This window comes from Bos taurus, chromosome 11 (genome assembly GCF_002263795.3).
Source record: "Bos taurus isolate L1 Dominette 01449 registration number 42190680 breed Hereford chromosome 11, ARS-UCD2.0, whole genome shotgun sequence".
NCBI classification, from domain to species: domain Eukaryota; kingdom Metazoa; phylum Chordata; class Mammalia; order Artiodactyla; family Bovidae; genus Bos; species Bos taurus.
The window spans coordinates 9215616-9357923 of NC_037338.1; the positions used below are offsets into that span (position 1 = coordinate 9215616).

The 142308-nt window shown below is 48.6% G+C and overlaps 3 protein-coding genes and 1 long non-coding RNA gene across 10 annotated transcripts; 1 reads left to right on the forward strand and 3 right to left on the reverse strand.

Annotated features, from left to right (window-relative positions):
• Positions 1–217: 217 nt before the first annotated feature.
• On the reverse strand, positions 218–34037 carry TGFBRAP1 (transforming growth factor beta receptor associated protein 1). Of its 2 annotated transcripts, XM_024998576.2 has the most exons (14): positions 33952–34037; positions 26688–27388; positions 23680–23874; positions 21105–21259; positions 19866–19935; positions 18753–18973; positions 13328–13410; positions 12019–12360; positions 10050–10107; positions 8272–8415; positions 7195–7338; positions 6245–6404; positions 4590–5023; positions 218–2764 (listed from the first exon to the last, which is right to left on the reverse strand). In XM_024998576.2, the coding sequence occupies exons 2-14, from the start codon at positions 27373–27375 to the stop codon at positions 2588–2590; spliced, it is 2871 nt and encodes a 956-aa protein (XP_024854344.1). In that variant the 5' UTR covers positions 27376–27388; positions 33952–34037; the 3' UTR covers positions 218–2587.
• Positions 34038–38936: 4899 nt separating this feature from the next.
• Positions 38937–40460, reverse strand: LOC100848208 (uncharacterized). Its single transcript, XR_809613.4, has 3 exons — positions 40416–40460; positions 39698–39748; positions 38937–39327 (listed from the first exon to the last, which is right to left on the reverse strand). It is a non-coding gene; the product is annotated as an uncharacterized lncRNA (long non-coding RNA).
• Positions 40461–40739: 279 nt separating this feature from the next.
• Positions 40740–51216, forward strand: C11H2orf49 (chromosome 11 C2orf49 homolog). 2 transcript variants are annotated; one of them, XM_024999027.2, is made up of 5 exons: positions 40740–40905; positions 42552–42718; positions 46220–46595; positions 48413–48487; positions 48891–51216. In XM_024999027.2, exons 1-4 carry the CDS (start codon positions 40807–40809, stop codon positions 48467–48469), a joined length of 699 nt encoding a protein of 232 aa, XP_024854795.1. In that variant the 5' UTR covers positions 40740–40806; the 3' UTR covers positions 48470–48487; positions 48891–51216.
• Positions 51217–53048: 1832 nt separating this feature from the next.
• Positions 53049–107141, reverse strand: FHL2 (four and a half LIM domains 2). 5 transcript variants are annotated; one of them, XM_059891157.1, is made up of 6 exons: positions 107119–107141; positions 66106–66283; positions 59619–59793; positions 54932–55101; positions 54074–54260; positions 53049–53513 (listed from the first exon to the last, which is right to left on the reverse strand). In XM_059891157.1, the coding sequence occupies exons 2-6, from the start codon at positions 66259–66261 to the stop codon at positions 53362–53364; spliced, it is 840 nt and encodes a 279-aa protein (XP_059747140.1). In that variant the 5' UTR covers positions 66262–66283; positions 107119–107141; the 3' UTR covers positions 53049–53361. The 5 variants fall into 5 exon arrangements, with proteins under 5 accessions (XP_059747140.1, NP_001039511.1, XP_005212490.1 ...); NM_001046046.2 differs by lacking the exon at positions 107119–107141 and adding an exon at positions 100393–100473; XM_005212433.5 differs by lacking the exon at positions 107119–107141 and adding an exon at positions 78053–78141.
• Between the last annotated feature and the right edge of the window lie 35167 nt (positions 107142–142308).

A 142308-nucleotide genomic window follows, 5' to 3' on the forward strand; every position in this document is an offset into this window, starting at 1 on the left:
ACCTAAAGACTTCACAGGAGACAGAAGTGCATCACTTACAATTCAGTGAAGTAACACCTAAGGATTTGCAAGGAGGCCAACACAAGTCCTTGATGGAGCTGGGAGGGGCCACCAGGGCTGAGGACTAAGTTCTAGGATGCCCTTAGGCTGGATGCCCTGGGGGTGGAAGCCATCCTCTCACCAAGACAACTTTTATTTAAAAAAACAACTACAGGAGGAACAAAGAATTAAAAGGATTTTTAATAAAATCAACAAGTTTACATTTGTACATCTTGTGTATTTCGGACCCATCCAGGGGTTAAAGGGTAAAGGGCCAGGTCTCCATAGGAGGGCGAGCAGGAAGCCCAGGCCACCCTGGCTGTGTGATGGGCAGGGACTTGAGGGCGGGATCTAAGGCCCCCGGATCCCCTTCAAGCACACCCCGGGTCCGTCCAGCTCGGAGCGCAGGCCCAAGGCTCCATAGCCCACGCGACCCTCCCACAGGGATGCTTGATAAGCTACAGCAGATTAACAGCTCATGAAATTAAAGTCTTGCCCAGAGAATATTAATGTCAGCTGTGTCCACTTCGTGCTGTTTTAACTAGGTAGGTGACACCAAACTGACCCAGGGAGGAAAGGAACGAGTGACGGTTCTAATTCCTCTAATCAACGGTACGATCACAAAAGAGCAGGCCTCTGGAAAGAACCATGAACTTTTAAAAATATAATTTGAGAAAGGGGCCTGGTCAGTGGGGGTGCTGATTATAGAGAGGCAAGGTTTTTACAATTCAGCACAGGGTCACAGAATCCTGCTGCATTTGAGGGCTCAGTAGAGATAGAAAACTGTTCAACTTTAGTTCCATTATTCTAAAGGATAACAAACGTCAAAATATCGATCAAAGTGTGGAGCAAAGAAAGACCTGTGCCCCCGAGTTAGGAACCAGGAGGCTTTTCCAGGATTGTCCCCATCTCGTGGAGAGAAACAGTGCCTTCAGAATTGCAGAATTCCAAGTCCTAGCTGCTCGTTCTCTGAGGAATAAACCCAAACTCACAAGCTGTAAGGATAACGTCCCCAGGACCATGACCATGCCTTCACAGCCACCTGCAGGGCAAGACGCGTGACTCGGCTTTGATTGCCAGTATTGCACACAGCACACAGCCGAGCTGCAAGAATTTCTTCACCATTGACTCTTTATAGAGATTGAGACACAGCTGGGAGGGTGAGTGGGTGCCTGTGCTTCCCGGCCCCTTCGAATCACAAGAGGGACGAGCACACGGACGGTTATTAGTACAGATCCTTTCTACAGGTGGGTGAGCTCTACACCTGGTCCGTAAGGCCTGGGCTGAGGACACAGGCCAGGTCTGGGGGGTCCTCCCGTCACACACACAGGCTGATGCGTATCTGCCAAGCTTCATGGTAGGGGTCACGGCATCTTTCTTCTTAGTCCCTGATGGTCAGTCAGTCATCAGCAGGACGAAATTCAGAGGAGGGCAGTGAAGTAACCACAGAGTCAGCTTCCCCGAGATGCTGGACAGAGAGGCAAGAGTGGATGCGGGCCTGCGATGCCGAGGTTGCGGGAGACTTCTGTCCTGTGTGTCTGGGAAGCCGCAGCACAGGCATGTAAAGTGCTGGGAGGTAAGGCAGCCTGCCTGGGCTTCCTTGTGGGGCAGCACTCCCCCGGGAAGGGTGATGACCCCAGTGCAGGAGAAGCTGTCACCCACAGCCCAGCCCACCCAGCGTGGAGGCGACCATCAGCAGCCCCAGCAAACACACCCGGCTTGTGCTCACACCTTTCCCTTTTAATTTCCCAAGTGATCAAGGGCGGATATGTTTTCATAAGGAAAACCGTCCCTAGTGAACATGATGGGTGAATTTCCAAACTAGAGAAAAACCACGAAGAGGACAGAACTTCAAATAAAAGGTTCTGCTCGACCATGTGAATCGTGGAGTTTCAAACCAGCAGGCCACACGCCGTGGGTTCCCACCCCCGCCGACGACTCCAGACCCGAGAGCAGCTCTTCCAGGCGCGTCCAAGGCTTCTCGGAGCCTCATTCTCCAGACAGCCAGAAGGGAACGAATTTACCCCAAAAGGAAGGGTGGGGCACCCAGGCAGATCTTTTGGGGGCTGGGAGCCAGATGGGAAGTGGAAAGAACAAAAATTCCTCCCCAAGGTCAGCAGTCCTGCAGGGCAGAGGCAGAGCCCGGGTGTGGCCGGTGGGCGGACAATCAGGATGAAGAGCTGGGTTCTCCAGCCACTCACCGACCAGGACGAGATCACCGCTGTTACCCTGGAGCAGACGATTCCAGTGTGGACACGCGTCTACAGATCAGGGCGAGGGGTGGGGGTCTGACTTGCTTGGGCTGTACAGGAAGGCTCACTTCCTCAGGGAACAGACATCTGTTATGGGCGGCGAGGTCCCTGGACGCGGAAACCTGGCATGTTTCTATTGGAGGGACTGTCCATTTCCATCCGAGGCAGGGGGCTGGCCCCAGCCTGTTTTCCATAGACCGAATTCCCCCAGCACTCAGGGACGGCCAACAGAGCACAGTCACAGCCTCCCATCTGCGCACCCAGCAGGCTAGCTGAGGACCCAAGGCCCTGCCTCTTCAAGTCCGAGCCCCGGCGCTGGGGGAGCTGGGCTCTGTGTGTCTGCTGGCCGCGCAGTGGGTGTGGACGAGACCACCGTTGGGGTACCTAACGAACACAGGCTCGAGGAAGGGGTTTTGGCACATCTGGCAAAGCTTTTTGTCTGAGAGTCGAACGGAGCTTCCTTTCAGCTTCATCTGCAGAAAGAAAAGATGGAGATGTCTGTGACCAGTTTTCAGAGCTGACAAGCATCGCCCCCTGGGTAGTTATTAAAGTCATCCCTGGTGGGGACAGCTTGAACATCAAATTCTGGAAACAGAATCTCAGCAGTGAAAATAAACAAAACTATCCTCAGGAACTAGAAAAATCAAAAAAGCTACAAAACTGCCTTCTTATTTTTCAAAAGTAATTGCTTCCTCTCTGGTTGAGGCATTGTTCACCAAGATCCTCTCTCAAACGTTCTCTGAGCCCTGATGCTTTCAAAAAGGTCATTATGCAGTCATGGGGCGTTAGCGCTGACGAGGCCAAGAAAGTCATCTAATTCCTGCTACCCCTGTCTGCACACCAGAAAAGTGAGGCCAGATAAGAGACACGGTCCAAGCCACGCGGTCTATCCGTAGCACATTCATGACCTGTCCCAGGACACTTAATTTCCTTTCTTTAAAGGTAATTAACGAAACTAACACAACTTTATCATTTCCTGTCTGAAACACAGGACTTGAGTTCTGTAAGTTAAAAGCCTTTCTGCACAATTCACGTGAGTAAACCCAGCAAGTCAGCCTGTTGGTGGCTTGGGGAATCACCATATTTGTTAGTTTCTTTAGTCGTTCAACAAACATTTGATGCCGTCAAGATGACACCAGCCTTGGCTCAGGAATACGGAGATCAGTAAAGGAAGCTCCTGCCCTCAGAGCACCCAAAGCCTCACAGGGGAAGGGGCACCACAGGCGCGGCACTGGGTGAGCACACGGGGTGCTAGTCTGCTTAGAGGGATGGGAAGGCTTCACAGGGGACAGAGGTTAGCCTGGGTTTCAAGGAGGCATTCACCAGGCACAAAAGGAAGAGACGGGACACAGGCAGAGGAACCGGTGGACATCAAGGCTGTCTGAATGGAACGGCAGGCCCACTGCTCCTTCCACGTGTCCTGGAAACAGTGAGATGGGCAAGGATGGGTCAGAGGAGGGAGGCCAGATCTTCCAGACCTCAGCTTCTCCACTGGGGGAGGTCAAGGATGTCTCCCCAGTGGGAGAAACCTGCAGATTCCTGCTCTGGAGGGACATCCTGCCAGCCGCAGGGCACACGCAGGGCCTCACCAGAGAGGAGCTTCTGATGAGCTGGGGCTGCTATGGACTGAATGCTTGTATCTCTCCCTACGTGGATGCCCTGACCCCCAGCGGGACGGTGTTTGGAGGCGGGGCCCCCATGATGGCTGCAGGGCCCTTAGAGGAGACTGGTGCCCACGCCTGGCCATGTGCACATAGCAAGGATGGGGCCTCCCAAACACTGAATCAGTCGGCACCTTGACTCCAGGCTTCCAGCCTCCAGACAGGGAGAACTGTTTGTGAGTCATCTGAGCCCCTGGCCTGTGGGGTTCGCTCTTATCTGTTACAGCAGCCCTGGAGGATGGAGACAGGATGAAGAATGGGGCTCTGAACCGGCCTGTGGTCCACATCTGGCTCCTGTGTGCTCTGTGACACCCCACGTCCCTGCTCCCCTTTCTGTGAAAGGGGACAGTAACAGCTAATTCTGCATGGATGTGCTGGGTGGACGGAGTGATACCATGACCTGCGGTGTGGACTGGGGCCTGGCCACAACCTCCCTCTGCTCTCCTGATCGCTGGCGTCTGCAGGGCAGGAGACTGCCGCAACCTCACCACTGCCAGCCTGGCTCCCACAGCCGTGTCTGCGTGAGTAACCCACACATGCCCTGTGTCGAAGTCATAGAGAAGAAAACAGACCAAGACTGTTTTTCCAGGGTTAACATCAACGTTAAACGTCTCACCCAGGAGGGCCGAGCTCTCACCTTGTCATATTTGTAGATGAGGTTTTCAGATCTGGCCAGGCCCACAGCCACCTGCGTGGTCCTCCGGGCATGGATGCTGTCCCGCATGGCACCCATCAGGAACGGGCGGAGCAGCTGCACTGACCACGTGCCCGGCAGTAGCTGCAGCACCTGGGCTGCGTCGAACTCCACGGCGTGGCGGTTCAGCAGGTCCACGGCAGCCACGGTCCGCGCGGGCGCGGCAGGGCCAGGGCCCAGGTAGACAGCCAGGAGCAAGTGGAAGAGCCGCTGGCGGTAGGGTGGGTCGCGGCCCTCAGAGCGCCACAGGCAGTAGTCCTCTGCTGCCGGGAAGTCCGCCAGCTCGTGGACCAGGATGTGCAATGCCTCCTCGTGCTGCTCCAGCTTCCCGTGCAGGATGGCGCTCTCCAGGGGCAGCCCGGCGCCTCGGGTCCTGTCTGCGGGGTGGGACCTGCCAGTGAGGGACTGAAGTGCCCGTGCCAGGCGGGGGACGTCCAGCCGTGCACCTGCCTGCCAGCACTGTGAGCTTAAGAGAGCCCAAAGCAACTCTGGCTACATGGAAACCCCGAGACGCCACCACCCAGGCTGCCTGTGCTCAGCTGCTCAGTCGTCCAACTCTTTTGCGACCCCATAGACTGTAGCCCACCAGGCTTCTCTGTTCATGGGATTTCCTGGGCATGAATTCTAGAATGGGTTGCCATTTCCTCCTCCAGGGGATCTTCCCGACCCAGGGGTCAAACCTGTGTCTCCTGCAGTGGCAGGCAGATTCTTTACTGCTGAGCCACTGAGAAGTCCCCCAGGATGCCCAGACACCCCTAAACACCACCACTCTGGCTACCTGGACACTGCCTTGGGTAACAGAGTTTGGGGGTGTCTAGGTACAGGAGGACTGCCAGGTGCCTTGGGACAAAGTTCTTCATGGGAACATCATTCAGGCCTGAGTCATGTGCTTCTTTCTGGCCATGAGGTCAGTGTCAGTGAATCAACAATATACACTAAATAAAGTATTTTCAACAGAATGCACATAAACAAGGTTATGTATGGATGGAAACGTGGCCAGTGGTTTGCCAGGCGTGATGGTGTAGTACCTGTGAGTTCAATTGTGGGGTCTATACAGGACATACCTCCCATGAACCATGAGAAAGGATTGGGAGTTAAATGCTGCTAAAGAGAAGTATTTTAACCCAGTAAGGACAACTTGGAAATCCCATGGTGCCCATAGAGCAGGAGACAGTTCACTCTGCCAGACAACACGGACACTGCGGTCCCTGCCCTGGAGGAAGTGAAAACTGGACCCCCTCCAGGAAGGATGCCTTCCTCCCAGCCTGGAGTGGCTGAGCGGGCTGCTGGGGGTAGTGCCAGCCAGCAAAGTCATGGTCACAGCCAGAGCCTCAGAAGGAACTGATCAGAGTGCTTCAAAGCCGAGTGAGCAAGTTCAAAGCAGCTCTGCTCAGTGAATGCACAGACCTCCCAGCACCCTGGGCAGCCTCTGGGTCATTGGCTAAAGGGCCTATCTGTGGCCAGAGGGCAGAGGACAGATGGGAGGCATCCCTGGCCTCCGGGAGGCTGACTCGGTGCCACAGAGGCTCACAGACCGCCACCTTGTCCCCCCCGCACCCTGTGACGTTTATCCACAGAGGCTACATGGGTCCACTCACCCATCAGAAAGTGGACTCGGTAGAGATCAGATTCCTGGAGCAGGCGTCGCAGCTTCGCCTGCGTCTCAGTCACTTCTGCATCCTTGTCAGGGGTGCAGGGCCTCTGCTGCAGCACCTCGTCCAGGTAGAGGACAGCCAGGTGCGTATGGTACTCCTCCTTCTGCAGGACAGGGGTGAGCAGACGGGCAGCATGTGCAGGGGGCCAGGAGACCACCCCACCCCCGCCCCTGACGACGTGTGCAGGAGCCCAGAGACCACCCCACCCCCCGCCCAGGATGGCATGTGTGGGAGCCCAGATGTGTGATGTGAGCAGGGGCTCCAGGTCAACAGAATGCAAGTACTGGAGAGAAAGCTTTCAGAAAGCATGATGGAGGACCTGAATATAAACTTTTTGGGAGACTGCCCTGGGGTCCGGTGGTCAAGCCTTCACCTTCCAATGCAGGGGACGCAGGTTTGATCCCTAGTCGGGGAGCTAGGATCCCACATGCTGGGGGGCAACTAAGCCCACAGGAAAGAGCCCACATGCCACAAGGAAGATGCCACGTGCCACAACTGAGACCCAATGCAGCCGAATAAATAATAAGCAGAATGAAACAGAATCTAGGGGAAAGTATCTCATTCTGAGAAGTAAGGGCCACAGGATTTAGGTAAGGGCCACAAGATTTAGCTGCCTCCAAAGAAAGGAAGCTTCACTCACTTCCTTTAAGAATAATAACAAGGAAGAAAAACAAAGAAGAAAAATGAAAGTGGACGGGACAAGAGGTGGAGGGTGAAAACAAGCCACCTGGGCCTCCGGTCTCTTTCACAAATGTCTGATTCCCTCTCTGACCTCCCGCAAGTACAGATTGAGCGCCAGGAACATAAGACGTTCAGTTAGACCCACTGGCCAAGTTCAGGTTCCCATAGGGCCCCAGCAAACCCATGATATTGGCCTGAGAGCCAGGCCTCACCTGCAGTCTCCTTTCTGTGACAAGATGCTCCAGGTACTTAACCAGGGCTTGAGGGTATTTCTTAAGGCAACTGATGATATCATCTGGGTTAAAACCACTCTGCTGTTCATCTAGTGGTCTCTTGGTGAAAACCTGAACTCCGACCTGAAAGAAAAGTAGCCATTTGGTTAGCGCGCTTTTCAAAGACCCCATCTTATCTTTATTGTGAGCGCTGCATGCTTTGGGTAAAAGCACTGTCAAAATCGTGATGATTCAGAAAACCAGAGCAGTGTGGAGTGCTGACAGAGACAGGAAATGACCCAGAGCTCCAGCTGGGCCTTCTAAAAAAGCTGGGGGTGGACTTCCCTGGCGGTCTAGTGGTTAAGGCTTCGCCTTTCAAGGCAGGGCGTACAGGTTCAATTCCTGGCCAGGGAGTGAAGATCCCACACACCTCAGGGGCAAAAGACCCCAAACATAAGACAGAAGCAATACTGTAACAAATTCAATGAAGACTGTGAAAGAGGTTCACATAAAAAAAAAAAAAAAATCTTAAAAATAAATAAAAGGCTTGGAAACTAAGGAATCACACATTTATAGATAGCAGGTTTCCACAATCTGTGAAACGACAGCTTTGTTACACTCAGATTAAGCAAAAGAAGGACGGTCACTTATGGTAAGTGAAAGAAGATATAAGCGGCTGAAGATTCAGTCAACTTGGTTCTCCAGACGCCCAGACAAACTGTGTGCATGACCCGAGAGGGACCCCAGCATCTCCAGGCCGCCTCCCGACAGTCAATTGGAGCTCGTAGTGCAACACTATCTTCCAAGAAATGCTACAGAGGTGGTGGGGGTCAGGGGGAGCGTGTCCCTGGACTTACACATGCACGCTCCGTCACAAACACACACACACACACACACACACACACACACACACACACTCCACAACCCCAAAACACAGCATAGCTCTGATGAGCATGGACTCCGAGTTCTATGAGCCAGGACCCAAGTCTCAGTTCCACCATGTGACCAGCCTGGAGATGCTTCCCCAGCCCATCTAAACACACCGCCCGCCTGCAAAGGCACTGCTGAAGCACAAACCTCCTGACTTCTCTGCAGGACCCAGTCGGCATGCCGCCACACGAGGTCGGGGTCAGTGCTGTAGGTGAGGAAGTCCACGATGTACTCGTACAGGTCTGAGCGCGTGGAGTCCTGAATGTCCCCGTTCACGATGCTCACCCAGAGCTGGAGAGGGGGAGCCGGGACAGGTGGGATGGAAGGACACAGACAGCTTAGAACTAGCTTAGAGAGGATGTGCATGTGCTTACTTGGCCTTGATATATTTCAGAGTGGTAACACAAACTTTAAAGGCTTAAGTCCATCTTAATTTTTTTCTAATAGATGAAAAAAATACAGAGAACATGGCCTAAGAAATCAAGAACATAAAGCATCAAGTTCTCTTTCTTTTCTTTCTCGTGAGATCTCAGTAATACAAATAGTAAATATAAAATATGGGGAGATGTGGATGCATTATAAAATGTTTTTCCTGAAATAAAATAATCATTGACAGTGTTTGGACAGAGAAGAAATTCACCTGCACCCATCAGCTAGGCGTTTCCACCTTCTCCATCACAGGAATTCCTGATTTTGAAGCCCCTTTTGGGCTGTCATACTCAGATGTGCTTTCTAACACTTCAGTGACCCTGTGCCCTGGTGTTCCCACCCCTGTGGGCACGAGGCTCAGGGTAGATTCTCACAATAAAGGCCTTTGCTATTTCACTCAGGCACTTCCCTGACGTGTAGATGGAATCTTACTTTGAGACTCAGAAAGAATTGGCATCACGAGGGTGTGGAAGAGATGGGCGCTGCCTGGGAGCCTGTCTTGCATCATCCCTGTGCCGCAGACCTTACCCACCTGTCCACACTGACCTTTGAACCACACTCCCAGAAAGAAGCCCAAGAAACAGGTGGGCAGTGTAAATGCTGCAATTTTGATACCAGTGTACAAATGTTTTCTATATTACTAATTTCTTCAGTGCTGAATTCCCTAAACCCAACTACTCACACAATCATTGAAATGTGTCATTAAAAAAATTCTGCCATAGATGGAGATTTATTCCTAATTACTTCAGTTTTATAAATTCCTCTCTATGCAGCTCTGCTGTTATTAATACATTTAAAGCAAACCATAATTCTTACAACTTGGTGTTTAAAAAAATGAAAATGCTATCTTAGACTCCCAAATCTGCTCTTAAATTTTTTTTTTACCTATTCCACAATCACATTATCGTGATAGTTTCTCAAAGCAAGCAGGTATGTTTGATGAGTTTGTGAGCACTGCTGGTGTTCCCAGCCGCTCACAAAAGACATAAGAGACAGGCCGAGACATCTGAGCACAGAACCCCTGCCAAGGCCTGGAGCACTGGCTCAGACTTCAGCTCCCCCCTGACCAGTGGTGTCCCACGGGCAAGCGACTGGCCTTAATCAGCTTTGGTTTTGTCGCAGATGATGGATAACTCAGTTGCCTACAAAACTTGCTGTCATTAATGGTAGAAATTACAAACTACTACTCACAGTCTCAATTTCTGATAAGGCAATGATGTCGCAGGCCTCGTGGCTCAGTATGAAATCCTATTTTTCTCACATTTAAAAAAACTCAGTCTTAACAATGTTCTTTAGAGAGACAGAAAGGCAAAGAAAAGAAAATCCCAGGCTGCTGTTTCTCAGGGAATTCATTTTCTAAAAAGGTGTCACTCTTGTTCTGGAAAAAGGGCTATGATCAGGCAAGAGCGGTCTCTACCAAGCTGTGATTTTTTTTTTTCAAGTGACTCAGAGTTAAATGTGGTTTTACAGCAACACCTAGAAGCCTCTGAACTCACCTGAACCGCAGCGGCATCTTGGTGGTTGTAATGGTAGAGCAGGCCCAGAGCAAAGTACCTGCAGGAAAGCACAGGGTCAGGGCACCCTCTGCTGACCACAAACTGCAGGCGGCACCCCCACAGCAATGCCCAGCCCTCCCCCAGCCCTGCGTGTTCTATTCAACTCAGATCAGCAGCACATTTCAAGCAGCAGAAAGACCCCCACCTCTGTTTATTTACGTATCATATGAAAATGCATTCCCTATCAACTTCCGTAAAGGACCATATTCAAATCTAAGATAAGCTGAAAAGTAAAACTACAATTATACGATGGAAACTCGCATTGGGAATTGCTTTACAATTTACTTCCAATACTAGTATGATTTCCCATCTCTTGAGGGCACCATTAAAATCATCACGGGGAATTAAGACTGTTTGGAAGGGAGGCTGTGTGAGCTATTCTGGAAGGGGGGATTCTGAACTGCAAGAAAGGCCATTAGCATGCAGGCATGGCAGAGAACAGGTCAGGGAGAGTCAGGGTGGCAGGGGCAGGGGGGCACCCACAGTCCTGGGCCCTGAGTTTCAATCCAGGCTTCATCACTCATGGACTGTATGACCCTGAGCAAGCAGCTCGCCCTCTGTGGCCCTTGTGTTCTCATTTCTAAGTGGACAGGATCAGTGACAACACGGAACTGCCTGGATCGAGAGCTGTTCCCACCTCCCCAGCTCTTAGGGGTGTCCCCTCCTGGTCCCCCTCCTCTCCCGGCAAGCTGCCTCAGGGACTGTCAGACTTCTCCCCTCAAAGAGCAAAGACACTACACTATCCCTGGAACCCTTCTCTTCTCTAGGGAGATTTTAGAGAGTTACACTGACTCCCCGGACCCTCCCGTCCCAAGTCGCAGCGTCGCTGCCACCAGAGGGCAGGGCATTGTCTGGTTCCTTCATGAATCACTCTGCTCCACAGTGCATTCTGGAAACTCAGGGAAACGGCCAAAGAAGACACCGCCTGCGTGGAGACCAGTCACCAGCCCGTGATGTCCTGCATCTGAACGGGGTTTGGGTTGTGAGCCCCTGTCCCCTCAGGATTTGACGAGCACCTCGGCCACGTCACATGCTTAACAAAGGTCACGGACAGAGGATCTTACAGGGAGCACCCAACACCCCTCATTTTTAAAGAAACCCCCAGCCCAGGCCCGGAAGGCTTAGACCCCCGCCCCCAGGATGAAGCTGGTCTAGTCGGGTCATCACTGCAGACAGGCCCGCATGGTACCCGGCGGTCAGTCAGCAAGGGGATGGGTGCTGACCAGCTCATGCCTGTAATGAAGGCAGAGTTTGATCCCTTTCGCCCACAGGATCAGGAAGCCTGCCCTTCTATCTACTTATCCAGGTATCTGCCTCTCTATTCAATCTGGTCATCAGTGGCTGAAGTGAGCTATCATTTTACCAACACACATGTGGCAGCTAGCACAGGCCGATCCCATCGAGAAGGAACGTGGAAAAGACAGGACGATGCGCTGACTCACAAGGCCCATGACGGCATGTTCCGTCATTAACGAGTTAGTGTGGAGGGGCTTTCCTGGTGGCTCGGATGGTGAAGAATCTGCCTGCAGTGCAGGAGATGCGGGTTCAGTCCCTGGGTCAGGAAGATCCCCTGGAGAAGGGAATGGCAACCCACTCCAGTATTCTTGTCTGGGAAATCCCATGGACAGAGCAGCCTGGCGGGCTACAGTCCATGAGGTCGCCTAGAGATGGACCCATCTGAGTGATTGACATGGAAGCTGAGTGGTCTCTGAGACCCCTTCGTCTGGTCTGCAGACCGTGATGGGGCTGACGAACCCAAGGGTGACAGGTGGTCCCTGGAGGAAGGTGTGGGACTCAGAAGTCGCTCTGGTTCATTAGTAGCACAACAGCATCTGAAGGTAGGGGGCAGGGAAGGGCCAGGCGGGGAGCCCCTGGGGAGCACCTGGAGTGGGGATGGAAAGACACTCACTTTTTGTGCTTCTCCAGCCAGGCAGCGCTGTCAGGCAGCAGACAAAAGTTCTCAGTGACCAGCAGGTCCAGCAGGCTGTCGTGGTCGGCCTCGGCATACAGCTTGAGCAGGGCTGTGTCGATGTCCTCCTTGTAGCCGTTGGCCACCTCTGTGCTGCGGACCTCGTTCAGGTAACTCATGAGGAAGCGCTTGCATTTGGCCACCTTGTCCTGGTCACCCTGTGTCAGCTGGTTGAGGTCTGCAAACTCGTGCAGGGGCGGGTGGGAGCGGGTGAACGAGGAGGACGTGGGCAGCAGGAGCGGGTACAGGGAGATGAGCTCCCGCACGTCGAGTTGGCCGCTCCTGCAATCACAGGGGCGGAGTTTGTGAGGCATAGAGAGAGAAGGGTGCAAGGCAACCGGGAGTGGACCCCACCACTGCCCGCAGAGCCCAGCACCACGCTCCGCCAACCTCAGGCCCCACAATGGAACAGGGGGCTCGGCTGCCGAGGACATCACACCCCTAGGGCTGAGGGGGGCCATGGTCCCTGCAAGCCCGGGCAGGAAGGAACGGCAGTGGCACTGCACCTCTGACCAAAGGCGGATTCCGAGGCTCTGTGCACACCTCCTCCTCCACGGCTTGGAAGCGCACAAAGTCTGTTCTACTTGGACATTTAGAAAACTTACTCTACAGACCACACCTTCGTGGGACATTTAAGGGCTATCATAGCAGGTGCAATTTGATCTTCCGCATGAGTGCTGAGCGAACATAAACAGCTGCTGACCCCAGAGCACACACCTGACCACCCCCTCTTGCTCCCCCCCACCAGAAGAAGGGCTGCTGGGGATGGGGTGCTGGGCCATGTAGGGAGTGGGGGTGGTGGGAGGGCCCCCATGTGCAGGATTCATGAAATACAGAAGGGACCATGGCTTCCTAAGACACTGAGTCAGAAGCACATGGTTCACAGTGTCTCTAGAACAAGAACAGTTCTCATAAATCCACCTGCTCTCTCTCTAGACTCACAGCCTTTAGTTAAAATCTCTGGAGCAAAGGGAAACCAAGCCCTCAGGGAATCCACAGGTCATCACATGCACTCTTTAGAACTGCCGTCTCCTCTCTCCGAGGACCACTCTGTATGCCTCTCATCAGCCCCACCCTGAAGACACACGACAGTGACCCCTGGGCTAAGGGGGGCGGGGGCCTCCCCACTCCTCCCAGAGCACTGCAGCTACGCGACTCTCCTGTCACAGCATTCCAGTGACGACGGAGGTCCAACCGCAGACCCGACCGCAGGGACACAGGAGGGCTCGCTGCCAACTCCTCGAGTTACCTGAAGAGTTCTTTAGCCTCCAGGAACTGGAGCTGTGCAAACTGTATGAAGCCCGCCTGCAGCAGGATCCGCCGGTACATGACCTGCAGGGGACACAGGCGTCGCTCAGACCAGCTGGAGTCACTCACCAAGGGAGGGAAACTGAGGTCCTGGTCACAACCCAGACTACACGTTAATTATTACAGGGAATCCTGAAGTTATATGGTAAGGAAGAAACAAGGTTTATTCGAAACTATTCTCAACATGTTAGTACACACACATATATGTCAATCCACCCCTTGTTTCCGAGATCAAGTTGTTCTCTGAATAATCATTGCTCCTTCTTCTTCATGATTTCCCATCCATCCTGGTCTGTATCACAAAGAGACCCTAACATACTTTGGGCTTCCCTGGTGGCTCTGTGGTAAAGCATCCACCTGCAGAGTAGGAGACACAGGTTTGATCCCTGAGTCGGGAGGATCCCCTGGAGAAGGGAATGGCAACCCACTCAGTATTCTTGCTGGAGAATCCCATGGTCAGGGTAGCCTGATGGGCTACAGTCCATGGGGTCACAAAGAGTCGGACACGACTGAGTGACAAACACTTTCACTTTTTCCCACTGGTCCGTATTCCTCCTCCCACCCTCCCTGGCTTTCTTGATCGCTGCTAAATCGAGTGCTCAGATGGATGTCAACAAGGCCAGTGTTCTCGGCAGCCTAGAAGCTGCCCATCCCTCTTCACTCTTGCGGAACTCTCTTCACAGCGGCATTTCCGAGCATCCCTCAGAGCACGGGGTCCATCTCATTTAAGGATAGACCAATAAGCAGGCTTTCCTGCTGAAGCTGGGGAGATGCTGCGCCTTCCGTCCCCTCCCCCACTGGTGATGCACAGCCACGCCCACAAGTCAGTCTGAGGATTCCTGCAGTACAAGCGCCGCTTATCTTTGTCTCATCTGGTCCTACCCAGATTTCTTGGACTGTGGAGCCCCTGGTTCTGGAAACTCCCAGGAATAGCAGCACACTCAAGGAAGATGCCCTGAGTCCCTTCCTCGTTCACCTGAAACTATCACCCTGTTGTTCGTCAGCGATTCTCCAATACAAAATCAAAAATTCAAAAGAAAAAATAAGATGCCCTGTGGTGTCTTCAATTCCACCGCGACCCTGTCACTGCCCGGCTGATCAGCTGTGAGGTGTGTCCACCTTTGTCTGAAAGGCTCTGTGGAGCCGTCTCTGCTGTGTCCTCCCTGGCTCCAGCACCTCAGCTCACGCCTGCACCTCCTCACAACTGAAGACTCCAGTCACGTTTAGATCCCTCCCCCTTCCAGAACACCCTGCTGCTCAAGCAGCTATCAGTTCCTTGAAGCCACTCCACGATTCACCTTAGCATCCTCACATCCTGGCATGGTACCTGCTGTTTTGTAATCACCTACTGACCTGATCAGTTTTTATGAAACTCCACTTTGAGGACCCCCCTGGTGGTCCAGTGGTTAAGAAGCCACCTTGCCATGCAGGGCACGTGGGTTGGATCCCTGGTCAGCGAGCTAAGACCCCACATGTGGCAAAGCAACTAAGTCCGTGTGCCACAGCTACTGAGCTCGAGCTCAGAAGCCAGGGAACCACAACTACTGAAGCCCGCACGCCTGGAGCCAGTGCTCCACAGGAGAAACCACGGCAATGAGAAGCCTGCACACCCCAGCTAGAGAGCATCCCCTGCTTGGCAGACTAGAGAAAGCCCATGCACAGCAACAAAGACCCAGCACGGCCAAAAATAAATAAATAGAGCAATCTTTATAAAACAAAAGTCCAGGAGCTGACTGTGGCTCAGATCATGAACTCCTTATTGCCAAATTCAGACTTAAATTGAAGAAAGTAGGGAAAACCACTAGACCATTCAGGTATGACCTAAATCAAATCCCTTACGATTATACAGTAGAAGTGAGAAATAGATTTAAGGGACTAGATCTGATAGACAGAGTGCCTGATGAACTATGGATGGAGGTTCGTGACACTGTACAGGAGACAGGGATCAAGATGATCCCCATGGAAAAGAAATGCAAAAAGCAAAATGGCTGTCTGAGGAGGCCTTACAAATAGCTGGGAAAAGAAGAGAAGCGAAAAGCAAAGGAGAAAAGGAAAGATATAAGCATCTGAATGTAGAGTTCCAAAGAATAGCAAGAAGAGATAAGAAAGCCTTCCCCAGTGATCAATGCAAAGAAATAGAAGAAAACAACAGAATGGGAAAGACTAGAGATCTCTTCAAGAAAATTAGAGATATCAAGGGAACATTTCATGCAAAGATGGGCTCAGTAAAGGACAGAAATGGTATGGACCTAACAGAAGCAGAAGATATTAAGAAGAGGTGGTAAGAATACACAGAAGAACTGTACAAAAAAGATCTTCACAACCAAAATAATCACGATGGTGTGATCACTCACTTAGAGCCAGACATTCTGGAATGTGAAGTCAAGTGGGCCTTAGAAAGCATCACTACGAACAAAGCTAGTGGAGGTGATAGAATTCCAGTTGAGCTATTTCAAATCTTGAAAGATGATGCTGTGAAAGTGCTCAATATGCCAGCAAATTTGGAAAACTCAGCAGTGGCCACAGGACTGGAAAAGATCTCTGAAAAAACTCTGAAAAAGTTTTCATTCCAATCCCAAAGAAAGGCAGTGCCAAAGAATGCTCAAACTACCACACAATTGCACTCATCTCATACGCTAGTAAAGTAATGCTCAAAATTCTCCAAGTCAGGCTTTAACGCTATGTGAACCGTGAACTTCCAGATGTTCAAGCTGGTTTTAGAAAAGGCAGAGGAACAAGAGATCAAATTGCCAACATCCACTGGATCATCGAAAAAGCAAGAGAAACATCTATTTCTGCTTTATTGACTATGCCAAAGCCTTTGACTGTGTGAATCACAATAAACTGTGGGAAATTCTGAAAGAGATGGGAATACCTGACCACCAGACCTGCCTCTTGAGAAACCTGTAAGCAGGTCAGGAAGCAACAGGTAGAACTGGACATGGAACAACAGACTGGTTCCAAATAGGAAAAGGAGTACATCAAGGCTGTATATTGTCACCCTGCTTATTTAACTTATATGCAGAGTACATCATGAGAAACGCTGGGCTGGAAGAAGCACAAGCTGGAATCAAGATTGCTGGGAGAAATATCAATAACCTCCGATATGCAGATGACACCACCCTTATGGCAGAAAGTGAAGAGGAACTAAAAAGCCTCTTGATGAAAGTGAAAGAGGAGAGTGGAAAAGTTGGCTTAAAGCTCAACATTCAGAAAACAAAGATCATGGCATCTGGTCCCATCACTTCATGGGAAATAGATGGGGAAACAGTGGAAACTGTCAGACTTTATTTTTTTGGGCTCCAAAATCACCGCAGATGGTGACTGCCGCCATGAAATTAAAAGATGCTTACTCCTTGGAAGGAAAGTTATGACCAACCTAGACAGCATATTCAAAAGCAGAGACATTACTTTGCCAACAAAGGTCCGTCTAGTCAAGGCTATGGTTTTTCCAGTGGTCATGTATGGATGTGAGAGTTGGACTGGGAAGAAGGCTGAGCGCCAAAGAATCGATGCTTTTGAACTGTGGTGTTGGAGAAGACTCTTGAGAGTCCCTTGGACTGCAAGGAGATCCAACCAGTCCATTCTGAAGGAGATCAGCCCTGGGATTTCTTTGGAAGGAATGATGCTAAAGTTGAAACTCCAGTACTTTGGCCACCTCATGTGAAGAGTTGACTCATTGGAAAAGACTCTGATGCTGGGAGGGATTGGGGGCAGGAGGAGAAGGGGACGACAGAGGATGAGATGGCTGGATGGCATCACTGACTCGATGGACATGAGTCTGAGTGAACTCCGGGAATTGGTGATGGACAGAGAGGCCTGGCGTGCTGCGATTCATGGGGCCGCAAAGAGTCAGACACAACTGAGCGACTGAACTGAACTGAAGTATCTACAGGAAAGAGTAGGTGGCAGACCAGCTCAGAGAACTGTGCCCCATGACTCTGAAACAGAGAAATCTTTTGGTGCAGCCCTAGCAGGATTTCCCTCCAGGATTAAAAGGATGCAAGATGCAAACATTTACAGGACAACTGGGGACACTCAGGCAGATGGGACACCCCAGCCTAGGAAGGAATCAGTGTTTATTTCGGAGGTGTATGTGACACGTATGTTTCAAAGGGGGGCTTTCTTGTCTTTTGAAGACACACAGTGAAATAATTTTAGATGAAATGGGAAAAAAAAAAAAAAAGAACAGGTATCAAAGCCCAAGCTTAAATATGACACTATCCATACTACGTGATACACATCAAGCAAGCTTTCCGTAAGACACACACCTACGTCTGTAAATATCCGCTCACTGCCTCTGTCTTTATAGCATCCCAAACCTTAATATAATTTAAGCTTGGCTTCTTAAAGATCTAAGCCTTCTCACCTTTTGGATCTCTGGAAGGAATATTCCTTTAATCCGAGTCCCACAGTTAAACTTCTCCTTAAATCCCTCCCTAGTTCAGAACTCAGTGAAGCAAAACCAACACTCGCTTTAATGGAGAGAAAGGCGAACTGTGAAAAGCCAGTCCCCTCAACTTCTGGTCTCTCTCCCTCGCCACTTTCTGGTTTTCCTGAGCCCAGGGTCTAGCATTTGGTTGCAAGCCTCCTAAAGTTAAAATAACTAACATCCCTAATCCTTGTAAGAGTCACAGTCAACCCTTAAAAACACATTAATATGAATGAGACATTATCTCTGAACCTTTTTGTCAGGACTGTCTTCTTTTCCTCTCATACTTCTATTTTAAACCAAAACTCTTCTGCTCCCCGATCCACAGAGCCTAGCTGTTTGAAGACCAGTTCAAAGCTCTGAATCAACCATCACTCATTCCTTGTTGTTCAGCCCCAGGCGTGAGCAGGGGCCAAGGGAAATGGAGGCGAGTGTCTGCCCAGGACTGGGGGAGGAGCGAGCTGGAGCTGGGGAGTAAATGGCCGTGTGTTATAGGTTAACAGGGATAACCGTGGGAGCTCAGAGGAGTCAGTGCTGCCTGGAGGATGGGGCAGATTCAGAGAAGAGACATATGTAAGCACAGTGTAGAAACTGTATTTTAGGAGACTTCCCTGGTGGTCCAGTGGTTAAGACTGCCTTCCAAGCCAAGGGGTGTGGGTTCGATCCTTGGTTGGGGAACTAAGATCCCACAAGCTTTGCAGGCAAAAAACCAAATCAAAAATCAGAAACAATACTCTAACAAATTCAATAAAGATTTTTAAAATGGCCCACATTAAAAAAAAAAAATCTAAAAAACCAAAAACCCTGTATTTGGTGGATGATGGATGTTTTCTCCACTGACAAAAAACAGCACAAACAACAAGGGAAGAAAGCAATGGCGCAGGGGCGGAGGCCAGCCCAGACTCCCCAGGACGCCCAGAGGCAGCCGTCTTACCCAGCACCCCCGTCTTTGGTCGGTGACGCTGCTTATTTCTGACCTGTTCTCAGCGTGCTTCTGGAGTGCCTGCCCAGCACACAGGTGGCAGGTGGCTGGTGGCTCAGGCCTGGTCACACGGGGGCAGAGGCAGTAGCAGAGGCTGGGGATGGGGCAGGGCCCAGCCACCAAGGCCGCCTGGTGTGGACCTGACTCTGGCCAGGAGGTGCCTGCTGTAGGACCTACAGCAGGGGTGTGGACACGTCAGAAAGCTCCTTCGGCGGTGGCGTGGAGGATGGGTTGCAGACATGGAGGAGGGGGCTGTGAACACAATTCCAGCAAAAAGGGAGGAGGGCTCCCCGTGGTCATGCAGGCACGAGAACCAGGGCCAAGTTCAAGGTCATTGAGGCTGCATATCTGGGCCCAAATAGGAGTCTAAAACAACAGGGGGTGGGGGGAGACAGGGGTGTGCCAGATGGACAGACCCCAACAGGGACATCACACAGGAGGGCAGGATAAGGGCCAACACTAGCCAGTGCCCACTGTTCGGGTGCTCGTGGGAAAACAAGGGGGAGGCAAAAATTCAACACAGGAAGCCTCTTTAAGAAAAAGCCTCTTTAAGACACATTTGAGGTATGTCCCTGGGTGTGTCCAAGAGGGGATCCCGATATGTGCCCGTCCCCCTGAGGCCACTCCCAGGGGGAGAGGAGCTGAGAGCAGAGGCTGCCAGACCCCACTGGCCTTCCCACCAGGATGCGATGCACTAGGCAGAAACAGGTGCTCTCAGCTCGGAAACACGCCCTGAACTGACAGCTTCCTTCTCTGTGCTTTGCTGCCCCCTGCTGAAAGTTCACAGATCATCTCACTTGAAAAACACAGGGAATAGGGCTGGGGTGAGGGGAGGCCTGGGATTAGCAGACGCCAGCATACAGGATAGATAAACAAGGTCCTACTGCACAGCACAGGGTGCATGTGTGCTAAATCACTCAGTCATGTCCAGGTCTTTGCGACCCCATGGACTGTAGCCCACCAGGCTCCTCTCTCTGTCCGTGGGATTCTCTAGGCAAGAATACTGGAGTGGGTTGCCATTTCCTTCTCCAGGGGATCTTCCAGACCCAGGGATCGAACCCACACCTCTTCGGTCTTCTGCATTGACAGGCAGGTTCTTTACCATTAGCGCAACCTGGGAACTACAGTCAAAATCCTGCAATAACAATAATGGAAAAGAATATGAATAAGAATGTATATATATTTATAACTGAGTCACTCTGCTGTACAACAGTAATTAACACAACACTGTAAATCAATTATACTTCAATAAAACTTTTTAAAATAAGGAATAAAGATGAAAAGTTTATCAATATTTATCCTGTGACCATAAATGACAGGTCCTGACTTTTTCCACCTTTAGTCTACCTTCTGCTGCAAAAAGCCACGGAGGCCAGAAAGCACAGCTTCATCCCACAAACCATATCGTCCTGAAAATCTGGCCAGCAGGTAACAAGAGGGGGATCACTCTGACTTCATGAGAATCTTTCATGAGTGACTTAGATGTTTGTAAGAAGCGTGCATGCACCAATATTACACTTTGCTGCTGAGTCACTTCAGTCGTGTCCGACTCTGTGCGACCCCATAGACGGCAGCCCACCAGGCTCCCCCGTCCCTGGGATTCTCCAGGCAAGAACACTGGAGTGGGTTGCCATTTCCTTCTCCAATGCATGAAAGTAAAAAGTGAAAGTGAAGTCGCTCAGTCGTCATCATTCTCAAATACATAGTGTGACCTGAACTCACCTTGCAACCAATCAAGAAGCAAATTTTAGAAAACCTGATTTCATCAGATGTGAGAATAATTCATGATTGTTTCATCAACTATATTGATCATACCAACGATATTAAAGCTAGCATTTCTTAAGTGCATTACAAGCTTTCTCCTAAGGAAATTAATTAGATGGATTCCGGCAATATTAGATGATTTATGAGTATGGTTCACAAAGCTTTTCCTACAGATAGTAGAAACTTAAAAAATTAAACCCCATCCCAACAAATACAAATTCTACATTGGGAAACCAATTACGCTGGGGATCTCTTGACTTCTAATCACAGTGCCCGTAGTCTACTCTGGAGGAACGCGATTGGAAATGCAATGTGGTGTATTAAGCATGGGGATCATGTCAGAGGCTCAGATCCTGGCTTGGCCTCTGCCGGCATCGCGACCCGCTCCCGCAGCCTGCATCCTTATCTGTACAACGTGGACGCACAGAGAATTTGAGTGACAGACACAAAGTGGTCTGCAGGGCCCGGCGCCCTTAGATCCGAACATTTTCTAATCAGCAGCTTGGAGGCACGCTTCCACATGGCTAGCTGACTACAAACCTGAAATTTTTCCTTTGGGATGTTCCTCCGAGCGCCTTTCGCTAGAACTAGAGCCTCCTCCACTCGGTGGCTGGCTAACAGGTCCTGTATTTGTTTTTCCAGAGGTAGCGGAACCAAGATGTAAACACCTTTACTCGTGGCAACGATCACTCTTCCTGGGAAGAAATGGAACAGGTTGGAGAGGAAACGGACACTGTGCTGGCAAGAAAACACCCCGCTTTCACCCCACACAGGAGCGATAGCTGACTCTGAACAATGTCATCACAGTTCTCCCAACACAGAATCGCCACGGCAATCAGAAATTAATGCTTCTCTTATCTTCTTTCCATCATAAGAAAAAGGCAAACTCTTAACACTACATTTTTGAAGTATAAGACATAAAGATGCTTTGCCTTTTTTTATTCTATGATGCTGATAAATTTAAAGCCAGTTGAATAGATCCAAATGAGTCTGTAGAGCTCCGTCACAGAAAATGAGCAATAAGAATTATGCTACTCCTCATATAAGGCTGGGGCTTCCCTGGTGGCTCAGATGGAAAAGAATCTGTGTGCAAAGCGGGAGACCTGGGTTTGATCCCTCGGTCTGGAAGATCCCCTGGAGGAAGTCATGGCACCCATGCCAGTGCTCCTGCCTGGGAAATGCCATGGAGAGAGGAGCCTGGGGGGCTACAGTCCATGGATCACAAAAGTGCTGGACATGACTGAGCAACTAACACTTTCACTTTTTCAAATAAAGCCGTTCAAAATTCTTTTCTCTCCAGGTTAGTCAGTTTACAAGAAACTAAGATTACAAGGTGACATTCTGAACCATAAGCTAACATCTCACACTTGCCCTGTATGGTCAAGATCACCGAGTCCCAGGGTTATGGTCTCCATCCCATGAGAGACCCTGACCCTCGGCACCATGAGGTCCTGCACAATCCAAAGGAGAGTCAGACCTGCGCCCAAGAGAACTCCTCCTGCCAAGCACTGAGAGCGAGTTCTGCTCTCTCTGGAGGTGCGTTTCCACTAAATTAATGCCTGTTCCCAGGAAGCAGTGGAATGGCCTTGTCTTTCTGTCTGAAGGTTGTTCAGGGTCAGCCACACCTTCCTGCTCCCTCTGCTCCCCACTCCTTGGGATCTATCACCTTCAGCCCAGGCCCACCACCTGGTCTCTCCCGCCGGATGCCCCCGCACCTCCCTTCCTCGGCTCCCTGCCTGGCGGTCTTGTCTGCGTCCTCTGTCTCCATGCCACCCAGCATCATCCCCCCACACTTGGGAGATTCAGCCCCTGCTCCGCGTTGGGTCCTCCTTCCAGGAGGCTTCCCACGTTCCCGCCTGGGGTAGTATGTCACCAGCCTCCCTGTGCCGGTGACCCCCGGGGCGGCCTCCACCCTCAGCCCACGGAGGATATAACATTGTTGTGAATAACCTCTCCCGTGCGTGTGCGTGTTGGAGCCCAAGCTGAACGCTGACACGCTCACGTGGGATGACAAGTCTCAGCAGGCTGTGTTCCTAGCACCTAACACAGGAAGGGCAGTGTCTGGGGAGCCCTGGGGGCAAAGGCAATGACTGCACAGATAGACATAAGCTCCTGGCTTCAAGGCAACCTCACAAGCAGTGTTCTTAGGAAGCCAGGAAATCTGACCAGGGGCAGGGCTGAGAGCGCATTTCTGAGGTGTGGAAAGGGCTCTGGGGTTATGTGGGAAAATGCCTGCTGCACGGCTCTGGATTCAGTATCACGATCTCTTCTACACACTTCCAGACAGCTCAGCTGAAAGTGAACCAGTACCAAATCCAGGTGAACAGGGGATGGGCAATCACTTTGCTTCTCTTTCAACTTTTCAGTACATGTGAAGATGCTCACAATGAAATTGTTGTTCTTGTGGTTTAGTTGCTAAGTCATGTCTGACTCTTCTGAGACCCTGTGGACTAGAGCCCACTGGGCTCCTCTGTCTATGGGCTTTCCCAGGCAAGAACACTGGAGTGGGTTGCCATTTCCTTCTCCAGGGGATCTTCCAGACCCAGGGATGGAAGCCACATCTCCTGCTTGGCAGGCGGTTTCTTTACCACTGAGCCACAATAGATCCCTCATGTGGTTCGCTCCCTGGTTGCCCTGATCTGCTGAGGCCTCATCCCCTGCTTGCCCTTCTCATATACTGGGCACCACAGTCATGCTGAATGACCTACACAGTCCGGGACCTGGGCTTCCCTCCTGTGCAGACTCACATGTGCCTTTCTCTCTGCCTAAAGGTACCTTCATACCATACGTGCTTGGCGGACTCCAGCTCATCCTCAAAAGTTTGGCTCAAATGCCACCTCCTGCAGGAAGCCCTCCCTGGTATGGTTAGGAAATACTTCCTACTCTGTTCTCCTAGCTGGCCTTATTTGTTGCTGTCAAGCTCTCAAATGCTGTAGCTGTTTTTTAAATGCCTCTTTCCCTTTAATCTCCATGCCCCTGAAGCTCAAAGACTGGATCACCATCGCCCATGGAATTTCTGTGTTCAGCAAGAGGCCATGTTCCCAGTGGTTCCTTAATAGCATTTAGTGAAGAAATAGCACCACAAAAGACCTAAAGATTTGGTGGAAACTCGTACCTTCAAAATCCTGGAGGATGTGGCCTTCCTTGAAGGGCAGGGTCTGCTTTTGCTGCTGATCCAGCATGCTGTGCACGGTGATGAACTCGTCGTCCAGGGCAACGACATACGGGAAGCAGACGGCCGCTCCAATCACATTCTCTGACCAGCGAACAGGTGCACGCTGAGAGATCCCAGCCACCGTGGCGAACATGCCTGGGAAAACAGGAAGCGTCGGGGGGCTTCAGAGAGCTGTGGTTTGCTTGCCTGTTTTCTGCAGAGGTGTCTGGACGTGGAATACCTGTCCCCTTCATCACATTTCAGGATGGGAGAGATGATATACCAGCCTGCGTGGACAGAAGACCCTTGTATCTGTTCTAATGAAGGGAATCTCTCTCCCCAGAATGTCCACCTTATACCTCCTTCTAATTAAACATAGAATTAAAAGATGCTTGTTCCTTGGAAGAGAAGCTATGAGCAACCTAGACAGCATATTAAAAAGCAGAGACATTACTTTGTCAACAAGTTCCGTCTACTCAAAGCTAAGGTTTTTCCAGTAGTCATGTATGGATGTGAGAATTGGACCATAAAGGAAGCTGAGCGCTGAAGAATTGATGCTTTTGAACTGTGGTATTGAAGAAGACTCTTGAGAGTCCCTTGGAATGCAAGGAGATCCAACCAGTCAATTCTAAAGGAAATCAGTCATGAATATTCATTGGAAGGACTGATGCTGAAGCTGGAGCTCCAATATTTCGGCCATCTAATGTGAAGAACTGACTCATTTGAAAAGACCCTGATGCTGGGAAAGATTGAAGGCAGGAGGAGAAGGGGAAGACAGGGGATGAGATATTTGGATGGCATCACCGACTCTATGGACATGAGTCTGAGCGAGCTCCAGGAGTTGGTGATGGACAGGGAAGCCTGGTGTGCTGCAGTCCATGGAGATACCTAGAAGTCGCAAAGAGTCAGACACAATTGAGTGACTGAGCTGAACTAAATTAAACATAAGGTTAAAAAATGTGCCCATGGGTCTTCCCTGGTGACTCAAGTGGTAAAAAATCCACCTGCCAATGCAAGAGACAGGGTTTCATCCCCAATCCAGGAAGATCCTACATGCCTTGGAGCAACTAAGCTCAAGTGCTCTAACTACGGAAACCCACACGCCCTAGAGCACGTGTTCTGCAACAAGAGAAGCCACCGCAGTGAGAAGCCCTCGAACCACAATTAAAGAGTCGCCCCTGCTCACTGCAACTAGAGAGAGGCCCTTGCAGCAATGAAAACCCAGCACAGCCATATAAATAAACAAAAACAAAATAAAAAAACAAACCAAAAATAGTGTACACACACCCACATGAAGGTGTACGCTGCTCGTGTCCTCACACGTGGGGAAGAGAGAATTCCGCACAATTTAAGAAGCTTCACAAGCTTTCTGCCACATCCAGTCCTCCCATGGGTTTGTGTCTCTGCTACTGCTAAGTCACTTCAGTCGTGTCCGACTCTGTGTGACCCCACAGACAGCAGCCCACCAGGCTCCCCCATCCCTGGGATTCTCCAGACAAGAACACTGGAGTGGGTTGCCATTTCCTTCTCCAATGCATGAAAGTGAAAAGTGAAAGTAAAGTTGCTCAGTCATGTCTGACTCTCAGCGACCCCATGGACTGCAGCCCACCAGGCTCTTCCATCCATGGGATTTTCCAGGCAAGAGTACTGGAGTGGGGTGCCATTGCCTTCTCCGAACCAGCTTTTCCCTAGACATTCTCTCCACACTGAACGCATTCGTTCAGATACTTATTGAGCACCTACTGTATGTGGGCCACTCGACAAGATGTCCCATACGGAACTCTCGCCCTGCTCCTCCTGCCACCACTTAGAGTTCAGGTGTAATTCTGGTTCCATGTTTTCTCTGATACAGGGGTACAACTAACTCTGCAATTCAAGACAGTCTGCTGTTGAGTGTTTGTCAATGATAACATCCATATTCACTGACGGTTTATCTACTTTGTACTTAAAGCGCTAACTGCTGCTGCTGTTCAGTCCTTAAGTCGTGTCTGACTTTTTTGACTCCTGAATCAGGTGTGGGGATATATACAGACAAGCAAACAAAACACAGTTGATTTGGAAAACCTATCGTCCTAATTCCCACCTTGCAGGAAACAAAGCTCTGCCTGACACTGTGTGTCATCCATGCCTACGACCGAAAACGACGCGGCCAGCTATGATTCTCAGGAGGTGATGCTGAGAATAGAAAGACCACAGGACACAAGGAAAGCCCTTCCAAGAAGCTAGCAACTAAACTAGATGCTTTTTGGTAGCATGAAGCTGCAGTCAATAAGAGAAAATCAGGGCCATGACCTTGGAGCCTCCACACTTCAAAATATCTAGAAGTGAACTCCCCCAACTCCTTTTTAGAATGGAGAATAAACACAGACCAGGTGGAAACCCATACACAGAAGAAAATCCTATAAGGAAGTCTTACAGATTCTTATTTTTGCACTTATCCCCTTACAGGAATTCTCTCTGGAGCCATCTTCAGGCTCTACTTTGTACTGTGCTCAGTCGTGTCCGATTCTTTGCGACCCCAAGGACTGCAGCCCGCCAGGCTCCTCTGTCCCTGGGATCTCCCAGGCAAGGATACTGGAGTAGGTTGCCATTTCCTTCTCCAGAATCTTCCCGACCCAGGGATCAAACCTGCATCTCCTGGGGCTCCTGTATTGACAGGCAGGTTCTTCACCACTGAGCCACTTGGGAAGTTCCTCAGGCTCTACTTTAGCAGAAAATAGGTGATGCTATGACTGGCCTATTTTTGTGCCATGAAACCCACACTCACAAAACAGTCTAATGAAAACTGAGCAGACACTGGGCGTGCGGTTGTTTGCCTGTTGCCTCAATGTCACCAAACATAGTCCACAAGTGTCTGCTTTTCGCAACCACAACCTCCCTCTCCAACCTCAGCATGAAAGCAAGGACAGAAGGTGGAGAGACTGGGCAGAGTGGCAAGGTTAGTGGAGGCGCCCGGGCGCCCTGCTCACCCAGTCCCCCAGGGCCCGCCAGAAGGAACTCCTGTCTCCCGATCCTCTTGACGATGGGCCGCCTCTCTTCGCTGCAGAACGGGAACAGGTCCTGGGCGGCGCCCGTGCTGTAGTTGAGGATGATGTACTGGGTGGTGAGGGCCAGGCACAGGAAGTGGCCGTCCACGGCCACGGCCAGCGGCTGCTCCGGTGTGGACACCTCCCTGACAATCTGCACGCGGTCCTCGTACACCAGGAAGACCTGGATGGTCCTGCGCTTGACTGAGATGATGCACACCTCCACGCAGAAGGGGTCCCCGCTCACCGGGTTCTCATTCAAGGCGAAGGCAGTAGCCCCCTTGATGCGGGCGCCTGAGGGCACCGGCTCCAGGCTTAGCATGTGGACCAGGCTGATGCAGCCGTCGCACAGCACCAGCAGCCGGCTGAGGGCCGACGCGGCCCGCAGCTCGCTCACTGCCTTCTTGAAACCCAGGTGTCTGTGCAGCTGCCTGGTGGCCGTGAACGTGGCTGACCCGCCGGGCAAGGTCTTCTCCTCCAGCAGGAAGTGGTACACGAAGCAGTCGCTGGTGCCCACGTAGAGGTTCCGGCCGCAGCACTCCACACACTCCAGCAACCCCCGGTCCCGGTCACTCAGCAGCTGCTCCCGCTCAATGGCAGGGACCAGGGTGAAGGCCTTGGTGCTCATCATGTTGGCGGCGGCTCTGAGGGACAGGAAAGGAAAGGGAGGTTAGAGGAACGAGGGACGGATAGAACCATTTCCGGGCATGACAAATAAAATGTCAATTCCCAGTTGTAACTTCAGAGAAAGGAAATCATTTGACACTTGTGAAAAATACTGAAAGAAAGACTTCTGACTTGGCCTTCTCCCACAGGCAAACAGAGACCCTGGCAGGAGAGCACACATGTGCTTGTAAGTAACTGCCAACTCTCTTCAACAGTCACTCAGCCGCTAAGTCAAGTCTGACTCTCTTTGAACCCAAGGACTGCAGCATGCCAGGCTCCCCTGTCCTCCACTCTCTCTCTGAGTTTGCTCAATCTCATGTTCATTGAGTCGGTGATGCTTTCTAACTATCTCATCCTCTGCTGCCCTCTTCTGTTGCCTTTAATCTTTCCCAGCATCAGGGTCTTTCCCAATGAGTCGGTTCTTCACATCAGGTGGCCAAAGGATTGGAGCTTCAGCAGGAGTCCTTCCAACGGATATTCAACTCTCAACAGAACTGAGATTTATTATATACGGAGTCTCCCTACATTGTTCTTCAGAAACAAACCTCTGGGTAGAAGAAGAGCATGTCTACTCACCCACAGACAACACAAGACAAACATTTTGGAAAAAGACAAAAATGATCACCACAGATGTGCCCCCAAACCCCACCAGCCACCTGACTGGATGTCTAAGTGAATGGTGGGGCACAGCTCCATGGTGGGGTTCACTCCTGCCCCTTGGATCTCACAGGAGTCAGAAGCAGGGACCAAACCTCCAGTTCCCTCGCATTGTTCTCACTGAGGCGTACGCATTGTCCCAGTACCATGTTTGGCTCCCAGAATCAATCTGTTGGTGTGGAGCGGTAAAGATGTGTCTCGAATCTCCAGGGCTTGTAGGTGGAGAGTTGAGGTACTTAGCAAATTTGTGAGAAGGTCAGTTAATAGATTACTCCCATTGGAAGACACAATGTCCCAAACAGTGTGGGAAGCCTGGGCTTCTTACTTCTTCCTCTGGAAAGGACTCTGGTTTCACAAATTAGAAGCAGCAGAAACAAAGGCACCAGTGCAATTCAGTGGGGAAAAATAAAATCATTTCAATCAATGGCTGCTGGAACATGTGGTTAACATTGAAAGTGAAAAGTCAAAGCGTTAGCAGCTCAGTCGGGTTTGACTCTGCGACCCAATATACTGTAGCCCGATAGGCTCCCCTGTTCATGGAATTCTCCAGGTAAGAATACTGGGGTGGGTAGTCATTCCCTTCTCCAGGGGATCTTCCAATTAACCTCGGTTATCCCTACCTCATATCATCTCCTAATATAAAAATTAATTTGAGATGCATCAAGTTATTTTAAAAACAAAAGCTAAAACTACAAATCTTCTAGAAGAAAAGATAGGAGAACATCTTTGGGATCTTGGGGTACATAAAGATTTTTTAGGTTATGAAAAGCACTAACCATAAAAGAGAAAAAGCTGGTAAACAGGATTTTATAGAAATTTAAAAAGTGTGTCCACTGAAAGACATCACTAGGGAAATGAATAGGCAAGACCCAGACTGGGAGAAAAATCTGTGATAGCCATCTCAGACAAAGGGCTCACATTCAGAAGAGAAAACATGATGGTCAACAGCCATGGGGGAGAGATCAACCTGCAGAACCACCTGTAATTGCAAACTGTAGCTACAAGCAGACTTCATCTCATACCCATCAAATGGACAACACCTCCCAAGTCTGATGATGCTGGGGGTTTGCCAGAATCCAGATCCATGGGCATGCCCCTGTTGCTGGTGGAGGCTTCTGGGCTGGCCAGACCATGTGGGCGACGGAGGAAGCCCTTGGCAACTGGGGAGCCAGGGATTCTCCTTTTGGCTTCACTGATGTTCAGCAGGACATGAGCAAGGAAGCTAGCAGCAGTCCTGTTTGCAACTGGGGGGCAATGGAAATGCCACAATAGACGGATGGAGCACCACACAGCAGTGAGGGGATGCACTGCAGCCCACCCATGACTCGGTAAACCTCCCTGGAAAGGGGAGCTGTGGATGCTATATTCGGCCTGATACTTCAGGCCTTGTAAGATGCAGAAACATGGAAGTCCCAACCAATGTACTATTTAGAGTTGCAGCCCTACATAGTGAGATCATAAAGAAAAGTAAGGGAATAAAGAACAGAAACCCAAGGGGGATAGGATGTGAGTGGGCAGAAGCTGATCTCAAAGGTATTAGTCATGTCTGTTTCCCTGTGCCGAGTTGCTTTTATTGCTACTCTCTACATCTCATGTGAATTGTAAATGTTCTTTTCAATATATAAAATATTAATTTAAAAATATTTATAAAAAATATGCTCATTTCCCCAAACCAGCGTACCCTGGAAACATAATAGATACAGAGCCTCGGTTAAATAAGCTTGGTGTGCACGCATGCTCAGTCGTGTCTTTGCAACCCCATGAACTGTAGCCTACCAGGCTCCTCTGTTCATGGGATTTCCCAGGCAAGACTAGTGCGGTGAGTTGCTATTCCCTTCTCCAGGGGATCTTCCCCACCCAGGGATCAAACCTTCGTCAACTGCATTGCAGGAGGGTTCTTTACTGCTGAACCACTGGGGAAGCCCTTAATAAGCCTGGCAGGAATCATAAAATGCATGTTCCTTGTTTACGATCTCACTTCACGGAAACATTTACAACCCATGTCAATGATTAACTTGTCATTTCTTAGTTCATCTAAATCCAGAGCTTAGTTTATCTGAATCTGTATTTACAAAGTCTGAATATTTCCATACATCCCGGGTTACTGGAAGATGGGGAACGGTCCAGCAGAGTCAGAAGCCCTGCAAGGGGCAGTGTAGGCACCTTTCAGGGCCCCAGCCTCTTACTTCCCAACCTCTGCTCAGCCTCTGCTACCCAAGCCACACAAATGCCTCCATTTCTATCCACAGCCAGCTGGAGCTGCATGCTGTGTTACTCCGGGCCTGGCTTCCCTCTGCATTCTCTCTGAACTAAATCTCAGCAAGGCCAGGTTGCATTAAAGGTCACCACTCAAAGAATAAAAACAGAATAAAGGCAATGTCTGAAGTAGACAGATTATCTAGATGCAGAAACTGGCTAATAGACTCAAGGTCACCCTGGTGGTTCAGTGGCAAAGAATCTGCCTGCCAATGCTGGAGATACGAGTTCAATTCCTGGTCTGGGAGGATCCCACATGCCGTGGAGCAACTAAGCCCGTGCACCACAACTACTGAAGCCTGTGTGCCCTAGAGCCTGAGCTCCACAACAAGAGAAGCCTCCACCATGAGAACCCCACTTGCCACACTAGAGAAAAGCCCATGCAGCAACAAAGACCCAGCAGAGCCAAAAATAAAATTATACAGAAAGGAAAAAAAAAAAAAATATATATATATATAGAAAGAGAGAGACTCCTGATCTGAGACAGAAATAAATATATCCTAAAATAATGCTATGACAAAGTGCCGTTGATTGAAATGGGATCCTCGCCAATGTTTATTTTTTGGAGGACTTCCCTGGTGGTCCAGTGGTTAAGATCCTGAGCTGTCAACGCAGGGGACACGGGTTTGATCCCTGGCCAGAGAACTAAGATGCCCTGAGAGGTGCAGCCAAAAATAATAGCAATAATTATTTTTCTTGAACCAAAGGACAGTCACCTCCTGTCATACAATGTGCACGATATGAGAACGGCCTTGAGATGGGCGTGGCGTCCCATGTATCTGCAAAGAATCACACACTCAAGAATTACACCAACCCTTTAAAATGAAACAAACCCTTTAGAGCCCCACACAGCTGTGTGTGCACCGGAGAGGCATCACTTTAGAGGTAAAGACCCATTGATGGGTATCACAGCCCTGTAACAGGAGGCTCTTCCTATGAATCCACTAAAGATGAATTTTTATGTGCATTTTAAAAAGGACCTTCTACCTAAAGTTGGGCTTCCCAGGTGACTCAGTGGTAAAGAACCCACCTGCCAATACAGGAGATGCGAGTTGGATCCCTGGGTTGGGAAGATCCCCTGGAGGAGGAAATGGCAACCCGCTCCAGTATTCTTCCCTGGGAAATCCCATGGACAGAGGAGCCTGGCGGGGTACAGTCCATGGGTCACACAAGAGTCGGACAGGACTGAGCAACTGAGCACACACGCAAGTGTATGTATACATACACAGATACACCATTTATACACACCACCTGTATACACATACATGCACATAGTGTGTGTCTATATACCTATCCTATGGATCCTATAAGAGCAACAGCAACAGTTACAAGCAAAGTAGGGATCTGGAGAGGGCAGGGTAGGTGGGCCAGGAGCAGGGGTGGGGGGTAGGAGGGTGGTCTGGGTCTCCAGGGCATTGCCTTTGTAACATCCTCCTCAATCCTGGACTTTCTAACAGCTGTTAAGAATTATTGAGGGCCTTCTGGATGCTAGGCAATTGTCCCCTTTTACATGTTCTTTTTCCTGAATGTTTATTTCCTCAACAAAGCTACCTGACCATCAAGACAAGATCCTGACCTCAAATCACCTGCAAGATTTCACAGCACGCTCAGTGACTCCTCCTGCCCTTCTGCATGAGGCATTTCAGCTCACTCAGGGTAGCCCCAGATTAACTTGCTTCTTCTGCCTTCATTTAGTAGTACAGTGTTTTTTAATAAAGAAAAACGAGTCAGGTTTGCCACAGAAGAGATGAGTTGTAAAGTACGGGCCAAATTATTGGGTAGTCTCCAAACACCTGGCCACCACAAATGATTACTTTAATGTATTTCTAATGAGAACTGGGCTCAGGCCAAGATGAAGATGCTTAACCCATTAAGGAAAATTTCCTCGAGTTTTCTTAAAGGATCACATGATCCTTTAGCATGAAGGAATAGCCATAATGTTTTGTGTAAGAACAGAAAGGTTAGCTGCAAATCAGGCCTGGAAAGTTTAGCGTTTTTTAAACACTGATCTCTGTGCTTTTAAAACTTGTCTACTGGATCTGCCTGAAGGAGAGAGGGACCCCAGGCAAACCCCTGTCGCTGGAGGGTTAGGCAGAGGCTGGAGTGTCCTGGGAGCCTGCAGTGGAGGGCAAGCTGCCTCCAGGACCAGAGGGCTGAGGCTCACTGTCGAGTGGAAGAGAAGGGGCAGAGGACGGACTTGCAGGTGAGGGCCACCACACCTGTCCCCCCAGGTCTTTGTAAAATGTGCACAGAAAATGTGCACTCTGGAGTTCAGAGTCCAGGAGGGGTCTAACTGCAGAGGGAGCCCTCACCTGGTTAACAATTACTCAGAGCCGAGCCCACCCACTTCAGAGCCCAGACAGCTCTGGCCCCGTGACTTCTTTCTGTTTACGAACCGTAATTTATCTAGCAGCTACTAAGTGCCAGGCTCTGTGCCACATGCACATTCTCTTTATGCGTTGCATGTATCTTTTCTCATATTTCCCCGGTTTTGATTGAGAAAATTGAGACTCAGAACGTCCAGTGAATGCCCAGGGCTCCCAGTTAGAAGGGGCAGGGTCAGGGTTTGAACCCACAACTCCATCCCTCCACTCCCACCACAGAGCGGCTCTGCCCCTGTTAAGCGAAGAACCCGGCCTGGGAAGGTCATACACCAGACAGGCCGCTTCAGTGACCGCGGAGGCAGCAGGGCTGGCAGAAGTGGAAGGAAAAAGAAAAGGAAGCAGCTGTCCAGCTCTTCCTTCCTATCTGACCATAAGGCTGGAGTTTCCTGCTGACCAACAGAGAAGGGAGGCCAGAGGAGGGCAGTGGGCTCGGTGCCCCCTCCAGCCGTGAGCTCCGGGCCGGGCTGCCGGCTCCCACCGCGGTGGACCCTCCACACACGTTCTCCCTGGGTCTCCACCTGCCACCACTGTCCCCACGGCTGCTTGCCCTCCCCGGGCACTTGCTCAAGGATGGAACCCTGATCCGACAGGTTGGGACCCCTGAACTCAATACAGCCTATGTGCATGAAGAAGAGCTGTGTGAAACCCCATTTCCTGCAGCCAGCTAGGGCCTAGGAGGGGGGTTTGATGGTCACCAAAAGCCTTTGGCGGGAGTGATGGCAGGTGCGAGCAACCAGAGGTGGCAGCTTCTGTCTTGAAAGCCACCTCTTAAAACACAGAAGGCGGGCAGAGGAGAAGCCAAGTTCCATAGCACCTGCGTCCCAGGACAGAACGGCGGCGAGGAATCCCCGCCTCCCATCACACACCCCTGCCCGGTCTCCCAGTTCAGGCCAGACAGTCGGCCCCGACTGTGGCCCGGAATTCGCGCTCTCAAATCCCAGGAGCTCCAGGAAATGTCAACCACAGCGACGAAACGATCGCATGCTCGGGTGGAGGGGCAGGGGGCGCGGGGCGTCGTCCTGCTGGGCTCCTCCCCCCAGAACAGCTCACTCAAACCCGGACGAGGTCTCGGGTCTTCCCAGCCCCGAACACGCGCACGCCGCACACCCGCCGGGTCCCCGCGCCGCGCGCCCACCCCCAGCTCGGCCGCAGTCCCCTCCTCGCCACCTGCCCGCGCGCACCTGCTAGTACTCGCCGCCCCCTAACCCCCTTCCCGCCCCAGCCCCGCCCCTGGGCCCGCTCACCGGCCGCGCTCCGGCCGCTCCGGGCCTCGCGCCCCGGGCCGCGCGCTCCTGAGCCCCGGCTCCGGCCCCGGCTTCGGCTCCGGCCCGGCCCCGCCGCTTCCCGTCACGTGGGTGGCCGGGGCGGGAGCGCCGGTCCCCGTCCGGCCTGCGCCCCGCGTCGGCTGCAGACCCCGCCCTGGGCCGGGCCGCGGGAGGGGGCGCCCCTCCGGCCTCGGATGCCCGGGGTTTGGGGGGCCCGGAGCGCCTGCCTCGGGGCTCGCGGGGGCGGTGGGCGGGGAGACGCGCAGATCTCCGCGGCGCACGAGCTGAGCCTGCCGGGCCCTGGGCGGGGTCGGTAACGCAGCAAGGCTGCAGCTGCCGGGGCCGCGGTTTCTCCTCCCCCGGGCCTGCTGGACACGCTCGCCGCCCTATTTCTAGCACCGCGACGGCGCTGGGCAGTGTACTTGCTGAACGAACAAGTGAATCCACCCATCCCTCCATCCCGGGAAAGGCTGGACCGCACGGCCACCTGACGTAGTTGGACTGGAGGAGTGAGTGGATGGCGGCTGGTGGCCCCGGTAGGACTGAAATGGACTGGCCGGGTACGAGCCGCCCGCCGCCCGCCCCAGGCCCACAGCTAGCCCCGAGCCCCCGGGGCGGTGAATTCGCAGGGTGTCGTTACTGAAGCAGGGAGTCCTGGACTATTTGCCCACTCTTTCAGGAGCGCCAATCGATAGCTATCCCTTTGGGTCAAACTACAGCGTAGAGTCGTAGGTTAGGATGAATCCATGGGCCTCTCTTCATATAGTCAAACTCCAGTTCCACAGAGAAAAAGAAAATTCCCTCTACAGCCGTCAGTGCGCAACTATCAGCATGTAAAAAGCCCAATTTTCTCAATGATTTTCCTGACTTTAAGAGGCCCCCAAGACCTCAGGTCTCCTCCACCCCCTGGAGAATATAAAACAAAGACGTAGTCCCCTATCTAGAGGCAGATACCAGCTACTACTCTGCAGCCTTCTGTTTCAAAGGGAGAAAAACAAATGACCCCCCAAAAAGTCAAGTGAAGCAAATAATCACCAGGAATTAATTTTCTGTGACTTCCTACGCCCATCCCTTCTGGCTACACACGTCCCACCAGCCCCAGACAAGAGTTTCAGTCCTGACCCTGTGGATCCAGCATCACTGGCCCAACTTCCAGGTGGTGAAGGGGTTTCCAGAGTGTACAGCTACCTGAGCTTCAAAGGCAAGTGCAGGTCTGGTGGAGCCAGCTCTCTGGCTCCACCTGAGTTTTCATCCATCTCATTTTGCCCAGGCCCATGGAGAATGTGTGACTCAGCTCATCACTGGCCCACTTGGCCTAGAATCCACTCTGCTTTGTCGTTTCAGGGCTCTGCCATGCCCTGGCATGAGATTAGGTAGAGGTGACACCTACTGACTGCCAGTCAGACACAGGGCTAAGGGGCTTACCGTGGTGGCCTCATTTAAGCAATATCCTTATGAAGTAAGCACTACTGACTTCTACATTGTACACAGGAATTAACAGACACAAAGTGAAAGACTTCCCCTACATCCCACAGAGTAAGAACAGAGCAAGGATAAGAACTCAACACCATGGTGAAATTTTTTATACATAAAATTAGGCTCTGTTGGTTGAAATACTTTATGGAACATTTGTGTTCTGCTTTACACAATCTAGGAGTGAAGATGTGTTAACAAAGAGGAGCAAAAGAAGATAATTCAGAAATAGTTATTTCCTTTTTGAAAAAATTTGTCAGAAGATTCTTAAAATGGCAAACTCTACACGTGCATGTTATTCCATCTACAAACCTTCTTCCTGAAGTTTTTGAGAAGTCTATTAGCTGTATGTAACTAATCCATACACATGCAAAGATCTGCACATGGCTAATTCTATACTCCTCATGTTGTCTTGATTCATCACATTTAAGAATATAAAGTTTTCAAAGGAATTACTAATTAACTTCATGTAAAGATGGAGAAGCTCTATACAGTCAGCAAAAACAAGACCGGGAGCTGACTGTGGCTCAGATCATGAATTCCTTATTGCCAAATTCAGACTTAAATTGAAGAAAGTAGGGAAAACCACTAGACCATTCAGGTATGACCTAAATCAAATCCCTTATGATTATACAGTGGAAGTGAGAAATAGATTTAAGGGACTAGATCTGATAGAGTGCCTGATGAACTATGGACAGAGGTTCGTGACACTGTACAGGAGACAGGGATCAAGACCATCCCCATGGAAAAGAAATGCAAAAAAGCAAAATGGCTGTCTGAGGAGGCCTTACAAATAGCTGTGAAAAGACAAGAAGCAAAAAGCAAAGGAGAAAAGGAAAGATATAAGCATCTGAATGCAGAGTCCCAAAGAATAGCAAGGAGAGATAAGAAAGCCTACCTCAGCGATCAATGCAAAGAAATAGAGGAAAACAACAGAATGGGAAAGACTAGAGATCTCTTCAAGAAAATTAGAGATACCAAGGGAACATTTCATGCAAAGATGGGCTCAATAAAGGACAGAAATAGTATGGACCTAACAGAAGCAGAAGATATTAAGAAGAGGTGACAAGAATACACAGAAGAACTGTACAAAAAAGAGCTTCATGACCCAGATAATCACGATGGTGTGATCACTCACCTAGAGCTAGACATCCTGGAATGTGAAGTCAAGTGGGCCTTAGAAAGCATCACTACGAACAAAGCTAGTGGAGGTGAAGCTATTTCAAATCTTGAAAGATGATGCTGTGAAAGATTGATGCACTCAATATGCCAGCAAATTTGGAAAACTCAGCAGTGGCCACAGGACTGGAAAAGGTCAGCTTTCATTCCAGTCCCAAAGAAAGGCAATGCCAAAGAATGCTCAAACTACTGTACAATTGCACTCATCTCACACGCTAGTAAAGTAATGCTCAAAATTCTCCAAGCCAGGCTTCAACGCTATGTGAACCGTGAACTTCCAGATGTTCAAGCTGGTTTTAGAAAAGGCAGAGGAACCAGAGATCAAATTGCCAACATCCGCTGGATCATCGAAAAAGCAAGAGAGTTCCAGAAAAACATCTACTTCTGCTTTATTGACTATGCCAAAGCCTTTGACTGTGTGGATCACAATAAACTGTGGAAAATTCTGAAAGAAATGGGAATACCGGACCACCTGACCTGCCTCTTGAGAAATCTGTATGCAGGTCAGGAAGCAACAGTTAGAACTGGACATGGAGCAACAGACTGGTTCCAAATAGGAAAAGGAGTTCATCAAGGCTGTATATTGCCACCCTGCTTATTTAACTTCTATGCAGAGAACATCATGAGAAACACTGGACTGGAAGAAACACAAGCTGGAATCAAGATTGCCAGGAGAAATATCAATAACCTCAGATATGCAGATGACACCACCCTTATGGCAGAAAGTGAAGAGGAACTAAAAAGCCTCTTGATGAAAGTGAAAGAGCAGAGTGAAAAAGTTGGCTTAAAGCTCAACATTCAGAAAACGAAGATCATGGCACCTGGTCCCATCACTTCATGGGAAATAGACGGGGAAACAGTCGAAACAGTGTCAGACTTTATTTTTGGGGACTCCAGAATCACTGCAGATGGTGATTGCAGCCATGAAATTAAGATGCTTACTCCTTGGAAGGAAAGTTATGACCAATCTACATAGCACATTCAAAAGCAGAGACATTACTTTGCCAACAAAGGTCTGTCTAATCAAGACTATGGTTTTTCCAGTAGTCATGTATGGATGTGAGAGTTGGACTGTGAAGAAAGCTGAGCACTGAAGAATTGATGCTTTTAGACTGTGGTGTTGGAGAAGACTCTTGAGAGTCCCTTGGACTGCAAGGAGATCCAGCCAGTCCATTCTAAAGGAGATCAGTCCTGGGATTTCTTTGGAAGGAATGATTCTAAAGCTGAAGCTCCAGTACTTTGGCTACTTCATGCGAAGAGTTGACTCATTGGAAAAGACTCTGATGTTGGGAGGGATTGGGGGCAGGAGGAGAAGGGGACGACAGAGGATAAGATGGCTGGATGGCATCACCAACTCGATGGACGTCAGTTTGAGTGAACTCCGGGAGTTGGTAATGGACAGGGAGGCCTGGTGAGCTGCAATTCATGGGGTCGCAAAGAGTCAGACACGACTGAGCGATGGAACTGAACTGAACTGAACTGATGATATTTATTTTTGGCTGTGCTGGGTCTTCCTTGCTGCACAAAGGCTTTCTCTGGTTGCAGCAAGCAGAGGTTATTCTCTAGCTGTATGTGAGCTCCTCACTGTGGTGGCTTCTCCTGTGGAGCACCAGCTCTAAGCTCATGGGCTTCGGTAGTTGCAGCACATGGGCTCAGTAGTTGCATCCCACAGGCTCTGGAGTGTGGGCTTAGTAGCTGTGGAACAAAGGCTTTAGTCGCTTGCAGCATGTGGCATCTTTCCAGACCAAGGATCAAACCCATGTACCCTGCATTGGCAGACAGATTCCCATCCACTGTACCACCAGGGAAGTAATTATTATCCTTATTAAATATCCCTTTGGTCCATACTAAACAAGTTCTATAGAGTGTGAAAAAGATGGCCTTAAACATTAATGAAGATTAAGCATTGAATAGATACAACTGAATTCTTAGTATTACACTGCTAATAAGAGAAATCAACACCCCAGGTTCTCATTATATATCTTGTTCATGATTCATTCATTCAGTAGACACTGAATACTTACTAAGCGTATGCACTGTGTTGCTAGGGCCGATGCAGAGGGTCAGGGTGGGGTGGTGGACTATGTTCCAGAGGAGCTCATAACCAGTGAGGTGATGACGCCAAGCAGGGCAGTGTTTGTTGTTTTTCCTCAGCTTTGTTCTTGTCAACTACAGGCCCCAAATAAAAATGTTAATCCTCACGATCTCTGAGGAAGGGGAAATTCTCATAATAAAACCTGAACATTTGCGGTTACTATATAATACAGATAATACTGTTGTAGCAGGAATGAACTTCAGTCTAGAAACTCAAATGTGGAACAAATGGAACTTTTTTTCTGTAACTGAACTTTATTTCTACTTTAAGCCCCACTTAGCTGCCAGTGACAATAATCTTATCACAGGAGGCCAGCGCTCTTCCTCAGGGCTGTGTCTGGTTAGGGAATGTGTAAGGTGCCAGGACAAGGAGAAACAGGAGATGTCTGGTCCTCAAATCTCTGGTCCCGCACGAATTCAGAGGCGCTCTTTGTCCATTCTGGGGTTTGGTTTTCAGTCTTGTGGTTTAGGTGCTGACAAGCCTGGCTTGAAGCCTCCAATCATGGTGTCTGCCCGGCTTGCAAGTCAGATGCCTGTAGCTTCCTTGCTTCGATGTGGCAGAAGTCTCTTTCAGGTGGCCCTTCTGCCTGTACACGTTCAAAACAGCACCTCAAAAATCGTTAGAAAGGCAAATTATCCCCCGCCCTACTTCTGCACCAGAAACTGATTAAAACACAGCAGACCACCTGTTTTCAGAGGCTCTTCTCTCTAAGGCTCTTCCTAGGATGGAGTGAGGGCAGGCATTACCAAAGACCCTGTCTCTCCTTCCCCTGGAGTGGGGAGGGCGCTGGAACTTTACCAATACTTCCTCCTCTCTGACTCTTGATTTTATTCTTCTGCCCTGGGGACACTCCTATGCTGAAACGTTTGTTTCAGAGGCACCAATAGTTATCTTAAAAGGATTTCGTTTTAACCAGGGAAGTACTTCTAGTTTTAAACTGGAAAATACGAGGAAAAAAATAAAAAGCACAAGTCTTACCTGCCATAAAACGTTTTTGCTGATGAAGAGCTTGAGACATCAGGTTAAGTCCTGAAAACCACAGGGGGCGGGGGGGGGGGGGGGGGGACAAGAACCGGTAGTCACATTTCAGGTAGCTAGAGGTAACAGGCAATGGCACCCCACTCCAGTACTCTTGCCTGGAAAATTCCATGGGCGGAGGAGCCTGGTAGGCTGCAGTCTATGGGGTCGCTAAGAGTCGGACATGACTGAGTGACTTCACTTTCTCTTTTCACCTTCATGCATCGGAGAAGGAAATGGCAACCCATTCCAGTGTTCTTGCCTGGAGAATCCCAGGGACGGGGGAGCCTGGTGGGCTGCCGTCTATGGGGTCGCACAGAGTCGGACATGACTGAAGCGACTTAGCAGTAACAGCAGCAGAGGTAACAGGGGAGGGATTTGCCCTACTTTGGCTCCATCTTCAAAACAGTGTGAGGGGCGTTATTCCCATTTCACAACTGGGGAAACTAAACCAACGTGCGTCTGTGTCCCCGGCACTTCTCGGTTGCTCTTTCATGTGTGAGTAGGTTCATTCAGAGTATTATTTCGGGAACAAATACTTGAGTGCCTACTATGTGCCGGGCGCTGGGTTCCAGGGAATTAAAGCCTTTGGCCTTACATCATATTGAAAGAAGATTAGGAAACAAACAATAAAAAAGTTCAAAAAATAAAACCAAGAAGTTTTCATAATACTACTCACCATATTTACACTAACTTCTACCGGCCTCCCTTGCCGTCTTCCCGCGAGGCTGCCCTTGGACTCCCATTGGTTTCTGTCTCTGACGTCATAGGAGGCGCGACCAGGCGCGACCAATCGTGGCTCGTGAACTTCGCCTTTTCCTCTCTTCCTGCCAGACTGGAAACGCCAGTTTCCTCTGCAGCGAGCTCTTTCACTTCTTTATGCCTCCGGGGATATTCCCCGGTTAGAGCCCGCCCAGCATCCTAGCCTTCCCGGAGAGGCGGAGCGCGACGCGCGGCACATACAGAGTGACTACACACCCGAGGCCGCCGCGCCTGCCGTGACGTCACTTCCGGGACGCTTGCTCGCGGGAGACTTGTGGGTAGCCGGCCGGGGTCTCCTGGCGACGACGATGGCGGGGGATGTGGGCGGTCGCAGCTGCACGGATTCGGAGCTGCTTCTGCACCCGGAGCTGCTGTCCCAGGAGTTCCTTCTCCTCACCCTGGAGCAGGTGCGGCGCGCTGCTGCGGGCGGGCCTGCTTCGGGGAGGCGCTGGGACTTGAGCTCGCCCCGAGTAGTCCTCGGCGGCACCCGACACACCCGCCGCCGCCGTGCCAGCCGCCGGATCGAGCCGTTCTCCGCCCCGCGCGGACCGGCCGGGTCTCCGCCCTTGCATGTCGAGAGAGAGACGTCCTCAGAGTTCTAGGGACTCCTGGGAGTTAGGAATACTCTTTTGGGATTCCGATGGCTCGGAAAGGGGAGTCCAGACGACCCCCGCGGCCTGGGTGTGATCAAGGGCCTGCCAAGAGGGGCTGGGGAAGGTCGTGGAAGAATGGGAACAAGGGGTGGCGGTCCCCGGCTGCCGGCCTGGAGGGCATCGGAGAAGTCGTCCGTTCTCCACACTCACTGAGTTCAAAGATGGGGAAACTGAGCCCCAGACAGGTGGAGTGACTTCAGTGTTCACACCGCCGTTAGATGGTGCCCCCGGAGAACTCAGGGCTCCTGGCTCTCAAAGCAGCGTTTGCTGTTTTTCAGCTGTTGTGGCCTCTGATAGCAGACGAAAGATAAGACCAAAAAAAAAAAAAAAAAAATGTTGAGTTTTGTCGTACTCTAGAGCACCAGGAACTGTGTTCAGTATTGTGCAGCAGCCTGGATGGGAGGGGGGTTTGGGGGAGAATGGATCTGTGTATATGTACGGCTGGGTCCCTTTGCTGTCCACCTGAAACTATCACAATATTGTTAATCGTCCAGTATAAAAAAGTTTTTTTTTTTTAAGTGATGAGTTTTGTTTAAAGTGGAGAATTGCTGAAAACTTTGGGGGGTTTTAAGTGGCATGTTTTGTTATTTTCCTTTTGTTTTTCCCCTCAATACTCTTTCTCTGGTTTCTTCAAACCCGGCCCTCTCACCTCCCACCCCCCACCCCGCACCTCGGTAGAATTTTTTAGAGATATCAATTACCTTTTTTCCCTGTGGTTGTGAAACTTTTTAGGTCCCTCATAGTCACCCCAGCATGTGTGAAAACACAGACTGCTGGGTTCAATGCACAAAGTTTCTGGTTCAGTAATTTTGAAGTGTGGCCTGAGGAGTGCCATTTTTAACAGGTTCTTGCAGCTGGTCCAGAGATCAGTTTGAGAATCGCTTTGAGGTCTGGGTGGTGAGCTCAGGTTTAATATAGTTTCCCAAGAAGGGAAACTTGGGGAAGAACATAGGGGGTGAGACCTCCAACCCGCCCATCTGCTCATGACAGTAGCTCTCTAGATACCTTTCTGACAGGATGGAGTAACTGTTATCATTGCTTGCTTGCTTTTGTCTGGTCTCCCCAGACAGTTCCCAGTTTGCAGTTGCATTCATAGGTTAAGATGCTGCTACTGGGAATGGCCTTTATGCCTCCTGTGTGGGTTGAGCAGCGTGGACTGCTGTCCTTCCACACTGAGAACACATGACCATTGTCTTTAGGATGAAGCTGGACAGAAAACTTGAAGAGCTTAGCCTTTCTATAGTACCGCTTCTTGCAGCAGCATACAGGATGTTAGGCACGTGTCCAAACATGAAAGTGGCTTTATACTTGTTATCTCAGCACTCATGTCTTACCCTGTTTGATAGGTGCTTAAAATGAAGGCTGTTGTTTTGAAATTACTTTTGCTTCCTTTTGCACAGAAGAACATAACTGTTGAAAATGACATGAGAGTAAACAAAGACAGCCTGACCGACCTTTATGTTCAGCATGCAATACCACTGCCTCAGAGGGATTTGCCAAAGAGTAGATGGGGGAAAATGATGGAAAAGAAGAGAGAACAACACGAGATAAAAAAGGAGACAAAAAGGTACTTTTTCTGTGGTTCTGGTTATTGTTTTATATGCCTGAACAATCTTGCTTTTCTTTTTCCCCAGGTGAATTTAGGTAAAAAAATACTTGCTCAGCTACTGTTTATTGAGTATAGGCATTGTGCTGTAGTGTAAATAAAACTGACCGAACTCCTTGCTCAAATTTGAATTGGGAGAAACACAGTAAAAAAGTTAAGTCAAATGCAGGCCACGCTGCAGTGTGGTAAATGCGAAGGAGAACAGTGACATGGGAAGAGGGATGACAGCTGTGGGTGAAGTGCCCAGGGACAGCCGCGCTGAGAGGTGACATTTCAGTGGAGAGACCTGTGGAAAGTAGGGGGTGAGCCAGGCTCTGGGCCGAACACGAGCGCCAGGCCAGGGGTGTGTCCGCACGATGGCCAGAGCAGCCTGGAGGCAGGCGGGGCCAGGCAGGGAAGGCGGCGCAGAGGCTGAGCGCGGGAGGACCTGGGCTGCCCTGAGATGAGCAGCCACCGCAGGATTTCCAGCAGAGAGATAATACCGCCTGATGCACATGTTAAGAGGTTTACTCTTGGCTGCTATACCGAGACGTGGTTTAAGGTTGGGGGAGGGTGGCGGAACCAGGCCGGGTGTTGTTCTGTACTCCTGGCAGTGGACAGTGGCGATTCTGGGGGAGGTACTGGACTTGGTCAGAAACATTTGGGGTCTGGTTGTGTTTTGGAGGCAGAGCCAACAAGATTTATTAAAGTAGGAGGGAAAAATGGAGTCAGATAAGGCCATGAGGTCTGTGAAAAAAACAGAAATAAAGAGATGGTTGTATCACTTCCATAAACCCCAGAAAATTTTAAATTCCAGAAAAATGTTCGTCAAACCACAAGCAGATAAATTTCCTTTTGTACATTTAATTAGTCAGCATAGTTAGTTAGGACGAAGTATCTTAAGATCTCTAAGTGGCCTAATTAATTATTTTCCTGTGTCTATTTCATTACATTGGGTGCTATTGATTAATCACTGAATATTTTTTTTAGAGCCTCACTGTCCTTGGCAGTGCAGACAGTGGGAGAAGATGGAATGAGAGGGCTGCAGAAGGAGCACCTTAGCTCTGAGTTAGTGGTTTTAATCTCTAGTGACGAAGAAAGATTCCTGACTGACGGGTGATTATTTCCCACTTCTGAGAATAGTGGAAGAACATCCCACCTGTGTCATCTGTGTATAGTCTTTTGGCGAACAGGTGTGTGTACAGTCTCAGTGTTGATCGGAACACAGTCAGCTCAGGATGAGCGTATTTCTTACAGGCCCCCGAGGCGGTGCTGATGCTGCTGGTCCCTGGTAGGACTCTCAGTAGCAGAGCGGAAGTGTTTTTCCTAATAACTGGTTGTTCAAGTTCTTTTAACATGTCTAACTGAAAGTGCCCCCCCACCCCATCCCGGCCAAGACGTTTGTTTCACTTGAGGTCTAATTAATACTGAACAAATGAATGCTTTTATTATTTATACTTACAATTAAGAGTGGAAATTAGGTTTTCAGAAACTGAATGTGAAGACTTGGCAGTTACAAACTTAAAATTATATAAATGTTACAGTTAGTTTAGAAAATGCCTGGACTTAAGGACTTTTAATGAGTGGGGTCAGATGTCCTGTCAATTCCTTGGTGTAAGCTGCCAGTATGGTGGTTTAGTGTAGTTTTGTAGTTTGTTAGCCTTTCTAAATAATCAGTGATACATGGGCAGGATAACTCTGTCAACAGGATGGTAATTTTTAAAAGTTAAAATTTTTTGTTGTTGTTCAGTCAATGAGTTATATCCAAGTCTCTGTCCATGGACTGTAGTACACCAGGCTTCCCTGTCCTTCACCATCTCCCTGAGTTTGCTCAAACTCATGTCCATTGAGTCAGTGATATCATCCAACCATCTCATCCTCTGTTGTCCCCTTCTCCTGTCCCTAATCTTTCCCAGCATCAGGGTCTTTTCCAGTGAGTCAGTTCTTTACATGAGGTGGCTAAAGTATTAAAGCTCCAGCTTCGGCATCAGTCCTTCCAATGAATATTCCGGGTTGATTTCCTTTAGGATTGACTGGTTTGATCTCCTTGCTATCCAAGGGACTCTCACGAGTTCTCCAGCATCACAGTTCGAAAGCATCAGTTCTTCAGCACTCAGCCTTATTTATGGTCCAGTTCTCACACTGGTACATGACTACTGGAAAAACCATAGCTTTGACTTATAGGGACCTTTGTTGGCAAAGTGATGTCTCTGCTTTTTAATATGCTGCCTAGCTTTGTCATAGCTTTTCTTCCAAGGAGCAAGAGTCTTTCAATTTCATGGCTGCAGTTACCATCCATAGTGATTTTGGAGCCCAAGAAAATAGTCTATCACTGTTTCCATTGTTTCCCTATCTCTTTGCTACGAAGTGATGGGACTGGATGCCATGATCTTAGTTTTGTGAATGTTGAGTTTTAAGCCAGCTTTTTCACTCTCCTCTTTCACTTTCATCAAGAGGCTTTTTAGTTCCTCTTCACTTTCTGCCATAAGGGTAGTGTCATCTGCATATCTGAGGTTGTTGATGTTTCTCCCGGCAATCTTGACTCCAGCTTGTGAGTCATCCAGCCTGGCATTTCGCATGTTGTACTCTGCATACAAGTTAAATAAGCAGGGTGACAATATACAGCCTTGATGTACTCCTTTCCCAGTTTTGAACCAGTTGATTATTTCATATCCGGTTCTAACTGTTGCTTCTTGTCTTTTATACAGGTTTCTTAGGAGACGGGTAAGGTGGTGTGGTATTCTGATCTTTTGAAGAGTTTTCCACAGTTTGTTGTGATCCACACAGTCAAAGACTTTAGCTTCGTCAGTGAAGCAGAAATAGATGTTTTTTGGAATTCCCTTGCTTTTACTATGATCCAGTGAATGTTGGCAGTTTGATCTCTGGCTCCTCTGCGTTTTCTAAATCCATCTTGTACATCTGGAAGTTCTTAGTTCATGTATTGTTGAAACCTATCTTGAAGGATTTTGAGCACTACCTTGCTAGCATGTGAAATGAGTGCAATTGTGCGGTCGTTTGAACATTCTTTGCCTTTCTTTGGGATTGGAATGAAAACTGACCTTTTCCAGTCTTGTGGCCACTGCTGAGTTTTCCAAATTTGCTGGCATATTGAGTGCAGCACTTTCAAAGCACTATCTTTTAGGCTTTGACACAGCTCAACTGAAATTCCGTCACCTCCACTAGCTTTGTTCGTATAATGCTTCATAAGACCCACTTGAAGTTTTAGGGTTAGTTGATGGATTGATGCTCTAAAAATAACTATGTCTTCTGTATACATGAAAGATAACTAAATTTTTGTTGATAAATTTTGTAAAGTTCAAAGCAGCAGAAAGTTATTTCATTTAGGGTAAACATAGAAAACTTCATTTCCAGTAGTCCTACTTAGATTAGGCAAATCTTTTTTGATCATTTTAGCTTTGAATTCCAGGGAACTGGTTTGCCATTCAGAGAGTACTTTTCATGAATACATCTCTGTGATTTCAGGAGTAGCCCTGCAGATGGGTTGCGGAAAAGACCCCTCATTGTGTTTGACGGAAGTTCAACAAGTACAACCATAAAAGTGAAGAAGACGGAGAACGGGGATAATGACCGGCTCAGGCCCCAGCCCCAGGCGAGCGCTACCAGTAATACCTTTAGAAAATCGTCAGATTCTTCCTCAAGTGTTTCACCCCTAGTTTTGTCTTCCAATTTGCCTACGAACAATAAAATGGAACACGGTAATAATGACAATAAGCAGAACCATGACTTAACACATAGGAAAAGTCCCTTGGGCCCTGTGAGGTCGCCGCCTTTGTCGCCTGTGGGAGCCACTCCCGTGAAGTTAAAGCGAGCTGCTCCCAAGGAGGAGGCCGAGGCCTCGGTGAGTGCTGCCTCGCGGTGCGTGCCAGCTGCATGCCTGGGGTCCGTTCTGCAGAGGTGTCTCGTTTCTACGTCTCATTCCCTGTGTGTGGCCCTGGGATCCATGATAAGCTAATGTCTTTTAAAGTGCACTCAGTTTATTTCTGCTTAAAACATGTAAAGGGAGTGCCTTTTGGGCACTTTTCCTAGATTGTGCTCTTAGAACTAAAGGAGAGAAGTAGTCCTGTGTTAGCAAGACTCAGAATGTTAACTCGGTTGGGCAGGGTTACACATTTATTAAACGGCATTGTAGATATTGACCTTGAATTGGTCTGTTTTGCACTTACCTTAAAATCACACCAGAGTCTTTAGGGTTTACCAGTTGCCTCTCCCTCCCCCCTCACATGCACCTGTCTTTAGGAGGATGGAGGTGGTTTGGGAGACGCTGCTCTGTTAGGCTCCACTAGACTTACTGTCTGAATGCTTGCATTTCAAATGGCAGATCTGTAGAGTTGCCAGAATATATTGAGTTTAATTATGAGATTTTACATACATATATATGTGCAGTTTTATAGCTTTCACTCCTTGTCTTAGTTCATTCAGGCCGATATTAACCACAGACGCCGCTGACTGGGTGGCTCCAACAGTAAACGTTCGTTTCCTGCAGCCCTGGAGACTGGGGCTCACAGTCAAGGCAGACTCAGCGTCTGGTCAGGGCCCACTTCCTGGTTCAGAGTCAGCCGCTCCCTCTGCGTCCTCTCCTGGCAGAAGGGGCAGGATGCTCTCTGGGGTCTGTTTTATGGGGGCAGGCACTCATCCCCTTCATGACCTAACTGCCTCCCAGAGGCCCCCCTCCAGCACCGCCACCTTGTGGGTCAGGATTCAGCACAGGGAGTTTGAGGGACAAAGGTATTCAGTCCACAGCATTCCTGTATATTCTTCAGCTTTGTTATCATCTTCATGTTCTATGTCAAAGAGATCAAGACTGACTAGTTGAGACCTAAATAGCAGACCCCGGAGAGAGAGCTGCAGTGACCTGACCAGCCCACAATTCTCGTTTCAGTTCATTGTTCAGACTTCTTTCAGCCGCCCCCTGTGGTGGGTACAGTAGGTCTTCCCATTTCACAGATGAGGAAGAAGCTGCCTCAATAATTTAAACAAACTAGGGCTCCAGTCTGTAGTTGAGTTCAGGTCTGCTTGACCCCAGCACACGTGCTTCTGATGACGCCACGCTGCTTCTGTCCTCAGTCACTGCTGGGGGCATGGGGGGAGAGGAGAGGTGGAACTGTGAGGGAGGCCCTTGAATATTATGGTCAGTGAGCACTGAGGATTTTTTTTTCCCCCAAGCTCTTGGAAAGCACTTTTCTACTCAGAAAACTTTCATTCTTTGAGAGATGTGACTTTTCTTTTAAATCTTGTACTCAGATCATAGACTGTGAGGTTGGGGTGCGATGGGCCCCGCAGGGAGGAAGCAGGTCTGGAATGGCTGTCGTTCTCATCTCTGAGTGTAACTGGGGGCGCTTCCAAAAAACCCCGCTGGGGTCAGGGTCACGTTCCAGCACTTCCTGAGGGTGTTGGTTGAGTTGGCTCTGGGGTGAGGTCCAAGCCTGGTCATGTCTGTGCCCCGGGCCAGTCTGTCCAGCAGACATCTGAGAACCGCAGCTGTGAACACAGGACTGGGGGCTGGCCTTCTTTCCTGCTGCCTCCAGTTCCTCCACCAGGCGGCAGCAGTGCGCCACCATTCCTGTGTCAGCGGTCAGTCTTGGTGTAAAATATGCCTTTGGGTTATCCTTCGACATTTGTGCAAGTGTGCACTGACTTCTGCTCCTGTGTTTTCAGATTAACCTGAAACCCCCAGAAGCCAAGAGGAAGATACAGCATGTGACATGGCCGTGAAGGAAAGTTTCCAAAAATGTAAATATAACTGTAACTGTAGTTTTTCAAGCAAGTTCACATATATTGACAGTATTTACAGAGATCTTGATTATTGTGGAATTTTCTTAAGAGGTTTAAATTAGGTTCAAAAAAAATAAAGTCCTTTTCTTTCCCTTTCTCCCTCCTTTCCTTCCTGTGGGGGGTGGGGGTGGAAATCTTGCCTTTCATTCTCTGATTAGGAAGGAATTTCTTTTTAAACAAGTGGTGTAGTAAAGTCATTTATATTGGCCCTAGTCACATAATTAGCTGCAAGTCTGGTATAAAATATTTGTTGAATTTTAAGAATTATGCTCAATTGTCTGTTTTGGTCTTTGGGTAAATTTGAGGGTTTTTTTAAACTCAAATACATTAGAAATTCATGATTTTTATTTCTTTTCCCAAGCAAAAGAATATAGCAGTTCATCACAGTGTTTTAGTGAGTACTGCCAGAGTCCTCTTCAGGGTTCCCCATGGAGAGCATGTTTGCAGTGCTGCCAGCTACCTGCTCAGAACATTCAGAGGACACTGCTGTCCTTGACGCCCATGTTGCCTCTTTGCATAGAAGCCAAAAGGGAGCCCAGTGCTGTTCCTGCTCCTTCTTCCCTTTAATTGTGAGTTGATTTTTGGAGAGTAAACTGCCCAGGCCTTGGATGCTCCTGCCACGTAGTCATGGCAGCTCTGACCTCCCTCTCAGTCAGGAATCACTCCTTCCTGGGAGCGTAATCTTTTCCAAGTGAAGGTGGCTTTAAGCTCTTGAGGGGAGTGATCCTGTTGGAGGTGGTATCTGATGGCAGGAGACTCGGGGGATAGGAAGAGAGGGTAGAAGGCCAGAGCCTGAGGATCAGGAAGCCATGTGCAGTTGGCAGGAGAGAGGCCGCTGAGTCTGGGGGTTGCTCAGAGCAGCGCGGGGCAGTGGGGGTACTGCGGAGGCACCAGAGGTTTCATGGTGTGTGAAGTGGTGTCACTCCAGTCCACTAGCAGAAGTCATTGGGGAGACACGCTAGCCTCGTGCTCATGAGTTCCCAGGTCCGTGTTCTGCCGTGTGTTTCTGACCAAGGTCAAGGGCACTTCACATTCTTCCTCCTATGAGTGACCCTCAGATTGGAGTTTTCCTTCCTAGAGCAGTTCATCCCTTTGTTGATTTGTTAAAACAAGCATTTTAGCTCTGAATCGCCTTACAAAACATTCATTCAGCCTTGAAGATAGGTACTATACCCAAACTTTAACCCTACAGTTTTCAGCCTTTCTGCCTTTATCTAGACTATAAATCCGTACACATAAGACAAAACTGACAGACACTAGTGCTGTGTCAGTTGTTAATGTTAAGGTAAATTGTTAAACATGCTTTGTTATCTGCAGGGCTGACATCTGGGTATGTTAAAGGACAACCATAATCCTACACATACTGTGTGTAAAGGGAGATTTTGCAAGTGCAGATTTTAGGGTAGAATGGCAGATTGTATTTTATGTTCTGCTGTCTCCTCTTCCATTTGCATCTCTCTCCTAGTTAAGAGAGAGTTAGCTGTTGACAGTTTTACGTCAGTGGAAACTTGTTTTTAGTTACTCAATAAAAATAATTTTTAATTTGTATATTTAACTTACAGAGTAGGTTGGTAATAACAGCTGAACTGTGTAACATTGTTGCTTCAAATTGAAGTTTATATTACGAACATTCAGCGTCAGTGCTCATATAGCAGCATATTATTGAGCCGTTTTGAGTTTGAAGAGTGGAGAAGCCTCAGCCAAGTACTGTGGGTCACGTTCGCCAAATCCGAGCACAGAGTGGACATGGCTCCGTGGGCGATGACAGCGGTCCCAGGTCACTTTATGGGCTTGTCTCCAGGCCTTGACCTGAGCGGCACTCAGGTGGACCGCCCCTTGCTCCTTGACAGGGGCCATCTGGTAGCTTGGATGAAGTGAGTGAAGGGTGGGTGGTCAAGTCAGGTGGCTCCCGATGTAGGCACATGTCTACTTCCTAGGCACGTGGGCTCCTATGCCTCTCCCTCTTTGCTCCCGGTTTTCCTTTTTCATACTCTCCTCTCCCACAGTTCTACTTTCTCTGCTCCTTCTCCTTCACCCTATAGATCCTGAACTCCAGGCTTACATTTATTTGCAAGTCAGATTGCTTGGCCCGCTGATCACTGAGGCCAGAGCTAGGTGAGCCCCGTCCTCCTTGCGGACCAGACGCTGGTGCAGGGGTCCGAGAGGGTCTGTCGCCCAGTGGCCGAGGAGGCGGGCAGTTCACCAGAATCTCTTTGGGCAGCGACCAGGCACTTTGCAAATACCACTATGAGGCCATCATATCTCTGCTAGTATTAAAATTCTTCAGAATTGTAATTCTTATTTGAAACAGCATTTTGGTTGACTTAAGTTTTGAGAGATGATTCTAAAACTGATCTAGAGACTCATTCAATAGCAACGACCTTCTAAAAACTTGGATTAAGTGAAACTGCCTGTAGGTGAAGTCATAGGTCTGTGAGACATCCTTCCTCTGGGGGTTGCTGTGGAGCTTGTCATCCTTAGAGCCTCCGGAATGGCCATGTTTTAAGGGTGCTCTTTTATTACATGCTGGTTTTGTAATTCGGTACAGAGAGTTTACAGAGAGTTTAACCTTGTAATATACATTTTTGTATGTCGACAGTCTTTTAAGTAGCCTTATCCTTATTTAAATAAAAGGAGTAAAATTACTGTCTGTCATTCATAACAAAAATAAAATGTAAAAACATGTAGTGATTTGATTTTTTTTTGCTGTATAGAAACTTGTTTATTCCTTATAGTACAACCTTCTGTACCTGGATCGACTTCTCAGTAGTCTAGCCATCCTGGGCCTGCGTGAGGGCTGAGTGGGGGTCCTTGGGCTACCCACTGGTGGCCCTGTTCTTCCAGGGACGGAGCCACCAGCCCCCATGGTCCTCGGTCAGCTGTCCTGGCAAACGTGGACTCAGCAGAGGCTCAGCTGAGCGGGATTTGTTTCTGCAGTAATCTTGAAAAAGTTATCTCTTATTTTTTTACTGATGTTTTACTGTTGGAAATTGAAGCTCTAAATTAACTAAGGAATTTGGAAAAGCCTCAGGTGACTTTCTACCTTGAACTTAAACGTAGATCTTTTCTTTTGTTTGGACAGAAGAGACCAAAAAAATCTCATTTCCATGCAGATCAGTTTTCCCACAGTGCCTTTTGCTGACTGATGTACTCTGTGCTGTCTGTACTGAGCTCGGTCGTCTTCCTTGTTGTGGCAGAAAAGATAAAGACGTGAGTTAGGTAAGTTCCTGCTCAGGATGGTAGATAATCGCAATGATAGGAGGAAACTCAGACTCTGCAGTTGAACAGTGAGGGATGGGGGTGGTGAGGAGCGTTAGGGAAGGTCCTCCAGGAAGAGATGGTGCTTTAAGGGGAGGCAGCTTGGAAAGCTTTCAGGAGAAGAGTCCTGTTTGTCGTGGGGTTCAAAGGACTGTGTGGTCGTTGCTGCTCTGCCCATAAAAGGCAGAGTCTGCGTCCCACTGCTGGGTGTGGAACCGGTCAAGTGCTCACGCTTGGACCCATGCTACAGCTGTGGGAAAAGCCCACCGGAGAACTGTGTCCCAGCCAGCAGTCAGCATGCCCCAAGACCCCTGACTGTGGGTCACCCTTCTCCACTGCCAGATGAGACCAGCGCTGGCAGCTGATTCGGAATCATGAGGAGCAGAAAGTGTTGGGGTTCTTTGCTCCCAGCCCTGGATAACTCAGACACCAGCTAGGTGCAGAATGAGGGTCTCATGGCAGAAAGGCCGCTGTGGTTCAGATCAGTGAGAACAGGGAGCCTATTATGAAATTACCCAGAAACCAGGGGTGGGGGCGGGGGGCAGGGGCCAGATAACCTAGGATTTACACAGCCGTGTAGGAATTAGGATTTGATTCTAAGGGTAACTGGAAACTGTTAACTGTGTCCAGCCTTAACTAAGCGTTCAGTTTAATCAAAGAACAGATATAAGACTAGTTCAGTAAGTACATAATAGCTCTATACATTTTTTCTAGTAAAAATTATTGATCTTTTTAAAGCATATTTGAACTTATATATATATATAGACTAATAATTAAAGCTTTTGTTGTTGCTGTTTGGTTGCTAAGTTCTGTCCAACTCTTAGCAACCCTGTAGCCTGCCAGGCCCATGCATGGGATTTCCTAGGCAATAATACGGGAGTGGGTTACCATTTCTTCCCCAGGGGGATCTTCCTGACCCAGGCATTGAACAGGCATTGAACCTGCGTGGCATGCGGAATCTCAATTCCCTGAGCAGGGATTGAACCCATGGCCCCTGGAAGGGGGACATGGAAGCGCAGAGTCTTAAGCAGTGGACTGTCAGGGAAGTCCCATAAAGTGTTGTTGATACTCAGAACCTGCATGTTTCATCACCAGATCACACACTGCGCCTGGCAAAAGATTTTGCCCTGGATACCTTTATTGTAAGCCATGTCATCTTGCTTGCAGCCCCACACGGCAGGAAGTTACACCGGAAGTACCAGCTCCTTATTACCTTACCATAGTTAAGAAACGGTCAAGTTTGTGACAAACTGCACTTAAATACGCGTGAAAGAAATGTTTATAAAGATATCACTCAAAATGATTTTTACACTCGGATTGGTCTCGCTTGATTACAGAGTCAAAACCCTTTCCCGCCTAAGGTTCCCATGAGTTTTCTCCTTCCCATGCACAGAGTGTGGATTAAAGGACTTAAACAGGTGAGTATCGCTGAGAAGCGCAGAGGAAAGTCCCGCAGTGGCCAGGGGACCGGGTTGCAGCATTGCCCGGTGGCAGGCGGAGGAAGCAAACAGCGTCTGCGTGCAGCTCGAGCAGGGACCTGGGTAGGTGGGGGAGTCAGAGTAGTGGGGAGTCGCTCAGATGTCCTTCCCGCAGTCGGGGCACAGGATGTCATCCCTCTCCGTGAGGAAGCCTCGCCCCACCAGCGACAGCGAGCACTTCTTGCAGTTGAAGCAGTCGTTATGCCACTGCCGCTCCTCGAAGGAGATGTACTTGGTGCCGCCCAGTCCTGCGGAGGCAAGAAGAAGACACGGATGAAGATGGAGAGGGAGCTGGGCAGCCTGGCTCCTGTACTATAGACAGTGTGAACCTCTTACAACTTCGAGGGGCTGGGCTCCACGTTTAAATTAGATTCCACACTCAGGTTGGGGAGCTCCTGAGCCTCAGAAAAATAAGACGGGCCAGCATTACATGGTCATCACTCATCATGAGACTCCTGCTGTGTGTGTGTATTCCTCCTACTGTGCATCTGGGAACTGATTTCTGTTACTCCTTCACTGCGCACCTCAGGTCTGGTGTTCGGAAGTTTCTGGATGTAAAGAATGAGGGAGAAGAGAGGTGGAACGTGGCCTCACGGAGGAGACGCTGCGTGGGCCGGGGTGGAGGGGTGGACTCTCCTGCACAGGGTGGTGGAGCTGAGAGCGGGTTAGGAGGATGTGTGCAGAGAAAACCATCCTTTACTGAAACAATAGGACCTTGTTTCAGTCTAAACACAGGCCCGGTTGCAAGCTAACACAGGACATCCGCGGGGAGGGACGGGGGTGATGCAGGCCCGGAGGGAACACTCACCGCTGATGGGGTTGGCGCAGCCGGCACACTTCTTGGCGTACAGGTCGCAGAAGCAGCCCAGGCAGTAGGCGAACTCGTCGCGGGACGTGAAGCGCTGGCCCGACAGCGGCTTCTTGCAGGCGGTGCACACGAAGCACTCGCGGTGCCAGGGCTGCTCCCGGTACGTGACGCCCCCGGTGGTGATGGGCTGCAGGTAGAGGGACCTCAGCTCCCGCCGCGCCCACTCCTCTGGAGGACGCACGGTCCTCGCCCCAGACACGCTCTCCAGACGGAAGGGCACCCCTGCCAGCCCCATCCCAATGCCCTCCACCGCAGACCCGGGTCCCCATCTGTGACCTGGGTACCAGGGTATCTGCCCGGGAAAGCGCCGCCTACTGGCTGGCAGGAGGGCAAAGCCAGAGACTGTAGCTCCGGCTAGGATGCAATGTCACCTGCCGTCCTCGGCAGCCCCGCCCGAGCGCAGGTCCCTTTGAGCATCTTTCTACCTCCAGGGGCACCTCCTTCAACAGTCTATTCAGCTACTCGGGCGTTAGAAGGAAGAGCCTTAGCAGACACCTGGGGTCAGTCAGCACCACGGTGGAACCGGCTTCTTGGAAGGCGTGGGGAATGAGCCCAGGGCCGGCCTCCTGACCGTGTCTAGTGCTGTTGGGACACAGCCCTGGACAGTATGATGAGTGGTCTGCTTCCACCCCCATCCCCACCCTGAGACCTTTCCAGTTTCCTTGTTTCCTCCCTGGCCCAGTCCAGGGCTGGTTTCTCATTTATTCAAGGAGAGCGGTGAGCAGAGGGACCTTGGGGATGGGAGGATGCTGTTTAGGAAAGGATGCCAGACAGACAGGCCGGGCGAGTAAGAGGTACCTTCTTGCACTGCACGCACTGCAGAGCATACTGCCTCTCATAGCAGGGCACGCAGAAGTTCTCGCTGTCCTTCGGGATGAAGCTCTTGGTTCCGATGGGCTGCTGGCATCGGTGGCAGATGAAGCAGGTCTCGTGCCAGCTGCTGCCCTTGTACTCCATCTTGCGGGTGCCTGTCGGGGGTCAAGGAGACAGCAGCTGAGTCGTTACTGACCACCCGGGAGGCCCAGTGACTGATGCTGAGAACCTGCCGCCCTCCAGTCCTGGGACCCGCATAGAGTCACTCCAGCTTGGAAGGCTCGCCTCTCAACCAGCATCTTTCCTATTTAGTTGATTCACAGCCACACACCTGGCTCCTGGAACAGAATCTGTACATAGTCGATACTTACATGTTGAACAGGATGATTATGAACATTAAGTGGAAAAAATACTTGTCTCTCAGCTTGTGAAATATTGACAGACACCTGGCACAGCTCAGATTCATCCTTAGGGAACATGAATCTGGAGCACGGGGACCAGAGGATGAACACCCATCTGGTTCCCAGCGGGATGGAAACTGATGCAGCCGGCCATGTAGACTGAGCTGTGATGAATCTTAGTGGTTAAAACCCACCTGCCTCACTTGTACTTCCATTGAACAATTTTCTGATCTTATCTCGATATTCCATTTCCTTCCGGAAAAAGTGCTATCAGCTGAGAGGTTTACATTATTTCTCAAGCAGACCAGAAATCAAGAAAACGCTGTTGGTTCACCCCTCCCCACTCCCCCATCAGGCTTGATTCACAGCAGGGAGGGCTGTATTTGTTTGGACTTCTTCCCTATATTTGCCAAAAAAAGAGCATGTGTCTGTTTATAGAAAGAGATGGTTTAAGTAAGAGAAATGTGTACGCGAGCTCCCTTTGTGAAGTACTACAGAAGAATTTGCAGGCTCCCCAGGTGGCGCTAGTGGTAAAGAACTGCTTCCCAATGCAGGAGACACGGGTTTGATTCTTGGGTGGGGAAGATCCCCTAGAGGAGGAAATGGCAACCCACTGGAGTATTCTTGCCTGGAGAATCCCCAGGGACAGAGGAGCCTGGTGGGCTACAGTCCATGGGGTCACAAAGAGTTGGACGTGACTGAAGCAACTTAGCAAGCACTTAGCATGCTCGCAAGGAAGGACTTAGGGAGAAGGAGCTTCTTGGGTGAGGAAACAGAAGGGTTCCTGGTCCTTGGGCAGCTCAGGGGCAGACCGGACTCCCCAGGTCATCACCAAGGTCTTCCCAGACACAGCTGCAACCCACCCGCTGGCTCATCCTCGACCATGGGCGCTGTTGTGTGGTTCTTTCCTCTCTGGCCACCCCCTGGGCGCACCTGAAGGACGGAGCTTACAGATAGAAGACGTGAGTCAGACTGAACTCAGATCAGGGAGCAAGGAGGGAGGCGGCTCTGGAGCTGGAGGCGGGGTGTGGGGGGCTTCGTGTTGGGACACAGGCATTGGGTAACTAGTTTTTAGCACTGAGGCTGAAATGACGCGGCCAAATTGTAGCTGGTTGGAAAGAGCTGAGCATCGCTCCAGAATCATGGCCTGCTTGTTTTAGCAGGTGTCATTGTTTTCAGGTTCACCTTCTCAGCTTCCTGGCCTTTTAGACCCCAGGCACCACCTCCCAGAGAGAGTACAAAACACTCAGAGTGTGTGTGCAGGGGGTAGGGAGCAAATGGTGATCTTCACAACTATGTGATTAAATTGTGAGGCAATGAATCCTGAAAATGGCAAAAATTACATCAAGCAATTAAATTTCAGGTAAAAATGATGGAAGGACTTTGCTGTAAATTCTAGAACCAAAATCTCCTTTGGTCTCTGGGATTTTAATTTCCCATGTACACCTCTGACACTAGTTCTTTTAACCTCTGACCTTCCCTCTGGTCACTCAGCCCAGACACCAAAGAATTTGTCCATAAATACCCGACAATCCCGAGTCTCACTAAAGCCTCCCAACCAAACCACACATGCCTTCTGCATGTTCAGAATGAGCCTCCTGTCCACCCCGGAGCTCAGGGAGATGTCCAGTCCTAGGTCCCAGGTCCCACCCAGGTTGGGTACCCACAGACCTGGTGCAGACCTTGTGGTCCTTGTGCAGAGTCGCCAGCAGGGGGCGGCAAAGCTCCTCCTTCTAAGGACGTGCAGATGAGGAGGAGCCAGGGGACCGAGTCCACCTGGAGGAAGGGGTGTCTTTCTGATTCAAAGGAGCAAGTGAGGAATCTGAAAACTAGCGAAGGCCTGGCAACAGCGTGAGGCTGCCTGGAAGCCGTGGTGCACCTTGGAGCCAGGGCTTAGCATCCCTGCGTGGGCTCGGGAGCCTCATACCTCGGACTGGTGACTCACAGCTGTGGGTGCTGAGTGGGGACACCTGCAGAAGCCGTGCTGCCAGTCTGCATTGCTCTCATCTTGATTTGGTTGTAGCACTTTTGAAAACCAAACCAAGGAAGGAAGCTAGCGCTCTGATCTAGTTTTGTGGGTTTTTTTCCTGTTTGGTTTTCTTAAGTATCTAGTACTTATTTTTGCAGGCCTTTTTGGGCACACCACCTCTGATGCCCGGTCCATTTCCTCTGCCAGATGTGCCCTCTTCTGACTTCTCCATCCACTGACATCAGGTCGACCTTGAGACTGCTCAAAGGTCACACCCCCAAGGGCCCCTTTCCTGGCTGCCTTGCTCTGACTTACTGCCTCCATCAAAGTAGACACCAGCCAGGCTTCTCCTAAAAACCCCAACAACAGAGATGGTGAGATGCATGTCCCTGGGGAGAAAGTGGGGCGGGGGGAGGGGGAGCAGCCCTCAGAGACCAGCCTGCCAGAATCAAGAATCATCTTGGTGGCCTCAGGGATTTTAGGAAAAATTCACCTCTTACTCTAAGGTATATTTGTCTTTGTCAAAACGGCAGTGAACACTTTTCTTCCCAATCTGGACTGCTGCCCTGGAAAGCTGTGTCTTTCACCATACGCATGGCCCTGGCTCGGGTCCCGGCGGCTGGGCATCCCCTGGGTCAGTCTCCTTGCAGAGTCAGTAGTCTGCCTCTAAATGATCCCTGTAGCCTAAGTTCTCTGCGTGTGTTGGCGCAACCCCAGCTGCTGTGTGACTAGCATGACTCTGCAGGGCACCTAGGTTTCTACAAGCTGACATTCATTCTATTGAAGCTGAAAATTTAAAACCCTCCATCGAACTTCATCCTGCACATCTTATCAGCGTGTTCACGGATACAGCAAATTTTAAAAATCACTCTTAAGGGGCGTGACTTTATGTTTGGTTCCATTCACCAATGTAGTGAAGTCCTTTAAAAGGACACTTAGAATGTAATGATCCCAATGCTGGAAAAGATTGCAGGCAAGTGGAAAAGGGGGCGACAGAGGATGAGATGGTTGGATGGCATCACCGAGTTAATGGATATGAGTCTGGGCAAACTCCGGGAGATGGTGAAGGACAGAGAAGCCTGGCGTGCTACAGTCCATGGGATTGCAAAGAGTCAGACAGGACTCAGCGAATGAACAACAAAATTTAATGTATTTGATATCCCTTCTAAGTTCGATGCCAAGGAGGACCTTGGCAAACTGGACTTCAGGTTTTTAAGTAATTGTTGATGAAGTGAGCTAAATATATAAATATAGTGGACAGATAATGATGGACAAACATGGACCATTATTCACAGCCTCAAAAACTAAGGTATCTTAAATGTCAAAAACATTTACAGATTAAGAAAATCCCCGTATAAAACCACAAACCTAAATCACTCAATTGCACACTTTTAGTTAGAATCAAAAAATTAATTTACTCTTGAGACCAATTTTCTTTCTAAACTTCACTCATGCTTTATCAGATTATTTAACACAATATTATTGCTCTGGGTTGGATTCTCCTGATAAGTGTGCCCTTAATTCTAAAGCTTCTCAGGACTAAAGAAAGCGCATCCTCCAAGAAGCCATCTTGAGGACAGACACTTTCTTGAGCAATTTGAGGGCTCCCCAGGCAGCAGCATCCTGCTTCCCAAGAGCTGGGGACCCTAGACCTGTGCCCTGCTCCCACCACCCTGAGCCTGGTTTGGGGGGCACACCCCAGAAGACAGTCAAAGGACAGAGGCCTCTCTTGATTTTATGTGGCTCTCTGGCAGAGAAGCCAGATTAACGAGGTCTCAGGTGGGATCGGCTGAAATTCCAGTTTACCTGGGAGTCCTGTATTTATTCGCTAAGTCTGGCAAGGTTACTGTCCAGTCGCCCCTTACTGGTCATACAGAGGATGTCACTGACACTCCGTGGCCGATGAACTATCCAGGGTCCAGATCTTAGGTTCTTCTTGCCCTTGCTTTGTGTGTCTAACAAGATTCATTTTTTGAATACTGTGTTAAAATATTTCATATAGCATTTTTGTCCATTCTGTTCTTTAAAAGAAGATTCCTCTCTCCCATAAAGCAAAGATCCCCCCCACCCCACCAAAAGCAAGGGACACAGTCCCATCCCCCCATCAAAAGACAGGTCATTCATCTCTGACCACTAGACCCAGCTGCGGTCAAGTCTGCCAGAATGTCACCCGCATGGGGCACAGCACCCAGCTCCAGGTCCAGCATGAGTGTGCAGGGGTGGAGGGGGGCGTGGGGAGGGATTGGGGGGTTAGGGCTTGGGGACTTCGCGCATGTGCAAAAGGCGGGATCATGGCGCCCACCTGGCATGATGCTCTTCTTGCACTCCTGGCATCGTGACGAGTACTCCTGCGAGTAGCAGTCAGTGCAGAGCAGCTGGTCCTCCTTGGCAGCAAACGGCTTGTCCACGAGGGAGCCCCGGCACCGCGAGCAATGGAAACAGGCCTCGTGCCAATGCCGGTCCTTATAAGACAAGTCCTGCAGACCCAGAGCAGAGAGACAGAGACGTGAGAGGGACTGGGGGGCAGGGAAATGGAGCTCGAGGGGCTGGAATGGGTCAGGTGGGGTACGGAGCCACTGTTTAGAAGCTTCTGAAAAACAGATGGCTTTCCCTGAGAACTCTCTGTAAGAAAGAGAAACTGCACATGAAACTCATCAGTGCTTCAGCTGGACACACAGACCTTGGGGGTCCACTGGCCACAAGCACGTGGGGCAGAGCCAACCATGCCCGAGGGGTTGTTGTGATTCCCAGGGGAGGGAGGCTGGGCTGCGGGAACCTCAGAGACAGAGCCTGGGGTGGGGTCCCTGGGTCAACCTGGAGAAGGCGGGTAGAACACTTCCAGGAAGTGCCACCAGCTGAACATCAAAGACCAGAGGATGCGTGAACTGGGCAGAGAAGGCACAGACCAGGAGGGCCAGACCGAGGGGCGCCGGCTGGGAGAGTTCCCACTGGGCTGGACCAGGAAGCCAGATGAATGTACCCAGGTGAGTGCAGTTCCGCTCTGTCTTTGTTGAGAATTTGAATAAAGACGACAAACCATCTAAAGTCCTGTCCACTGAGGACAGTAATCAGCCTAATTAAAGATGAGTTGGGGTTTGGATCTTGTGGTCACTGTTGTAATGCTGATTATGGAATAAATGAATTTAACAACTTTTTCTTTTTGGTATGGAGAACAGTATGGCAGGCAGTTCCTCAAAAAATTAAACAGAGAATTACCCCATGACCCACCAATTCTACTTCTGGGTACATGTCCCAAAGAATTGAAAGCGGGAATCTGTAGACCCAGATTCTGTAGAGCCCTCAAGAAGCCAAAAGGTGGAAGCCATCGAAGTGTCCATCACGGAGTGGACAGATAGTGATGGACAAACACGGACTCTTATTCACAGCGTCAAAAATGAAAGAAATTCTGACACACACTGCATGAGTGTGTGCTAAGCTGACTGCACCACCATGGACTGCAGACCACCAGGCTCCTCTGTCCATGGGATTTCCCAGGCAAGAATACTGGAGTGCCATCCCCTTTTCCAGGGGATCTTCCTGACCCCAGGGATCAAACCTGGGTCTCCTGTATTGCAGGCAGATTCTCTATCAACTGAGCCACTAAGAAAGCCCCCTTGACACTAGAAAGTTCCCTCTAAATCTGATACTACACCCTGTCCTGACTAGATCCTCCAGAGGGAGGTCCAGCTCCTGGCCTCCACCCTCCTGAGGCTGTTGGTCATTTGGTAGCTCGCTGTCCCGAATCCCACGTCCTGCATTCAAGGGAGGGACTGATCACACCCTGGCTATGGCATGGCCCTCCAGGCTGGTGACAGCAGCTGCCTGGAACCCTCACCCGCCCCCATCCCACACCCACTCCAGGGGGCTGGTCACCATCCTGCCGAGATTCCTGCCGAGCTGAGTCACTGGCCATCCCTTCCCTGGGGCATCCTCACCCCTCTGCACAGCTGCTCCCTCTGTCTGCCCTCTCTTGCACACACGCACACGCACACACACACATTTCTGCATTAACACACAACAGCCCTGAACTGTTCATTCAAAGACATTTGATAATTCTTCAACCTTCTGACAAAAATGTTTTTCTTGAAGATAAATACCAATCTACGCCCACGCTCTCAGGAGCCATGGTGAGTCACAACTCTCTCTGAACAAGCTGGCATCACCATCAGTGGGGCGGGGAGGGGGGTGGGCTGAGGTGGGACGACAGCTCACCCACCCCTGTTCCAGTTGCAGTCAGCGGCGCCCGCCCCAGGCCGAGGAAACCTGGCTTGCAGGCAGGTGGGGAACCTCGAGCCACAGCCCCGCACACCGCCATGCCACTAGTGCCTTTGGGGACCCTGGGAGCACGTGTCTAAAACGCCTGATGTATTTCACCCCAGCGATTAAACTTGCAGGCTCCAGACTCAAGTCCTGGCTCTGCCGCACACCTGCTGCATGGTGGCGGGGGAGGGGGTGGTGGGGGGTGGGTGGGGTCAGTAACCTGACCCCTTCCAGCCTCAGATGCCACCCAGGAAGCAGAGATGATGGTGAAGAATTGACCACAGTCCTGGCACACTGTAACTGCTCGGCTAACATTGGTCTTTGATCCCAGCTCATGGTGACAGCAGGTGCCCCAAAGCGTCACTTGCTGGGGTCACCTTTACTCATGAGACGAAGACAGATTCCATGCCCTCCTCTAAGAGCTCCAGGCTCCTGGGCTCAGTCACTCTACCCTGTACAGCACTTTCAGCCTCCGCGGCCCTTCTAACTCTAAAATTCCCTTAATCCCCTCTTGTTTTGAACCACACAATGATGCCATGGAATAACGTTTTATTCCTATTTTATAGGTGAGCAAGTTTAACTGAATGATGCTAAGATACCCTGAACCCGGTCCCCTGCATCCCTCTTCCTGGTCTGCATCTGGCAGGGCACAGACCTTTACCTGGCCTGGCAGCATCTTTACAAGCAGGCCCCAGCATGCTCACCCAGACTCACCTTCTGCCACAGCCTCCTCTCTGCCATGCTCCCCTCTCCCCTGACCATACCCTGGCTTGCACTGTCCTGGCCTCCGAAGGCCCTCACCCTCATCTGCCTTGGCTAGGAGGCCCGGCTAGGACACCAGTTGCTCGGTGATGCCCGTGTGGCCACGAGTGATGCTGGCCCTGTGGGCCTGGGTACCACCCCCACGGGCACGCCTGGAAGAGCCACATCCCGCAGCTTGCTCAGGGGCGCTTGTGGGAAGCCCCATCTGAGGCTGTGCTATCAGCTTCCCTGGGAATCCTCCTTCTCTCGTGCTGTCCTTACACATCAGCCTGAGTCAAGTTGATACTTCATGTCCCCACCTCCTCTGGGACTCCCTTCTGTGGAAAAGTCCACAATGCATGGGTGCCAAGGTGGGGAAAAACTTTGCTGGCTTGGGGCTCGTGGGCTGGACTGGAAGTCGGCACAGAAAGGCCGAGGCATCTGGTCTGCTTAGGTGATCCGACTTGGTGCCTGAATCAGGCTGACGCCTGCTCTAAACGTGTGTCTGTAAACTGGGCTCTGAGTGACTCTTCTCACCGCTGGCATTCACTGCTCCAAATGGAGTTTCAGTCTTGTAGTACTGAGCTAGTCTTGTCTCGCTGAATTCTGTTGTGTCTCGAGCCTACCGGGTGGTCCCCAGAGACACCACGGAGATGCCAGAGGTTCAAGGCTAAGAGGTAGGGGCTCGCTGACTAACTTTCAAGAACTTTGAAACATCCTAGAAAATGCCCCTGTTTTAAAGGTTCTCTAGAGAGAGAGTGCATGAAGGGGTGAAAAAGAAAGGAAGAAAAAAAAATCTTCAGCACATCCTAGAAAAACTAGCAAGGTAATCTTATGCACACAGAATGTCATAAATTGCTGTAAAATGTTTGATAAACAATGTGAGATTAGGCGCAAACACTTCCTTTCAGATTTTCCATTTTTCCATTTCAGAGACACTCCTAACGTGGGAAGGGCTTGTGGCTTTGCTCTGCCCTTGTTGAGGCCTCGGCTGAGCCGTGGGTGGAGTCAGTGGCCTGGAGGGACCTTGCACTCCCCAGTTAATGGGGGCAGCCCAGGGCGGCGGGGTCCCTCGCCATCTTCCAGCCCCTGTCTGTCTCTCCTGGGCTGGGGGAAGATCAGCTGCTGATTCCCGAGCCACCCAGTCCTCAGGCCCACAGGATCCCGCTGTGTTGGGGGGTGGGCCACGCCACTCGGCTCAGCACTTTGCAAAGATGTTCCATGCTTTGTGCCAGTCAGGCCACTATGTCCCCATCCGTATGGTCTCTCAAATCCTTGAAGAAAGACTCTGGCAGAAACCCTGCCACTTACCCTGTTGCCAGGCTCAAGGTTCGCTCCCTGAAAGGCAGGCACGTTTCTCCTGCCATCACTTTCTCCACAAAGCCAACTTCGTAATTATTTCCGAAAGCCAAGAAAACGGTTCCAAACATTCAAAACCCCACATGCCGAGGTCTAACTGCAAGTTCACTTCTTTGTTTCCTTCCCAAATGCACAGAATCACACGCTGAGACTCCACAGTGGACGGTTATCCGGGTTGAAAAGTTCAGCGTGATTGACTAAACAGCAGTCTTCTCTCTGCAGCAGTCTTGTTGATTTTGGCCACTCTGGGGGGATTCTTGTTTATTTACTCGTAAAGCATGTGCGGAAGGATAAGCAGTTTCAAGGGCCTGTCCACTAAATCATACTGAAGAAACGATCAGTGACTTCAGTTTTGTTTTCACTTTAGCTCCCAGCCAAGGATGACTAGCCCCAAATCTCCAAAACATCTCCTTCAAACCAGAGTTGATAAGCCAGAAAAAGACAAACATCATATATGAATATACACATATGTGGGATCTAGAAAGATGGTACTAACGGACATATTTGCAGGGCAGGAGTAAAGACGCAGATGTAGAAAGCAGATGTGTGGACACGGAGTGGGGAAAAGGAGGGTGGGATGAATTGGGGGGTTGGGATTGACGTATCTACATGACCATGTGTGAGACAGACAGCTCGTGGGAAGATGCTGTATGGCACAGGGAGCAGCTCGGTGCTCTGGGATGACCTAGAGGAGCAGGATGTGGAGGGTGGGAGGGAGGCGATACATGTATACATATAGCTGACTCACTTTCTTGTACACAGAAACCAACACAACACTAAAGCAATTATGCTTCAAAAGACCCCCCAAAACCCAGAGCTGTTCTTTGTCAGAATGATATCCAAAACTCTCACCTACTTACGTCTTTTCCAGGGAGAGCCTTTAGAAATAGTAAGTTTCTCTCTGCCTATTAGTTCTCCCTCAAAGCAGACATTCTTATTGATGTTTCTCTAGTGAAAACTGATAGGGTGAAGCTTCAGGAGGCCTGGGGAGGGACTGAGCTGCAGAAAGAGCAGGGGTGCAGTCGGCAGAGAAGAGGGGACTGGAGTTCATACCACCAGCACCTGCTCCCTGGGCTTCCCAGGTCACGCTAGTGGTGAAGAACCCACCTGACCACACAGGAGACATAAGAGACTCGGGTTTGATCCCTGGGTTGGAAAGATCCCCTGGAGAAGGAAATGCCAAAGCACTCCAGTATTCTTGCCTGGGAAATCCCAAGGACAGAGGGGTCTGGCGGGCTACTGTCCATGGGGTTGCAAAGAGTCGGACACGACTGAGCACACACGCAGCTGCTCCTTAGAACTCTGGCTGCTTCATAGCTGCACATGTGAGAACCCATGACCCAGGCTTCCTTGTTGTGGCTCCATTTTGTAAACACGTAGATGGGCACTGAGGGAGTCAAGACATGGGCCTGAGATCACACAGCCAGTGAGACACAGAGCCAGGCTGGAACGGGGCAACTTGGTGTCCGAGCTCTCCTGCTTGGCCTGGAGATGGATGCGGAGGGACTCAGACACACATCCATCCCCCGCCAGAGCTGGAGGCCGGAGGGCCGGCAGCTTTCAGGTGAGCAAGACCAGCTGCTTTTGCTCTTGGTTGTAGCCAAAGTTCCCGTTGTTTTGAGGGTCCCCATTTCCCTTCCTCTCAGAATCCACCCTGCTCTGGAGCCAGGACATGTGACTACAGCTCAGGCTCCAGCGGCTGGCATCCCACGCCCCTTGTCTCTGCTCAAGGCAAAGTCCGCTTTCCCCACACCAGATGGAAATCATTCCTAGACTGTTACTAAAGACACAGAGACAGAAGCTGGTGTGCGACCAGCTGCTCACCACAGGCCCTTGGAAGGATGAGATGCAAGATAGACCCAGGGCAGACGCACAGTAGAGCCAGCCGCACCCGCTCAGCCAGCAGCTACACAAGCTAACCCTCCCCATGAAGACCAGAAGCTCCCCAGATGCCCCAGGGCAGGCAGAGCCTCTGAAACCCTCCACCCAGGAGGCAGGCACTGTGTCACCCGCACCACACTCACTTCGCAAATATTGACCTCGCACACCTGCCCTGTGAGTCAGCCCAGGAGGAGAGCTGGGAGCCTCAGGGGAGAAAGGGATTGGGCGGCAGGTGTCTGGTTAGATAAGGATGCTGACCTGGGGCCATCAGAAGTCTACCTGGGAGGCCAGGCGTACACTTCCTGGAAAGCCCTGAGCAGGCGCGACTGGGAGGGGGCAGAGACCAAGCCTGCAGGGGGAGGCTAGGAAGGGCTCATGCAGGGTCCCAGCCCAGCAGAATGGGGCTCGGGAGTGTTCAAGGTGATGGGAACCAGGACTTAAGTGCAAACTATGCAGAGAAACATGGGGAGCCAATGTGGGGCCCAGGGAAGCCAGGTGGTAAGGGAGGATGTAGGGAGCACAGGGGGACCCCCAAGGGGCCGGGGTACCTTGCAGTCACAGCCGATCAACTTCCCGCACTCCTCACAGGTGCTGGCGAACAGGGCCTCAAAGCAGGCCACACAGTAGGGCTGCTCCTCCCGAAGTACGTACTTCCTGCCGAAGAGCGAGTCCTCGCAGTGGTGGCAGTCAAAGCGCTCGGTCATCTTGGCCCCGGATGTCTGTCACCTACCAGGGAGGAGAGGACAGGTTCCAGCGAGCGTTCACATGGCATGACTGTCCCCCTCCATCACGGTCACCTTGACCATCACCTTTACCTTCGGTGGCTCGTCTCCTGGCTGAGCAGTCGACACTCACCCCTGAAACGCCTTGTCATTTTCAATAGTACTTTAAAAAAAAAAATTATTTGGGGGCAGTTCTGTGTCTGAGCGCATTTCGCTTCCTTCAAAGTCCTAGTTCTTGGTGACCGTGTCAGAAAAAGTGGTCTTGATGCTGGACACAAATCAAGAGTTGGAGCCAGAGCCCTCATCCCCCAGGAGGAGTGCCTGCCCCAGACAGGATGGACCTGCACATCGCATCTTCTCCATCTGCTGCCCCCAGAATAGCTCGGCAGGGATAGAAACAATATGCTCATTTCTATAAAAAGACTTTCCATGCGCTCCTCCATGGTTCATGGATTTGAATAAGGAGAGACCACAGAAGCCAGGGGAGGGTTGTCGGAGCTGGAAACCTGAGGCCACGGGAGCACACCTGGATGGGTGGCACCAGGAAGCACACCGCCCCCGCCCCCCCCCGCCCTTGCACGAGAGGAGCCACCCCTGCCCTCCGCCGCAGCCTGGGCAGCCAGCGAGCAGGGTACAGGGAAGGCTGGCTGCCAGGCACAGGGATTATCACGGTAGGAAACTCAGTGACCGCAATCAACCGTCTCCCCAGGCGACACCCCGACTTGCATGTTTCCAAGATGAGTGTGGCGTGTGCATGAGCAGAACGGACTGGGTGGGGATAGAGGGAGGCAGGACTTCCCCTCCTCCCTCCCACGCGGTTCCTGCACCAACATGTCAGAGCCACCCCACAAAGAGCCCGTCTACCCTGGGAAGCCCAGGTGTGGAGAAATGCCTCCACGCCATGAGAAACACCGTCCAGCTTCTTCAGAAATAGCTTCTCAGGTGGCAATATTTAATTGACTGAAAAGTGAAAAGCTTTATAAATGATTAAATCTGGAGACAGGTTGACCATACAACTCCTGAGGGATGTTTCACAAACTGATGAAACTCAACTTGATTTTCGGTCATCTCCATCCACTGAAGAGTGAAATTCCAAAATGAAACCCTAGGGTGCACATAAAATATTGCTGGCTGGTTTACGATAATAGTGAATTCCACCGTGTTTATTAATTTTGTACTTTGTGTATACAAGATTCTGACGACTGTAAGCAAAGAAACAGACAAGTTTCAGGCACCCATACTTGGTGCCTTCTGTGTTTATAGGACAGTCTTTTTTCCCGAAAGTTATTAAACTTGCAGCTGGACACATGTGGCGAGATCCATCCCTCTAAATCGCTCTTCCTGGAGTTAAAGAAAACATTGCCGGGATATTCTTGAGATAACATCACAAGATGAGGCTCTTGAGTGTTTGATCTTTGTGCTGAAACCCAGTGTATGAATATCATCTGTCCTAAGGCCATCTCAGGTTTCAGCTGCTAAGTTGGCAGAAGACGTGATGCTTTCCTGAAATCTGTATCTAGCCTTCAAAGTGGCCACCGTTCAGTTCATTGCAATTAAGCACCATCCTTCCAACCTATGAATTTTTCCACAGAGACTACGATTTAACTGCGGAATCTTATTCCCTATGCGGGTCACACAATTTTCAGAATAATGACCTGAAGATTTGAAATAAGAACAAGGAAAGGAGACAGGGCTATAAAAAATAAAATTTTTAAATCTGGGAACAACCCAGGAGATTATCTATTAATACAACTACCTTGTTTTATGGGATTCCCTGATGGCTCAGTGGTAAAGAATCCACCTGCCAATGCAGGATACTGAGGGTTTGATCCCTAAGTTGGTAAGATGCCCTGGAGAGGAAATGGCAACCCACTGCAGTATTCTTGCCTGGGAAATCCCATGGACAGAGGAGCCTACTGGGCTATAGTCCATACGCTTATAAAGAATTGGATACGACTGAGCGACTAAACAACAACAACCTCATTTTATGAACGGAAAAATGGGAAGCCAGGAACATTCATGAAAACAGAAGACTATATGAGCACTGGTTTCCAAACAGCCCTCTCACTTAGAACAAAATAAACTTCCAGTCAACATGGAAAAGCGGTTCCAAGTGGGTTTGGAAAAGCACAGGCCCTTCTGGGGGAAGGAGACAGGCTGTACCAGTAACCCCATCGAGAGCCATTCCTGTGCTCTGGAGCTATGAAAGGGGGCTCTGTTTCCTCCAGGGTATTGCCCCAGCAATGCTCATATGCCTGGGATGTGCTTTCTGCCTCCTCTGCTTCCTCGGGACTGTGACAGAAGTCATCTAAGACAGTGAACTGTGAGCACACGCAGGGCCCCTTGGCGGATGAAGACGGCTGAGGTGGCCCCAGCACAGCCCGCGTCGCTGATCCTGACTTCAGGCAGGACGAGTGACGTCCCCACCTGCCCTCCAGGTCCGATGGCCCCCACTTCTGCAGATAGTTTCAGGTGCTGGTGGGTCTCTCTCCTACCTCGTTCCTTATCTCCTCTAAAGAGTCACAACAGCTTTATTGATCAGGACAGTGCTTCTGCTTAAACCAACAGGTTGGGGCGGAAAGCAAGACCACCACTAATCAGAAGCAGAGCAGACGGACATGAATCTGAACCCATTTCCAGTGAGTTCCACGAAGCACAAGCCCTGAGTCTCAGAACTAGCAGCACACGAGCTCCTAAGGAATCTAAGAGCCTCCCTTCTCCTGCAGAGTTTGAAACCAGTTCTTTAATCTAATGCTACCAAACAGAAAATGACACAATTGTATATCCAAAGTTGCACTATCGATCTTAAGCCTCTGTTTAATGGGAAAAACTTTAACTATAGTCTTGCATTAGACATCCCCTGAACTGTGGTGTTGGAGAAGACTCTTGAGAGTCCCTTGGACTGCAAGAAGATCCAACCAGTCCATTCTGAAGATCAGCCCTGGGATTTCTTTGGAAGGAATGATGCTAAAGCTGAAACTCCAGTACTTTGGCCACCTCATGCCAAGAGTTGACTCATTGGAAAAGACTCTGATGCTGGGAGGGATTGGGGGCAGGAGGAGAAGGGGACGACAGAGGATGAGATGGCTGGATGGCATCACTGACTCAATGGACGTGAGTCTGGGTGAACTCTGGGAGTTGGTGATGGACAGGGAGGCCTGGGGTGCTGAGATTCATGGGGTTGCAAAGAGTCGGATACGACTGAGAGACTGAACTGATAACTCCACTTTTAAATCTTATAAAATGCCTGATTTTTATTTATTTATTTGAATGGGGCTTTCCCTGGTGGCTCAGACGGTAAACAGTCTGCCTACAATGCAGGAGATCCAGGTTTGACCCCGGGTCAGGAAGATCCCCTGGAGAAGGGAATGGCTACCCCCTCCAGTATTCCTGCCTGGAAAATCCCATGGACAGAGGAGCCTGGCAGGCTACAGTCCAATCTTCTTAAGCCTCTGTTTAATGGGAAATTTTTAGCTACAGCCTTGCTTTAGACACCCCCTATAACATTTTTAAATTTTATAAAATGACTTATTTTTATTTAATTAAAATTGTTTCTTTTTTTTTTTTTTACTTAAAATTTTTTTTTTTCTGGGGGGATGCACCACACGCATGTGGGATCTTATTCCCCAGACTAGGGATCGAACCCATGCCCCCTACATTGGAAGTGCAGCGTCTTAACCAGTGGACCGCGAGGGAAATTCTAAAATGCTTGGTTACTCATTCATTCTAGAGGCATCAGCTGAGCTGGAACTGTGTGAGATGTTATCCAAAAAGCTGAAGCTACAAAGATGAGTAAGATACGGGACCTCCCGGAGGGAATCTGTCTAGTGAGAAACGGATGCATGGTGTGTATCCAACAGACTCAGTTCCATGCTCAGCACCCTGAGGGAGAGACCCGAAGGGTACCAGGGGAAGCGGGAGAAGCAGTCCCTGAGTCACCCATCCTGGGACGGTGGACAGGCTTCCTAAGATGTTACCTGTGCCAGGAAAGAGTTATCCAGGTGATGATGTAGGCAGAAAGTGGAGGCTCAGAGACGGGAATCAGGGAGCGGGGGGAGAGCAGACACCCCAGGAAGATGGGAGTGACTCAGGTCATTCCAGGAGCATTCAAGATGAAGCTGAAGAGATAGCCAGAGGCCACGGGAAGGAGGGCCTGTGACCATGACCCTGAACACAGACTGGCCCCACAGGCAGTTAGCTGTAGCACGTGAACTCCTCAGCCTGCAGTGAATGAAGATTTACTGTGTGGAAGCCTGACTTCACTCTGTGGGGCCGCGGGAGACAAAACCAAGAGGCAGTGACTCTTTCAAAATGTTTTTGGGGTATCTAAGGCCACTTCTGAATCATTTCCTCAAACAAAACCAGAACATCTTGTTTTGTTTTTTACCTAATTGTGCACAACCTGCTTACCCTCACCAAACCACCACATCCCTCCCTGTGGGTTACCTGTCACTCAGACCATCGCCTGTGCACAGATGATGAGCGCACAGAGCAGCAGCCAAGGAGACCCTGGACCTCAGGGGTGACTGCTGACTTGTTGTTCATGGACTGAACCCAGATCCCAGTGTCGAGTTCTCACCCCTCCCCCAGGTTAAGTCATCCTCTGATGTCATCCCCCTTTGGCTCTGAACAAGAAGCCGATCTTAGGGGGCAGGTTTACAGATGCAGCTGCAGGCCCAGCTGACGGTGCTGGAGTAGACAGTCCTGGGGCAGCTGGCAGGCCGGGGGTGGGAGGAGGGAGAGTGCTTTGATCTGAGTCTCTCCACCTGTGCTGACTCAGGTGTGAAGATGCAGGTTCAGAGAGTGCATAGGGCTCCCCACAGAAAATGATGACTCTACAAGGTCCACAGGCTTGTACGTGTGAGCTATTTTTATCTTCTCAGATGTAAGAATTGTCAAAGTCTGGGGTGGGAGGGGGAGTGTGAGAGCCAGGAAGAGAAGAGAAATGAGAAGAAAAGGGAGGAGGAAAGGAAGTGGAGGAGGGAGGAAGGCATTTAGGGCCAGGAAGAACACGCCTCATTTTTAAAAAAACTTTTCATTTTGTTTTGGGGTATAGCTGACCAACAATGATGTGATAGTTTCCGGTGAACAGTGAAGAAATAGAAATATGATCCAAAAGGATACACACAACCCAATGTTCACTGCAGCGCTATTTACAACAGCCAAGACATGGAAGCAACCTAGAGAAACGGATAGAGATGTGGTACATACACACAATGGAATATTACTCAGCCGTTAAAAAGAACGAAAACAATGCCATCTGCAGCAACATGGATGGGCCTAGAGATGATCATACTGAGTGAAGTAAGTCAGACAGAGAAGCAGAAATATCGTGTGGCATACCTTATACGTGGACTCTAAAAAGAAATGATACCAATGAACTTACAAAACAGAGACAGACTCACGGACTTAGAGAACAAACTTACGGTTGCGGGAGTAGGGAAGGATGTGGGGAAGGGATAGTTAGGGAGTGTGGGGTGGACAAGCACACACTGCTATATTTAAATGGATAACCAACAAGGGCCTACTATAGAGCCCAGGGAATTCTGCTCAATGTTATGTGGCAGCCTGGATGGAAGAGGAGTTTGGGGGAGAATGGATACATGTATATGTATGGCTGAGTCCCTTTGCATTTTTTTTTTCCCAGAAAGATTTCCTGGGAATCAGGAGAGGGCCAGAGTTCCAGGCGTCTGGCTTGTCCTTCTGGAACAGTGGGCCTTCCATTCAGCCTTCTCTTCAGGGCTCCCCCTGCCAACTAAGCACCTCAACCTGACTCCAGAAATGCCATGTGCCTCCAGCCCCATGATGCCTGTGCGTCTTTATCCATGCTGCCTGATGAGCCTGGTCTAACAGCCTTGATTCCTCCCGAGAAATCTGCAAACATCCCCGGAACCGTCCCACAACCTGCGACACAGCCTCAGCAAGTCAGTCCTGACGAATCCCCGCCCAGCTTTCACTGACAGCCAGGTTCCAGGTGGGGACCGCCATTGCTTACCGGCATCTGGAGCTTTCTAGGAGGATTAAGAAAACCAGTCTGAGGCATGTGGGCTCTTTTTAGGAATATATTTGAAAATGCAATGTTTTCCTGACACCACCCTCAACCGTAAGCCCTGCAAGGGTGTCACCAGGTGACAAACACGGGTCCAGCACTTCAGGGACACATGGAGAATGAATGAATGGACACGCAGTGGGTGGTGGGTGAGCACGTATATCCCAGAGCACAAACATGTGGGCAACATCCCCAGAGGAAACGAGGCCTGTGTTATGTGAACAACCCACTTTGCATAGCAAACCCCAGATGTAATGTGGTTTGGCATCCGACACTGTTACAATTTCTAAAGCAACAGATTTAAGCTTCATTCTTTCTTCTCCGCCTCTGGCCTCGTCCCTCTTCCAGATAAACTGCTGCTTCCTCAGCGGGTAGAATTGTTCTTATTGTGTTTGGATCTACACCCATGTGAGCACACAGCTGCATGGCCCCCAAATGAGGCTGTCCAGGTCAAGAAGCCCACATCCCCCCAGGAGATGCCCCCAATATCTTTGTGCGGAACTACCAGCTCCCTGGACCCAGGCTCCAGGCACCAGGGGGGACCCGGGGTGTCTCACACAGACACAGTAGCTATAAACCAGAGGTCTCTGCCCAAAGGCACAAGCTCTCACACCAGCAGAGAAGCCAGCGAACACTCTGCACCAGTCTGTTTTTCCATGGACAGAAGGATCAGACATACAGACCAGCTCACCCCAAAGCTCTTCCATTAGTCCAGCTGAACTGTTTCTTTTAAACAGAAATTCTGCTGAAAGGGAGAGGGACACCATCTCAAAGGATGTTGCTATTTTAAAAAGTATTATAATGTATTTAAAATCCTTTTGAAATCCATTTTGGGATTCTTAGTAAGAATGACTATACCTTGTGCGTGTGTGTGTGAACTCAGTCGCATCCAACTCTTAGTGATCCCATGGACTGTAGCCTACCAGGCTCCTCTGTCCATGGGATTCTCCAGACAAGAATACTAGAGTGGGCTGCTAACTCCTTCTCGAGGGGTTCTTCCCAACCCAGGGATCGAACCTGCATCTCCTGCATTGGCAGGCGGACTCTTTACCACTGAGCCACCTGGGCAGCCATACCTGTTGTATATTTAAGGGTTCACTTACTGAGTCTTCAGTGAGTATATAGGCAGGGGTCATGAATGTATTATAACTTGGTATATTAACTAGTAACTTTCAGAAACATTTAAAAAGCTTGAGTCGTTTATGATCGTATTAAGAAATATTTTGTGTGAGAGACAGGGTTGGACAAGGTGAGCTGATGTCTTTGGAATTATCTTTTGGGTAGTACTGAATAATGAAACGGCCCCGGGAGACTGAGATGAAACACAGTCTCCGGAAGAGTTGTCTAGTTCCAACTCCAAAGAATTTAAGTCACCTTTAAGATTCTATCTGGCAATTTAATCTCAAAACATATCAGCTCTGTCTGCACAGGACAAGCATAATTACGCAGGCTAGAATGGTTGGAGGCCTCGGGTCCTCAACTGGCATCAACGTGTGTAGGGGAGCCCAGCCTCTTTCCCTCCGCTTCCTGGTTACGTGTGGCCCAAGTAACCCACGCTGGGTTTCACAAAAACAAAAGGAGAAACCCGCACTCCCCTTCACACGTCTCCTCCCATCTCCAGAAGGCAGCTCGCAGTTTACTCTCGTCTGCCTCCGTCTGCTATGACCCCAACTTCCACAAAAGACCAGCCCCCCTCCCTGTTCGCACAGCCCCGCACCCCTTGGTGTTTTTCTAGCACAGCCCGCAGGATCCTGTCACGACAGGCATGCACTCCTCCTGCCGTTCCCACCACTGCCTAAAATGGCTGATTCTCATTTGTTCCAAAGGTTATACCATCAAACAGACAGACCTGTTCTCTTGAAACACAAACGTTTACAGGCTTCAAGGATGCCCTTCAACACTGGTTTTACTTACAAAAACAGGGCAGCCACTTCACTCATGGGCTCAGACATCACTGGCCTCACTCAGAAACACTTAAAGGAGATCTTTAAGTCACAAACTAATTTAGGGCCAGCAAGGTACCACTTACACAGACCAATGATGAGCAGGGTGACGTGTGATGTCCAAAGCTCAGACAGGGCGTGAGAATCACCCATGAGAACCAGACTGAAGATCAACAGACCAGAGGCTGCCCCCAAACAGCTCATCAGGGACCCAAGAGGGCAGGAAACCACCTTTTACAGCGAAGGGAACGTGAGGACCACCCGTAGCAGTGGGATGATGGAATCTTTAAAAAGCAAGATGGGGGCAGGGGAGGAATTGGGAGATTGAGATAGATACACATACATTATTGATACTAGTATAAAATAGACGGTTAGATGGCATCACCTGCTCAATGGACATGAGCTTGAGCAAACTTTGGGAGGTCGTGGAGGACAGGGAAGCCTGGCGTACTGCAGTCTGTGGGGTCACAAAGAGTCGAACACAATTTAGCAACTGAGCAACATAAAATAGATAACTAATGAGAACCTACTGTGGGGGACAGGGAACGCTACTCGATTCTTGTGATGACCTAAATGGCTGCTACTGCTGCTAAGTCACGTCAGTCGTGTCCGACTCTGTGCAACCCCATAGGCAACAGCCCACCAGGCTCCTGTCCCTGGGATTCTCCAGGCAAGAACACTGGAGTGGGTTGCCATGGCAAGGAAGTTCAAAAAAGAGGGGATACATGTATACAAAAAGCTGAATCATGCTGCTGTACAGCAGAACTAACATAATGTTGTAAGGCAACGGTACTCCAATAAAAATTAAAAAAAGCAAAACTGAGCGTATGGAGAGAATTGTGAAGCAAAGTTACTGAGAAATGGTAGTATTCAGGGTTCTCCAGAGAAGCAGAACTGAAAGTATATATTATATGAAGAGGCTGATTATTAGGAATTGGATCATATTATTATGGAGGCTGGAAGTCCCAAGCAGCTGGCAAGCTGGAGACCTACTGGCAAAGCAGAGCTACGAGGTCTTGAGTCTGAAGTTCCAGTCTGAGTCTGAAGGCCTGAGAACCAGGGACCAGAGGTGTAAATTCTAGCTCAAAAGCCAGCAGGCTCAAGACCCAAGATGAGCTGAAGTTCCAGCTGTGACCAGAGCCTGGAAAGGACCGGGTCCCAGCTCCACAGTTAGGCACAGGGCATCCCCTCCTGCTCAGCCTTCTGTTCTACTCAGGTCTCCAGCTGACTGCACGAGGCCACCCCAGCTGGGCAGGGCGACTCAGGTTACTGATTAAATAAATGTTAATCACATCCACAAACAGCCTCCCAGACATACCCAGAAGTTACATTTGTGTCTTGGCACCGGGTGACCCAATCAGGTTGACGCAAAACGAACCACCACAAGAGCTAACACTGCAATCCACCAGTCAGGACAAGAGAGGCCATTCACGTACCTCACCCCAAAGTCACTGCCAGCCTCCGGCTCTGGAAGACTGGGCTCACAGTCCCTAGAGATGGGCGTGTGCATTCAGTTCCAGGTGGTCATCTTCAGGAAGTGACCGCTTAGTGTAAGTCCACGTGACAATGTGGCTCTGATAAATCTGGTGTAAGAGAATGACCAGGAAGTCTCCAACGGCTCGTTCTGTTCACGGGAGCTCACGGAACTGGGTTATCTCCTGGTGCTGAGTCAGAGCAGCTTAGGTAAGCTACCTCCTCCAGCCTCCTGCTGATAACAAGGCAGCCGAAGCCCCAGAGGCTGGGAAACAGGCCCTCGGGGGCAGGACAGGAAGAGAACCCAGGCCTCCTGAGCCCAGTCTTCAGTCTTTTTTTTGTTTTTTTCAATATCCTGCTGGGCTACAATTAGATTCTTTCAGTACTAGAAGTGACTTAACAACCCTGAGTGAAGGTATGCAGTTACACCCTCATTGAAATGTTCAGGTTCCCCCAACCCCAGCCCACCCTCAGCTTAGAGGTTAGAACTCAGGCTCTCAAATTAAAGCTGTCTGGGGTCTGCTCTTGGAGTCACCGCTTCTAAGCTAGGAAACCTTGAGAAAAGTTACTTCGATCTCTCTGTGTTCCAGTGTATCTGTAAAAACAAGGGTAATATCCATTTTGTGTACACTGCTTCTGATGGGCAGGCTTTATAACAAACCGTGCAAGCAAGCCACCATCCTGTGTTTTCAGGTTGTGGAAACCAAAGCACCATGAGTTTAGATGACCTGGCCAAGACTGCACAGCTTGAGGTTGAGGGATGGGGAGCGACAGGAACCTAAGCCCAGGCAGCCTATCTCCAGCCCAAGCACACAGGCTACCAGCCACACCTGCTTCAAAGCACGTCCATACCTGAGCCTACCCCACCATGCCTGGCTGATGGGGAGCCAACACAGCCCTGTGAACACGTAGCTCTGCAGAAGCATCGAAGCTCACCAGATAATAGACACTGTGGAAACCCCATTCCATCTATTAACTCATGACGCTAAAAAATACAGGCTGGAAAACACTGTGAAAAAATTCATACAGCTGCACAATGAAATATTCTTCATTGTTTGCTTTTGTAGGACTTTAAGTGTCAGCCTAGGAATGCCTGTACTTCTCAGACTCTCCTCACTTGTTTCTTAGTCGAAATCACCTTCAGGATATGAAAGCCTCCTCCCTCTAAAGTATTATTACAAAACACACATCAGCGGGGTTAGCGCCAAGGGGGTGGGTCCTAAACACAGATCTTGGGATTCTAAGTCCCAGAGGGGGGTGGGTTACTGCCTCTCAAGTGCCCTAGTGCAGCACAGGTGACCAGGTTAGACTACTGGGAATGGAAAGCCAAGTGGGGATCTGAAAGTCAAGAAAATTAATCCTTCCTTTAAAATGGAAACACTTAACACTCTGTTCCTGCAATTTCAGGTATGCTAAGATATCACAGGAGTCAGTTTAAGATGAGTACTGTATTATTATTATTATTATTTTTTTAAAGAAGCCCGTTTTGGTTTTATTCTGCTCTGATGTTTCAGGTTCAGATCTATGCCTGAGGTCACCAGCAAGGTCCACTCCTTTCTACCGCAGGAAAAGCCTGGAGCCCAGAGCAGACTCACTCGGCCAGTGCACCAAGACCACTGGCTTGGTGACCCTCCTCTCCAGAAGGCTGGCTGCCCTCCTCCCTTCAGGATGAGGTGGGGTCCATCCCCGCCAGGGTCTCTCCCACCTAAGGTACCTCTAAGGTGTCCCTGTGGGTCAACTCCCCTGTCCCTGGATCGCCCCCATGGCCGGCTCCCCTCTCTCTGGGTATCCCCAGCACCAGACCTCCCGTCCCCAGATCCCCCACCGCCAGCTGTCCCCAAGTCCTCTTCTGTCCCTGGGCTCCCCTGCTCCCAGGTTCCCCACCACCCCCAGCCACACTGTCCACAGATCTCCCTCCTCCTCCGGGGTTCCCTTGTTCCCAGGTCCCCTACCGCCGGCCCCCAGTCCCTGGCCCGACTGGAGCTCACTCACCGCGCGGCGGCTCGCAGACAGACGGCGGACGGGAGCGGAGGTCCGCGCGGCTGGGCCCGCGGAGAGGCGCGCCCCGCCCGGAGAACCCCGCGTGTCATTTGACCAAATAAGGAGACGCTCGCTGGGCGGCGCGGGCCAGGCGGGCGGGCGCCCCCGGGCTCAGGGCGGCGCTGGGGACCCCGGCCCTTTGTCTGCCGCGGGCGTTTCCTGAATCCCCCGGCGTCGCGGGCGCCGGTTCCAGGGCTCCCGCCAGGTCCCTGGCGCGCGGCGACCCGCCGGGAAGGTGCGGGGCGGCGGTGGAGGGGCGTCCACTTACCGGGTCTGCAGGAGCTGGAGGAGCGCCGGGGCGCGGGGTGGGGGTGGGGTCTCTACTCAGTCCCCGCGGCTCCTGTGCCACCAAGTAAGCCGGCCGATGGCAGGAAAAATGGGGAAGGCCGGGTCTTTGTCCCGCGGGGGAGGGGACGGGAAGGACCAGTCCCCACGCTCCAGGCCGGAGGAGCGCTCTTTGGACGTTCTGTGGTCCCTCCGGGGCAGGGAGACCCAGTTGAGCTGGAGAAAGCGCCTCCCCCACTGGATCCCAGACCCCCGAGCCCGGCCTGGGGGCTCAGCGGCACGGCCTGCGGGCGAGAGCGCACAGTAGCCCGGCCAGGACCCGGCGCGCGGGGCTGGAATTGTCCTAGCGCGCAGCCGGGGTGCAAGGTGGGCGGATGGAGGCCGAGGCAGCACAGAAGGCCCGGGGGTGGACGTGGCGCGTTCAGCAGGAGTGGGCCTCGGAGAAGGGAAGCAGTCTGGTTGATTTCTCCTGTTCGATGCTCTGTGTACCCTGATGTGTCAGCGGGTCCCCATCGTAGAATCACAGATCCCCAGCGCCATCCTGTTAGCTGTCACCTACTGAGATGTAGCTCTAACAGGGCATCTCATTGGACCCTCGCCCCTTTAAGGTAAGGGTTAACACTCCTGCTTGAGGGTAAAGACATTTCTCTCAGAGGGATCTGCTAAAGGCCTCCCGAGCAATGAATGATTCTGGCAGTGGTGATCTGACCTGGAGCCTGAGGAAGGCAAAGCCCTGTATCCAACAGGGGAGGAGATGCCCTCCGCCCAGCAGTCACTCCAGGGCCGCGGGGGCTGCGACTCGCCCCAGACCTGACCCTTCAAGATTCCCTTCCCTGCTTCCTCCCTGATCCTTGAAGTTTTTCACCAAGAACCTAAGTGTGGGTTCGGACCTGACTTCTCACTAACAGTCAGAGCAGGCCTCATCTTGAAATCCAGAGCAAACTGGGTATAAAAGCCTTTTCCCTCTGACAGTTAACCTAGGTTATGGTGTCAGGTGTGGTGGTTTAGTCTCTTAGTCGTGTCCCACTCTTTGCGACCCCGTGGACTGTAGCCCACCAGGCTCCTTTGTCCATGGGATTCTTCAGGCAAGAATACTGGTGTGGGTGGCCATTTCTTTCTCCAGGGGATCTTCCCAACCCTATCTCCTGTATTGGCAGGCGAATTCTTTACCCCTGAGCCACCAGGGAAGTACCATTTGTTGTCTATTTAGTTGTAAATCACAAAATGACCACCTAGGTCTGGAATGATGATCCTAAATCTTTTCAGCAAGTTGAAAAAATAATAAAACATTAATTTCTGTATTTTATCTTCCTTCTGCTTTTTTTTTGCTTACTTAATTTTTTATTACTATATTTTTCAGCTTTCTAAGTTGAATGTTTAATTCATTTATTTTAATTATCTTTTTGATTGATATATTTAGTTCTCTATGTTTTCTTTTAATAACTACTTTAGTTATGCCACACAGATTCGGATATGTTTTTTCTTGATCATTTAAGAAATTCTACAGTTTAATTTTGCATTTTTCCTTTGACCTAAAGGATAGAGGACCATATTAAATGTCCCTATGGGGATGTAACCAGCAAAATCCAGCCTCTGGAAGCAAATTCACTCAGTTTCTACAGTAATATCACTCAGGAAGAAGAAGAAAAAAGAAGAAAGAAAGAAAGGAGAGAGGTGGAGGAGAAAACCAATAGATTAAAAAAATAAAACAACCAACTGCAGTGAATGGATGAAACTTATTGAGATTCTGACTCAAAGAACAAGCTGTTGAAAAAATAATTTTTCATGAGACAATCTGGGGAAATGTGATACTAACAAATGATGACATTAATAAAATAATATTAATTTATTTTAGATATGCTAATGAAATTACACACACACGTTCTTTAAGCCCTTACTTTTCAGAAATATTTACCCATGGAAAAAATACTATGTCAGGGTTGTTTCAGAATAATTTGGGATGAAGGGGATAAGTAGGACCTAACTATATGCATATATATACATATATATATATATAGTATGTATGATATAGTATCAGCCATGGATTAATGATAACAATTGAAAAGTGGTGGAGTGTGTGTAGAAGTCCATTGTACTTGTCTCTTTGCTTACTGAATGCTTGAAATATTCAGTAATCAAAAATTTTAATTACAAATGCACGTATCATTTGCCCTTAACCCAGCATTTCCCCTTAAAGTAAATTATCTTATAGGTGGACATGCTCATGTGTAAGTTCATATACACACAAGAGTAGTCAGTGTAGATCTGTTTGTCATAGCAAAATACTGGACCATGTAATAGGTTCATCAACAGGGCCTAATTCAATATCACATGGTTCCTTTTAGAATTGTTTCTATATGCAGCTGTGAAGAACAAGGTAACTGTTTATTGAATTGGCACTTTGTAAAGAGCTTCCCAGGCGGCGCTAGTGGTAAAGAACCCCCCCTGCCAATGTAGGAGACAGAAGAGACAAGCATTCATTCCCTGGCTGGAGAAGATCCCCTGGAGGAGGGCATGGCAACGCACTCCAGTATTCTTGCCTGGAGAATCCCAGGGACGGGGGAGCCTGGAAAGCTACCATACATAGGGTCGCAAAGTGCGACATGACTGAAGCGACTTAACATGCGCAATAGTAACCAACCATTTGTGTTGATAAGGAAAGAAGGGAGAGACAGTATATACGTATACAATAATGGTTGTTCTGGGGCATTTTGGAGGGGTTGAGGGTCAGGAGAAGACAGACATGTTTACTATGCATCCTTTGTTTTCTTAAAAATCCCAGCTCTATAAATGCACTGTTCCTTCAAAAATAAAAATGGTTTATTTATTTGACTGCATTGGGTCTTAGTTGTGGCACACAGGCTCAGTTGCCTCTCAGCACGTGGATTCTCCCGGGACCAGGGATCAAACCTGTGTCCCCTGCATTGCAAGGCAGACTCTTAACCAGTGGGCTACCAGAGAAATCCTAAAAATATTTTAAAAATTAAAGCAATGCATGTTCCTTCTTTAGGAGGAATAGGAAACAAATTTATCAAACTGAGTTATTAGAAACTCAAACACGTTTTGCCAGAAAACAAATTGAAGACGGAGGAATGCATTCTGGACCTAATGATAGAGGTACTTTTCTGAACAACTTAAACCAGAGGACAAACCACTAAAAAATAAAATTTCACCAGGCATTCTGGGAAACTATTTTGTAAAATTCTCTCTTGTATTGAAGGAGGAAACTGACAGAACAGGCTCTATCTTGAAAGCAAGACTCCATCTTGGGCCAGATTGTGGACTTTGAGCTGTATGCCCAGTATCTATGGAAACAACATACCAACTGGAAAACCAGAGTCCCCGGAGGGAAGAGCCCCAGGGCTTGTACCTAGACTCTCTGTTGCCTAAAATAATACCCTAATTATCTGTGTAATCAAATAGAATCATACTTTCTATTATGGTTATTGGGGTATGACCACAGGCCTATTGATAATTGTCCACTGTTAACTACCTAGGCTGAAGGCAAATGAATCACGGCTTAACTTTGATTGTATCTTTCTTTTCCTTTGTTCAGACTAGTTTCAGGGAATCAGGGGAGGTGGGTTTGGGCAGGTACATTTAAGGTATATAAGGTTTTCACAAAACTGGTTGAAGTCCTTGGCTAAGAGGAGACTCTGCCTTGGGCCCGCCAGTGTAATGAACTGCACTCCACTACTGCATTGTCCTCCTGAGTGAGTTTGTTTTCCAGAACTTGTGGCTACAGCAGAACATCATTGTACAGTTGTTTTATCCATGTCGGAGGATATTGGTTCCATGACCCCTTAGAACTCCAAAATCCAAGGATGCTTAAGTTCCTTATATAAAATGCTTATACCCTCCTGTATACTTTAAATCATCTCTGGTTTACTTAACAGGGCTTCCCAGGTGGTTCGGTGGTAAAGAATCCACCTGCCAATGCAGGAGACACGAGTTCAATCCCTGGGTGGGGAAGATCCCCTGGAGAAGGAAATGGTAACCCGCTCCAGTATTCTTGCCTGGAGAATCCCACGGACAGAGGAGCCTGGTGTGCTGCTGCAGTCCATGGGTTCCCAAAGAGTGGACATGACTTAGCAACTGTAAAACAACAAGATTATTTATAATACATAGACTATGTAACTAGTTGTAAATGCTATGTATCTAGTTATCAGCCTGGCAAATTCAGTTTTCGCTTTTGGGAACTTTCTGAGATTTAATTTATTTTAAGTATTTACCATCTGAGGTTGGTTGAATTTTCAGATGCTGAACCCTTTGATAAGGGGCCAGCTGTAATCCCAGGACCTGACTGTAACACATGGCGCATGGTAGGTGCTTACTAAATAAAGAATTTGAATTAATGGATGGATCATAGAAGAACTATAATAGGTAACATCTCTCATTTTGTAATTTGTTAGTTCATAGTATAGCCGATGGAATATTATAGAGAACAGACCACTGGCATCAGACCCTACTTTGAACCCCTGTCCTACCTGTGACCGGCCCGGCAGCCCCAAGCAAACACAAAACCCTAGACCTCAGTTTGCTCATGTGTAAGACAGACCGGTGACGTATTATTTGCAAAACTGTTGGGAAGATCCCTTGACATGGTGCCCATGAACCACTTCCCAGTAGTACACACTTGGCACATAGTAGGCCCTCAGTAAACACTAGCTTTTATTCCATGGCTAAAGGAGAGATGACTCCAGGAGAAGAAGGGAATGTGAAGGTGGTTAAATGGTACAATTTTTTTTTTTTCAGTAAGTTCCCAACATATGAACTAATTCCGTTCTGAGAGCACATTCGTAAGTCCCGTTTGTTTCTAAGTCCAAAGTTAGCCTAGGTACCCACATAACATAATCGGCTATAGAGCACTGTACTGTCGTAGGTTTGTAATACTCTTCACACAAATAATGCATGAAAAACACAAAAAATAGAAGCATTTTTCATCTTATGGTTGAGTACTTCGATAAGTACAGTAGTACCAGCTACATCACCACGGCTTTGACGCTTGCTTCCAGACATCCTGGCCTTCAAATAAAGACACTGTACGGCTCTTCTCTGTACAGAACCAAGTAAAGTGCACAAAAGCACAACCATTTGTAGAGGACGCACGCACATGACAACACACGCCAGGCGTGCAAACCAAGTCACGTGACTGGACATGTGAACGCACGCTCACACCTTCGAAATTTTGTAACTTGAAGGTTTGTATGTAGGGGACTTGCTGCGTGAGATAAGTGAGTCCTGGGGATCTGACGTGCAGCACAGTGACCACGGTTAACAGCGCTGTGTAGTGTACTTGAACGAAACACGGTGCACACAAGAGACGTCGGGACTTAAAAGTTCTTGTAAACAGAAACTTAGAAGTGCTGTTTACAAGAAAAACTGTGAGGCGAGGGATGTTAACTCAACTTACTGTGGCCATCACTTCACCATATATGCCAATGTCAAATCACACTGAAAGTAATATAAGGTTATATGTCAATTGCATCTCCACAAACAAAAATCAGGAAACAGACTTCATTCTTGTCGGAAGGAAGGATGACACTTTAGATCCTGCTTTCAAGATAAAAGACTGTCTTTTTGAGAGAACAATTCTCTGATATAGATCTGAGTTGAGTGCATAGAAGGACAAAATTAAGAAATTCCCTCTCCTCAGAGAGGGATTCTGTGGCAATGCGGATGGGTCATTTAGCTTGTTCTTGGGTTTATTTCGCTTCTCCTGAAATCCTGCCCCAGCCAACACTGCAGAGCTTTGCGAGAGGCACAGAGAGGAATGCAAAGGAGAGGGAAGGCATTGTGGGGCTGTCGTTGTTTAGTTGCTCAGTCGTGTCTAACTCTTTGAGACCCCATAGACTTCAGCCCGCCAGGCTCCACTGTCCAGGGATTCTTCAGGGAATCTTCCTGACCCAGGAATCAAACCTTCGTCTTCTGCATTGGCAGGCAGGTTCTCTACTGTTGAGCCAGCAGGGAAGCCCAGCCAGTGGTCCTCTGGGTGATCTGGAACCAGAAGCGTTAGGATCACTGGAAACTTGGTGAAAGGAAACTTCTTAGGCGGGTTCTGTTTGAACAAGCCTCCAGCGGTACTGACGACTGCTCATGCTTTGAGGTGAAACGCTCACCAAGAACTCCTATCTCTGGACTCAGTAATTTACCAGACTTTTATGGGGGGCAGGGAACATCGACTAATCACAGACCAGGCCCAGGGACTCGGATCCAAGTGCAAGTACCACTTAGGCAGGTAGGCATGGCTTGTGAAGGAAGTACAAGGTGCAACCCGTACCGGCAATAAGTTCCAGATGCGGCTAGATGATGCAAACGCTGAAGCTGAGCTCTCTCCTCCTGACCCCTAGAGGAGGGCCAGCTTCCAGACAGTGGGCCCACTCAGACCTCTGTGGCACCCTCTCCCTCACCCCCACCAGGAGGAGAGGGTTAGTCACCCTAAACCACCATCTCAACAGAGATCTTCAAAGTAGATTAAAGAGATATTTCTCACTGGCAGTTGGTTCCACCCACGGCAACCTGGGGCAGGAAGCTGCTGGATGATCTGCCCCTGATTCAGAGGTAATCATCTGTAATTGCCTCGTGGTTGGACAGGGAGTAAGTGTCTCAGAACTAAAGGCTGGCCCTGCTCCCAGGAGGGGAGGGGAGGGGAGAAGGGAGGAGCGGGGAGGAAGAAGGAGAGGGGAGGGGAGCAGGCTCAGGAGGCAGGGCCTGTGGCCGTTCAGGGCACTGGTGCTCCCTCTTCCTGAAATCACAGGAAACCCTCTCTGGGACCTGGCCCCACAGGCGGGGTAACACACTGCCGGTGCCCCTGAGCTGGTGGAGCAAAAGGAAGGAACCTGGTCGGGTTACAGTGGTTCCACATAGCTCACTCCTGAAGGACCCGTGTTGTTCCTGTGCCTGGCAGTCGGTCAGAAAAAGCTCAGCTCTCCCAGGTGGCTCAGTGGTAAAGAATCCACATGCCAACGCAGGAGATTCGGGATCGATCTCTGGGTCGGGAAGATCCCCTGGAGGATACCACTCCAGTAGTCTTGCCTGGGAAATCTCCTGGACAGACGAGCCTGACGGGCTGCAGTCCAGGGAGTTTCAAGGAGTCTGGATGGGACTGGCATACAGCATAGGTGGGCATAAAAGATAGACACTGCCCCTACCCCTTCCTAACCACCCTCTGGCTAGGAAGAAAGATGCTTGCTTTCCCACATCCTATTTCTTCACACTCCCCTTTCCATAAACTGACTTACTGGGTGCAAACAGTCAGTATGTAAAGCAGGGGGTCCCCAACCTCACCCTGGATGTCCACGGCAAGACCATCTTCCATGAAATCGGTCCCTGATGCCAAAAAGGTTGGGGACTGCTGCCGTAAAGCCCCTAGACATGTCTGACTTGGATCAACAAGCAGTGCCAGGATCGAACTTTGCATCGTTGGTTGGTTCCTGCGTGTTTGAGCAGCTGACACAAGTCCCCGGGAGCCTTGCTAAGTCAGGAGGAACTGCCTCTGTCTGAGGCTTAATATCCAGCGAGAGGAGGCCATCATACCGCGGCTCCTCTGGGTTCACCTGAGAGCAGGAAATGCTGGGCTGTGATGGATGAAGCTATTTGTACTCTAGGCCCAGAAGAACTCTGCTTCTTTTTTTTCCTTTGGGATCATTTCTTCTCTGACTCCAGCCCTTTTCTGTAGCAATCCATTCACCTTTCTGCATGCTGTGCTCAGTTGATTCAGTCATGCCTGACTGTTTGCAACTCTATGGACTATTGCACACCACAGACTCTCTATCCATGGGATTTGCCAGGCAAGAATACTGGACTGGGCTGCCATGCCCTACTCCAGGAGATCTCCCCAACCCAGGGATTGAACCAGTGTCTCTTATGTCTCCTGCATTGGTAGGCAGATTCTTTACCCACTGAGCCACCTGGGAAGCCCCGTTTCACCTCTCTGCTTGCCAGCAATTGTTTTTTTCCGTGTGTCTGTTAGTCTAGAATCTATTTAAAGGATATATACATATCCTAGGTCTGTGCAAACCTGGCAAAACCCTGTTTTAAAGGCACCATGTCAGGGTCCCCCAAAGCACTTTACCTGCAGCCTCTGATGATCCTTCCTGGCATTCCTGCCAAGAGGGCCCCTCATGCCTCACTTGTTTCTCAGAATGTCGATTTTAAACCACACTGAAATCACAATTGTTCTTTGTGAAGTAACTTTATGAGTCAACACTAAAACTTTAAAATCCCAACGTTCTTTTGTACTATTTCCGCCTAGATCAGGGTCATTAACAGAAAACCTGTGGCCTAGCCAGGAAGAGCCGGGTGCCAGGCCCTGGGGGGCGCGGAGGTGGGTAGGCATGGGCAGGGCTCCAAGCCAGGAGCTCTGATGGAGGATGTGTGTATATGACCTCAGGCAAGAGACCTTCACTGGAAAAGACCCTTATGCTGGGAGGGATTGGGGGCAGGAGGAGAAGGGGGCGACAGAGGAGGAGATGGCTGGATGGCGTCACCCATTTGATGCACATGAACTTGGGCAAATTTCAGTAGATAGTGAAGGACAGGGAAGCCTGGCGTGCTGCAGTCCATGGGGTTGCCAAAAGTCAGACACGACTAAGCGACTGAACAGTAAGAGACGCCCTCAACCCCACCTGACCTGTGAGACAAAGAATATACCACTCACTTCTTACCTTAAAGGGTTAATCTAGTTTTTCTTCAACTCATTTTCATGGCTAATCAATAATTGAAAGATTTCTGTAATGTCTCCCATGAGTGGCTCTTCACCAAATTTGAATATAACAAAGAATTGTATTTTAAGTTGATTTCTGTTCTTCTAAATAAAACAAGTTAAGGACTATTTTCCACCTCTTTCAGAAAGTGCTTTGACTCCGGACCTCAGAGCCATGGCAGGGCTTTCCGAAACAGCCAAGCTTCTTTCTACATCATTGCAACAGTAGACTGTTCAAAAACCAGGAAAAGATTTTCTAAAACATCTGACCTTCAGCCTCTCCTTGAAGGGACTCTTTGCCCCCCAAAACGTCTTTTAAAATTCTGGTCCAACCTTACTGCATAAATATTTTTGGAAACTTCTGTCCAGTTAGATGCTGAGCAATTACCCTATAATCACACAAGATTGGTCACATGCCTCTTGCAGGGATGCGCCAGGAGCAAGTTACTGTCAGGCGTCCAAACGTTCATCTCACTGTCCTAGAATTCAAGGTGCTTCCCTCCCTCCCTCTCTCTCTTCCTTCCTTCCTTCTTTTCCTCCTTCCTTTCTTTGTTTCCCCTTCTTCCCAGCAGTTGAAGTTCTCTTTTCACCTGGCAGGTGGCCTTGCCATACACAGGCTCCCTGACCTCTTTAAACTTGCATGGGCTCAAATCCATCTTCCTCCCTTTTTTTGGTGGTGCATATGAGTATTGGGTCCCTCGGGTCCCCAGGACTTGCGGCAAGCAGTTGAAGGAAACTCTGAGAATCAATGGATGTCCACTTGATATCCCGGATTCACCAACACCGTTCAACACGTTTTCTTTTCTTTCTTGCTCTTATTTATTTATTTATTTATTTTTGACTGCCGTTGTGATGCCTGTTTGGCAGAGGAAGGTGAGATGGGTATGGATTCAGATTCAGGGTCTTGGAGGATTCTTTTCTGCCTGAAACTCCAGGAGGGGAGGCGGTGTGAGGTGGGCCTTGCAGTCAAGATGATGCAGTGGAGCAGAGCAAGGGTGGGAGTCTGTGGTGGCCAGGGTGACTGTGGGGTCCCTCCTGGGGGGGTCAGGAATGGCAGGAAAAGCCTTGGCACCCAGTGAAGGGGCTGCAGGGGCCTGCTGCAATGGATGCATGAAGGGACAGTGTTGGCAAGACAGACAGACAGAAGTGAGGGAAGGAAGGTGGGAAGGTGGCCAGAGCAAGTGAAAGGAAGCTTCCACTGGGGAAGTGGGAGAGGGCTACTTTAGCTGCTTCATTTTTTTAAGACTTTTTTTTTTTTTTTTGATGTGGACCATTTTTAAAGCCTTTATTGAGTTTGTTACAATATTGCTTCTGCTTTATGTTTTAGTTTTCTGGACAGGAGACATGTGGGATCTAGCTACCCGACCAGGGATCAAACCAGCAATCCCTGCACTGGAAGCAGAAGTCTAACCACTCGACCACCAGGGAAGTCCCATGGCTGCTTCATTTCTGAGGGCAAATAAGGCCACTGTTCACAAGCGATGTCTGGAAATCAGGGTGGTTTCTGAGGATGAGATGGTTAAATAGTCTCACCGACTCAATAGACATGAATTTGAGCAAACTCCAGGAGATAGTGAAGGACAGGGAAGCCTGGTATGCTGCAGTCCTTGGGGGTCACAAAGAGTTGGACACAACTTAGTGACTGTATCCGAGGACAAAGCGGAAGTTACCCCAAATCTCCCCACACCTTAGCTTCACACTCAGCTCCAGCCTTTCCAAGCAAGGCCAGGACACTGTAAGCCCAGTGGGAGAGCAGCTGAGGAAAAGAGAGGGCATCTACCAGCTTGGAGCGGCCTCGAGTTCATGGTGACTTACATCTTTGTTGAACGAAATGGTGAATACAGTTATGCCCAGGACCAACCAGGTTAGTTCACACTTGGTCTGATCTTACAGAGACCTATTGAGGAAGCTAGTAAATCATGTGATACTATTTTTGAAGTGCCTATGGAGGACTCTTCACCCAAGAAAGAGGAGGCAGAGAGGGGATGAAAGATCCACCTGCAGCATCCCAGTTCCATCTGGCCTCCCCCGGGGTCCAGAGCCGCCTGGAAGCGCCCCACTGTGCTTTTCCAATGCGCAGATAATTCAGCTCAGCTCTCTCCTCTGCCAAGAGGACAAGCTGACTCCTGCCTGGTTCAGCTTGTGAATGATTGTTCAAAAATTTGTGAAGTGTCCTGGAATTTGGCACTGCTTCGATATTAAAAGCTCAGATGACATCCTTCTCAGAGCCGTTGGATTGAAGGTGGGGGGAGGCAAGAGGAAGTGATTGAGCAGGAACTTGCTGTTTGCCAAGTGAGTCATCCTCAGCAAGCCACTGAGATGAATAAAGCCTGGGCTATCGCTCCCAGAGCCCACAGTCCAGCGAGACTGGAAAGGAGGGTGCCAGCGTGGTAGAGATGAAATCCCAATACAATCCCATCTGGGTTAAGATACAGGAAGCGTATCCCACCCCTGGGTATATATTCAAAAGAGTCGAAAGCACAGTCTAAAGAAACACTTGCGTGTTTATAGCAGCAGAGTTCCCAACAGCCAAGAGATGGGAGCAACTCCAAGATTCATAGTGCTCAGTGGCTCAGTTGTGTCTCTTTGCTGACCCCATGCACTGTAGCCCGCCAGGCTCCTCTGTCCATGGGATTCTCCAGGCAAGAATACTGGAGTGGGTTGCCATTTCCTCCTCCGAGTATTCACCAGCAGATGAATACATAAACCAAATATGGTCTATACAAACAGTGGAAGATTATCCAGTCTTGAAAAGGAAGAGAATTCCGTTCATGAAAAGCTACAACACAGATGAACCTTGAGGACGTTGCTGTGCAGATGTGCGCACTCAGTCCTGTCCGACTCTCTGCGACCCCATGGAGTGTAGCCCGCCAGGCTCCTCTGTTCATGGGATTTCCCAGGCAAGAATAATGGAGTGGGTTGCCATTTCTTCCTCCAGGGGATCTTCCCAATCCAGGGATTGAACCTGTGTCTCCTGCATCTCCTGCATTAACAGGAGGATTCTTTACCACTGATCCACTGAGGAAGACCTTAAGAACATTATGCTCAGTGAAATAAGCCAGTCACAAAAGGAAAAATGCTGAATGATTCTACATATAGGAGGGATCTACAATATTCAAATTTATAGAGGCAGGAAGTAGACGGTGGATGTCGGGGGATGGGGAGAGAAGAGGACAGGGAGCTGTTTAATGAATATAGAGTTTAAGTTTTGCAAGAAGAAAATGTTCTGCAACTTTGTTGTACAACAATGTGAATATTTCTAACACTACTACAGTGTACACTTATAACCAAAGATGGTTAAGAAAAATTACAGAAAAGTGCATTCATAGAAAGTGATGAGAATACAAAAGGCCCTTAGCCCAATCTGAGGGTCTGTGATGGCTAATTTTATGTGTTAAGTTGGTGAGACCACAGGCTGCCCAGATATTCAGTTAAACATTATTCTGGGGGGTTTTGGATGTGATGAGTATAGGAACCTGTAGAGTTAATCAGCTTGCCCTCCCTATGGGGGATAGATCCCATCCTACTGGTAGATACCATCAGACTGACTGAAGGTCTGCAGAGACCAAAAAGGCTGCCTCTGTCCTGAGGAGGAGACAATTCTTTTTGCATGATGACCTTCAAGCTGGGACATCAGTAGTCATCTCGCTTTTGTACTAGACCTGAAACACAGGCTCTCTTGGGGTGTAATCTGTCAATTCAGTCTTCGGGGCTGGGGACTTCTCGGGCTTCATAAGCACATGGGCCATTTTTTTTCCCCCCAATAATAAATCCCTGGAGATTTATTTCTGGAGAATGCTGACTGACTGAGACATGGTCCTGGAGGAGACCTCTGGATGGACCTCTGGAGGAGATGTCATTGGATCTGAGTCTTGACAGTCAGGCACAAGGTGGCCAGTTGGCTGACAAAAACAGGGCACCGAGGTCCCCGTGGCACATCAAGCGTGACGAAGCCAGGAAAGAGGCTGAGAGTTCAGGCGGGCTATGGAAATCCCAAGTGCCACCTCAGGGAGTTTTATCCTGTGGGTGAGGGTTTCCCGCTCTGGTCTATAGATACCAGTGTCAACATGGCCTCACCCAAGACACACACCAGTGAGCACTCAAGGCTGAGATCAGAAAGGGCTGGTCATTCCCAGGTTAGATGAGTCTCTAGCTGGTGATCACAGCTGCCTCTGCAGAGGAGACTGAGCCTGGAGATGGGGAAGGAATCACTTTTCACTGCATCAAGTCCCCCACATACAACCTTCAAGTTGAGAATTTTCAAAGATGTGAATGTGTGTTTATGTATCCAGTCACATAAGTTAGTTCACACGTCTGGTGTACATTGTCACATGCGTGCATCCTCTATAAGTCCTAAAAGCACGGCATCCAGTCCCATCACTTCATGGCAAATACATGGGGAAACAATGGAAACGGTGACAGACTTTATTTTCTTGAGCTTCAAAATCACTGCAGATTGTGCCTGCAGCCACGAAATTAAAAGATTCTTGCTCCTCAGAAGAAAAGCTATGACAAACTTAGTTCAGTTCAGTTGCTCAGTCGTGTCCGACTCTTTGCAACCCCATGATCCGCAGCACACCAGGTCTCCCTGTCCATCACCAACTCCCGGAGTTCACCCAAACTCATGTCCATCGAGTTGGTGATGCCATCCAACCGTCTCATCCTCTGTCGTCCCCTTCTCCTTCTGCCCTCAATCTCTCCCAACATCGGGGTCTTTTCAAATGAGTCAGCTCTTCACATCAGGTGGCCAAAGTATTGGAATTTCAACTTCAACATCAGTCCTTCCAAAGAACACTCACGACTGATTTCCTTTAGGATGGACTGGTTGGATCTCCTTGCAGTCCAAGGGACTCTCAAGAGTCTTCTCCAACACCACACTTCAAAAGCATCAATTCTTTGGTGCTCAGCTTTCTTCACAGTCCAACTCTCACATCCATACATGACTACTGGAAAAAACATAGCCTTGACTAGACAGACCTTTGTTGACAAAGTAACATCTCTGCTTTTTAATATGCTGCCTAGGTTAGTCATAACTTTCCTTCCAAAGAGTAAGTGTCTTTTAATTTCATGGCTGCAGTCACCATCTGCAGTGACCTTGGAGCCCCCCAAAATAAAGTGAGGCACTGTTTCCACTGTTTCCCCGTCTATTTGTCATGAATGATGGGACTGGATGCCATGACAAATATAGACAGCATATTAAAAAGCAGTGACATCACTTTGCTGACAAAAGTCTGTCTAGTCAAAACTATGGTTTTTCCAGTGGTCATGTATGAATGTGAGAGTTGGACCATAAAAAAGGCTGAGCACTGAAGAATGAATTCTTTTGAACCGTGGTGTTGGAGAAGACTCTTGAGAGTCCCTTGGACTGCAAGGAGATCCAACCAGTCCTTCCTAAAGGAGATCAGTCTGGAGCGTTCATTGGAAGGACTGATGTTGAAGCTGAAACTCCAATACTTGGCCACCTGATGCAAAGAGCTGACTCATTGGAAAAAGCTCGGATGCTGGGAAAGATTGAAGGCAGGAGGAGAAGGAGAGGACAGAAGATGAGATGGTTGGATGGCATCACCGACTTGATGGACATGAGTTTGAGCAAGCTCTGGGAGATGGTGAAGGACAGGGAAGCCTGGCGTGCTGTAGTCCATGGGGTTGCAAAGACTCAGACACAACTGAGCAACTGAACAGCAAATAGAGTACAATAGTATGACATCTTTATTTCAAGCCCAGGATGTCCAGAAACAAGTGTAGAAGTAGCAGTGATGTAACTGGTACTACTGTTCTTTTAGAGGTATTGGACTATAAGATTAACGATGCTTCCCTTATTTTTTGTGTTTGCTTTTTAATGTATTATTTATATGAAAAGTGTTATGAATCTGTTACAGTACAGTATTTTATAGCAGATTTTGTAATTGGGTGCCTAGGCTAACTTGTTCAGACTTAAGGGGCAAGTTGAACTTACAAACGCACTCTTAGAACTCGTTCGTTGCAGGGGATTTACCGTATTCCTCCTTTTGTACCTTTTGAATTTTGCAACCATGTTCATTGATATCTACTCAATAAAATAGAATAATGAATGAAAATTCCTGTTATCAGAGCAAAGACAATTGAAATAGTCTTTAAAGAATAAAATTTATTAATGCCTTTAAAGAGAGAAAGAAGGATTTCCTGGTGACTCAGTGGTAAAGAATCCACCTGCCAGTGCAGGAGACAGGTTTGATCCCCGATCTGGGAAGATCCCGCATACCATGGAGCAACTAAGCCCATGCTCCACAACTATTGAGCCTGTACTTTAAAGCCTGTGCTCTGCAACAAGAGAAGCCAGCAAAAAGACAACCTGCTCACTGCAACTAGAGTACCCCCAACCCCTGCAACTAGAGAAAAGCCCATGCAGCAACAAAGACCCAGAACAGCCAAAAAAAAAACCAAAAAAAAACTGGAGCCTATTATACACAGTGAAGTAAGCCAGAAGGAAAAACACCAGTACAGTATACTAACCCATATATATGGAATTTAGAAAGATGGTAACAATAACCCTTGTGTACGAGACAGCAAAAGAGACACTGATGTATAGAACAGTCTTATGGACTCTGTGGGAGAGGGAGAGGGTGGGAAGATTTGGGAGAATGGCATTGAAACATGTAAAATATCATGTATGAAACGAGATGCCGGTCCAGGTTCGATTCACGATACTGGATGCTTGGGGCTAGTGCACTGGGACGACCCAGAGGGATGGTATGGGAAGGGAGGAGGGAGGAGGGTTCAGGATGGGGAACACATGTATACCTGTGGCGGATTCATTTTGATATTTGGCAAAACTAATACAATTATGTAAAGTTTAAAAGTAAAATAAAAAAAAATAAAACCAGCTTGAACATCAGGAAAAAAAAAAAAAAGAGACAAAGAAAGTGATTCCACAATAGGCAGTGGAATAATCTGTTTGCAAGAACAAAAACTGTCTGTGAAAACTACATTAGTCTGTATTGGGAAAATAAGGCTGATGAGCTTTTGTTCCTAAAATAGATCACAACAACAAAAAATAGTCGCCGAAGCAAATTCCTTAAAGGCACAAGAGATTCCAGCTCCCCTGAAGGATTCCTCTGTGGTCTTCACCCAAGTGGAGCAGCAGGGGTCACTGGCAATAAGGATACATCCTGTACAGTCCCATTGTCTAGATTATTTAAGCCCAAACATGTGCTTCTGACAAAGTGCTTCACAGGATGGGGTAGGTGAGGGACATTAAGGGAGCTGAAACTCCATGTGTGCAATCATATTTAACCAATTTCAAGTTTAATTAAGCCAGTTATCCTCAACCTTTATTCTCAGAACCCCTTCACTCACTCTAATATTATTCAGGATCCCAAAGGAGAGCTTTTGTTTCTGTGAGTTAGTCCTATAGCTTTTTTCTTTTTTTAACTACATTAAAAATTAAAATGGAGAAACAAAAAGTTAATTCATTTAAAAATTACAAAGGGACTTCTCTGGTGGTCCAGTGGTAAGACTTCACTTTCCAGATGGGGAGGAGGGCTAGTTAGGGAGTTTGGGATGCATGTACACACAGCTGTATTTAAAATGAATAACCCGCAAGGTCCTACTCTACAGCACAGGGAACTCTGCTCAATGTTATGTGGCAGCCTGGATGGGAGGGGAGTTTGGGGGAAGAAAAGATCCATGTATATGTATGGCTGAGTCCCTTTGCTGTGCATCTGAAACTATCAAGACATTGTTAATCAGCTATAGCCAATATAAAATAAAAAGTTAAAAAAATAAAATAGGTAGCCAAGAAGGACCTACTGTATAGCAAAAAAAAAAAAAAAAAAATCTGTTTGCAAATCTCTTTCATGTATCGGTCTTAATAGAAGATAGCTGGATGGCTGGGGGGGTCTCATACCTGCTTCTACATTTCATCTTTTGAGAGATGTGTTTACAGTCAAAGTATAGTGCAGCTTCACACAGATATATCGTTGGAAAAGAGAGCTGTTGCATATCCATCTCAGGTACTTGTCAACGTAAACTTTTACTTCTGAATTTCCCCTGTGGCTCAATGGTAAAAATCCACCTGCCAATGCAGGAGATGCAGGAGACATGGGTTCAGTCTCTGGGTCAGAAGATCCCCTGCATGAGGAAATGGCAACCCACTCTGGTATTCTTGCCTGGGAAACCCCATGGACAGAGGAGCCTGGCGGGCTACAGTCCATTGGGTTGCAGAGTGGACATGACTGCGTAACAACACAACACAATGATGAGCACGCACATCACTGGTGAGAGTAACAAACTATAACTAATTCCCTGCTTTCCCAAGTTGGTGTTAAGGTGGACGTGGAGATGAAGGTCACATGTGCACACACGTGGGAATGCCTGGGGCTGGCGTTCATGGACAGTGCTGCTTCTCAGAGAAGATAGAGCATGGAGGAAGCAAAACTGAGACGTGAACCCTGGGTCACGAACGAGGACGGACTATTTTTTTTCTTCAGTTTCCTCATGTTTTGATTCACCTTTTCATTACAGGATGATAGCTCTAGATTAGACACGAATCTATAGCCACTTAAAAACCATCAAGACTATTAAAATAAAATTTCTACCAATTTCCTTTCGCCCAAACAGATGTGACTTATCTCTGACAACAGAATGCCCCAGATGAAAGAAATCTCAGTGAAATTACATATGGTCTGCAGTTTAAGATTGAAGAAGGCAATGGCACCCCACTCCAGTACTCTTGCCTGGAAAATCCCATGGATGGAGGAGCCTGGCGGGCTACAGTCCATGGGGTCGCTAAGAGTCAGACATGACTGAGCGACTTCACTTTCACTTTTCACTTTCATACATTGGAGAAGGAAATGGCAACCCATTCTAGTGTTCTTGCCTGGAGAATCTCAGAGATGGGGAAGCCTGCTGGGCTGCCGTCTATGGGGTCGCACAGAGTAGAACACAACTGAAGCGACTTAGCAGCAGCAGCAGCAGTTTAAGATAGCAATCAAATTATGTCTCGAGGGTGATTTTTGTGTCCTCTTTATTTGATGACTGATTGAGACAATAATTGTCTGGATGGGTTATTCTATGGGTTGCATTGATCAAGATACCAAAATCTTTGCAGTCTGACTGTTTTTCATGTGACTTCTCCATTCAGTAGACACTGTGTTCCCCAGGTGGCTAGGGAACTATGGTGAGGTCTTCCACAGCAGGGCTTTAATTTTTCTCTGTCACTTCTTGCCCTTTACCTGCAGTTCAGATGGGCCAGATCCAGGCAGTGGTGTCCCTGGGCCCCTCTTCCCTCCCCTTCTCTGATCTTCGCTCCCAGAGGAGTAAAGATGCTTCTATATTTTGCCACAGAACTAGGTAGCTGCCAGAACTGGGCTTTCTTGGTGGCTCAGACAGTAAAGACTCAGCCTTCCATCTAGGAGACTCAGACTCTGGGTCAGGAAGATCCCCTGGAGTAGGAAACGACAACCCACCACAGTATTCTTGCCTGGAGAATTCCATGGACAGAGAAGTTTGGCGGGCTCCCATTCATGGGGTTGCACGGACAAGACTGAGTGACTGACACTTTCACTTTTCAGGTAGTTCCCGAGACCTGGATGCTAGGAAAGTCCGGGAGAGCAACAGGGCTCCAACACAGGCCATGGGGCAGCTCACTGAAGCCTGGACACAGGAGCTCAACTGTCAGCTATTCAGAAGCCACTCGAGGATCTCAAAAGCATATTTCACGACACTTGACAAATATAACTCCTCCTGTTTAGAGGAGAAGAGAGGAAGTGCTTGCTGAGCCTTAGGGTGTGTACACCATATTCCTGCAGTGGGAGGTTGCTTGTCCCCATGTCCTGCGCCTCTGGGGAGAGGGCTGCTTCCTCTTTAGCAGAAGGGCCCCACCATCACACCATTGGCACTTCCATTGTGGATGTGTTCTACCATCTGTTATTGGTCAAAGTCCCCTGGGTTTTGGAAATAGACATTCTCTAGTTCCACCAGAAAGAGGGAGAGGGAATTCCCTGCCTTCTGAAAGGCGACACACTCTCTGTCTTGGTCACTTACCACCATCCTCAGCCCCACCCTGAAAAAGTCAGTATTCATTTTTGAGATAGAAAACCAGTAGCAAAGTTTCCGTGGTGGTAAAGAATCTGCCTGCCAATGCAGGAGACACAGGTGTGATCCCTGGTCTGGGAAAGGACGCCGTGGAGCAACTAAGCCCATGCACCCCAACTACTGAGCCTGTGCTCTAGAGCCCGGGAGCCACAATTGCCAGAGCTCATGAGCCCCAGAGCCTGTGCTCTGCAATAAGAGAAGTCACTGCAATGAGACGTCCAACAACACAACAAAACGTAGCCCCCACTCACTGCAGTGAGAGAAAAGCCCGTGCAGCAACGAAGACCTAGAACAGCCAAAAATAAATAAAGTTATAAAAAAGGAAAAGCCATTGCATCTAAGTTACCTAAACCAAGAAACAAAGCTCCATAACTCAAGGCAAGAGTAACCAAAATCAGAATGAGAAACACATGGCCAAGAATGAGACCAGCACATCTATTAAAATACCTTGGCAGTGTGCTTCTTCCTCCTCCCAGACAGCCTGCTCCCTTCAGCTCTGCACCTGCTCTTCTCCCTTCCCCTGGTCAGCAGTCACACAAAAGGCAGTCTCTGATGTGGGGGTAACCCATGAGCACACCCCCCACCCCAGCACCGCCCCCCCCAGCCCTTCCGCCCAAATTACAGGAAGAGGCTGGAAGCCCAGCACAGCTGCAGAGACCCTGAAACAAGGTCTAAGGGGCCAGGTCCTCAGGCTGCGTGTTTTAACTCATTTGGGGGCATAGAAGGAAAGTGAATTATGCAGTGGGGAGGGAGACGCTGCAGGGGAAGGGTGTGGTCTCGCTCCCCCCAGAGCTCTACCCACACGGCCCTTCCCTCTTGGGGAAATGGCACAGGTTGCTGTGTTTTGTTCTGTGTTTTTTGGTTGCCTTTTCCCTTTTCCATGAAGACTCCCATTTGTAGAGCTGACCAGAAAGGAAAGCATTTCCTCAGCTCCTGCCTGAAGGACCACGCAAAGCCCTGTACAGAGAGGGGGATGTTTGAGGGGGGCTCACTTGAGTCGGTAAAGATTCAGGAGAAAAGAAATCTGTCTCCAAGCCTTCGTTGTTGTTGTTCAGCTGCTCAATTCAGTTCAGTTCAGTTCAGTCGCTCAGTCGTGTCCGACTCTTGGCGACCCCATGAATCGCAGCATGCCAGGCCTCCCTGTCCATCACCAACTCCCAGAGTTCACCCAGACTCACGTCTATTGAGTCAGTGATGCCATCTAGCCATCTCATCCTCTGTCGTCCCCTTATCCTGCCCCCAATCCCTCCCAGCTGCTCAGTCGTGTCCTAATCTTTGTGACCCCATGGACCACAGCACGCCAGGCTCCCCTGTCCTTTACTATCCCCTGGGGTTTGCTCAAACTCATGTCCATTGGGTCAGTGATTCCATCCAATCATCTCATCCTCTGTCACCCCCTTCTCCGCCTGCCCTCAATCTTTCCCAGCATCAGGGTCTTTTCCAATAAGGAGAAGAGAATTTAAAATCAGTGCATTTTGGACATCTATCTTTAAATATGGAGTGTTTTAGGGACTAGTAGGAGTGTTTCGGGCTTCCCTGGGGGCTCAATGGTAAAGAATCTGTGTGCAAGGCAGGAGCCACAGGAGACATGCGTTCGATCCCTGGGTTGGGAAGATCCCCTGGAGAAGGGTACGGCAACCCACTCCAGTGTTCTTGCCTGCAGAATCCCATGGACAGAAGAGCCTGGCGGGCTACAGTCCATAGGGTTGCAAAGAGTTGGACATGACTGAAGAGACTTAGCATGCATGCACACACAGGAGTATTTTAGGTACTCTTGAGGGTCCCTTGGATAGCGAGGAGATCAAACCAGTCGATCCTAAAGGAAATCAACCTTGAGTATTCACTGGAAAGACTGATGCTGAAGCTCCAGTGCTTTGGCTACCTGATGCAAAGAACCAGCTCATTGGAAAAGACTCTGATGCTGGGAAAGATTGAAGGCAAAGGGGAAAGGGGGTGAGAGAGGATTAAATGGTTAGATAGCATCACGAACTCAGTGGATGAATTTGAACAAACTCCAGGAAAGAGTGGGAGACAGAAGATCCCAGCCTGCTACAGTCTGTGAGGTCACAGAGTCGGACCTGACTTAACAACTGAACAATAAGAGGAAGTGTGTAGGTGCCTGTGTGGAGCAGAAGGAAGCAGAGAGAAATGTGCGGCCCAGCCTCAGGGACCCCAGCTCATCAGAAACACTAACAGGATGACGAAACCCAAATTTTCAAAATGTCCTCAAAGACAGGTGAGATAGGGGTGAGGCAGTCATGGTACACTTTATGGGAAAGTATTCAGCTTTGCAGGAGAGTGTGACATTAATATTTCCTTAATATTAAAAAGGGGCTCTACAGTGCAATCATTTGAGTTGATTCGTTGGCTACTCCATTAAAAACAAAATATTTTTCTGATATAATGGATCCCAAAATGTAATCAACTTTATTACAGCTCATCTTGTTGTTATAAACCCAACAATAAAACAAGACTCAAATAGCATTCCTCAAGAAACAAACAATAAATCTAAAAGAATCTGCCTGCGGTACAGGGTTTGATTCCTGGGTTGGGAAGATCCCCTGGAGGAGGGAATAGCAAGCTAATCCAGTATTCTTGCCTGGGAAATCCCACGGACAGAGGAGCCTGGTGGGCTACAGTCCATGGGGTCGCATAGAGTAGGGCACGACTGAGTGACTAACACTTTCACTTTTCACATGAGATGAAGTAGCATTAGCCCAATAACACAGACATCCGTTTCTCTTTTGACCTCAGAATTATTTTTTAAAAACCGAGCTCAATTCTTTTTCTTTTTAGGTTGGACTTGATCAAATGCCCTGCTCAGGGTCTGGCTAGAGGATGTTTATACCTGTTATACCTTTTATCAGGTATGTGCCATTCTATCAGTATTCAGCCCGAACATTAGAGCATTACTAAGTATTATGCCTTTTGCCTATATCCCACTCTAGAAATTAGTAAGTTATTAATGCGTTTCCTTTTGAAAGCACACCACAGTGATCTGTACTTTTGAACCATCAGCCGTAACCAGTCATTTTGTATACACACCTTTCCCCAGCATAATCAGACTCATCAGTAACTGACCTTTCTACCCCAGGCCATTCAGAAATTCTGTCAGGGAGAAACGGCTCACCGTGGTTTCTCCCCCTTTCAATGTTGATTTAATGTTTTTGTTTTTTTTTTCTTTTTCTTCCTCCCGTTCCCCCCTCTTTTTCTTTTTTTTTTTAAGATTTCGGTGTTCAAAACTCGGTGCAAATTCCTGATTCTCACTGAGAGACAGTAAGATGCAAGAGGCACAGTGGTGCTCTCATGTTCTCTGCGTTCCCGTGTGTCCCTCCTGTGGCTCTGGGAACAGCTGGAGCTTTGCTGCAGGGGAGCCGGCTCCCCCTGCCTATCCTCGGGGTCCCTGCTTGGAGCCTGCAGTCCACAGGGCCAGCAAGCTCCCTCCCCGGGCTGGGACACACCCCTGAACAGCTAGGATGTAGGCTGTACATACAGAGAGGAAGGATTGTGAGGGAGGGGACAAAGGAGAGAACTGGGCACCTTACCTGTCTTGTTTCTGCCTTCCAGCCTGACCAGAGTGGAGGACAGGAGCCTGGGGCCACCAGCCTGTGGGTTCACCCCAATGTGCAGGCAGCGGCCGGCCAACTAGGCTATAAATAAGGCCGGTCCAGTGCACAGGAGATAAGAACCCAGCCCCTGGCTCCTGCAAGCCTTTTAAGGTATGCAAATTAAAGGAGCCTCAGCCCCTAGATGAGAGGGACTGCCAGCTCCCCATCTGGCCCTCCAGCCTCAAGGACATCCCAGGCCTGGCACGTACTGATGCAGCAGGAGGGGCAGGAGAACCAGAGCACCAGGAAGCAATCTCCCCGTGTCCAAAAAGTGGCAGAGCTTCTGAGGCCCCCAGGCGGTGAGCCGCTTGGGCTAAGGGGCTGTCGCTGAGACCCAGGAGCCAGAGGAAGCTCCCCCAGCACACACAGCCCTCTGTGGTCCCCATGGGTTTTCAGCTGATCACTCCCCATCCCCCACCACTCATCCTTAGCTTTAAGGGTGTTTGTTCGTGTGAAGATTCTGGGAAGACCAGGAATGGGTCTAATCAATCCTGGGCATCCGGGAAGCTTGGATACATTTACAGAAAGTCCTGGCCCCAACCTCTCCACCCCAGGCTAATGGAGCCTCGAGTAATTTTCTCTAAAGAAAATGAACTCTTACGAAAGTCTTTCAAAATGATATGCTGGAAGAGAAGGGAGAAGATTAATTTGGGGGAGCAGCCATGTCTCATTCATCCCTACATTTCTTACTCATTGAATGTCTTCCTAAAAGCATTTCATCCGGGACTGCCGTCTGTGTGAGGTCAGGGGTCCCAGGTCTGGGAGTTTATTCTAAGAAGGGAGCCATGGATGTGAACAGAGATGCAGCGAAGAGGACATTTCTTTCTTTTAAAAATATTTTTTGATGTGGGCCATTTTTAAAGTCAAGTTTCTCAGATGGCACTAGCAGTAAAGAATCTGCCTGCCAATGCAGGAAATGCAAAAGACAAGGGTTCGATCCCTGGGTGGGGAAGATTCACTGGAGGAGGGCATTGCAATCCACTCCAGTATTCTTGCCTGGGAAATCCATGAACAGAAGAGCCTGGTGGGCTATAGTCCATAGGGTCACACAAAGGCGGACATGACTGAAATGACTTAGCATGCAAACACACACATTTTAAAGTCTTTGTTGAATTCGTTACAATATTGCCTCTGTTTTATGTTTTGCTTTTTGGCTGCAAGACATGTGGTAGCTTAGCCCCCTTATTAGGGATCAAACCTGCACCTCCTGCTTTGGAAAGCATGTATCTTAATTGCTGGGCTGCCAGGGAAGTCCTAAGGGGACATTTCTTGCAGTTCACTTCATAATTGGGAAAAGCTGGAAGCAACCGGAATCACTAAAAACAGAGGGCTGGTTACACAAGGAAAAGTAAGTCCATAAAGGAAACACATGGCAAACTTCAGCCAGGCTGTGGAAGAGGGTTTAATGATGTAGAAACAGTATACAATCACCGGTACTAAGCAAGCAGCCACTTGAAGGGGAACATGGGGTACTTGCTGTGACAGGCTGCATTCACTTGTCCACCCGCTTCTGAAAGGATGTCCGCTGGATGAGAAAACACGGCTACGTCTGGATGGTGGAATTATGACTGATTTTACTTTCTTCTTTGGCTTATGCACCATCTCTAAATTGTTTACAATGCTCTCACATTGCTTTTATAATAAGAACTTTAGCTTCGTTTAAAATCTAAATTTCTGAGAATGAGAAGAGAGCTTGCTGCACCTGTGCATTAAGGAACCACATTTATTTTAGAACTATGGGATTCCTCAGGGTCTCCCCAGCCTCTGGAAAGACCTCCATAGCACTCAGCAGCTCTTCTTCATGTTGATGCCGACCATGTGATGTAGCAAGACCGAGAGGGCCTCCAGAGCCCCCACCAAGGCCAAGGTAGGTAAGTCAGCAGGAGAGAGGAAAGAAAACAAAAACGCTAAGAGAAAGAGCAGTTGGAGCGTAAGAGCATGTGTGTAATGGGGGTGAGAGAACACCCATAGCCCAGGTCACACCATCTGACTTAACATCCCCACTCATGCTCTGACAGGACAGGACAAAGGCGCTTCGTGCCTTTTATTTGTAGGATTTGTATGCCTGATGACAACTTCCTTTTACGTGTTTGACCTCAACACCTGTGTGGGTAGAGCACCTTTCACTGCTGTGTGTAACGGTAAGGGGCCTCCCCTCCCCCTGGGCTCCAGGGGTCATGGTACAGAGGGGCCCCACCCTCTGAAACTTCCTTTTCTAGATGCAGAGACCAGAGCAGGTCTGCCCCCTCTATAAAACAGGACCTGGTCTAAGGCACAGAATGTGCTGTGTGCTGCGCTAAGTCGCTTCAGTCACGTCTGTCTGTTTGGGACCCCACCGACTATAGCCCGCCAGGCTTCTCTGTCCATGGAATTCTCCAGACAAGAATACTGGAGTGGGTTGCCATCTCCTCCTCCAGGGAATCTTCCGGACACAGTGAGTGAACCTGCGTCTCCTGCACTGGCAGGCGGGTTGTTCTATTTTTTACTATTTTTTACCACTACACCACCTGGGAAGCCCTCAGGCACAGAACGGGTGGTTTCGAAGAGCTGTGTTGGGAACTTGCCTGGTTGTCCAGGGGAGAAGGCGATGGCACCCCACTCCAGTACTCTTGCCTGGAGAATCCCAGGGATGGAGGAGCCTGGTAGGCTGCAGTCCATGGGGTCGCTAAGAGTCGGACACGACTGAGCGACTTCACTTTCACTTTTCACTTTCATGCATTGGAGAAGGAAATGGCAACCCACGCCAGTGTTCTTGCCTGGAGAATCCCAGGGATGGGGGAGCCTGGTAGGCTACAGTCCATGGGGTCGCAAAGAGTTGGACACAACTGAAGCGACTTAGCAGCAGCAGCCAGTGGCTAAGACTCCAGGTTCCCAATGCAGAGGACCCAGGTTTGAACCCTGGTCAGGGAACTAGACCCTGCATGCTGCAACTAAGACCCAGAGAAGCAAAAAAAAAAAAAAAAAAATCTCTGTTTCAAGTCACTGATATAGGAGGGGGCCTACACAGATTTCCCCAGGGCCAGAGCCTGGAGGCTGAGCAACCCTCAGACTGTTTCAAGTCGCTTGGACAGTCCCTCTAAAGCCTACCTGCCTCTGACTTCAGTGCTACTCATGGGTTCAGGTGAGAAGGGGCTCCTCCAGTCTCAGGCCAGTTTCCCAAACATGGGAAGAGATCAGAGCAGGGCCGGGGTGAAAGGGGGTTTGGAGTAAGCCAACCTGAGGTGCCCATGGAGCATGCATCCTCCATAAGGGCTGGTTTAAGTCTCTTCCCTGAGTTCCAGGATGCGCTCGGCAGCACCCAGAGCTGGCTCCCTCCTCTTGGGGCACCTAGCCCTGAAGGGAGAGAGGTGGGCTGGGACAGACTCTGTCCCCTGGAGCAGACACACGTGGGGGCTGTGGCCCAGGATGCTGGGGTGTGGCCAGGACTGGGGTTGCAGGGAGATGCACTGAATGTTGACGAGGTGCCACCTCACTTCCATAACATCACAGAGAAAGGCTGTCCGGCCTTTCTTGGTCCAGTTTTCAAAAACTCAGGGACCAAAACTGAAGGACACCTTGGTCTGGGACAAACACTGTGATTCATCCTTTATCTGTGTATTGAGCCCTGCCCCCTGCTGCCCTGCCCCAGGGACCAAGACGGGAGGGGCATGGATGGAGACCCTCATCCCAGGACTTCCGGGACTTTGTCCCTGGTCACCTGCACTGCCAGCATTCTGGCTGTCGGGCCCTCTGCCCATAAGGTCATAAGATCTCCTTGTTCATTCATCTGTACTATTTATTTTTAAAAAAATATTCGTTGAGCTTTTTCCATGTGTCAAGCACTGTGATAGATCTGGGGCCTCAGCTCTCACATTGAGGCTCTTAAGGATCTCTTGAGTGCTGTTGTCACAGCCCGAGCCTCTCACCTTGAACCTGGGGCATCTTTCTCTTCTGGTCACAGTCGAGGCCATGTCCTGCTGGGCCACCACTGTCACCTTTTCCTGGGATTGCTGCTCTAGGGTGGGCAGCCTTCACCCTTTTGTGGCTCTGGCTGCTCCTGGAACTTGCCAGGGCTGAGTTTTAAAAGTGGTATGGGCACCTCCCTCAGCTGCCTGAGTGCAGCCAGGGGGCCCTCCTGCTGGGGCTGGAAGTCACTGGGGCCCACCCAGCCTGGAACTGCTGCTGGAACGGCCTTTTCCTCCTTGGCCTCTTGGAGTGGGAAAGCACAGGGCCTGATGCACCTGCCCCTAGTGGGAGGGAGCTTGTCTCTTCTGCCCCAGACAGATTTTCCCTGGTTGGATTAGTGGATTTCAAGATGATGGAAGATGAGCTAACCAGGCAGCCAGAGAAGGACAGACAGAGGGCATGAGGAGGGGAACCTAGTGATGAGGCCCACGGGCACAGAGAGCAGCTTCACAGAAGAGGGGAGGAATAGCGTCAGCTCCTGAGCTGGGCCATGCAGGGGCGCCTGATGCCGCTCATCTGCTGAGGGAGCCATGAGGACAAGCCCAGCATTTGCTGTGTGTCCTTGTCTGCTCCAAGCGCTAGGGCTGAAATCTCTCTATAAACATTCCTTCCGCACTTCCCAGAACAAGAAACAGGCAGGAATGGCTGCGTCACTGTTCGGTAGTGTAAATACGGCTGGAAACAGCTCTGGAAAATTTCAACCCGAAAAACAGCATCAGCATTTGTTGGGAGTGAGAAAATCCAGGCATCTCTCCTTTTGCACTTGGCTTCTGCTGAGCTAGTCTGGGTGTTGAAATGAACCAAATTACAGAGTGGGGAAGCTAAGTCAGTGATGGCGGGGTCTCGGGGTCCTGGTCGCTACCAAAAGTGCAGGAAGAAATCTCAGGTGTGTCCAGGACAGGGCTAAGCGCTCCTCATTTAAGAACCCTGAGTTCGACCCATCACTCTGCTGCAAGTGACACTCCAGTGGCACACAAAATGCTACCCAAGGCAGGAGGCATCATTCCTCCAACTGCACATACAGTGGACTCTGATGTCCTCTCCTCTAAGCTCTGGCTCAGTCGCTCAGTTGTGTCTCTTTGCAACCTTATGGACTGAAACCCTCCAGGCTCCTCTGTCCATGGGATTCCTCAGACAAGAATACTGGAGTGGGTTGCCATTTCCTCCTCCAGAGGATCTTCCTGACCCATGGATAGAACCTGTGTCTCCTGCATTGCAGGCGGATTCTTTACCGTTTTACCACCCTTTCTCCTCTAAAAGCCCCTATCAGATCTGCTCTTACCATCTTCATCCACAACAGTTCACCTTGTTGATAGCAGTGCCGTGATTCTCTGCCTAAGCTTCTCCTCTGCGTTTGTTCTCTGGCTTTTGGTTGGGTTTGGCCAGTAGATGGGACCAGCGGAGAGCAGAAGACAGGAGAGTGAGGTCAGGTCCCATGGTTGGCTCTGTCCACCTGGGGATGCCCACAGCACCCTTGAGCCCCTCTCGGGGCTCTGGTGCCAGTCCCTTCTCATGAACTCTGAGGGCTGAGGGTGTGAAGACTTCCACAATCACCAGCTCCAAGATCCTCAACCATCCTTACTGGTTTCTCTCACCACCCACACCTTCGGAGAAAGAACCTTTGGCTTCCCAGCTGACTCAGACAGTGAAGAATCTTCCTGCACTGCAGCAGAGGCAGGTTCGATCTGAGTGGAGAAGATTCCCTGGAGAAGAGAATGGCAACCCACTCCAGTATTCTTGCCTGGAAAATCCCATGGACAGAGGAGCCTGGTAGGCGTGGCAAAGAGGCAGCTACAACTGAGAACTACACTCTAACTTTCATGCCTCCAGTTACCTGGATCAGGTGCAACCTCTCTGCAGCCTGGACCCAGACAGGCACAGAACGTATCTTCCTTAGCAGAGAGAGAGAGAGGGGGTCCCCTGTCCCCTAGCCCACAGGGCTGTGAATGAAGGGACAGCTGGGGTGTGGTCAGGAGCTCGAATCCAAGAATGGACTGCCTCACCCATGACTCAGGGCCACACAGGCCTGCAGGCTCTGGAGCAGCAAAGGTCAGAAAAGAACTCAGAGCCTCGTGGGAGAACTTCCTACTGTGTTGTGGGAATGGGTGCCCCAGGTCCTCATTAAATTGCTTTATAGGAAATAAAGCAATATTTCCTGCACAGCTCTGTTTCTAGGCCAAGATGTACAATGCCACCTGCCATTTCACGTGCTCTTGCCATACACCAGGCGCCATCCATGTGGTGGAGCGTGCCCTGAAGGCCATGTCCACGAGCCTCATGGTCCTGCTGGTGAAAGCCAGGCTGCCCATCCCTTCCCCCCAGGGGAAGCCTGGGGAAACGCCAGTGTTCTGACTGTGGAGGCCCTCACTCTTCACCTGCCTCATCTTCCTCTGAGGGGATGAGGGGACCTCTGAGCTGCAGGAGACTGAGGGTCTACAGGCAAACCCAGCTCAGCCCAGAGAGAGAGGAGCCTCCACCAGCAGCGGCTTCACAGGTGCCACCCAAGTTCCTGGAAACTCTCCATCTGCTTGAGTGCCATTCGCTGTCCCCAAGGGGGTGACATTTGAAGCCAGACCAATGACAAAATAGAGAAGACAGAGAGGAAACCCTCTGCAGGTGGGGCTCCCTCCCACCTCCCAGGCCTACCCCTCAGTTCTGCTCTCTCCCACAGTCATAAAAGCTGAAACTGAAGAGCAGAGAGAGGAAGCAATCACTCACCTCGTGCTTCCTGCTGCTTCAGAGGAGAGGCACGCCTCATTCCTTCCCCCGGTAACTGAAGCGTTTACCAAGTCTGTGTGCACCACCATTCTGATGGCGGCTCCATCTGCGCGGACCTGGGCAGGGCCGCCTTCTTCAGGACCGGTGGAGCATCGCCTGACTGCGAATGGCCAGAGTGCCCGCCTGATTGTAAGCAATAGCGTTTCAGGAGTCATGCGAAGCGCAGTCCTCATGACTCACACTGTACCCGCAGAGTCATTTCAGAATGTCCTAAATGCCTGGGATTATGGGCTTGTATATGTTCAGGAGGAAAGCTACAAGGTGGGGCTTCCCTGGTGGTCCAGGGCTTAACACCTCACCTTTCACTTCAGGGGGTGCAGGTTCGATTCCTGACAGAAGCAATATTGTAACAAATCCAATAAAGATTTTTTTTTTAAAATCACAAGGTAGATACATTTTAAAATGTGAGGCTTTTTATTGCAGTAGAACATACATAACACACAATCAGGTGGCTTGGTGGTAAAGAATCTTCCAGGCAATGCAGGAGATGAGGGCTTGATCCCTGGGTTGGGAAGATTCCCTGGAGTAGGAAATGGCAACCCGCTCCAGTATTCTTTGCTGGAGTATGCCATGGACAGAGGAGCCTGGTGAGTTACAGTCCACGGGGCAGCAGAGAGTCAGACACAGCTGAGTACTGAGCACATACATAGCATACAGTCGACCAGTCTAACCATTTTAAATGGACAGCTCAGTGGCATTAAGTACATTCATGTCACTGTGCAGCCTTTCGCACCACCCAGCCTCATAACTGGCCACCTTTCCTAAGGGAAGCTCTGCACCTGTTAACTCCCTCTTTCCTCCTCCCCCAGCCCCTGGCAACCAGCATTCTCCTTAGGTACCTTGGTAAGTGGAATTTTATGCAGGATTTGTCCTTTTGCACCGAGCTAAAGGGAACACAACAGTTTCCCCTTTATGCTCTCACATTTCACTTCCGGCACCAAATGTGTTTTCTTTGGCCCTCATCAACCAGTTCTCCAATGCTCTGTGGCCACCAGCTGAGTGTCCTACGAGTCACGTCCGTTCTGACACCGTCCTGCTGGACGTGACATCAGATCACACAGCCGAAGGGCTCAGGCCCCCAAGGCCACCCCAGTTTCAGCAACATCCCTCTGACTTTTCCCATGACCACCTCCCTTGGCTCTATGGTTTGCTAGGATGGCAAACACTTTCCTTATGTTTACCTGTTTAATATGAAGGCCAGAACTCAGGAACAGCCAGAGAGAAGAGATACATGGGCAAGGTGTGGGTGGGTGGGGCATGGGCCCGGCGTGAGTAACCCCAGGTGCACCACCCTCCCCTTCTCACCAGGTAGATACATTTTAAAATGTGAGGATTTTTATTGTAGTAGAATATACATAACACACAATCAGATGGTGTGGTAGTAAAGAATCCGTTCTCTGAACCCCTTCCCTCTAAGAAGTAAAATGGAATTTTAATTGATGGAAGAAGTTTTCCATCTCCAGTGGGTTTTCTGGAGGCTTTATTACAAGTGCAATCGATTAAGTCAATGACTTCAGGAGAGAGAAACTCAATCTTTCCTTCTCTGAGGTCGGGGTAGGACTGCAAGTGCCAAACCCTAATCACAGGACTCGTTCCCTTGGCAACAAGCAGCCCGCATCCTTAGGGGCTTTCCAGAAAGTCATCTCACTGACATAAATTTAGGTTTGGTTGAAAGAGGCTTGTTGTGAACATCAGGACCTTGTTTTCACCTTTACCCTCTGGAGCTATTTTAGGACCTGGGACAAAACCCAAATATTATAACAAAAGATCTGTTTTGTTCCTATCTCTTAGAAATTCTAAGGGCTTTAGGTGGTCTGGCCATAAACTGGCAACCATATGGTCTGTACATATATGCGACTGTTCATTCACACTGGCTTTCATCAGGTAGCACAGGGTCTCTAGTGTTCATCATGTTTCAGCAGGTGTCAAGAGTTTCCTTTCTTTTTTTTTGTGATTTTTTTTTATTTTTAAGCTCTTAATTGAATTTGTTACAATATTGCTTCTGTTTTCTGTTTTGGTGTTTTGGCCACCAGGAATGCTGGATCTTAGCTCCCGGACCTGGGGATCAAAACCATGGCCCCTGTACTGGAAGATGGAGTCCTAACTGTGGACCAAAAGCGAAGTCCCTCCCTCCTTTATAAGGCTGAATAATATTTCATTGCATGTATATACACATTCTGTTGATCCTGTTAGAAAGAAACCATAGGATCCCTTTGCCTCCGGGATGAGGTCATTTGCCTCCAGGACAGCTATTAAGACTAAAACTGCAATTTTAACCTCTCCCAGAAACGTAACCTTTAAACAGACAATCTGAAACTTCCTAGTCAGCCCTAGAATGCAGTCATCTGCACAGTAAGACCCCTGCCTGTTCCCCATAGGGGAGGTGATCTGGCCTGAAACAGCTCTTTTCTTTTGCTACTGATTTCCTTGCCCCACCCTCCCTCCACCCGTAATAACCTTCCATTTATTACAACTCCCTGGGGCACACTTCTAGCTACTGGGATTCACCAGTTGTTGGGAAAAGCCAGTAAGATCTTCAAATTTTGTTTTCTAATATCTGAATTTTGTTTTCTAACATCCGTGTATGGTTGATGGATGGTGGGTGGCACAGGCAACAATTTACTTTCTTAAGTCACCTTGTACGCTTTTTTAGAATAAATACACAGAAGCACAACTTAAGAATCCGAGAAGTCTGGCTGGCCTCTGTACCTCAGTTAGGAGAAATGTCAGAAGAGTGGGTGTTTTGTGGATATTTCCTTGCCTTGAACTCTGCAACAGCATAAGGGAGTTTTAATGCAAATTTCTGTGACCAACGAACAGTGAGACAAACAAACCAAACCCTCAGAGTTTAGAGCAGAGAAAGGTTTACTGCACAGCCTAGCAAGGAGTGTGGCTCAGGTACCAGAAGCCCCAAGCTCCCCAGAGGATTTCAGCAAAACACTTTTAAAAGCAGGTGACGGAGGCGGGTCTCAGGGTGTGTGATCAGTCCTCTGGTTGACTGATGGTGCGGCAGCCCGTGGTGTCATAGGGATGAACACCATCAGTCCTTAGGCTCCAGGAGGCCTGGGGCTGTGGGCTCAAGATTGTCAAGTAGTTAACATCTTTCATTTGGTGGAAAGTGAAAGTGAAAGTCGCTCAGTCCTGCCCAACTCATTGCAACCCCATGGACTATACAGTCCATGGAATTCTCCAGGCCAGAGTACCGGAGTGGGTAGCCTTTCTCTTCTCCAGGGGATCTTTCCAACCCAGGGATCGAACCCAGGTCTCCTGCATTGCAGGCGAATACTTTACCAGCTGAGCTACCAGGGAAGCCCATTTGGTGGAGAGGGTGGTTTTTCACATCTGCAAAATAACTCAGGAAATGTGTATTATTTACTATTATCCAGGTGTTTCTGAAAAGAGCTAAAGCAGAAGATGGAGGGGGAAGGCCTGGTCTCCTGCCACCTGCCAGGTCAGTGGGGAGATAAATAGACCCGACTCCCAGGAATTCTTGGTCCTCGCTCCCCACATCATGTCTGTGCTGGTCCATGATGTCAGGGAGGACTGGGATGCTGGCTCTGGATCTCCTCACTTAGATCCACCCTCACCCCTGCCCCCGCCATACCACCAGGGCCACATGCCCGAGTCCGAGGGATTCTCAAGAGTCTTCTCCAGCACCACAATTAGAAAGCATCAATTCTTCAGTGCTCAGCCTTCTTTATGGTCCAACTCTCACATCTGTAATGACTACTGGAAAAATCATAGCTTTGACTATACGGACTTTATTGGCAAAGTGGGACCAGATGCCCATCTCAAAGGCATTTAAAACAACCCTCTCTTTAGAAGAAACTAGAATCCTTTGCATTCCTTTATCCTGACCTGCCCCAGGATAGAATTTAATCCCTTATGTAGCAATAGTGTAGTGTAGCTTGGGAGGCATCATCATTCATTCCTGCATTATTCATGCTTTCATCATTCAGGAAATTCTTACAGTTACCTCTTATGAGAAAGGTGATGCTGTCACGCACAGCGCGGGGCATTCATTCCTAATAACGGCTTCCCATGACCTCAGAGAACCTTTGCTCTGCTGCACTAAGGAGAAACCTCCAGGTGAAATTCATGTTTAGTGAGTCATTGCTGACCCCTGATTGAATCTGAATCACCTCGTATCTCTAGCCACTCTTTAGCTTTGTGTAGTGGGATTCAAAGCTTGGGTCTCAGACAGATGAAATCATAGAGGAAGAAACAAGCAACCACCACGAGCACTCTGAGGTCCCAGGAGAAGCTGACTTTTCAGACGCCATCACCAACATTAGCTTGAGCTCAGCATATGAGCCCAATTCAAGATGAGTGGACCCAAGTAAGAAGGAGGTCTTGGAGGCTGGGCCACAGCAACTGTTGCTGTGATAACTGGTGTTTATTCTCTGTGATCATGTGCAAGTCAGTTCTGGCCCGTAGCTGGTAACCCGAGCCTGGCATTGGCCTGGCCAAGCGTTGATGGAGAGCTGCAGCCATGGTGACAGAGAGAGAGGCTGCCCATGAATTCCCTAGCACCATGAAGAGAATTCAGGAACAGGAATGGAAACTTGCTCAGGAGCAAAGACTAGAGTGAGTGTAAATTACCAAGTGAAACACAGATTTCTTTTATTTTTTCCTATTTTAAAAAAAATTATTATTTATTTTTTCTTTACAATATTGTATTGGTTTTGCCATACCTCAACATGCATCCGCCATGGGTGTACATGTGAAACACAGATTTCTGACTTGAGAAGCTTGATCCATCTAATTGTCAGACACAAACATCCAGTGGGCTATTTTGGAGTTGAAATAAGGGAGGACGTGAAATATTGAAGCTATAAATGAGAACATTGAATTGGGCCACATTAAGTGTGAGCCAAAAAATACCTTATGCAAAGCTTAAAAAAGGCAAACACAAATTAGGAGAAATATTTATAATAGGACATAGTATTAACATACCAGATGGTGACTGCAGCCATGAATTTAAAAGGCGCTTACTTCTTGGAAAGAAAGTTATGACCAACCTAGGTAGCATATTAAAAAGTAGAGACATTACTTTGCCAATAAAGATTCGTCTAGTCAAGGCTATGGTTTCTCCCGTGGTCATGTATGGATGTGAGAGTTGGACTGTGAAGAAGGCTGAGCACCGAAGAATTGATGCTTTTGGATTGTGGTGCTGGAGAAGACTCTTGAGAGTCCCTTGGACTGCAAGGAGATCTAACCAGTCCATTCTAAAGGAGATCAGCCCTGGGTGTTCACTGGAAGGACTGATGCTAAAGCTGAAACTCCAGTACTTTGGCCACCTCATGCGAAGAGTTGACTCATTGGAAAAGACTCTGATGCTGGGAGGGATTGGGGGCAGGAGGAGAAGGGGAAGACAGAGGATGAGATGGCTGGATGGCATCACCGACTCAATGGACGTGGTTTGAGTGTTTTTATTTTCTATTTTCTATTGAGAAACGGAATATTTCCTGCCTTATTCACTTTCACTTTTGCACTTCCCTCATAGCTCAGACGGTAAAGCATCTGCTTACAAATTGGGAGACCTGGGTTCGATCCCTGGGTCGGGAAGATCCCATGGAGAAGGATATGGCTACCCACTCCAGTACTCTTGCCTGGAAAATCCCATGGACAGAGGAGCCTGGCAGGCTGCAGTCCACGGGGTTGCAAAGAGTCGGACACGACTGAGCGACTTCATTTTCACTTTCTTTCACTTATCAGTAAATAAGGATATCCTTGTTTATCAGATCAGATCAGATCAGTCATTTAGTCGTGTTCGACTCTTTGCAACCCCATGAATCGCAGCACGCCAGGCCTCCCTGTCCATCACCAGCTCCCAGAGTTCACCCAGACTCATGTCCATCGAGTCAGTGATGCCATCCAGCCATCTCATCCTCTGTCGTCCCCTTCTCCTCCTGCCCCCAATCCCTCCCAGCATCAGAGTCTTTTCCAATGAGTCAACTCTTCGCATCAGGTGGCCAAAGTACTGGAATTTCAGCTTTAGCATCATTCCTTCCAAAGAAATCCCAGGGCTGATCTCCTTCAGAATGGACTGGTTGGATCTCCTTGCAGTCCAAGGGACTCTCAAGAGTCTTCTCCAACACCACAGTTCAAAAGCATCAATTCTTCGGCACTCAGCCTTCTGCACAGTCCAACTCTCACATCCATACATGACCACAGGGAAAACCATAGCCTTGACTAGATGAACCTTTGTTGGCAAAGTAATGTCTCTGCTTTTGAATATGCTATCTAGGTTGGTCATAACTTTCCTTCCAAGGAGTAAGAGTCTTTTAATTTCATGGCTGCAGTCACCATCTGCAGTGATTTTGGAGCCCAGAAAAATAAAGTCTGACACTGTTTCCACTGTTTCCCCATCTATTTCCCATGAAGTGATGGGACCAGATGCCATGATCTTTGTTTTCTGAATGTTGAGCCTTAAGCCAACTTTTTTACTCTCCACTTTCACTTTGATCAAGAGGCTTTTGAGTTCCTCTTCACTTTCTGCCATAAGGGTGGTATCACCTGCATATCTGAGGTTATTGATATTTCTCCCAGCAATCTTGATTCCAGCTTGTGTTTCTTCCAGTCCAGTGTTTCTCATGATGTACTCTGCATATAAGTTAAATAAACAGGGTGACAATATACAGCCTTGATGTACTCCTTTTCCTATTTGGAACCAGTCTGTTGTTCCATGTCCAGTTCTAACTGTTGCTTCCTGACCTGCATACAAATTTCTCAAGAGGCAGATCAGGTGGTCTGATATTCCCATCTCTTTCAGAATTTTCCACAGTTTATTGTGATCCACACAGTCAAAGGCTTTGGCATAGTCAATAAAGCAGAAATAGATGTTTTTCTGGAACTCTCTTGCTTTTTCCATGATCCAGCAGATATTGGCAATTTCATCTCTGGTTCCTCTGTCTTTTCTAAAACCAGCTTGAACATCAGGAAGTTCACGGTTCACATATTGCTGAGGCCTGGCGTGGAGAATTTTGAGCATTACTTTACTAGCATGTGAGATGAGTGCAATTGTGTGGTAGTTTGAGCATTCTTTGGCATTGCCTTTCTGTGGGGTTGGAATGAAAACTGACCTTTTCCAGTCCTGTGGCCACTGCTGAGTTTTCCAAATTTGCTGGCATATTGAGTGTAGCACTTTCACAGCATCATCTTTCAGGATTTGGAATAGCTCAACTGGAATTCCATCACCTCCACTAGCTTTGTTCATAGTGATGCTTTCTAAGGCCCACTTGACTTCACATTCCAGGATGTCTGGCTCTAGGTCAGTGATCACACCACCATGATTATCTGGGTCGTGAAGATCTTTTTTGTACAGTTCTTCTGTGTATTCTTGCCATCTCTTCTTAATATCTTCTGCTTCTATTAGGTCCATACCATTTCTGTCCTTTATTGAGCCCATCTTTGCATGAAATGTTCCTTTGGTATCTCTGATTTTCTTGAAGAGATTTCTAGTCTTTCCCATTCTGTTGTTTCCCTCTATTTCTTTGCATTGATCGCTGAAGAAGGCTTTCTTATCTCTTCTTGCTATTCTTTGGAACTCTGCATTCAGATGTTTATATCTTTCCTTTTCTCCTTTGCTTTTCGCTTCTCTTCTTTTCACAGCTATTTGTAAGGCCTCCCCAGACAGCCATTTTGCTTTTTTGCATTTCTTTTCCATGGGGATGGTCTTGATCCCTGTCTCCTGTACAATGTCATGAACCTCATTCCATAGCTCATCAGGTACTCTATCTATCAGATCTAGTCCCTTAAATCTATTTCTCACTTCGACTGTATAATCATAAGGGATTTGATTTAGGTCATACCTGAATGGTCTAGTGGTTTTCCCTACTTTCTTCAATTTCAGTCTGAATTTGGCCATAAGGAGTTCATGATGTGAGCCACAGTCAGCTCCTGGTCTTGTTTTGCTGACTGTATAGAGCTTCTCCATCTTTGGCTGCAAAGTATATAATCAATCTGATTTCGGTGTTGACCATCTGGTGATGTCCATGTACAGAGTCTTCTCTTGTGTTGTTGGAAGAGGGTGTTTGTTATGATCAGTGCATTTTCTTGGCAAAACTCTAGTAGTCTTTGCCCTGCTTCATTCCGTATTCCAAGGCCAAATTTGCCTGTTACTCCAGGTGTTTCTTGACTTCCTTGTTTACCAGTCATCAGCAATTGCAGCCACACACATTCCTTTGATGTACATCTCAGCTATCTGGGGCCTGGGGCCGGCCGGCCGTTATCCTGTGTTCTCACCTCTGGAGATCCCTCAGGGCTCAGCATGGGGAGTGGCTGCAGTCTACAGCAGCTAAATGGCAAGTATTAGTTTCTTCCTCAATACCTGACATTTAGCCTCCATAGACTGAGCCACTCCCCATGCTGAGCCCTGAGGGAACTCCGGATGTGAGAACACAGGATACCGGCCCCAAGAACTGAGATGTATATCAAAGGAATGTGTTTACGGAACTTGGGGTATTTGGTTTTATTTAATGAACAATCATCTTTTGACATTCAGGTTACTTGCCCTTTGTTGTAAAACTTCTATATAACCTGGCTCCTCCCCTTGGCTCCCCTGAGCTGTTCTCTCAGGGTTGTTTGAGAGGCTGTCTCCTCAACTTAAGTCCTAAAAAATTCTTACTGAATAAAACGTAACTCTCAACTTTAGGTTGTGAATACTTTCAGACACAACTGAGCGACTGAACTGAACTCCGAACTTTTTAAGTACACAACATTTTTCCAGGTTATCATTCATTACTTTTTATAATGAACATGTATAATTTTTAAACAGAAAAAGGGAACATAATACATTTTCATGGAGATTCAACTGCTGAACTAGAACTCAAATTCCACTGCTGGATCCCCTGTCCTCTCCTACTGCTGCTTTGCCTTCAAGCAATCCGGAGCCTTAGGCTCTGCCCGTGGGGATGTTTGTGTGTAAGTGTGTGGGTTGGGGGGCAAGGGACGAAAAACAGCAAGATTCCCCAGTTCCTCCTCTGTCAGTGGGTGGGGAATTTCCCTTACCTTCTGAACAGCACCCTGTCAACAGTGACTGTGATGACAAAAGCATCTGCCATCTATGGGGAGGCATCACCCCCAGTTCAAAATTCTGTTTTTGTAAAGGAAATTCTCTTTCATAAGATTGGAACAGCTGTGCTCAAAGTCACACATTAAAGATAGCCGTGGGCCACTTCTTGGGATGGAATGAAAGTCATTTGGGTTCAGGGATACGTGGGAATGAATAGAAAAATTCTACATGCTGCACATCTGTGCATGTGCTGCTGTGTGTGTGTGTGTGTCTAAGTGTACACACTTGCAGAGCATCAAGAGATGCTCAGGAGCTAAGTGTGAATGCTTCCCTAAGTGTGTTGTTGGCACACATGAAAAAGGAACGTTTTGACCAGAGTCATTTTCTTTACTTTTTTGCTGTTATTTTTTTGAACTTTTTATTTTATATTGGGGTATAGCCTAAAAATTGATGCTTTTGAACTGTGGTGTTGGAGAAGACTCTTGAGAGTCCCTTGGACTGCAAGGAGATCCAACCAGTCCATTCTGAAGGAGATCAGCCCTGGGATTTCTTTGGAGGAAATGATGCTAAAACTGAAAATCCAGTACTTTGGCCACCTGATGCGAAGAGTTGACTCATTGGAAAAGACTCTGATGCTGGGAGGGATTGGGGGCAGGAGGAGAAGGGGACGACAGAGGATGAGATGGCTGGATGGCATCACTGACTAGATGGACGTGAGTCTACGTGAACTCCGGGAGTTGGCGATGGACAGGGAGGCCTGGCGTGCTGCGATTCATGGGGTCGCAGAGTCGGACACGACTGAGCGACTGAACTGAACTGAACTGATAGCCCATTAATGATGTTGCGATGGTTTCAGGTGGACAGCAAAGGGACTCAGCCAAAGGTATACATGTGTCCATTCTCCTCCAGAGTCCCCTCCCATTCAGGCAGCTACATAACATTGCTCAGAGTTCCCTGGGCCACGCAGTAGGTGCTTGTTGGTTATCCATTTTATTTTCCTTTTGAAGTATTTATTTTGTATTGAAGTATAGCCAATTAACAATATTACAATAGTTTCAGGTGAACAGAGATGGGACTCAACGATACATATACATGTATCCATTCTCCCCCAAAATCCCCTCCCATCCAGGCTGCCATGTGACAGTGAGCAGAGTCCCATGTGCTATACAGTGGGACCTTGTTGGTTATCCATTGTAAATAGAGCAGTGTGTACATGACCTTCCCAAACTTCCTAACTATCCACTTCCCCCATCCTTCCCCGCAGAAACTATAAGTTCATTCTCTAAGCTGACCAGAATCACTTTTCACACAACTGGCAGCCAAGTGATCCTGGGAGGGAAATATATTCTGGAGAAGCCTCAGAATCTTCCAGCTATGCTTAGTTCATGCTCGTACACGTGCTCAGTCATGTCCTACTCTTTGTGAACTCCTGGACTGTAGCCTGCCAGGCTCCTCTGTCCTTGGAATTTCCCAGGCAAGAATACTGGAGTGGGTTGCCATTTCCTGCTCCAGGAGCTTAGTTGAGGCCACTCCAACCTGTCCCAGTTCAGAGATCAGCTCTGGAGGAATGAACCAGTAGGTCAGCTGGATTATTTTTTTTAAAAAAGGTAAAACTTGGATTCAGGAGTTTGAGTACAAGGTAACACCCATCTCCACTTGGATTAGATGCATGGAAAAGCTCCACTTAAATCATGTATTTAAGGGCGTGAAGGTACATCAAGAGATAGTCTTGATGGAATGCTTCATGGGTTTCCTCAAGGTCTGTGTATTTAATAATACATCTTCCTTTTCCTAACTAGGCCTTTTATATTCTTCAGATACACCATGAAAGCCAAAATGGTGGTTGACATTTTAGGCAAAAAACCTATATATCCATACATGCAAGAAAATAATTAATTTCAGTTTTTAGATACACAGATCTTGAGTAATATTATTACTAACAAGTTTAACAGGATTTCGGAATCATTAGGGAGAGACAATGTTGGTGTTTCAGAACATGCCAGGACTAACAACATGGTCCCCATCAGGCAAGCACAGTTTCTCACCTTCTGCTGGGTGGCCCAGCCTAGTGGGAGGGAAAATAGCCAGTTTTATGTTTAAGGTTTACAACGTTTTTTTTTTTTTTTTATGTAGACCATTTTAAAAGTCTTTATTGAATTTATTAAAATATTGCTTCTGCTTTTTTTGCTTCTTTGGCTGCGAGGCATGTGGGACATTTGCTCCCTGACCAGGGACTGAACTTGCACTCCCTGCAATGGAAAGTGAAGTCTAAAGCACTGGACTCCCAGGGAAGTCCCCCAAATAATCAGTTTTTAGAGGGCAGTAGACTCTGATGCTGGGAGGGACTGGGGGCAGGAGGAGAAGGGGACGACAGAGGATGAGATGGCTGGATGGCATCACCGTCTCAATGGACGTGAGTTTCAGTGAACTCCGGGAGTTGGTGTTGGACAGGGAGGCCTGGTGTGCTGCGATTCATGGGGTCGCAAAGAGTCGGACATGACTGAGCGACTTCACTTTCACTTTTCACTTTCATGCATTGGAGAAGGCAATGGCAACCCACTGCAGTGTTCTTGCCTGAAGAATCCAAGGGATGGGGGAGCCTGGTGGGCTGCCATCTATGGGGTCGCACAAAGTCGGACATGACTGAAGCGACTTAGCAGCAGCAGCAGGCATACTGCAAATGAGTTTTTCAATGGCATTCTGAGTGTGGAAACCAATTTAGTTAACACAGTGAAGCAATCAGTTATGAAACTGTGCAAATGGTATTCAGATGGAGGAGACTAGACACTAGAGAGTGTCAGAAAGTCCGATAGCAGTGGGCTGTCAGTGCGCCATGAGATGGCTTCTCTTACAAACAGGCATGTCCTGATTTACATGTTAGTCTTATCATACATAATGCAAAGCTCTTTATTAGCTATGCTTTCATGTTGATGAAAGAACTGTGCACAGACCTTAACGCTGAAATTCAAAAGACAGTATTAAATTAGAGAGAGATGTAAAGATCTATGGGCTTCCTGGTGGCTCAGACGGTAAAGGCACTGTCTGTACTGCAGGAGACCCAGGTTTGATCCCTGCGTCATGCAGATGCCCTGGAGAAGGCAATGGTTACCCACTCCAGTATTCTTGCCTGGAGAATTCTATGGACAGAGGAGAATTGTGGGCTATAGTCTATGAGGTCGCAAAGAGTCAGACATGACTGACCAACTGTCTACATAGGCACACACACGCTCACACACAAATATCTAGAATGCTCTTATATACTGTACTGATCATGTTATATACACAATGCTCATAAGATTATAAATTTGAGAATTTCACATCTGTACCCTTTCAAACTGGAGGAAACAGAGCATATTTTGTCAAATTTAAGAGCCTCTTTACTCATGTCGGGTGCTTGGCATGAAGCCACACTAGAACTTTGGAAGCTATAAAATCTGTTTACCCTGAGTAAAATACAATTTCCTGTTTAGGGGCCTGGGAGGAAGCAAGCTTTTCAAAAGGGGCTTGTTGAAATCTCTTTAAGTGTTCTTGGACATTAGGAAAGCAATAGCTGGCTGTATTAAGCGCAAGTGTGGTAGAAACATAGGGATTATATTTCACCTAAAGTACACATAAATTTGCAAGTCCAGGAAGGGAGAGATTTGGTTTTGCTGAACTAAAATAGTTGAAAAATAGTTGATGACATTTGATAAAAATCAAGATGCTACCATATTTGTCAGCTTTTGGTGGAAATGAACTCTAACCTGCATAAAACAAGCGGCCCCAATCTTTAAATCGCGCTACAGTACTGGTCATCATAATTTATGAAAACATGGAAGGTTTCAGGGCAACGCAGATTCACCAGGAAGACTCTCCAGACACACAGGGAGGGAGCTCGGAGTTAACTGATTCTTTGATGTTTCATGGGTTCTACAGCAAAGACATTTTAACCCAGGCACAAAGACTGACCCTTGGGGGAGGTCAAGGGTGGGGAAAGAGGTTAGCAATCCTTTCAGACTGGACCCCTACCATCAGTGGGGAAGTCACGGGCTTAGGGTCTAACAGGAGGCGCTGGGAGGGTCAGGAACAGACATGGGGAGGAAGGAAGCCCTGGGGAAGTGAGAGAAAGAAATGAACGCTGTGCCAACAGGAGGAAGGGGTCAGAATCATTCCATCCTGGTTTAGAAGATACGATAAAATAGAGTGAAAATGCTACAACTCCCTAACAATTAACTTGGCAAGGAGATAGGGCCGCTCCTCCAGGAAACAGAAAGATGAAAGTAGGTAACAATTCTTCCTTCCTAAGCGCAGGGTGAGGGGCTGCTGTCCTCTGCCCCCACTTCCTTCCTCCCTTCCTTCCACACAGGTTCTGGGCTGTCTCAGAAAAAAAAGACATCTGCTGAACAGATGACACAGTGACACAAGCCTTCTTAAAATGCACAGTCAGTGCCCTGTTTTTCCATCATTATCTGTTTCATCACAAGAGATCAAGAGGAAGAAGACCTCCCAGATCACTGTTCTATTTTGTGAGGAATCCGAGTGGGCTTTGAGCAAGGAGTCAAAATCTGTTTTCTCTCGTGAAGGTATTCATTAATTTTCAGGTGGGCAGGAAGTAGAAAAGGAGGTCAGATGAAAGCAAAAAAAAAACCACAAAAATGAAAGCATCCTATTTCTTTCTTTCAAAAACCAATCTCCCCCAAAGAGGGTGGGTCAGTCAGTGGGGGTAGGGTGAGGAACACCCATCAAGAGTCACTTCTACGAGTTCTGAAGCCCAGGATGGAAAAGTCAACTATGATCTGAAGGTCATAAGTGACTACTATGAACACTTTAATATATGCTAACAAACTGGATGGCCTAGGCAAGTGGATAAATTCCTAGAGACGTATGACCTACCAAGGCCAACCAATGAAGAAACAGAAACTCTGAACAGATCTATAACTAGCTTGGGGATTGAATCGATAATCAATAACCTTCCAACAATCTAAAAAGAAATGATACAAATGAAGTGAATAAGTGAAGGTCACTCAGTTGTGTCCAACTCATTGTGACTCCCTGGACTATACAGTCCATGGAAATCTCCTGGCCAGAATACTGGAATGGGTAACCAATCATTTCCTTCTCTGGGGGATCTTCCCAACCCAGGGATAGAACCCAGGTCTCCTGCACTGCAGGCGGATTCTTTACCAGCTGAGCCACCAGGAAATCCCAATGAACTTACTTACAAAACGGAAAGAGACTCACAGACGTAGAGAACAAACTTATGGTTGCCAGAGGGAAGGGATAGTTGGGTAGTTTGGGATGAACATGTGCACACTGCTATATTTAAGATGGATAACCAACAAGGACCCAATGTACAGCACAGGAAACTCTGCTCAGTGTTATGTGGCAGCCTGGATAGGAGGGGGTTTGGGGAAAAATGGATATATGTATATGTGTGTCTGAGTCCCTTCGTTGTTCAACTGAAATTATCATAACATTGTTAATCAGCTATCAGTTCAGTTCAGTTCAGTTCAGTTGCTCAGTCGTGTCCGTCTCCTTGCGACCCCATGAATTGCAGCACACAAGGCCTCCCTGTTTATCACCAACTCCCAGAGTTCACCCAAACTCATGTCCGTCGAGTCGGTGATGCCATCCAGCCACCTCATCCTCTGTCATCCCCTTCTCCTCCTGCCCCCAATCCCTCCCAGCATCAGAGTCTTTTCCAATGAGTCAACTCTTTGCATCAGGTGGCCAAAGTACTGGAATTTCAGCTTTAGCATCATTCCTTCCAAAGAAATCCCAGGGCTGATCTCCTTCAGAATGAACTGGTTGGATCTCCTTGCAGTCCAAGGGACTCTCAAGAGTCTTCTCCAACACCACAGTTCAAAAGCATCAATTCTTTGGTGCTCAGCTTTCTTCACAGTCCAACTCTCACATCCATACATGACCACAGGAAAAACCATAGCCTTGACTAGACGAACCTTTGTTGGCAAAGTAATGTCTCTGCTTTTGAATATGCTATCTAGGTTGGCCATAAACTTTCCTTCCAGGGAGTAAGCGTCTTTTAATTTCATGGCTGCAGTCACCATCTGCAGTGATTTTGGAGCTCAAAAAAATGAAGTCTGACACTGTTTCCACTGTTTCCCCATCTATTTCCCATGAAGTGATGTGACCAGATGCCATGATCTTCGTTTTCTGAATGTTGAGCTTTAAGCCAACTTTTTCACTCTCCTCTTTCACTTTGATCAAGAGGCTTTTGAGTTCCTCTTCACTTTCTGCCATAAGGGTGGTGTCATCTGCATATCTGAGGTTATTGATATTTCTCCCGGCAATCTTGATTCCAGCTTGTGCTTCTTCCAGCTCAGCGTTTCTCATGGTGTACTCTGCATAGAAGTTAAATAAGCAGGGTGACAATATACAGCCTTGACGTACTCCTTTTCCTAGTCCAGTACAAAATTTAAAAGTTTTTCAAAAAAACCTTCCAACAAAGAAAACCCAGGACCAGATGGCTTCACTGGTGAATTCCATCAATTTGTTCCTTATTCTGGAAACTTTAAGTGTCTCTCTATTCTTCAACTGTGCCTATTCCCACGGATCAGTAGGTGAAGGTATCAGACAAGCTTTCCTTCTTTAATCTTTTGTTCTGACATATTGAAGTATAACCAAAAAGAGGAATTCTAATTCTGAGTGTCATTAACTCCAGTTTCCTTATGTGGATAATAACTTTTCTGCTTACTCCTGTCAGTGTGGGCTTCTCTAGTAATTCAGACAGTAAGGAATCTGCCTGCAATGTGGGAGACCCAGGTTCAATCCCTGGGTCAGGAAGATCCCCTGGAGAAGGAAATGGCAGCCCACTCCAGTATTCTTGCCTGGAGAATCCCATGGGCAGAGGAGCCTGGGGGGCTACAGTCCACGGGGTCGCAGAGTTGGACACGACTGAGCCAATGGCACTTTCACTTCACTTTCTTCTGTCAGTATAAACTCTTTTAACTTAAGGGATTCTGGTCAGAACTCTGGAACTAATGATCAGAGCTGAAAAAATATGTCCGTCAGATCATTGTGTCCTTAAGAGAGTCAAACAAACAAACAAAAACAAATCAGGAATGTCTACAACCCCTGTTATCTTGTTCTGTCATTTATAAATGGGTGTATTTATGGAAAGTTAGCTTTTCTGAGTAAGCTATTTTCAGTGACATTCCAGAAGCAAGAAATTCAAGGTTTGTTTTGCTTAAATTGAAAAGAAAAATGTAGGAGGCAGGGGAAAAGGCGGATAAGTGGAGCAAGCAATTGAGCAAAATGCTGAAGAATGTAACCTGATATGATGGAGCTCATGTTCTGCTTAAAGTTTTGTGTTTTGCCCTCTGGTGGTGCTAGTGGTAAAGAACTCCCCCTGCCAATGCAGGAGACATGAGAGATGATGGTTCAATCCCTGGGTGGGGAAGATATGCTGGAGAAGGAAATGGCAACTCTCTCCAGTATTCTTGCCTGGGAAATCCAATGAACAGAGGAGCCTGGAGGGCTACAGTCCATAGGGTCACACAGAGTTGGATCCAACTGAGCGACTTAGCATACATGCACGCCAAACCTCCAGTCCTAGCCTGAGTCTCCAGGGCCTTTATGACCTGAGCTGATCAGCCTGACCTTCGGTTTACCTCCAGGGTCACCCATCTGCAGTTGGATGGCTGCTTCCTGTGCACAGGGTCCCTGAGGTTCCACCAGTGTAGCTCAGGGTCTCCCCACTTGCACCTATGGCTTACTTCACACGTGCCTACACTGCCTGGCCACTGTAGGTGTGAGACTCCGCAACCCCGGGACCCTCTCTGAAGCGTGGTAGACAGTACACACGTGCGTGCAATGTTGTTTCAGTCATTTCCAACCCTCTGTGACCCTGTATGTTATAGCTCACCAGGCTCCTCTGTCCATGGGAGTCTCCAGGCAAGAATACTGGAGTGGGTTGCCCTGCCCTCCTCTAGGGGATCTTCTCCACCCAGGATCAAACCCATGTCTTTTATGTCTCCTGCTTTGGGAGGCGGGTTCTTCACCACTAGCACCGCCTGGGAAAGCTCCCTTGGAATGTTAGAATGTAGAATTTTTGACAAACAGGGTGCTGGCAAATATTAAAGGCAAAAGGAGAAAAGGGTGGCAAAGGATGAGATGGTGGATGGCATCGCCGATTCAGTGGACATGAACTTGGGCAAACTGCAGGAGACAGTGAAGGACAGGGAAGCCTGGCATGCTGCAGCCCATGGGTTGTGAAGAGTCGGACACAGCTTGGCAGCTGAACAACAGTAAGGGTGCTTGCAGTTGTAGTAGTTAAGGAGTTTGAGATCCTGGGTTTAGGACTGGTCTTAAAACCAACGATGGTGTCTTAAACCCAAGAGGAAGGTGAGAGAGGTTTGGACACAGAGATAGGAGGTAGTACGAAACGGGGACAAAGGTTGGAGCTGTGCTTCCAGCAGCCAAAGAACCTGAGGTTCTTCCCAGATCTTGGTGGGAGTGCAGACCTGCTGGTATCTTGATTTTGGACTTTTGATTTCCCCCCCAAAAAGTGAGAGAATAAATTTCTATTGTTTTAAGTAAATTTGCAGTGATCTGTTACAGCAGCAACTAAGGTACTTGTTGAGCCAGTCTGAGCGCGGGTTGGGAAAGAATTCCCAGACACAGAGCACTGTAGAAGGGAGTGAGTTTATTAAGAACAAAGGGCAGAGATAAAGAGAGCACCGCAAGTGCAGTGGGCTGACAACTAGTGACAGGCTGGGGAGAGCGGACAATTTTCGTGGGTTAATAGCCAATTTTTATAGCCTCAAGACAAAGAAAATTCCTGCTGGAAGGTTGGCGTTAGGTGATTGGTTGAGGTGCGATAGGGTGTTTACCAGAGTGGGCATCTTTGCCTAATTGGGAGTCAGGAAGTTTGTTAGGGGCTTTTGGCAACATTACAAAGAGGCTGAGTCAGCTTCGGAGGTGACCCTGGTTCTGAGCTCTGCTTCTGTGACCTTGCTGCAAGGCCTCGAATCTGTGGCTCTGGGCAAGACTCAACAGTACTCATTAAGCATTGGTCACACACACGTGTCATCACAGAAACGCTGGCCCGTTTCTGCATCATCTTTTCAGCAAAACTGTCTCAAGGGCCAGGCAAGCCTGGAAGCTCAGGCCAGAGAAGACAGTGGCCCACATCAGTCCCCACCTGCCTGGAGCTCGCTGCTCCATGAGAGACCAGTAACCAAATCCTATCGCTGAGAGGGCGATCTACGGAGATGAACGACGGCGACAGGAGGGAGGGAAACCAGGGAACACGAGGGCGTCTCTCTAGTGGAGGCTGCAGCGGGGTCCCGGGCTGTAGAGGCTCGGAGATGGCCCGTGGAGGACATCCACCTTGACCAACGGGTCTTGCGGGAATGGACCATGAAAGTGACGACAGTTGGCAGAGACGACACTTTTGAGGACTTGCACTGTGAGGGGAACAGGAAAATAGAGAAGTGATGAAAGGGTCAGTTTCTCTATTTTTCCATTTAGGTTGAAGGTATCACAGCACCTCTGTGCTCTCTGGTCAAGGACTAACACTTTCCTCTGCTTCTGAACCCAACTCTGTCTTGGTCTAGCAGTGGGCGCGATGCCCCGCAGGAGGACCCTTGCTGGACCCAGCTGGGAAGGTGGCATGCTGGCCGCAGCTCGAGGCAGCCCTGTGGGCACTGTGAGGAGCTGTCCTGCCCTTGAACCTCAGGCCTGGCAATGCCAGGCCCTCCCTTTTTCCCAGAGAATCTGAAAATCTAGGGCATCTTGTAAAAACTCATGTTTCAATAGCAGTTTAGCCTTTCCATAACACACCACAAGCTGTAGCAAAACCACTAGCTGGCTGGATCCAGGCTGCAAGGCCTGGGTTTGCTGCTTCTGGGTTTTCAGAGCCTGTTCTGCATCCCTGCAACCTCTGCCTTGACCTCAACCATCTTCCTCCGGTGCTGGGAGATCCCTGCTCCCCAGAACATCTGGTGAACACGTGGTCCCAAAGCAGAGACCCCAGGGCTAATACTAGGGTTCCTGGCCCATTTCAGGGATGGGGGGCAGTCAGTGTGGGGCATCTCCTCCTGCCCCGTCTTGGGCACCTAGCTGCCTCACCTGGCAGGTGAGCACGTGACTAAAGCTGTAAGGGACCAGGAGCTGTCAGTCTCTTTCAAGGGGTTGTCACCCCTGCCCTTCCCAGGCTGGGCTGAAGGTCATTCTAGAGGCGGACCTGACCCCCATGTGGACACAACTCCTCGCTCCCTTGTGTGGGCCCGACTTGATGCTGGACAGAAGTGTCGTGCGGGCAGCTCCTGTCTGTGTGACGGTGGTGACCACAGGCCGACCAGACCTCCAGGTCCAGAAAGCAGGCCTGTGCTCTGTGTGTTCCCGAGGGCAGCCTGGTCTGGCGGGGGTGGGCTGCCGTGTTTGTTGGAGGAGTAACTGTGACCCCAGGGCCTGTCTGCGGCCCTGGCTTGCCTCCTGAGCACTGCCTGGGAGCTGCTGTTCATTTTTTCTCTCTTTCTCTTGTGGCCCCTCTGCAAGTCCTGAGCTGGTTCTCTTCCTTCCAGTTGGATTTGCAAGATGACTTCTATCAAACAGTGTTTTGTTTTTTTTTCCCTGAATATTTCGACAATTCTTCTGGGAACAGATGGATTCCAGATAACCCAGCGCCAAACATTTAGCGGGAAAAAATGTTGTGTGAACTGTTCTATTCTGGTTGTCAGCCCTCTTCCTCTCTACCTCCAGCAAACATAAATTGTCCCTAAAACTTTGCCAGGAGAGCAACCTGGTTAAACAGAAGCAGAGAGACAGTCACTGAGGAGGGGAGTCTGCAGGGTGGAGGGAGGAGGCAGGTTCAAAATGTTGGGGATTCCCTAGCAGTACAGTGGCTAAGAATCTGCCTGCCACGTGAGAGACCTGGACTTGATCCCTGGGTTGGGAAGATCCCCTGGAAGAGGGTATGGCAACCCACTGCAGTATTCTTGCCTGGAGAATCCCATGGACAGAGGGGCCTGGTGGGGCTACATGCAGTCCATGGGGTCACAGAGCTGGACATGACTGAGCGACTAAGCACATACAGCACAGCACACCAGGGTTTAAGACTGCCTTCTAACACAGGGGTGAGTGTTCAATCCCTGATCAGGGAACTAAGATCCCACATGCCTAGGGGCCCAAAATCCAAAACATAAAACAGAAGCAATGTTGTAACAAATCCAACAGACTTTAAACATGGTCCACATCACAAAAAAAATCTTTAACGCAGCTTAATAGTAGGAGATGCTGAAATAAATTATGATTTACCCACAAGACAGGGCTCAGGAAACCAGCAACACAAGAATGTGCTTCCTGGTCATTTTAAATGAAAGAAGCTGGATATAAAAATGTACGTGGAACACAACTCCACCCATGTCAGGTAGAAACACGTGCACATAAAAGAAACTGTTCATATACATTCAAACGTTGAAAACATCATTGTTTGGACTGATTGCAGCCAATTTTTTACTATTTTACTAATAATTTTCTCTGGTTTTCTTTCTTGAACAAATGTTTGTTATTTCTATATTAAAGACACATCAATGTTTGCATCTGTGTTCATATTATGAGCATCTTCGTGAAAGTCAGTCAGCAGGAAGATGAAAGAATTTAAAGACCATCTCGCCAGGTGTTCTTCCCTGGAAGTAAAAGACGGTATCATTTATATATTGACTTTTATTCTATGATAAGTACTACTTGGATCAAGTTTTAAATAGGAATGAAAGTGAAACCCTGGGCCATGTTCACAGATGAAGAAGCCATCCAAACTCCCAGTTGCTGTTTTTTCCCTTCCTTCCCAGAAGGACCTCAATGCCCCATGTCCAGCTGGTCTGCATCCTGAGTGTGTGGCCTCATGGGCTGGGTCGGGGGTCTCATGACTGGGCCATGTGGGTTCGGCCAGTGGGAGCCCAGAGGGAGACTTCAGATAGTGAAGCTACGGTTCCTGAGTCCTTCTGTATTTCTTTGCAGGGTCCTGGGCACAGCATCACCTCTCTCTGGGTCCTCACCCACCCCTCGCAGTCCTGGCTGCTGCTGCTGCTAATTCGCTTCAGTCATGTCCAACTCTGTGCAACCCATAGACAGCAGCCCACCAGGTTCCTCTGTCCCTGGGATTCTCCAGGCAGTCCTGGGGAGGATATTCAGTGCTGTCCCTCATAGCTGGCCTGGGGACCCTTACCATCCCTGGGGACAACCCCTTGAGAATAGTCCCCTTATTAAACTAGCTGCAATTTCCTGTTTCAGAGGCCATCTCCTTCCCCTGACCAGTCTTGTGTCTCTGGTCCCCTGGGGCCACCATCAAGCCCGATGACACACACGTTCCTCAGAGGGGACAAAGGTTCTATCATGCAGACAGCTGGACAAAGGCCACAGCAGAGGCAAAGATTTTAACTCCGCTCAATTTCCTCAGAGGGACAATGATTCTACCAAGTGGACAACTGGACAAAGGCCACAGCAGAGGCAAATATTTTAACTGCGCTTGAGTTCGGAGACCTGTGGAGCCAGCCAGACACCGGAACAGAGGAGCCGGAATAGCATTTCCCAGCATTTCTCTGGCAACAAATTTAAGAGACGAACAGCCACCAGACTGGCTGGCTTCCTGAGTTCATGCTGGGACAGCCCCGCGTCCGGGCAAAAACCATCAGGTCCTCACTGCCCTCATCTCCTCGCCCTGGGTCTTCACCCTACAGGGGACCCTATCTGTGCTGACATCCAGTGAGGCTCAAAAAGCTCCAAAACCACTACTTCTCTGAGGTCCAGCTTGTCTCTGAACTCCGATCAGCTCATCACAACTCACTTTTCCTCCCTGAGTCCGTGAAATCCTGTCTTACCGGATCCCCATCAGCACCTCCCAGGTGCTGGGTGCACGACTGAGGCGTCCTGAGGAATAGGCAGGTGGTTTGCTGTGGCCCCTGTAGCCAAAATGATGCCTGGATGTTGGAACGGCAGCCCAGACCCCAGGTCTGCCCTGCATTTCCTGTGTTTCCTCCACTGTCCTGACCCATAGCTCAACTTCCACTTTACAGACCATGAGACTCAGTTTGGAAAGTCCAGCCCATGCCAATAGCCACAGAGTCGTAGACCAGAGACTGACGCTTGGGTCCCTCCCTGGTCATTCTCCTTCAGTGACCTTCCCCACTCCCCAGTCATAAAGGTGACAGTTCAGAGGACTGTCCCATCACGTGAGTGGTTTAACAGGAGAATCTGAGTTTACCTGTGTTCACACCTGCCAGGGGACCAGCAATCTTGTTCAACTGCTGGTTGCACTTGCTGCGTGCAGACCCTGGCATGGGCCATCCCATCTGGCCTGCTCCGCGTGAACCCAGAGCCTCTTTCTCGGCCTCCCAGGGCCCTGCCCGAGCTTGTCCAGCCCTGGAGCGGACACTCTTCTTCAGGCCCGGTCCCCTCTTCAGTGCACATTAGAAGCTCTTTCGAAACTCCCAATTTCAGAACTGAACAGAAAAGTGATGACTAAAGAATTCTGTGAATGTTGCCTTTTGGCCAAGCAGCCCTGGGACGTCTCCAAGGCACAGAAGTAGCTCATGCCCTGGGCTCGCCCAGGTTTGTGCGTGGTGAACCCGAGATGGGAGATGAAGGTGGTTTGGAGGGTGTGGGGTTAAGATTTGGGCCACAAGACCACATCAAATAGTCGGTCCCCAAATACTTTTTTCTGAAGTCCTGGCATGGGAAGTCTGACTAGATGTTCATGAAAGTAGTCCCGAGAGTTATGAAAAGAACAAGCGTGGTTGAATTATTGTTCACATCCCCTGACCTGGGGTGGGGGTTCTGATCTGGGGTATGGGTGAGCAGAGACCTGTGAAGCCAAGCGTGTGAGGCCCTTGATGGTTTCCAAATAGGTGGTCAGTGCAGTTATTAATACCTGGTGGACCAGCGAGAATTTGAGAGAAGGAATCTGGGTTTCATTGCTCAGTTTTGAAAAGCATACCTTTTCTAAGAACTTGGCCATTCTGGCTCTCATTAATTGCATTCCTCAGGCTCAGAAATCATGGAAATGCATGCAAAAGCTTTGTTAGTTTTTCTCAGAACAGGAAGGAATTCTTTGAGATGAAAAGTAAACAGAACGATTAAGAACATCAACCTACATTCACTTCTCTATTTTTAATTTTTGGGAGGAAAAATACAATACCCTCTTCACTTCCACTGATATAAGTAGCGCTTATAATGGAATACATGCTCTCCACTATGGGCTTCCCAGCCGGTGAGTGGTAAAGAACCCGCCTGGCAATGCAGAAGACACGAGACACAGGTTTGATCCCTGGGTGGGGAAGATCCCCGGGAGAAAATGGCAACCGACTCCAGTATTCTTTCCTGGGAAATCCCATGGACAGAGGAGCCTGGCGGGCTACAGTCTATAGTGTGGCAAAGAGTTGGACACAACTAAAACGACTTAGCATGCACACACGCATGCTTTCCATTAAACACATCTATGGATCCATGTCTGTGGGTATATCCCTGGCCTGTGAGAGCCACAAATATCTGTACCAATAGAACCAAGTCTGCGTCACCAACTAACCCCTGGTCCGTTTTCCACTGGTGCCTTTGTCACCACATGCTAAGATATACCCAACCCAAAGTTCAGTGGCGTTAAGTACAGTCACAAATTGGCGCAACCACCACTCACCCCCAGAATGTGCTCATCCTCCCAAACAGAAATTCTGTACCTGCTAACTCACCACTGCCCTGTCCATAGTCCCTGATACCCCCATTCTACCTTCTGTCTTTCTGAATCTGCCTGTTCTAGGGACCTCAGACTAGCGGAATCAGACAGCATTTGTCCCTTGTGACTGGCTTACTTCACTCAGCATAATGTCTTCAAAGTTCATCCATATCATAGCCGGGCATCAGAATTTTCTCCGTTTTCACGGCTGAATAATATTCCATTGTCTCGATGGGCCACATTTTGTTTATTTGTTCATCTGTAGATGGAGACTTGGTTGCTTCCACCTTATATCTCTTGTGAACAATGCTTCTATAAACATGGGGTACAAATATCTGTTTGAATTCCTACTGTTGATTATTTGGGGTTTATACCCACAGTGGATGGCTAGATCATGTGGTAGCTCTATACTTAATTTTTTGAAATAAATTTATTTGTTTATTTTTGGCTCTTCTGAGTTCTCGTTGCTTTGTGCAGTCTGCACGTGGACTTTCTCCAGTTGCAGCAAGCGGGAACTATTGTAATTGCAGTGCTCAGTCTTTCATGGAGGTGGCCTCTCTGCTGTGGAGCACAGGCTGCAAAGAGCTCAGGCTTAATAGTTGTGGTGCGTGGGCTTCGTTGCCCCTCACGGCATGTGGAATCTTCCTGGATGAGGGATCGAACCCATGTCCTCTGCATTGGCAGGTGGATTCCTAACCCATGCACCACCAGGGGCGTCCTTAATTTTTTGAGGACCTGTGTTCTACAGATACTGCACCATTTTACACTCCCACCACGGATGCTTGTGAATTCCTACACTGACTCCTTCCGTAGACTAGTCATTACTTGCCTCTCGTTGCCTTAGAATCAGAATTTGCTTGAAACGATGGTCTGGTGAGTGTTAAATATCCTGCCATTGCCTGCTTTGTTTTCTCTGAGATCTTAAGATCTTAAGAGGATGACTTCTCTTCGGACATCACTTGTTCCAAGAAAGCAAATGAAAACTTGGTAATTGGGTGTTTTGGAGGAATGTGTGTTCATCTCTGCCTTCCCGGAACCCACTGCATTCTTCAAGTCTCCTGGGTCTCCTGAACACTCAGGCCAAAGGATCCTGAAGCTATTTCTCTAACCACAACGATCCAAATCATGTTTTGTTTTCCATTTCCTTTCTGAGAACTCAACTCCAGTCACTTAGGTTTTGTGGGGGCAGCAAAGCCCTTCAGGGCAGGAGTGTTTTCCTGGGCGGGGATACTCTGTGTGAGGGCCATCTGCTGGGGGACGAGGTTAGTCCATGGCTTCAATGTTCAGCACCTTCGAGGCCACCTGCCAGGACCACCTTATCCCTAACCTGAGCCCACATGGCTGCCTGCGGGTATGTGGAGGGCAGTAGAGGGGAGGCAGGCTGCTTGGTGTCCCCCTGGTCACTAGCCGAAACTGCTGCAATGGTGCTTCCTCCATGTTGGTCAGGACCCCCCACCCCCCAGCTCCACCCCAGGCCTCTGTTTTTAGTGAGCATCAGTCATCAGCGGTATCTGGGAGACCTTGCCTTGGCAGGATGCTTGAAAGCCAGCACCTGCCATAGGGACGGAGAAAGGGCGCCCTTGTGCCTGGTTTGGACTTTGATAAGAGGTGTGTCCTGCTTCCAGGGCTGACGTGAACCTGGCATTCGTGGCTTTGTGATTAGAAGCCTGTGGAACGTGGGAAACTGTCAGCGAGGGAGGAACATTCTGGTGTGCGGCCTCTTCCAGAGCGAGAATCCAGTGTCCCCTCGTTATGCTGACAAAACCACCTTCGAGCCCGAGTGTCCGGAACTCATCCACCTTCGCCCTTCTCATCCTTCTGAGAATTTGTCCGCCTTTATTATTTTCTCATTAATATAAAACCTTTGCCCCCAGAGGAGACAGACTTATCAAGAAAGACTAGGGATTTCCCTGGTGGTCCAGTGGTTAAGACTTTGCCTTTCAAGGCAGGACTGTGGATTCCATCCCCGGTTGCCACATGCCTGGTGGCCAAGTATACAAAACATAAACAATATTGTAACAAATTCAATAAAGACATTAAAAATGGTTCACTAAAAAGAAAAATCTAAAAAACAAAAGACAGTCTAAAAAGTAACAGGAAAATAAAAGCAATATTTGCTCAGCCATGCTGGGAAAGTGTGAAGAGGTGTATACAGAACACCTGGAATTATAAAATGACAAAAACATGTCACAGGACAAGGTGAGCCTGCTCCCTGGGGCCCTCTTTCCCTCTGATGGTGTCTTACTAGGTCCCTTGATGTCCACACACTTGCAGGGAGGGGTTGTTTTTGCTTCTCCAACAACGAATGCCACCCCAGACTCCCTTTCCGTTAGATCATTTGGCAGAATTTGCTTGTGGTTGGTATCAGTCACTGAAGTGGAGTCTCTTAAAATAGGCTTTGGGGACTCAGTGACATGACCAGCTAAGTGCTATGTAAAAATAGACAGGTGTGTGGGGTCTGCGCTGGCCCTGAGGTGTGCTCACCACCCCCTCCAGGCTGTCAGCACCTCCATCCTCTGGCGTCCCACCTCCTCCCTGTTCCCGCCTCCCTCTTGACTCCACTTGCTCTCTTCCTGGTAGCAGAACCCCTGCCCGAGTTCTGGGCAAGGCACCATAAATATAACACAGCCACCAGGCTTCCCAAGCCTGGCATTTGGAGACTAAGGTGCATAGTTAGATATCCACTCATGAGAAACATTATATATTTCTGCTTTGCCAGTAAGATCATTGACACAATTTTTTTTTCAGAGTGCACTTATGTATGTTAATAGACCATCATATTTACAAAACAGAAGTAGAGACACAGAGGTAGAGAACAAACATCTGGATACCAACGGTAAAGGGGGTGGGGTGGATGAATTGGGAGGCTGGGATTGACATGTATATACTATTGATACTATATATTGTCAGTTGCTAAGTTGTGTCTGACTCTCCACGACCCCAAGGACTGCAGCACACCAGGCTTCGCTGTCCTTAACCATCTCCCAGAGTTTGCTCAAACACATGTCCACTGAGTTAGTGATGCCATCCAACCATCTCATCCTCTGAACTCTACTCAGTGCTCTATGGTGACCTAAATGGGAAAGAAATCCAAAAAAGAGAGGATATGTATATACATATAGCTAATTCACTTTGCTGTATAGCAGAAACTAACACTACATGGTAAAACAATTATACTCCAACATTTTTTTAAAAAAGAAACACGATGCAGGTCTGTATAGTTAATCTGGGTCCCCAAGTGTAATCAACCCCAAGATTAGAATAGTACCATGTAACTTAGAACAGTCTAGCAAGTAGGCAAATCTTAAATTTGAATATGTTTTGAGGAATCTGGTTGTCGTTACTGCTGTTGTTTTTCTGGGATTTTGATATCCTTCTCTCCCTCCTTGTTTCTGAGCAAGTATAAAGAAACCCTCCCCTGCCTGACCAGTATCTCCCAGGACCACCATGACCTGCTGTGTGGGTTGTGTTTGGGTTAATTGCTGCCTTTCATGCTAGAGATGTTCTTAAATCCGTGACCATTTGAAATCTGATTCCTTACTCAGGAAGGTGCGTTCTTGCGTGTTCTTGTACACGTCACTGTTTGGCTTCTGGCCCCAATCAGGCCACACCAGCTTTTCCCAGAGTCGCTGAAACCCCACAAGCTCCGTATTTACGATGCAGTTTTCATTGAGATGAGGCTTGCTTGAACTCTCTTCTAAGGCAGGCAGCAGCTTCTTTTTGCCTGTTATCTGGGATGTTGCTTTTACAAATCCACACCACTCTGGTCCTTCAGAGGCAGCTAGAGTCTGGGCTTTGTTGGCCAGTTGCTTGCTGATTGTTTTTCCAAGCTGATGAGCTGTGCGTGAAGGCCCCCTTCAGACTGCAGTCCCCGTGAGTGTATCACCCACCTGGGAGTGTGTGCAGTGATTATAATCAGGTTTGTATTAATAGTTTTGAATTACCAGGGTGTACAATTTTCCCTTGTGCCCTTTCACAGACATGGGCTTGATCATTAGTCACACACGGACTGGCATCAGAATTCCTGAACCATAAATGGCAAGTGACCAGCTGGCAAAGGAGACCACAGTATCCCCCTGCCAGGGGAGGTGAGAGTCCCTTTCTTGGGCTGTGCTGTGCTAAGCCGCTCAGTCCTATCTGACTCTGTGACCCCATGGACCATAGACTGCCAGGCTCCTCTGTCCATGGGATTCTCCAGGCAAGAATACTGGAGTGGGTTGCCATGCCCTCCTCCAGGGGATCTTCCTGACCCAGGGATTGAACCAGGTCTCCTGCGTTGGTAGACGGATTCTTTACCACTGAGCCACCTGGGAAGACCTTTCTTGGGCTAGAAAATTTAAACACACAGTGGAAGCCTGACTTTGAAGTTTTAAAACTCTAGGACAGAATCATCTTTATTCTCTTGAGTTCTGCCAGCTCCCGAAGTAGAAATCAGCTAATTCCTTCCCATTGCCTCTAGGGATACAGAGCTCAAGGGAGCATCACCGCTGAACCCCCTGGAGGGCTGCCTCTCAGGAACTCATTCCAGGGTTTCGTCCTAGAAATTTAATTTTTGCTTAAAAAGCCAAGGCCCACATTTGCAGGAAAGACTTTGCAGTCAGAGTCTGAAGCCTCTGCTGTCTTCAGCAAGGCGCTCTCAGCCTGTCTGGGGGCCAGTGAACGTCCTGACCTTGGGGGCCGGCGTGCCTCAGAGGGGAGCTGATGGCCTGAGCCGTTACTGTTATAAATAGTCAGCCCCCGCTCTCCAAACAGAGGCCTGGGTGGCTATCTCAAGTTGCATGTTAACAGAGTTCTCGAGAAAGCAAAGTTTCCAGTCGCCTTTTTGATAAACACATTCTTGGAAAGGACAGCCTGCTACCTAATGAGGACCCCGGGGAGGATATTTTGAGCCGGTCTGAGGCCCTTTGTCTGCGCTCTGTGTGCCCGCAGTTTGAAGGACTCTCTAGTTGCATCCTCAATAGTGATGAGTTTGGTCCAACCTGCAGTTTTTATCAAGGCCTGCGCAGCCATCTAATCTGTGGGATCTTGGTGTAGCTGAAAGTGGGATCTGACTGCTCACCACTCAGAAGTCAATAAAGAGGCCAGGCTGGTGGAAAGGAAAGTTTGCTTCATTTAGGATGCCAGCAACCTGGGGGCAGGGAAGGTGGACTCCTGTCCAAAGGCTGACTCCCCCACTGACAAAGGGGCAAGTGCTTTTATAGATGGAGGAACGGGGCTGTATGCAGAAACAGCACAGTCAGCTCTGACAGTTGTCTTGAAACTGGTCATCGGTAGAGTGACCAGAGTCACCTGTTTTAAATACAGTTAGTCTTCAGTTCCAGGGTCAGTTTGTTCCCGTTTCTTTGAGGCCAGTTCTTGGAACTGTGGCAGCTCATATCATGGTTACAGTCTGGTCGTCATGGAGTTAACGTCTTCCATCTGGTGGGGGTTTTAGTATCTATAAGACAGCTCACAGGATATGGCTAAGAATATTATCTATATTCCTTGAGAAGGAACTAAAAGTCCTTGACTTTGTTTAAGGACTAACCTATTATTATTTCATAATAAACTTTTGTCCTATTTGACTGCTTTTCTTTGCTTCTACATTTTCTCACTTCCCTGATTAAACTTATTCTTTGGCCAAAGATTTTCCAGAGGCAAAAGGCAGGCAGAGAACTTTTGGAGGGTGACCAGAGGGTCCTGCTCCATTTCACCAGGACATGGAACTTCCTATGGCCTTTTCTCAGGCTGGACATAAGGCTACAGAGATGTGAGGAGAGGGGGAAGAGCATCTCTTCCAAAGCCCACAGCCCTGGTTTCTGCTCTGTCGGCTTTCACTTGCCCTTTTGTCTGAACTCTCCTGTCTGTTGACACCCTGCACACATGGTCAGGTCTTTTACTGGAGTAGGAGATGCTTGAGAATCGGTTATGAGATGGGTCCCAGTTACATGTTATCTGGGGGCACTTCAGGGTCTGTGTGTGTGTGTGTGTGTGTGTATGTGTGTATGTGTCTGTGGCCTCAGAGGCACGTTAACACTCATTTACATTTTTTTTTTTTTACTCATATCCAGCTCGATGGACATGAGTTTGAGTAAGCTCCAAGAATTGGTAATGGACAGGGAACCCTGGTGTGCTGCAATTCATGGGATTGCAAAGAGTTGGACACGACTGAGAGACTGAACTGAATTGACTTTTTTTTTTTTTTTAAAGAAAAGGATGACCTTGTACCTGGGAATATAATAAAAGACTTTTATGAATCGTCTAAGAGGAGCATTGTGGCCCTGGATGTGCAAGCTGTCCAGCTCCACCATATCCTAGCTGGGTAACCTGGGCTTTGTCCATTCAACACTTCTACACTTAGCCTGTTCTGTGATATGTTGTTTTGGGTAAAATGAGTAAAGAAAATCTGGGCTCACACAGACATTTAGCTGGAAAAAGGAGTATTTTTTATCAGCCTTTTCAGAAAATTGTAGATAATATGCTCTTATTCTACATGGAAGATTGGCGAGTGTCAGCTCTTTGATATTTGTTGCAACGTCAAAGTGGAAACTGTATTAATGAACTTTTGTGATCTATTACACTAAAACCCACAGGTCTGTCTTGGACTTTGAATAAGTCTTTTAGCCACATATAATTCCTAACTTTGTGTGTTGGCCATTTGGAAAAATATTGGTTTACAAGTATTGTGAGTTTAGCTCTGCTGCTGCTGCTGCTAAGTCGCTTCAGTCGTGTCCGACTCTGTGCGACCCCATGGATGGCAGCCCACCAGGCTCCCCCGTCCCTGGGATTCTCCAGGCAAGAACACTAGTGTGGGTTGCTGCAATAAAGCAAATATCACAATAAAGCAAGTCACATAAATGTTTTGATTTCTCAATGCACATAAAAGTTACATTCACACTATACTGTAGTCTATTAAGTGTGCAATAGCATTATATCTCAAAAAATACATATCTCAGAAAATACTTTATTGCAAAAAAAATTTTGCCATCTCATGTGTAAAATAGATAGCTAATGGGAACCTGCTGTGTAGCACAGGGAGCTCAGCTCGTTGCTCTGTGATGGCCTAGAGGGGTGGGATAGCGGGCATGGGAGGGATGCTCCAGAAGGAAGAAATATCTGTATGCTGATAGTTAATTCATGTTGTTGTACAACAGAAACCAACACAACATTGTAAAGCAATTATACTCGAATTAAAAAAGTTTTAAATGTCATCTTAGCCAACTTTAGCAACTCTTTTGTTGGCAGTAACATTTTCAGTTCAGTTCAATCGCTCAGTCGTGTCCGACTCTTTGTGACCCTATGGACTGACGCATGCCAGGCTTCCCTGTCCATCACTAATTCCCAGATCCTACTCAAACTTACGTCCATTTCGTCAGTGAGGCTATCCAACCATCTCTCCCTCTGTCGTCCCCTTCTCCTCCTGCCTCCAATCTTTCCCAGCATCAGGGTCTTTTCCGGTGAGTTGCCTCTTCCCATCAGGTGGCCAAAGAATTGGAGCTTCAGCTTCAGCATCAGTCCTTCCAATGAATATTCAGGACTGATTTCCTTTAGGATGGACTGGTTGGATCTCCTTGCAGTCCAAGAGACTCTCAAGAGTCTTCTCCAACACAACAGTTCAAAAGCATCAATTCTTTGGCACTCAGCTTTCTTTATAGTCCAAATGCCACATCAATACATGACTATTGGAAAAACCATAACTTTGACTAAATGGACCTTTGTTGGTAAAGTAATGTCTCTGCTTTTTAATATGCTGTCTAGGTTTTAGTGACATTATAAAATTAGTTTTGACCTTAAGGACTCCTTGAAAGGGTCTTTGGGCCTGTGGATCACACTTTGAGAACCACTGTTCTAGAGCAAAAGAAGACCAGAGGCTGAACAGGTATTATTAGAACATTTGCATCTTATTCTTTCACACCCAAATCAATCATTTGAAAAGTGTATAAGTGCCCATGTGCCCGGTTGGGTACCTTCACCTTCTTAGAATGTACCTGTCTAGCTGGGACAAGACATGGTAAAGAATTAGCAAGTTATGAAGACGCTAGAGATTGTGTCCTCTCTCTGTTTTACAAAAGTAAAGCACACAATACATGTGTGTTCAGTAACACACAATATACCAACTTACTTTATTGCCTATTCTTTGTTGATGCTCCATGCGTCAACGTTGTCCTGTTGATGAGATCCTTTCTGATCTGGGCTCAGGTTTCTAGCCCTTGTCAGAATCTCTTAACTGTGGTGCTCGAGTTTAAATCCTTTGAACCTATTGACCTCAGTGACAGAGTTAGCAGGCTCAAGTTCAAGCAGTGACAGCCTCATCCGTGATCTGGACGAAAACCTACCGCATCCCCACGTGCACTGGCAGTCTGAAATAAGACACCAGAAGCTACGACCTCAGCTTTCTTTATTAGCATACAATAACACAGTGACCTTTTCCTATTTCCTTTTACTGGAGCCTAGGGATCACAGCCCCACTCCAGTACTCTTGCCTGGAAAATCCCATGGATGGAGGAGCCTGGTAGGCTGCAGTCCATGGGGTCGCTAATAGTCAGACACGACTGAGCAACTTCACTTTCACTTTTCACTTTCATGCATTGGAGAAGGAAATGGCAACTCACTCCAGTGTTCTTGCCTGCAGAATCCCAGGGACGGAGGAGCCTGGTGGGCTGCTGTTTATGGGGTCGCACAGAGTCGGACACGACTGAAGCAACTTAGCAGCAGCAGTAGGGATCACAGCAATATGCACCTTTTTTTTTGTTGTTTTGTTTTAACCATATTATAGATGCATACAATCTGAGCTAGTGGGTAAAACACGGCTTCTTATCAGACGGTCCTGGGATTGGATTTCAGCTTCAACTCACACCAGCTTTGAGCATTTGGACAAACTATTCAATCTTTGATTGATTTTATGAAGTAGTAAACATGGATAGTGATGTGTGTATGTGTGTGTACAGCTGATCAGTCAGTTCTGACTCTTTGTGACCCCATGGACTGTAGCATGCCAGGCTCCTCTATGGAATTTCCCAGGCAGGAATACTGGAGTGAGTCGCGATTTCCTCCTCCAGGGGATCTTCCTAACCTATGGATCGAACCCACATCTCCTGTATTGACAGGAGGATTCTGCACATCTGCAGCACCTGAGAAGCCTGTGGGTAGTGATGTTTAACCCTAAATTTGTTAGGTGATTCGATGATGTAATTCACTGCCATCCTCATGGTAGAGATTTTTCTAGCCCAGACAGGAATTTTATTATTTAGACAGACCTAACCCTGTGCTTACCTTTTCAGATCTTGGATTTACACAAGGACTTATAGGTTCTAGAATCACTGCGTGTGCGTGTTGGTCACTCAGTCATGTCCCACTCTTTGCGACCCCATGAACTGTAGCTCTCCAAGCTCCTCAGTCCATGGAATTCTCCAGGCAAGAATAATGGAGTGGGTTGCCATTCTTTTCTCCAGGGATCACTATCTGATGAATATTTGCTGTGTGAGGCATTTTGGGAAATCAAGCAAACTAAAACACAGAGCTGTGACCTTAAGGAATAAATATAATTTAGTACAAGAGACAGAATTTATAGAGAGATGCTGAAACCATTTATAGAATGTTGAAATTTGGAGAAGAATTTTAGAGGTCATCTGTTAAAAACTTTTTGCCAAAGAAGAGAGTTGTTTATTATTATAAAAAAAAAAAAAAGCTTGATCAGACTTTTTGTGTAATGAAGAGATAAATGAAACATAGTGCCTTTTTTTTTTTTTTGGAAGGTTTGAGACTGTAAGTCTGTAGCTTTCACAGGGAGAATATACTGCTCTTGCCATCAGGCCCAAATATCCATGCTCACAAATTCAGCTTTCCCTGCAGTTTTCAAGCAACATAAAAGACACATCTAGGACACACAGCATTTTTTCATGAGTGAAGATGTCTGGGCAAAGTGTTTTGTAAGTGTTGACTGCCATACCTATGATTTCCCTGATAGGCGAAACTATACTGTCTGATGTCTTCCCAGCAAGCTGTGGCCAGCAGCCTGTTTCTTTTAGAAAGCTCAAAATCTTGACCAAATTTTTGCTATAATGAAAAAAGAAAAGAAGCAGAGTGTTCTTCTGCCTGGTTTGAGGTTGCAACTCTAGTTTTCCAGGGGAATATACTGCTTTTGCCATCGTGCCCCGAAACCTGGGTTCACAAAAGCCCCTTTCCCTGTAGCTTCTGAGCAGTGAAAAAGATGCCCACCAGGACACACTGCAATCTTTCATGAGTAAAGATATCTGGGGAGAGTGTTTTGTGAGTGTTGTCTGCCATACCTGTTGTTCCCTTTTTTTAGATGAAACTGGACTGTCTAATGACTTCCAAGCAAGTAGGGGAAAGTGGCCTATTTCTTTTTGAAAACTCAAATGCTTGACCAAACTTTTTGCTGTAATGAAGAGATAAATGATCCAGAGTGTTTTTCTGGCTCGTTTGAGGCTGCAGCTCTCCAGCTTTCATAGGGAAAAAACCAATTTTGCCATCTGACCCCAAAACCCAGGCCCCCCAAATCAGCTTGCCCTGCAGTTTCAGAGCAGTATATAAGACACACCCAGGACACGCTGCACCCTTCCACGAGGAGAGATGTATGGGGAGGAGTTCTGTGAGCGTTGACTGCCATACCTGTGGTTACCCTGATTTGGCCGAACTGTACTGTGTGTGACTTCCCAGAGAGTCGTGGAAAGCAACCTGTTTCATTCAGAAATCTCATATTCTGACCAAAGTTGCTGCTATAAAGAAGTGATAAAAAAAACCAGAGTGCTTGCCAAGGCCCGCTGGAAACTGCAGCTTACAGAAGGTAAAATGAATGATTTTGCTATCAGGCACCAATATTCAGGCTCACAAAAGTAGTTTTCCTACAGTTTCTGAGTAGTGTGCAAGACACTTTTAGGGCACACTGAATGTTTTCATGAGTAAATATGTCTGGGGAGAGTGTTCTGAGAGTGTTGACTGCCATATATGTTGTTATCTTGATTAGGCAAAACTGAATTGTACTGTTAGGTCCATGGGTCAGGGTAAATGGGAAATGGTCAAACAGGAAATGGCGAGAGTGAGCATCAACGTTTTAGGAATCAGTGAACTAAAATGGACGGGAATGGGCGAATTTAATTCAGACGACCATTATATCTACTACTGTGGGCAAGAATCTCTTAGAAGAAATGGAGTAGCCCTCATAGACAACAAAAGAGTCTAAAATGCAGCACTTGGGTGCACTCTCAAAAACGATAGAATGATCTCAGTTTGTTTCCAAGGCAAACCATTTAATATTGCAGTAATCTAAGTCTGTGCCCCAACCACTAACACCAAAAACAGAAGTCTTTTTCATCATAGGGGCCTGGAATGCAAAAGTTGGAAGTCAAGAAATACCTGGAGTAATGGGCAAGTTTGACCTTGGAGTATAGAATGAAGCAGGGCAAAGGCTAATAGAGTTTTGCCAAAGATGAAGAAGCTCTATACA

What these genes read in the sequence shown, in the direction of transcription:
- C11H2orf49 (XM_024999027.2), top strand. Translation starts at nt 40,807, where the DNA reads ATGGCGGGGGATGTGGGCGGTCGCAGCTGCACGGATTCGGAGCTGCTT. An exon ending in TTCTCCTCACCCTGGAGCAG is followed by an intron (nt 40,906 to 42,551) that starts GTGCGGCGCGCT and finishes CCTTTTGCACAG; the next exon opens with AAGAACATAACTGTTGAAAA. An exon ending in ATAAAAAAGGAGACAAAAAG is followed by an intron (nt 42,719 to 46,219) that starts GTACTTTTTCTG and finishes CTGTGATTTCAG; the next exon opens with GAGTAGCCCTGCAGATGGGT.
- FHL2 (XM_059891157.1), bottom strand. Translation starts at nt 66,261, where the DNA reads ATGACCGAGCGCTTTGACTGCCACCACTGCGAGGACTCGCTCTTCGGC. An exon ending in CAAGAAGAGCATCATGCCAG is followed by an intron (nt 55,102 to 59,618) that starts GTGGGCGCCATG and finishes GACCCCCGACAG; the next exon opens with GCACCCGCAAGATGGAGTAC. An exon ending in AGTGCGTGCAGTGCAAGAAG is followed by an intron (nt 54,261 to 54,931) that starts GTACCTCTTACT and finishes CTCTACCTGCAG; the next exon opens with CCCATCACCACCGGGGGCGT.
- TGFBRAP1 (XM_024998576.2), bottom strand. Translation starts at nt 27,375, where the DNA reads ATGATGAGCACCAAGGCCTTCACCCTGGTCCCTGCCATTGAGCGGGAG. An exon ending in CATCCTCCAGGATTTTGAAG is followed by an intron (nt 21,260 to 23,679) that starts GTACGAGTTTCC and finishes ATTTCTTCCCAG; the next exon opens with GAAGAGTGATCGTTGCCACG. An exon ending in TCCCAAAGGAAAAATTTCAG is followed by an intron (nt 19,936 to 21,104) that starts GTTTGTAGTCAG and finishes TTGTTATTGCAG; the next exon opens with GATTTTGACTGTAGTTCCCA.